General features: G+C 44.8%; 1 protein-coding gene across 1 annotated transcript; it reads right to left on the reverse strand.

The window, feature by feature from the left end:
* Positions 1–23,294: 23,294 nt before the first annotated feature.
* LOC134910924 (nicotinamide N-methyltransferase-like) lies at positions 23,295–116,221 on the reverse strand. Its single transcript, XM_063919313.1, has 7 exons — positions 116,115–116,221; positions 115,900–115,994; positions 109,631–109,692; positions 109,259–109,310; positions 106,019–106,129; positions 74,373–74,580; positions 23,295–23,724 (listed from the first exon to the last, which is right to left on the reverse strand). The coding sequence occupies exons 1-7, from the start codon at positions 116,219–116,221 to the stop codon at positions 23,295–23,297; spliced, it is 1,065 nt and encodes a 354-aa protein (XP_063775383.1).
* Between the last annotated feature and the right edge of the window lie 27,958 nt (positions 116,222–144,179).

The raw sequence follows: 144,179 nt of genomic DNA on the forward strand, positions 1-144,179 counted from the left end.
ATTAGTGCACCGTGTCCCCTAGCATGGCTCGCTTTGCTCACCATGCTTCAGGCAAGGTGCCTCGCTCCTCTTCCAATTCGCCCGGCACAGGTTACCATTCCAATCATAGTCCACATGGATCGTCAAGTATGGGGAATGTTTTTTTTAAACTCATGTCGACCTTTTGACCTGTCGACATTGTACATGTTGACCTAATGATCATGTTGACCTATTGACCATGTTGACCTAATGCATGTCGACCTTCAGTGGTCGACCTAAAGACTGTCAACCTAAGCTGTGTCGACCTAATGACCGTATCCCGCATTAGATATTCCAGGATAGTCCATCAAAGGATAGTCCTGTGATGCACCGTTACTGAAAAAGGACCCATTATGGAGTCTCATGGTGGCTTACAGCCAGGAAGCTGCCTGGCTTGCCAGGCTGAGGTATGCTGGTGGCACAGAGGTTAGCATTGCTTCCTCCCACAGTCCTACTGGTAGTATGAAATGTGTTTGGACTGTAGAGTGGTAGGCTAGGGAAGGGGCTGAACAACAAAATAAATTCTGCACAGTCCTGCTTAGTACTATACTGAACCCACCCGAACTCAACTTACCTGATCCGGGGCATCTGTGGGGGCTCATGAGGGACTGATAATACATCGAAGGGGCTGCTTTATTTAAAAATAAAATATGAATAAAACAAACAAGACAGACAGGTATGCTCACATGCGTGTAACTGGGACACACAGGTATGCTCACATGCGTGTAACTGGGACACACAGGTATGCTCACATGCGTGTAACTGGGAGCTGTGAAAAAATGAAAATAAGGCATCTGCCACAAAATATGTAAATAAAAATGAAATTAAAAAATGGGGGGAAAAACCCACAAGATTTTCACAAAATAAGTCTCCAGACCTCGTGGAGGAGAAAATATCCAATCTTGATTCTGTGGTATAAACCAGTTTATTTGCATCCCAGCATTAAATCCGAGAATATCATAATCACTGAAAATGGAGAAGGGGGCACAAATTCGGAGGCTTTGGCCCCTAGTTTTTCAGTTTGTCTAGTAACGTGGTAATTATACATTTGCTTGGTTAAAGTCCTTTCTGTTCCCAACAAGAGTGCAGGTGAAAACCTGTGTATTGTTCCTGATTGTGTGTGCCTCTGTAATTTTTAATCACCTTCTTGACACTGTCCTCTTCCTCTTGCTTCTTCACATAATGTGAAAAGTCATCAAATATGGAGGTGGTATGTTTGTAGCTAGCTATGAGCGACTAAAGCAGAAACTGAAAAACTAGTAGCAAAGGAAAGCAAAGCAGATCCCAATTTTTTTTTAAATACATCAACAGCAAAAGATTAAAGAAGGAGAGTATAGGCCCTTTAAAAGACAAGTTGGGAGTCTTAATCAAAAATGATAATGACATAGTTGACAAACTAAATGAGTTTTTTTTCAATGGTATTTACAAGAGAGGAACAAATGCAGGGACGAACACACAATCTCAACAAAGTTAATGTCCCACTGCTAAGTGCTTATTTAAGTGAGGAGGTAGTCTGTGACTAATTAAAAAATTGAATGATTAATAAGTTGCCTGGTCCCGATGGAATTCACCCAAGGGTTCTTATGGAGCTTCGCTCTGAACTAGCAAGACCGCTATTTTTGATCTTCAAAGATTCAGTTATATCAGGTATGGTTCCCAAAGACTGGCGAACAGCAGAAGTAGCACCAATATTCAAAAAAGGAAGTAAAGCTGAACTGGGTAATTATAGACCATTTAGTCTTACAAGTATAGTGGGGAAAGTATTGGAAGATATTCTAAGAGATATAGTATTCAGAAGTTCCTTGAAGCCAACAAGGTCATTAAAAGGAACCAACATGGGATTTGTGAAGGACAGATCATGTCAAACTAACTTACTTGGCTTTTATGAAACAGTAAGTGCAAACGTTAATCAGGGTAAGGCGATGGATGTAATCTTTTAAGACTTTGCCAAAGCTTTCGACACAGTACCACACATGCGGTTTATCTATAAGCTACAAGATAAAGGGTTAGGGAACACAATATGTACTTGGGTCAGAAATTGGTTAGATAATAGGGAGCAGCGCATTGTGGTTAATGGATCATTTTCAAATTGGACTGAGGTGCTAAGTGGTGTGCCACAAGGGTCTGTACTTGGACCACTATTGTTCAACATTTTCATTAATGTCCCAACAGTAGGTCTAGAGAGCATGGTGTCAATTTTTGCAGATACCAAATTGTGTAAGGTTATAAATATGGAGGAGGATGCTGAGTCTCTTCAGAATGACTTAGTTAAACTAGAAGCATGGGCAGCAAAATGGAGAATGAGCTTCAATACAGACCAGTTTATGGTAATGCACTGTGCTAGCAAGAACAAAAATAACACCTACATACTAAATGGGTTATTATTAGAGGAATCTGTACTGGAAAAAGACTTAGGTGTTCACATAGATAGCAAACTAAGCAGCAGTACCCAAAGTAGGATTGCAGCAAAGAAGGCAAATAAGATATTAGCATGCATAAAATGGGGAATTGATGCAAGGGACGAGAGTGGTTTACTCCCATTATATAAATCACTAGTGAGGCCACATCTTGAATACTGTGTACAATTTTGGGCACCATACTACAAAAAGGAAATCCTGGAGCTAGAAAAGGTTCAGAGGCGGGCGACCAAACTAATTAAGGGCAAGGAGATGCTGGAATACGAGGAAAGGCTTGCAAGGCTAGGCATGTTTACACTGGTAAAGAGGAGACTAAGAGGGGACATGCTCAACATCTACAAATATATAAGGGGACAATACACAGAGCTTGTACAATACCTGTTTTGGGTAAGATCAGCACAAAGGACACATGGACACTCACTTAGGTTAGAGGAGAGGAGATTCCGCACAAAGCGGCAAAAATATTTTTTCACAGTAAGGACAGTATAGGTTTGGAATTCCCTGCCTGAGAGAGTAGTAATGGTGGACTCAGTCAACACCTTTAAGAATGGGTTAGATAAATTCCTAATGGATAAGGATATCCAGGGTTATGGTGCGTAGTCAGGCACTATAGTTATAAAAAAAGAGGAATAAAACACAACATCTGACATCAGCATCAGACAAGATTAGTCCAAAAATAATACTGCATAGGAGACAACAAATAGGTTAAACTCGATGGACAAATTGTCTTTTTTCAACCTTAGATACTATGTTACTTTGATACTATGATTCTGAGAACTTGGTGAGCTTTTTCCAGGGAGACCACCTGTCACTGCAATGATAGGTTTATTATACTGTGCATGTCCTGTTTAAACAACATAAGGGTTGGTGGGAGGGCCCAAGGACAATTCCATCTTGCACCTCTTTTTTTTCTTTGCATTATGTGCTCTTTGGGGCCTAGTTTTTAAAACTGCCAACCTGTCTGCTACTGTCGTGCCACTTCTAGATGAGCCACGTGTTTGTGCCACCCACTTAAGTCACTTAGCTTAGTCATCTAGCTTCCTTGGTGCAACTCTTTGGCCTAAAATCAATATTGTGAGGTGTGAATTGTTTAGAATAGACTGAAAATGAGTGGAAATTAATGTTATTGTGGTTAATAATACTGTAGGAACAAAAAAAAAATTCTGTGATTTTAGCTGTTTTTATGTTTTAAAAAAAAGTACAGATCCAAAACCAAAACCCGAAAGGGTGGTTTTGTCAAAACCAATCCAGGTCCAAAATACAAAAGGAAATCCAGATCCAAAACCAGAACACAAAACTGGAAAAGTGTCCGGTGCACATCTGTACTATTATTTATAATATAATAAGTGTGCAAATAATTAATGGGCCTGGTTTCATTAATAAAAAGTTTTAATGAAAGCACACAGGTAATATAAACATAAAACATAAGTGTGTGGGTACATCAAAACAGCATGCAATACAGGTAGTAAAAAGAATAACCTGGGGGGCATGGGGTCAGCTTAACACCTGCTACCCTGGTAAACAAAATCTAATACCATTAGCTGATTGATTGGTAAAAAAAAGCTAAGAGCTAGCATGGCACTATGTGGCACCAGCCAAAATCTTGCATAGAGCATCAAATTGGCTAGGGCTGACTCTGGAGTTGGCACCAATTCTCTTTCAGGTACAGGGCACCAAAATGCATACCTCCCAATATTGTCATTGATGGAAGAGGGATTTCGGCGCATGCGCCTGGAAAAGGGGCCTGGCCTATTCAAAAGGGGGCATGGCCTCACGGCACTGCTGCGATCGCGAGTCACGCCCCCCCCATTTGCCATCACTGAAGTGGGCATGGCCAGCGCTCTGTGAACTGCTGGCATGCCCTCAGTCACCCTGTCTCCACTAAATAGACGCTGTGCGCATGCACACAGCGTCTATTCACTGCTGCTCTGCTAAGCAAAGCAGCAGTGATAGGAGCCTCCCAACTGCCCCTCCCCACCGTGGGACACTGCGGCCCATGGGTGGGACAGTCCCAAAAAAATGGGACTGTCCCGCGAAAATCGGGACAGTTGGGAGGTATGAAAATGTCTACTTACGGCTCTGAATTTAACACTGGTCATAATTTAATACTAATTCATTAATTGGACTTGTTGTTTTACACCACCACTGCAAAAGGTTAGTCACTGCAAAAGGTTAGTTACAAGTAGAGAAAGGCAAACAAATTAAAAATTGAGAGTTATACTTCTTTCAGTTATTTTATCTTTGCAGCAGCATCCTGTTACAATAAAATAAACTCTATCCTCAGTATGCAATTCCATTGTTTTTACTTGCTGCCCTGTTGCCAATTTATCATACTAAAATATGCAGTCAGTCCTCAGAAAATGGCTGTTTTCTTTGGGTTGCCGAATCTTTTAGTATACGGGCCATTTATGAAGGTGGTACCACAGCAGATACAGTATCTCCAGTGTTTAACCTGTCACACTCCAGTACTAGGGTGGCCAGTCCTATGCCATTTTTTTCAATCCCATGATTAGGGATTAAAAAATGATCAATCCTGGGATTACTGGTATACACGGGATTGGTTTGTTTTTTATGTGTCTCCCATCCGCCCCACCACACAACTCACCATCATCTGGATGGGTGAGGGGGAGGGTCCACTTGCTGCAGGGTGTTGAGGTCACTACGACGGGCAGTGGGCTGCTCAGCATGACCTGATGTCAGTGCTCCGGTGGCAGGGGGAGGTGAGTAGGAGGAGCCGAGTAGTGTCTGAGCCTCCTGAGGATGCTCATTGCTGCCCAGCATTGAAAAACAAAGGGGGTTTGCTAATCCCCAAATCCCCGGGACTGGAAGCTCCAATCTCAGAATTCAATCCCAGCCAATTTTTGTCCAAAATCCCAGGACCCCGCCGATTCCGATCCTGGGATTTGCAACCATATCCAGTACACTTGTGAGTTTGAGTATAAAAGTAATTAACTTCCAAGTATTATTATCATCTTTGTGTCATTCTAATTGTTTCAAAATACACCACCAAATCTGGCTCTGATACTAGCAGTGCCTTACCAGCCATTGACCTTACTGCATCTCACTTCTCTTAATGCATCGTAAAGTATTTCCCATAGTGGTCTGCAGTATGTTGCCTGCAGAGAATAAGCCCCATTTAAAGCTTTGCTTTGCTAGCTAATGCCTTCTTAACATTGCAAAACACTTGGATCCCTCTTTAGTAAATACCACTTGCACATGTACAGTAGGCCAGCCAGGGTGGAACTTAGAAAAACAGTGATAATGTAAGTCATCAGTTTACTTTTTAGCCTCCCTGGGACCAGTGCCGGCAACAGAAATTTTGGGGTCCGGCACACGTATTTCTCTGGGGCCCCCCATCACCCCTTCCCAACACAGTTGCACGCACACACACACACACACACACACACACACACACAACAGGGGGTGGCTGGAGGCTGACCGCAGGGGAACATACAGTGGGGCGGAAAGTTTGGAGGCAGGCTACAGGGGAGAACACTATGGGTAGGGGGATATGGAGGCTGGCTACAGGGGAGAACACTTTGGGGAGGGGGGCATAAAGGCTGACTACAATGGAGCACACTATGGGGAGGGGGGTATGGAGGCAGACTACAGGGAGGCACAATATGGGAGGGAGGTATGGAGGCAGGCTACAGGGGAGCACACTATGATGAGGGGGTATTGAGGCTGGCTACAGGGGAGAACACTATGGGGAGGGGGTATGGAGGCAAGCTACAGGGGAGAATACTATGGGGAGGGGAGCATAGAGGCTGGCTACAGAGGAGAACACTATGGGGGGGTATGGAGGCAGGCTACAGGGTAGAACACTATGGTAGTGTCTAGTTTCCCTTCGTGGAGAGGACCTTTCCTATAAGCCCCTGGATCCATATCACAAACTATTTGGAATAGTAAGCTGTGGCGAGTGAAGTGAGACACTGAGTGTGGCGTGGCGAGCGAAGCAAGCCCACAAGGGTCCAATGGTGCACAGAAAAAAAAATAACCTCAGATGAAAGGAGAACGGAGAAAACATTTAGGTGCTGTAAGGGCAGAAGTTCTCTCCTGCCCTCTCCTTATGTCACTTCCAGGTCCTGATCACGAAGGTAACATAGACACAACCAGAACACTATGGGGAGGGGGCAGAGAGGCTGGCTACAATGGAGCACACTATGGGGGGTATAGAGGCTGGCTACAGGGGGATAAACACACTAAGGGGGGTGGAGGCTTGTGGGCTGATTACAGGAATGGTCGGTGGGAATTGGAGTAAATACTGCGGGCTGGAGTCGGGGAGCTGGAGGCTGGCTACAGTAGCTTATATAAGCTTACCTGAAGGCTGTCAGGAGTCAGCACTGGTGCGCCACAGCTGCAATATGCTGTACGGGGTAGGAGAGGGGGATTCCGCCAGGTAAGTTAATTGTTTTATTTACTTCATTTGCCGGTAGGTGTCCAGAGCAGGATATTAACAGTTGCGCCAGAGCGGGATATTAACAGTTGCGCCAGAGCGGGATATTAATAGATGCACCAGCACCCATTTTGTGCCCCTCTGCCTCGGGGCACCTCTGAACCGCGGGGCCCGGTATAGCTGTCCCCTTTGACCACCCCCCTGTCGCTGGGCCTGCCTGGGACAGGCAACTGTTTGAGCTCATGCCCACACATCATTGATAAATTAGTAAATTCCAAATCCCTACAATATTTGAATAAAATTTACTTTTCAGAGCTTGGATGCAATTTTATTAAGTCCGTCACAGAGATTGTTGATTCTAGTCACACTATAAACTTGTATTAATACCTCCTATAAGTCTGATTCTATCAGAGAATATGCAAGTGGCTCAGATGAAAGGGATTTCTGCGGTAGTGCACACTCAGACATCATTGCACACACTTGCATGCTACACAAGTGTGCATCTACAGTATATACAGGATATATAAATCTAATTCAGAGCAGCTACCACAAGCTTATTTATTGAATAGATGTGCCTATTTGTCCACCATGCACATATATAGGTGTTCATTAATTAGTGGAATTGTATATAATGGTGTAATGGTTAGCATAACTGCCTCAGAGCACTCAGGTCATGGGTTCGATTCCCACCATGGCTCTAACTGTGTGGCGTTTGTATATTTTCCCCGTACGTGCGTGGGTTTCCTCCGGGTACTCCGGTTTCCTCCTACAATCCAAAAATATACTGGTAGGTTAATTGGATCCCAACAAAAATTAACCCTAGTGTGAATGTGTGTGCGTGTACATTTGGTAGGGAGTATAGATTTTAAGCTCCATTGGGGCAGGCACTGATGTGAATGGCCAAATATTCTCTGAATTCTTGAAGAACCTCAGGGACCTCTTTACACGGCACACATTAAGACATGGAGCAGTAGATCTCTTTCACAATTGCGGTAAGTAAACACAAACATAGATTTGTATTTGGGTGGTCATTCCGAGTTGTTCGCTCGCTAGCAGTTTTTAGCAGCCATGCAAATGCTATGCAGCCTCCCACTGGGAGTGTATTTTAGCTTAGGAGAAGTGCGAACGAAAGGATCGCAGAGCGGCGGCAAACTTTTTTTGTGCAATTTTAGAGTAGCTCAATACCTACTCCGTGCTTGCGATCACTTCAGACTGTTCAGTTCCTATTTTGTTGTCACAAACACGCCCTGCGTTTGCCCAGCCACGCCTGTGTTTTTCCTGGCATACCTGCGTTTTTCCAAACACTCCCTGAAAACGGTCAGTAGACACCCAGAAATGCCCTCTTCTTGTCAATCACTCTGCGGCCAGCAGTGCAACTAAAAAAGCTTTGTTGCAATTGTACGACGCGCGTGCGCATTGCGCCGCATACGCATGTGCAGAAGTGCCTTTTTTTTGCCTCATCGCTGCACAGCGAACTAATGCAGCTAGCGATCAACTCGGAATGACCCCCTTGGTCTCTCTCTTGTGAGCCAGGAAGAGAAGTGCAAAAAAAAAAAAATTTTTATTTTCAATTGCAGCTCATTGTAAAGCACTATGGATTTACATAAAACAATATAGTTTCCTTTAGAGATGAGCGGGTTCGGTTCTCAGAGAACCGAACCCTGCTGGACTTCACCATTCGAGCCCAGATCCGAGTCAGGGTCGGGTTTTCCCGCCTGACTCGGAAACCAGAACGAGGTAAAACATCATCATCCCGCGGGGTTTGGATTCCATATAAGTCATCGCGCGTCGCCGCCATTTTCACTCCGGCATTGGAGAGTTTAGAGAGAGGACGTGTCTCCATTCTCTCAGTGTCCATGTCTTGTGCTGTATTTGTCCAGTCACAGTGGTTGTGTCCTCTCGCTGCCATATGTCCAGTCCAGCTGTATATGTCCGGTCCAGTGGTGCTGTGTTGTGCTGCATCAGTTCAGTGGTGGTGTATTGTGCATCAGCCATCAGTCATTCCAGTGACCAGGCAGTCACAGTGGTATACTCTGCTGCCATATGTCCAGTGCTGCTGTATAATAATTAATACAAGTCCCTTACAGAGTTGATGTTGTGCTGCATCAGACCAGTGGTAGTGTCCTGTGCATCAGCCATTCCAGTGACAAGTCACAGTGGTATACTCTGCTGACATATGTCCAGTGCTGCTGTATAATAATTAATACAAGTCCCTTACAGAGTTGATGTTGTGCTGCATCAGACCAGTGGTAGTGTCCTGTGCATCAGCCATCAGTCATTCCAGTGACAAGTCACAGTGGTATACTCTGCTGACATATGTCCAGTGCTGCTGTATAATGAAAACAAGTTCCTTTCAGTGTTGCTGTGTTGTCCTGCATCAGACCAGTGGTAGTGTCCTGTGCATCAGCCATCAGTCATTCCAGTGACCAGGCAGTCACAGTGGTATACTCAGCTGCAGAGCCGGCCCTAACCAATATGATGCCCTAGGCAAGATTTTGGCTGGTGCCCCCTAGCACCGCCGCTAGTTCTTCAAGAGATGCCTGGCATGAGTCAGCTGGCAGCTCTGCTAACGTCGGGCACCTTTTGTTTATGAAAATGCATCTTATTTGCATTACTATGTGGCTAGGATGCACAAGCAGCATCTGCTGATTAAAATGATATCCAGCATGCCTGTGCAACTGCAGCTGTATCTGCATACGAAATGCTACATTACAGTGATTTCCAGGAATACACGCAACTTAGCATTTCGTATGCAGATACAGCCGCAGTCACACACAGAATATAGGCATGCCGCATATCATTTTAATCAGCAGGAGCTGCTGGTGCCCCTAAGCATACCAAATGCCCTAGGCATTTGCCTAGTTTGCCTATGCCTAAGGCCGGCTCTGCTCAGCTGCCATATGGCCAGTGCTGCTGTATAATAATAAGTCCCTTACAGTGGTGCTGTGTTGTCCTGCATCAGACCAGTGGTAGTGTCCTGTGCATCAGCCATCAGATATTCCAGTGATCAGGCAGTCACAGTGGTATACTCTGCTGCCATATGTCCAGTGCTGCTGTATAATAATAACAAGTCCCTTACAGTGTTGCTGTGTTGTCCTGCATCAGACCAGTGGTAGGGTGCTATGCATCAGTCAGTCCAGTGACCATTCACAGTGGTGGTGTCTTCTGCTGCCATATGCCCAGTGCTGCTGTATAATTAGCTGTGTTGTCCTGCCTCAGACCAGTGGTAGTGTCCTGTGCATCAGTCAGTCCAGTGACCATTCACAGTGGTGGTGTCCTCTGCTGCCATATGTCCAGTGCTGCTGTATAAATCCATTCCATTGCAGTGGTGCAGTGTTGTCCTGTATCAGTCCAGTGGTGCTGCCATATAAGTTCATTGGTGATGTCCTGTGCTGTATATTATTTACTCCAAATAAAGGGATTATTAATATTTAATATAAATAATTTTTACAGGGTTTGCCCTGTAAGATGTAGGGGTACGCTCTCCTGTTCCGCATATTGTGTTATATAATTCCAGAAAAAATAATGGAGAACAAAAATTTGGAGGATAAAATAGGGAAAGATCAAGAACTACTTCCTCCTAATGCTGAAGCTGCTGCCACTAATCATGACATAGATGATGAAATGCCATCAACGTCGTCTGCCAAGGCTGATGCCCAATGTGATGGTAGAGGGCATGTAAAATCCAAAAAGCCAAAGTTTAGTAAAAAGATTAAAAAAATAATAATTTAAATTGTCTGAGGAGAAATGTAAACTTGCCAATATGCCATTTACGACACGGAGTGGCAAGGAGCGGCTAAGGCCCTGGCCTATGTTCATGACTAGTGGTTCAGCTTCACATGACGATGGAATCCCTCAACCTCCATTTTACCATTTCATTCCAGTGATTTGGACGTATAATTCCAGTGGTTTTGCCATTTAATTCCAGTGATTTGGACGTATAATTCCAGTGATTTGGATGTATAATTCCAGTGATTTTGACGTATAATTCCAGTGATTTTGACATTTAATTCCAGTGATTTTGACGTATAATTCCAGTGATTTGGACATATAGTTCAAGTGATTTTGACGTATAATTCCAGTGATTTGGACGTATAATTCCAGTGATTTTGCCAATAAATTCCAGTGATTTAGATGTATAATTCCAGTGATTTGGACGAATAATTCCAGTGGGACTTGTTTGTGTCGCTTGTCTTGGTTAGTGATGTGCACCGGACATTTTTCGGGTTTTGTGTTTTGGTTTTGGATTCGGTCCCGCGATCGTGTTTTGGATTCAGACGCGTTTTGCAAAACCTCCCTGAAAATTTTTTGTCGGATTCGGGTGTGTTTTGGATTCGGGTGTTTTTTTTACAAAAAACCCTCAAAAACAGCTTAAATCATAGAATTTGGGGGTAATTTTGATCTCCTAGTATTATTAACCTCAATAACCATAATTTCCACTCATTTCCAGTCTATTCTGAACACCTCACACCTCACAATACTATTTTTAATCCTAAAATTTGCACCGAGGTCGCTGAATGACTAAGCTAAGCGACCCAAGTGGCCGACACAAACACCTGGCCCATCTAGGAGTGGCACTGCAGTGTCAGACAGGATGGCACTTCAAAAAATAGTCCCCAAACAGCACATGATGCAAACAAAAAAAAGAGGTGCACCAAGGTCGCTGTGTGACTAAGCTAAGCGACCCAAGTGGCCGACACAAACACCTGGCCCATCTAGGAGTGGCACTGCAGTGTCAGACAGGATGGCAGATTTAAAAAGTAGTCCCCAAACAGCACATGATGCAAAGAAAAAAAGAGGTGCAATGAGGTAGCTGTGTGGCTAAGCTAAGCAACCCAAGTGGCCGACACAAACACGTGGCCCATCTAGGAGTGGCACTGCAGTTTTCTAACAAGAGGATGAGTGCTTCCATCATCATGTGAATCTGAACCACTAGCCATGAACATAGGCCAGGGCCTCAGCCGTTCCTTGCCACTCCGTGTCGTAAATGGCATATTGGCAAGTTTCCGCTTCTCATCAGACGCTTTTAATTTAGATTTCTGGGTCATTTTACTGAACTTTTGTTTTTTGGATTTTACATGCTCTCTATTATGACATTGGGCATCGGCCTTGGCAGACGACGTTGATGGCATTTCAACGTCTCGGCCATGACTAGTGGCAGCAGCTTCAGCACGAGGTGGAAGTGGATCTTGATCTTTCCCTATTTTACCCTCCACATTTTTGTTCTCCATTTTTTAATGTGTGGAATTATATGCCAGTAATATATCAATAGCAATGGCCTACTGTACCGTACTGCTATATATTATATACTGGTGGTCAGCAAAATTCTGCACTGTCCTCCTACTACTGCGCACAACAACTAAAATGCACCACAGGTATGGATGGATAGTATACTTGACGACACAGAGGTAGGTAGAGCAGTGGACTACTGTACCGTACTGCTATATATTATATACTGGTGGTCAGCAAAATTATGCACTGTCCTCCTACTACTGCGCACAACAACTTAAATGCACCACAGGTATGGATGGATAGTATACTTGACGACACAGAGGTAGGTAGAGCAGTGGACTATTGTACCGTACTGCTATATATTATATACTGGTGGTCAGCAAATGATGCACTGTCCTCCTACTACTGCGCACAACAACTTAAATGCACCACAGGTATTAATGGATAGTATACTTGACGACACAGAGGTAGGTAGAGCAGTGAACTACTGTACCGTGCTGCTATATATTATATACTGGTGGTCAGGAAAATTATGCACTGTCCTCCTACTACTGCGCACAACAACTAAAATGCATCACAGGTATGGATGGATAGTATACTTTACGACACAGAGGTAGGTAGAGCAGTGGACTACTGTACCATACTGCTATATATTATATACTGGTGGTCAGCAAAATTAAGCACTGTCCTCCTACTACTGCACACAACAGCTAAAATGCACTACAGGTATGGATGGATAGTATACTTGACGACACAGAGGTAGGTAGAGCAGTGGACTACTGTACCGTACTGATATAATACTGGTGGTCACTGGTCAGCAAAATTCTGCACTGTCCTCTACTATATACTACAATGCAGCACAGATATGGAGCGTTTTTCAGGCAGAGAACGTAGATATTTTCAGCACACTGAGCACAGATATTTGCAAGTACACTGAGCACAGATATTTGCAGCACACTGAGCACAAATATTTGCAGCACACTGAACACAACTGAGAGAACGCTGCACACGTCCTCTCCCTATCATCTCCAATGCACAAGTGAAAATGGCAGCGATGCGCGGCTCCTTATATAGAATACGAATCTCGCGAGATTCCGACAGCGGGATGATGATGTTCGGGCACGCTCGGGTTAACCAAGCAAGGCGGGAAGATCCGAGGCTGCCTCGGACCCGTGTAAAATGGGTGAAGTTCGGGGGGGTTTGGATTCCGAGGAACCGAACCAGCTCATCTCTAGTCTTAGTCATACAGCTACCTCATTGCACCTCTTCGACATCTTTGCATGAGGTGCTGTTTGGGGTCTAGTTTTTAAAAAGTGCCATCCTGTGTGACACTGCCGTATGAGTCCAGGGGTACTGCTGTATTAGTCCTGGGGTACTGCCATATAAGTCCACCAATTGCAGATTTTTTTAAAAATGACAGGGGCGTGCAGGAGATGCTGTCAGTGGACCGAACAATTGCGGACCACTTTCGACATTCAGCCACTGCGTGACACTACTAAATGGGCCAGGTGGGTGTGTCGCTTAGCTTAGTCATACAGAAACCTCGGTGCACCTCCTTTTCTTCTTTGCATCATGTGCTGTTTGGGGCCTTTTTTTGGATATCTGTCCTCCTGTTTGCCACTGCAGTGCCACTCCAAGATGGGCCAATTGTTTGTGTCACTTGGCCTAGTCATACAGCTACCTCATTGCACCTCTCCTACATATTTGCATGAGGTGCTGTTTGGGGCCTTTTTTTTGGGATATCTGCCCTCCTGTCTGCCACTGCAATGCCACTCCTAGATGGGCCAATTGTTTGTGTCGCTTGGCTTAGTCATACAGCTACTTCATTGTACCTCTTCTACATCTTTACATGAGGTGCTGTTTGGGGGCCTAGTTTTTGAAAAGTGCCATCCTGTCTGACACTGCAGTTCCACTCCTAGATGGGCCATGTGTTTGTGTTGCACACTTGTGTCGCTTAGTTTAGTCATACAGCAGCCTCGGTGCACCTCTTTTTCTTCTTTGCATGATGTGCTGTTTGGGGCCTTTTTTATATTTGCCCTCCGGTCTGACACTGCAGTGCCACTCCTAGATGGGCCAGGTGTTTGTGCCGCACACTTGTGTCGCTTGGCTTAGTCATACAGCAGCCTCGGTGCACCTCTTTTTCTTCTTTGCATCATGTTCTGTTTGGGGCCTTTTTTTTTATATCTGCCCTCCTGTCTGACACTGCAGTGCCACTCCTAGATGGGCTAGGTGTTTGTGCCGCACACGTGTGTCGTTTAGCTTAGTCATACAGCCACCTTTGTGCAACTTTTTGGCTTAAAAACAATATTGTGAGGTGTGAGGTGTTCAGAATAGACTGGAAATGAGTGGAAATTAATGTTATTAAGGTTAATAATACCGTAGGATCAAAATTACACCCAAATTCTGTGATTTTAGCCTTTTTTATGTTTTTTTCAAAAATCATCCAGATCAAAAACCAAAACCAAAACACGAAAGGGTGGTTTTGGCAAAACCAAGCCAAAACACGAAAGTGGAATTAGAACCATAACCAAAACACAAAACACGAAAAGTGCCGGCCGCACATCTCTAGTTTCCTGACAAGTGAAACTGTAAATGTATTGGCTAAACTAATGATGTGTCTCTAAAAGTATGCATTTAACGGTTAATTGTAGCTGTTTTGACTGTCCTTAGATGTCTGTCACCTATTAGCATTTCTCGTTTGTGTCTAACCACAAAGCACTATTTTGAACGAAGCTGTTACCACGTGGGCAAATGTATTGCAAAGGTCGGTACTTTCCACTAACCTATTGGTGAACTTGCTTATAGGCATTTAAACATTTAAATATAGGCATCTATTCACTAAGCCTTGGATGGAGATAAAGTCAACGGAGATAAAGTACCAGACAATCCGTTCCTAACTGACATTTCACAGGCTGGCAGCGCTGCAAGTATGGCGGTACGCAGCGGTGCGGCGTACCGGTAAGAAATTCCCAGCCATTACGCCGTACCACCTGGCCGTCCACCATACCTGCCTCCCGCTGGCTGCTATGTGAGGGGAGGAGAGCGCAGCGCAGTGTCTCTGCTGCCCCTCAATCCTCTGGGATGGATTGTTGTCCAGTCTCCGGTGGCTGTGGCGGCGGGGTGAATCTCATAAGGCACCAGTGTGCTAGCCAATCACTAGCATTGAGGGGCAGGAGAGGTGCTGAGCTCTCCTCCCCTCACACAGGACAGCAGAAACAAGAGGCAGCAGTGAGCAGGGGGGGCACTGTATATCTGAGACTGTGGGGCATTTGTGTATCTTGCACTGTGGGGGCATTTGTGTATCTGGCACTGTGGGGCAATTTATAATCTGGCACTGTGGGGCCATTGGTGTATCTGGCACTGTGGGGACATTTGTATATCTGGCGCTGTGGGGCAATGTATATCTGGCACTGTGGGGGCATTTGTCTATCTGGCACTGTGGAGGCATTTGTATATCTGGCACTGTGGAGGCATTTGTATATCTGGCACTGTGTGGGGGCATTTGTGTATCTGGTACTGTGGAGCAATGTACTGTATATCTGGCACTGTGGGAGCATTTGTGTATTTGGCACTGTGGGGCAATGCATATCCGGCACTGTGGGGGCATTTGTGTATCTGGCACTGTGGGGGCATTTGTGTATCTGGCACTGTGGGGGCATTTGTGTATGTGGCACTGTGGGGTCAAATGTGTATCTGGCACTCTGGGGCAGTGGTTAAAGTGGTCCGTAATGGGGCAGAACTGCGTTCCGTCACCTCTAATTGCAAGCGGAACCAGTACCGACTCTGCCCGGCACACTTTAAGCATCAGGTCCCGACTCCCAGCAGGGCCACTAACAAGGGGGGACTGCCGTTACTGCAGTCCTGGGCCCGGACAGAATGGGGGCCCCACCCTGGCTCCTACCACCAACCTTAGAGATGGCAGCAGTCACAGAGTAGACCTGCTGGTAACATCAGCAGCGGATCTACCAGTGCACCCGGTGATCAATGGCTAACGGTCCAGCGGCTGCAGCTCGGCCGCTGCCTGTATTCTTCTCGCTGCAGAGGTGGGACATACAGAGATTCAGCCGAGGGCGTGAGGGAAGCCTGGTGACTGTGAAGGGATAGCTGCTGATCTGGGGACAGCGTGCCTACCTATGGGCTGCTGCTGCACTATGGGTCCCTCCCTGTGCCCTGCCATGGAGAAGGATGGGGAGGATAACTACTGTGAGCACTCGGGAGCAGAGACAGGGGTATGCAGAAAACACTTTGCTTATGTCTGGTGGGCACTTCCTCCTTCCTCCACCAGAGCCATGCACCTTAGCCATGTGCTGCCAGGGATGAGGTCAGTAGCGGCAAATATTGACCTGGCCGGCCCACTCTATTCCTATCTGGCCAGCTCCCGGCAGCAGCGATTAGTGTGTGGAAAAGATGCAGGGCCTAATGCAGTGAATTGCCTGCCCTCATCGGAGAGCAAGGCAGACTGTAACAGGTAGTTTCTCTCCCTGTCCCTTTCTCCCTCCCTCCCTCCTCTCTTTCTCTCTATTTACCCACCACTGTAGTTATCTTCCAACCCCCCCTCCCTTGGAGTCACTAGTGTGCCCCCCTGTACCCAGCCTCAACAGCCCTTCCTTGTAGTGTTCCCCCCTTTGTAGCAAGCCTCCAACACCCCCTTCCTTGTAGTGTTCCCCCCTTGTAGCCAGCCTCCAACACCCCCTTTCTTGTAATGTTCCCCCCTTGTAGCCAGCCTCCTACACCCCCTTCCTTGTAGTGTACCCCCCTTGTATCCAGCCTCCAACACCCAGAGCTGGATTAAGACTCTGGGAGGCCAGGGGCACTAAGGAGCAGGGGGCCCCCATGGACTAAAATAAAAGTTATATATATATATATATATATATATATATATACACACACCAGGCTTGATCAGTCACTCTGCTCTCTGCTTATTATCTTGCTCTGGTGCCCTCTAGTTTGAAGTGTCAATCCATAGATACAGTATATAGCAATGCAGGCGGCATTTAGAGACTTGTAGCATTTATAAATGCTGTGATTTCTGGCGCATGTAACTGCCGCCCAGTTCGTGATGTCAGTCAAGACGGATCGGGCAGTGTGTATGCACAACACACTGAATGGTCCGTCTGTAGATATAGCTGCACATCAATTGATCTGCAGATATATCCGCCAGCGTGTACCCACATTTAGGCACTAGGGGTAGGGTTAGTCTGCGGGACATGAGGGCTAGGGTTAGGCACTGACGGAGGGGTTAGGGTTACTCTGCGGGACGTGAGGGTTATGGTTAGTCTGTGGGACGAAGGGGGGTTAGGGTTAGTCACTGACAGAGGGGTTAGGGTTAGTCTGCGGGACGTGAGGGTTAGGCACTGGTGGGAAGGTTAGGGTTACTCTGCGGGACGTAAGGGTTAGGGTTAGTCTGTGGGACGAAGGGGGGTTAGGGTTAGTCACTGACGGAGGGGTTAGGGTTAGTCTGCGGTACGTGAGGGTTAGGCACTGGTGGGAAGGTTAGGGTTACTCTGCGGGACGTGAGGGTTAGGGTCAGTCTGTGGGACGAAGGGGGGTTAGGGTTAGTCACTGACGGAGGGGTTAGGGTTAGTCTGCGGGACGTGAGGGTTAGGCACTGGTGGGAAGGTTAGGGTTACTCTGCGGGACGTTAGGGTTAGGGTTAGTCTATGGGACGAAGGGGGGTTAGGGTTAGTCACTGACGGAGGGGTTAGGGTTAGTCTGCGGGACGTGAGGGTTAGGGTTATGCTGCGCAAATGGGGAGTTAGGCACTAGGCTGAGGGTTTGGATTAGGTTGTGGGACAGAAGGATTAGCCTTAGGCTTTAGGGGGAGGGTTATGGTTAGGCTGCGGGACAGGAGGGTTAGACACTGGGGGGAGTGTTAGGGTTAGTCTGTGTGGAGACAGTTAGGCACTAGGGGGAGGTTTAGGGTCAGGCTGCGGGGGGAGGGTTAGGTACTAGGGGGAGGGTTAGGCACTAGGGGGAGGGTTAGGGTCAGGCTGTGGGACGGGAGGGTTAGGGTTAGGGTCAGGCTGTGGGACAGGAGGGTTAGGCACTAGGGGGTGGGTTAGGCTATGGGAAGGGGGTCAGGGTTAATTTTATGTCTCTATATTAATATGATAACTGGGACTGTATAAGTATTGATGTGTTCTCCAGAGATATGTGTAAAAAGAAGCAAAACTCAACAGACCTGTTCACAGTCAAGTTCAGCTCTGCAGTCTCTCAGACACAGCAGGCAGGCAGGCGGTGGGCTTACTTTTCTGCCTCTTGCTGAAAGCATTTGTTCTGGCTCGAAGGGCTGAGCACCACCCACTGGGAAGATCACCGGCCAGTCCGCCTCCTAATCAGGACCCCGGCGCCACACTGCCTAGCGGCAGCTTCTCATTTATTGGCGGCTTGCAAACAGAGATTTGTGCACAGTCGGCGCCAGTTTCAAATTGCGGCTGGGTGGCCCCTTCTTTTGTATAGCAGCCGGTCCGCGAGTCCTGTCTGGTGCCCGCTGCCAGCTTTACTACACTGCTGCCATGACCCGATGCTCCAGGCTCTCAGGACGCAGTGGGTGAGATAGGAGGACGGGGGTTGTAAAAGAAGCAGGGGGTGAGATGGAGTGGGAGGAGCAGGGGGTGAGATGGGGAGTGAGATGAGCAGAGGGTGAAAGGAGCCGGGGGTGAGTTGAGCAGAGTGTGAGATGGAGTGAGAGGAGCAGGGGGTGAGATGGGGAGGGGGTGAAGGAAGCAGTGGGTGAGATTGGGTAGTGAGAGGAGCAGGGGGTAAGAGATGGGGGAGTGAGTGAGAGGTGCAGCGGGTGAGATGGGGGAGTGAGTCTCAGGGAGTGAGAGGTGCAGGAGGTAAGTAAAGGTGAGAAATATTCAGATGATCAGACACAAAGGAGAGCATATAGGGAGTAAGGAATACCAAGGATGAAGATATAGACACATGAGGAGAGTGACATACAAAGGAAACAAGAAAGCAGAAGGTACACATAGAAGACATAAGAGAGGTGAGCAAAGGTTGTTCAACATACTATATACTGCAATATTGTGAATCAAATCTAAAATTAGGAAGGGAGGCACTGCTTTGAGCATTGTGTGTGTAAAGGGCACTAGTATGTGGGGCGGGCAATGTGAATAAGATTGTGCTACTGTGAGGCATTATTTTGAATTGGGGGTACTTTTGTGTGGCCTTGCCCGTTCCTTGTGAGACCACACCCCTTTTGACCACTTTAAGCCATGCTCTGGGGCAATGTATATCTGGCACTATTGGGGTCATATGTGTATCTGGCCCCCCATATGTGTATCACGCTCCCATTTTCATTGGCCATGCCCCATGTGGCATTTGGCCATGTCCATTTTTTTGGGCACGCGCACACAGTACCTATAAGACATTTTTTCTACTTGCACCACTGCAGGCTGGGTTTGAAAAATGACAGTTAGGAACTTGTTGGATGGTACTGTCCCCTTTATCTCTATTCAAGGCTTAGTAAATAGACCCCATAGATTTGTATTTGGCCACTCTCTTGTGAACCAGGAAGAGAAGTGCAAAAAAGGGAATTTATTTTCAATTGAAGCTCATTATAAAGCACTCTGAGTTTACATGAACAACCTAGTTTCCTCTAAATTTATTGGCTAAGCTAATGATTCAATCTTATGCTGTACGTAATAATCTTAATAATTTATAGCATGCTCTATGTCTGAGATAGTATGCATTTAAAGGTTAACTGTAGCTGTTTTAACTATCTTTACATGTCTGACACCTATTAGCATTTCTCGTATCTGTCTAACCACAAAGCACTATTTTGAACAAAGCCGTTACCATGTGGGCAAATATATTGCAAAGGTCAGTACTTTCCACTAACCTATTGCTGAACTTGCTGATAGACATTTATAGAGAATAACACAAATATGGAATCTAGAGAGACAAAATGGCTTTGACTTTATCATGCCATGGCTGTCATGCCATTGGATGGTGCTCTCAACTCCAGGGCCCAGACAGTAAATGATGCTTAATCCTTGGTATTTGGGTGGTTATTTTGCTCCTACATATGCCTATGGTCACATGGCGCAGAACTTCTCTATAGCATTTCCCTAATCATAGGGATGATTTTGCAGCTGCATCATCAGTGATGGTGGAAGAACTCACTACTGCTGCTAGTCTGCATTTTGGATGTACTCAAATGGTGGCTAGATGAATAGTGAATACCAGTAAAATTGGTATGTCTGTTATTTTGATTTTACATGGCTTGAGGACCCATGAAGATTACTGTACTTGATTTCCATAACCAACACTCTGCTGTAGAGACATTGGCATATATTATTTATTTATTATTTATTACCAGTTATTTATATAGCACACACATATTCCGCAGCGCTTTACAGAGATTATTTGCCCATTCACATCAGTCCCTGCTTCAGTGGAGCTTACACTCTATATTTCCTACTATACGATTACGTACACGCACATACTAGGGTTAGTCTATTTGTCAGGAGCCAATTAACATACCAGTATATTTTTGGAGTGTGTGAGGAAACTGGAGTACCCAGTGGAAACCCATGCAAGTACGGGAAGAATATACAAACTCCACACAGATGGGGCCGTGGTGGGAATCGAACCCACAACCTCAGTGCTGTGAGGCTGTAATGCTAACCATTACACCATACGAACTGCCCCATATAGGACACTACAGTCTAGGAACATAAAGTATGAGGCACTGCACGAGTGTGGGCATTAGGCACATTCAAATATGGGGGCATATTAAATGGGGCGTATTCCCTGGGGCACTACTGTAGAGGCATATTATATCAGTAATGCACTATCGTGGCAGCATACAGTATCATTTACTAGCACAACTGTAAGTGATAATGGCCCTCATTCCGAGTTGATCGCTCGCTACCGTTTTTCGCAGCATAGCGATCAGGCTAAAAATCGGCTGTTGTGCGCATGCGTATGGGCCGCAGGGCACGCGCCAAGTAATTTCACACAAAACTAAGCAATTTTACACAGGGGCGAGCAACGCTTTTCAGTCGCACTGCTGATCGGTGAGTGATTGACAGGAAGTGGGTGTTTCTGGGTGGTAACTGAGCGTTTTCCGGGAGTGTGCTAAAAAATGCAGGCGTGTCAGGCTAAAACGCAGGAGTGGCTGGGGAAAGGGGGAGTGGCTGGCCGAACACAGGGCGTGTTTGTGACGTCAAAGCAGGAATTAAACGGACTGAGGTGATCGCAATCTAGGAGTAGGACTGGAGCTACTCAGAAACTGCAGGAAAAGATTTTGGAGCAGTTCTGCTAATCTTTCGTTCGCACTTCTGCTAAGCTAAGATACACACTCCCAGAAGGCGGCGGCCTAGCGTGTTCAATGCTGCTAAAAGCAGCTAGCGAGTGATCAACTCGGAATGAGGGCCATTATTACAAAGAAGATGAGGTTAGGAACAACAGCAACTCAGCTATGAAGCGGAAGACCACGTAAAATCATAGAGCGGTGTCAATGACTGCTAAGGCATGGTGCGTAAAAGTCACCAACGCTCTGCTGATTCCATAGCTGAAGGCATTAATGTAAGCCCAAAAACTATGCGGCGGGAGCTTAATGGAATGGATTTCCATGGCCAAGCAGCTGCATGCAAGCCTCACATCACCAAGACCAATGTCAAGCGTCAGATGGAGTAGGGTAAAGCACACCGACACTGGACTGTGCAGCATTGGAAAGGTGTTCAGTGGAGTGATAAATTACGCTTCTCTGTTTGACAGATGGGCGAGTCTGGCTTTGTCGGATGCTGGGAGAACGTTACCTGCCTGACTGCATTATGCCCACTGTGAAGTTTGGTGGAGGAGGGATAATGGTATGGGGCTGTTTTTATTTATTTATTTATTATTTATTTATTTATTTATTTATTTAATTAATATGACAGTTTCTTATATAGCGCAGCATATTCCGTTGCGCTTTACAATTAGAAACAACAATGGTAAAAAAAAAACTGGGCAATACAGTAACAAACAGTCATAGGGATAGGAAGGCCCTGCTCACAAGCTAACAATCTATTGGGAAATAGACATTGATACACAAGGATATGTGCTATCTATTGCATAAATAATTAATTGCATAATAGTTTTTCAGAGTTTGGGCTAGGCCCCTTTTCTTAATGTTTCAGCATACAAAGACATTTTAGACAATGCTATACTGTACTTCCAACTTTGTGGCAACAGTCTGGGGAAGTCCCTTTTTTATTCCAACATGGCTGTGCCCTAGTGCACAAAGAAGGGCTATAAAGACATGGGGGCAGATGTATTAAGCCTGGAGATGTGATAAAGAAGTGATAAGTGTAAGGTAATAACGCACCAGCCAGTAATTTCAAGTTTGAAAATGACAGTCAGAAGCTTATTGGCTGGTGCGTTATCACCTTTCACTTATCACTGCTTTATTACTTCTCCAGGCTTAATATATCAGCCCCATGGTTTAATGAGTTTGGTTTGGAACTACTTGACTGGCCTGGACACAGCCCTGACCTCAACCCCATTGAGCACCTTTGGGATAAACTGGAACAGAGATTGCGAGCCAGGCCTAGTCATCCAACATCAGTGCCTGACCTCATAAGTGCTCTACAGAATGATTGGGCACAAATTCCCACATAAATATTCCAAAATCTTGTGAAAAGCCTTCCAAGAAGAGTGGAAGCTGTTATTGCTGTAAAAGGGGGACCAACTCCATATTAAAGAATATGTATTTGAATACAATGTCATTACAATCACTGTTGGTGTAATGGTCAGGCGTCCAAATACTTTTGTTCATATAGTGTATATATTATTTATAGAACACTGTATACAAATTTCAATTATCATAATAACAGATATTTTTTTGTATTTGTTAGGAAGGCTGCTGGGAAATAAACAAGCATATTACCCAAAATAGTTATGATTTAGCCCTAGAGACAAACAAAACCACAATAACATTAAATCAGAATATGAGCATCTCTTGTTACTCTCAAAGCATTATTAGGGCTACTGTATATTTACATCATTTATGGAAAATACCATTTAATGCTGGTAGCAGAGCATGTACTGTGAATGGAAGCGCCAGTCTCAGTTTCTCTGGTACATGAGTGTACTGTATATCTCCTTTGGCTCTCCAGCAGAGATCATTTATACAATAGGCACTGGGTGTAGCTGTAACATTAATATAGTTTAGATTTCAAGGGAGTAACATCAGCAGATATATGGGTTAGCTGAAATGTAAATCTTCCCATTTTCCACCTTTAGACCTCTCTTTCCTTACGAGCAAGGATGAAAAGCATATGCTTATAATCAACAATATCAGACTCTACTGTAGCATTCCACAAATCTGTCTTCTCAATGACAAACCCAGCATTAACCACAGACTCTCGTACAAAAGCTTCATCCACTGTAAGGATAAAATGCTTGTGCTGCCCCACTCTATAGTAGGTCATATCCAGCACAGTAAAGAGCAGCAGATGTCCACCAATCTTAAGCCGTGATGTGAAACTTTTCACGTTCCTCTGGAATTCTTCTTTGGTTTTACTAATTACATTTATTATCCAGAGACTGATAACACAGTCAGCGATGGGTACAAGTTGGGGATCTATACAACTATTTTTAAAGATATCCCATTTAACAACATTTTTAATCGCTCTTCTCACTTTCTCTTCCGGTTCCTGCCATCCATCTCTGAAATTAAATAAGACTGCAATTAATATTATCTACAGTAAGCAAATATCATAGGGGTATATTCAATTGAAGTCGAAAACTGCCGCCTGTCGAAAAGACGGCGTTTTTCGACTTTTTAAGGTCGAATCCTAATTCGACCTATTCAATATTTCCCTAAATTTTTCGAGAAGTCAATGAATTCGACTTGTCGAAAAGCACGTGGATCGGCGGAATAGCTGCCGATCCACGTGCTTGTGTCGAAAACGGGGCCAAAACCTTTTTGACTATCTAGGTCTGATATCAAAATTATGTCGGACTGAGATGCGGACCCAGAGGAGGCGAGGGGGGGGAGCCGCAGGGAGACAGGGGGACAGCCGGCGGGCGCTACAGTAGTGCTGCAGTAGGATGTCACTCACCCGCCCGACTGCTGGAGCCGGGTGGAAGCTGCCGTGAGGTCGAGCGGCTGAGTGACATGCTACTGTAGCACTGATCTTCCCTGTATGCCCGTCGGCTGTCCCCCCGCGGCTCGTCCCCCTTCTCCTCCTCTGTGTCCCATCTAAATTCGACTTGAATAAGTTGAATTAAGATGGGATTGAATAGGGTTTGTCGGATCCATTCTGACAAATACATGTCGGAATTAGTGATGAGCGGGTTCGGATCCTCGGGATCCGAACCCGCCCGAACTTCACCTTTTTTTTCACGGGTCCGAGCGACTCGGATCCTCCCGCCTTGCTCGGTTAACCCGAGCGCGCCCGAACGTCATCATCCCGCTGTCGGATTCTCGCGAGATTCGGATTCTATATAAGGAGCCGCGCGTCACCGCCATTTTCACACGTGCATTGAGATTGATAGGGAGAGGACGTGGCTGGCATCCTCTCCGTTATAGTAGAAAAGACTGAGTGACTTAGTTATAATTGTGGGGAGGATTGGGGACGGGGAGCAGCTGTTAGGGAGTACAGTGCAGGGTTTTGATTATACCACCAGTGAGTTTAATCCGTTGTTTCTCTGCCTGAAAAAAAACGCTCCACCATATCTGTGCTCACTCAGTGTGCTGCACTGCTGCATATATCTGTGCTGAGTGCACTGCTCACACTGCCTAATTGTGGGGACTGGGGAGCAGTTATAGCAGGAGTACAGTGCACAGTTTTGCTGACAGTGACCACCAGTCCAGTATACGTTTGTCTGCCTGAAAAACACTCCTGTGGTTGCTTTTTTTTCCTTCATACTAGTTTAGCAGTCTGCTGACAGTGTCCACCAGGTCCGTTATTATTATACAGTATATTATATATATATATAGCAGTACGGTAGGCCACGGCTGTACCTACCTCTGTGTCGTCAGTGCACTCGTCGTCCATAAGTAATATAATACTATACTATCCATCCATCTACATTGTATACCTGTGGTGGGTTTTTTTTTCTTCATACTAGTTTAGCAGTCTGCTGACAGTGTCCACCAGGTCCGTTATTATTATTATACAGTATATATTATATATATATATATATAGCAGTACGGTAGGCCACGGCTGTACCTACCTCTGTGTCGTCAGTGCACTCGTCGTCCATAAGTAATATAATACTATACTATCCATCCATCTACATTGTATACCTGTGGTGGTTTCTTCACACTAGTTTAGCAGTCTGCTGACAGTGTCCACCAGGTCCTTTATTATTATTATACAGTATATTATTTATATATATATATATATATATATATATATATAGCAGTACGGTAGGCCACGGCTGTACCTACCTCTGTGTCGTCAGTGCACTCGTCGTCCATAAGTAATATAATACTATACTATCCATCCATCTACATTGTATACCTGTGGTGGGTTTTTTTTTCTTCATACTAGTTTAGCAGTCTGCTGACAGTGTCCACCAGGTCCGTTATTATTATTATACAGTATATTATATATATATATATATATATATATATATAGCAGTACGGTAGGCCACGGCTGTACCTACCTCTGTGTCGTCAGTGCACTCATCGTCCATAAGTAATATAATACTATACTATCCATCCATCTACATTGTATACCTGTGGGGGTTTTTTTCTTCATACTAGTTTAGCAGTCTGCTGACAGTGTCCACCAGGTCCGTTATTATTATTATACAGTATATTTTATATATATATATATATATATATATATAGCAGTACGGTAGGCCACGGCTGTACCTACCTCTGTGTCATCAGTGCACTCGTCGTCCATAAGTAATATAATACTATACTATCCATCCATCTACATTGTATACCTGTGGTGGTTTTTTTTTCTTCATACTAGTTTAGCAGTCTGCTGACAGTGTCCACCAGGTCCGTTATTATTATTATACAGTATATTATATATATATATATATATATATATATATATATATATATAGCAGTACGGTAGGCCACGGCTGTACCTACCTCTGTGTCGTCAGTGCACTCGTCGTCCATAAGTAATATAATACTATACTATCCATCCATCTACATTGTATACCTGTGGTGTTTTTTTTTTTCTTCATACTAGTTTAGCAGTCTACTGACAGTGTCCACCAGGTCCGTTATTATTATTATACAGTATATTATATATATAAGCAGTACGGTAGGCCACGGCTGTACCTACCTCTGTGTCGTCAGTGCACTCGTCGTCCATAAGTAATATAATACTATACTATCCATCCATCTACATTGTATACCTGTGGTGGGTTTTTTTTTCTTCATACTAGTTTAGCAGTCTGCTGACAGTGTCCACCAGGTCCGTTATTATTATTATACAGTATATTATATATATAAGCAGTACGGTAGGCCACGGCTGTACCTACCTCTGTGTCGTCACTCGTCCTCCATAAGTAATATAATACTATACTATCCATCCATCTACATTGTATACCTGTGGTGGCTTTTAGTTGTGCGCATTAAAATATGGAGAACAAAAATGTGGAGGTTAAAAAAATAGGGAAAGATCAAGATTCTTTGCGTCATGTGCTGTTTTGGGAGTATTTTTTTGAAGGGCCATCCTGCGTGACACTGCAGTGCCACTCCTAGATGGGCCAGGTGTTTGTGTCGGCCACTATGGTCGCTTAGCTTAGTCACACAGCTACCTCATTGCGCCTCTTTTTTTCTTTGCGTCATGTGCTGTTTGGGGAGTATTTTTTTGAAGGGCCATCCTGCGTGACACTGCAGTGCCACTCCTAGATGGGCCAGGTGTTTGTGTCGGCCACTAGGGTCGCTTAGCTTAGTCACACAGCTACCTCATTGCGCCTCTTTTTTTCTTTGCGTCATGTGCTGTTTGGGGAGTATTTTTTTGAAGGGCCATCCTGCGTGACACTGCAGTGCCACTCCTAGATGGGCCAGGTGTTTGTGTCGGCCACTTGTGTCGCTTAGCTTAGCCATCCAGCGACCTCGGTGCAAATTTTAGGACTAAAAATAATATTGTGAGGTGTTCAGAATAGACTGGAAATGAGTGGAAATTATGGTTATTAAGGGTAATAATACTATGGGATCAAAATGACCCCCAAATTCTATAATTTAAGCTATTTTTTAGGGTTTTTTGAAAAAAACACCCGAATCCAAAACACACCCGAATCCGACAAAAAAAATTCGGTGAGGTTTTGCCAAAACGCGTTCGAACTTCGAACCCAAAACACGGCCGCGGAACCGAACCCAAAACCAAAACACAAAACCCGAAAAATTTCCGGTGCACATCACTAGTCGGAATGGATCCGACTTTAATTGAATATACCCCTCAGACTTCATACTGATGAACTTGCTAAAGTATGTAAAGATGGTTAATAATAATTAGATAAGAATTTGCTAAAACACTTATAACATTACATATTCTCAATTATTTATCCTCAATTTATTTATCTGCAAATCAATAATTATTAACATGGGTGAGATGTGTTATGGTGCAAGCTGATTTAGTGCACCACAAAGGGACAGTCCTTGCTTGTGTGTGTATTTATGTATTGCTTGTTGTCCATGGTAGCACAGCCATTTTAAAAACAAACAACATATCATACATGGGACCACTGTATACAGGGGGTAATTCTGAGTTGATCGCAGCAGCAAATTTGTTAGCAGTTGGGCAAAATCATGTGCACTGCAGGGTAGGCAGATATAACATTTGTAGAGAGAGTTAGATTTGGGTGGGTTATTTTGTTTCTGTGCAGGGTAAATACTGGCTGCTTTATTTTTACACAGCAATTTAGATTTCAGTTTGAATACACCCCTCCCAAATCTAACTCTCTCTGCACATGTTACATCTGCCTCCCCTGCAGTGTACATGGTTTTGCCCAACTGCTAACAAAATTCCTGCTGCGATCAACTTGGAATTACCCCCACAGTATGTATGTTTATTTATATGGGTTTCTTTTAATGTTCATGTTCATAGCCATATCCCAGTGCTGATGATCACCACATTTGGTACCATAATAGATTTTTCCAAGCATTATTTAAAAAAACAAAAAACAAAAAAACAATACTCTGGCATTTTAATAGCATCTACGGTAGATGGCGTGCAAAAGGCTGTTATGACTTTTTACTGTAAATTCCCTAATATCTTGTGTTTGCCCTAGAAATGTTTAACATTCCTACAAACCACCTCAGGTAGATGAGAAGTTCTTCATAACCACAATTTTAAGAGCATTTTTTTTTTTGTACTAAACACTGTAACTGACTTCTCAGCAGAGGGCCTTACATAATAGTCCACGAGATGAAGGCATGGGCTTGTTATAATAATGTTTAATATATACATATATATACATATATATATATATATATATATATATATATATATTTATATATATATAGGTTAGACAGATGGTTGTGCAATCAATGTTTTTTCCTTAAAATGCATCAAGTCCGTAATAATCAGGATGCGAGCGCAAGCACTTCCAATAAATAGTGTAACCAACACTATTAATCCATTAGAGCTGAAAGAAAGTGAAGGCGCACTCAGTGAGTCAAGATATCACAAGATTTTACTAAAAAGTAATAAGCTCACATACATCGAGGTAAGAAATAACCAGTGTGCAAACGAATCCCTGCTGCCTCCGGAGCAGCTCGCAGCGGCTCGTCCCATACAGCACTTGCAGGTGCAATTTCAGTTCAGCGTCTCAGCCAACGGACCAGTATTCCTGGAGTGAAACGAACACGTCCTTCCCAAGCCACGTTCAACGCGTTTCATCACTAAGACTTCATCAGGGGGCGTGGTCTCTCTCTATCCAACACGTATTTTTATGTCCACAGCTTAATTATTTAATTGCATACATCTTTCTAATCATGCTGCACTGACACATTTAATATAAAGCTTATCCACATTATAAATAAATAACAAATACATTTTAGACACCTAAGCACGGCTTCTCTAAATATACTAATCCTATCTCCATACATTGGTTTATTCACTACAAGATAAAAATATAAATAAAAATATAAATAAAAACAGGTATTTATTAAATGCTAATTGAGAAGCAGTACTGAGGAGTCTTCACAAAGTATATTAAAACATTTTCTATATATCTAGACGGCAATTAATCATACTACACAAATGCTACATACGAATATAAATACATACAAAGTTCCCACATCTGTATTTTAATATTATAACTATCTCCAGAGAGCATAGCATGAGTGCGCTCCTGCCGAGAGCCACTCCCGCAGCACGGAGATCGGCACGGGACACCACAGCAGCTGCCGGAAACCGCCATAGCGCCACCGGACCATCTCCGAACAAGCAGAACCCTCCCCACAGTTGACTCAAACAGTCACAAGCGCAACCCATACTACTAGATTATTTTTTAGAGCTGGTTTACAAGAAGTATCCATAGAACCCATTATTATTGATCAATAATATATAACTACACAAAGAAATAAATTATAAAATTAATATATTTCATATAAGAAAGAATTCAGCCTAAACATTCCCACATAGCCACTTAACCATGTAGGAACTAGTGATGAGCGGGTTCGGTTTCTCGGAAACCGAACCCCCCCGAACTTCACGCTTTTTACACGGGTCCGAGGCAGACTCGGATCTTCCCGCCTTGCTCGGTTAACCCGAGCGCGCCCGAACGTCATCATCCCGCTGTCGGATTCTCGCGAGGCTCGGATTCTATCGCGAGACTCGGATTCTATATAAGGAGCCGCGCGTCGCCGCCATTTTCACACGTGCATTGAGATCGATAGGGAGAGGACGTGGCTGGCGTCCTCTCCGTTTAGAGTAGACTAGAGAGTAGTAGAGACACTTGATTTACTAATTTTGGGGAGCATATTAGGAGTACTACTTGCTGATAGTGTGACCAGTGACCACCAGTTTAATTAATCCGTTCTCTGCCTGAAAAAAAACGATACACAGTGTGACACAGTCACATACCATATCTGTGCTCAGCCTCAGTGTGCTGCATCATCTATGTAATACTGTATATCTGACTGTGCTGAGTGCTCACTGCTCACACAGCTTAATTGTGGGGGAGACTGGGGAGCAGTTATAGCAGGAGTACATATTTTAACAGTGCACACTTTTGCTGCCAGAGTGCCACTGCCAGTGTGACTGACCAGTGACCACTGACCACCAGTATATTGTGATTGTCTGCCTGAAAAAGTTAAACACTCGTCGTGTGGTGTTTTTATTCTATAAACGCATTCTGCTGACAGTGTCCAGCAGGTCCGTCATTATATAATATATACCTGTCCGGCTGCAGTAGTGATATATATATATTTTTTATATCATTATCATCCAGTCTATATTAGCACTGCAGCAGACGCAGTACGGTAGTCCACGGCTGTAGCTACCTCTGTGTCAGCAGTCGCTCGTCCATCCATAATTGTATACCACCTACCCGTGGTGTTTTTTTTTTTTCTATCTTCTTGATACTAGTAGCTTACTTTAGGAGTCTGCAGTGCTGAGCTGACAGTGTCCAGCAGGTCCGTCATTATATAATATATACCTGTCCGGCTGCAGTAGTGATATATATATATTTTTTATATCATTATCATCCAGTCTATATTAGCAGCAGACGCAGTACGGTAGTCCACGGCTGTAGCTACCTCTGTGTCGGCAGTCGCTCGTCCATCCATAATTGTATACCACCTACCCGTGGTGTTTTTTTTTTCTATCTTCTTGATACTAGTAGCTTACTTTAGGAGTCTGCAGTGCTGAGCTGACAGTGTCCAGCAGGTCCGTCATTATATAATATATACCTGTCCGGCTGCAGTAGTGATATATATATATTTTATATCTCATTATCATCCAGTCTATATTAGCAGCAGACGCAGTACGGTAGTCCACGGCTGTAGCTACCTCTGTGTCGGCAGTCGCTCGTCCATCCATAATTGTATACCACCTACCCGTGGTGTTTTTTTTTTCTATCTTCTTGATACTAGTAGCTTACTTTAGGAGTCTGCAGTGCTGAGCTGACAGTGTCCAGCAGGTCCGTCATTATATAATATATACCTATCCGGCTGCAGTAGTGATATATATATATTTTTTATATCATTATCATCCAGTCTATATTAGCAGCAGACGCAGTACGGTAGTCCACGGCTGTAGCTACCTCTGTGTCGGCAGTCGCTCGTCCATCCATAATTGTATACCACCTACCCGTGGTGTTTTTTTTTTTTCTATCTTCTTGATACTACTAGTAGCTTACTTTAGGAGTCTGCAGTGCTGAGCTGACAGTGTCCATCAGGTCCGTCATTATATAATATATACCTGTCCGGCTGCAGTAGTGATATATATATATATTTTTTATATCATTATCATCCAGTCTATATTAGCAGCAGACGCAGTACGGTAGTCCACGGCTGTAGCTACCTCTGTGTCGGCAGTCGCTCGTCCATCCATAATTGTATACCACCTACCTGTGGTGTTTTTTTTTTCTATCTTCTTGATACTAGTAGCTTACTTTAGGAGTCTGCAGTGCTGACAGTGTCCAGCAGGTCCGTCATTATATAATATATACCTGTCCGGCTGCAGTAGTGATATATATATATTTTTTATATCATTATCATCCAGTCTATATTAGCAGCAGACGCAGTACGGTAGTCCACGGCTGTAGCTACCTCTGTGTCGGCAGTCGCTCGTCCATCCATAAGTATACTAGTATCCATCCATCTCCATTGTTTACCTGAGGTGCCTTTTAGTTGTGCCTATTAAAATATGGAGAACAAAAATGTTGAGGTTCCAAAAATAGGGAAAGATCAAGATCGACTTCCACCTCGTGCTGAAGCTGCTGCCACTAGTCATGGCCAAGACGATGAAATGCCAGCAACGTCGTCTGCCAAGGCCGATGCCCAATGTCATAGTACAGAGCATGTAAAATCCAAAACACCAAATATCAGTAGAAAAAGGACTCAAAAATCTAAAATAAAATTGTCAGAGGAGAAGCGTAAACTTGCCAATATGCCATTTACCACACGGAGTGGCAAGGAACGGCTGAGGCCCTGGCCTATGTTCATAGCTAGTGGTTCAGCTTCACATGAGGATGGAAGCACTCAGCCTCTCGCTAGAAAAATGAAAAGACTCAAGCTGGCAAAAGCACAGCAAAGAACTGTGCGTTCTTCGAAATCACAAATCCACAAGGAGAGTCCAATTGTGTCGTTTGCGATGCCTTACCTTCCCAACATTGGACGTGAAGAGCATGCGCCTTCCACCATTTGCACGCCCCCTGCAAGTGCTGGAAGGAGCACCCGCAGTCCAGTTCCTGATAGTCAGATTGAATATGTCAGTGTTGAAGTACACCAGGATGAGGAGGATATGGGTGTTGCTGGCGCTGGGGAGGAAATTGACCAGGAGGATTCTGATGGTGAGGTGGTTTGTTTAAGTCAGGCACCCGGGGAGACACCTGTTGTCCATGGGAGGAATAGGGCCATTGACATGCCTGGTGAAAATACCAAAAAAATCAGCTCTTCGGTGTGGAAGTTTTTCAACAGAAATGCGGACAACATTTGTCAAGCCATGTGTTGCCTTTGTCAAGCTGTAATAAGTAGGGGTAAGGACGTTAACCACCTCGGAACATCCTCCCTTATACGTCACCTGCAGCGCATTCATCATAAGTCAGTGAAAAGTTCAAAAACTTTGGGCGACAGCGGAAGCAGTCCACTGACCAGTAAATCCCTTCCTCTTGTAACCAAGCTCACGCAAACCACCCCACCAACTCCCTCAGTGTCAATTTCCTCCTTCCCCAGGAATGCCAATAGTCCTGCAGGCCATGTCACTGGCAATTCTGACGAGTCCTCTCCTGCCTGGGATTCCTCCGATGCATCCTTGCGTGTAACGCCTACTGCTGCTGGCGCTGCTGTTGTTGCTGCTGGGAGTCGATGGTCATCCCAGAGGGGAAGTCGTACTCGTAAGACCACTTTTACTACTTCCACCAAGCAATTGACTGTCCAACAGTCCTTTGCGAGGAAGATGAATTATCACAGCAGTCATCCTGCTGCAAAGCGGATAACTGAGGCCTTGGCATCCTGGGCGGTGAGAAACGTGGTTCCGGTATCCATCATTACTGCAGAGGCAATTAGAGACTTGTTGGAGGTACTGTGTCCCCGGTACCAAATACCATCTAGGTTCCATTTCTCTAGGCAGGCGATACCGAAAATGTACACAGACCTCAGAAAAAGACTCACCAGTGTCCTAAAAAATGCAGTTGTACCCAATGTCCACTTAACCACGGACATGTGGACAAGTGGAGCAGGGCAGGCTCAGGACTATATGACTGTGACAGCCCACTGGGTAGATGTATGGACTCCCGCCGCAAGAACAGCAGCGGCGGCACCAGTAGCAGCATCTCGCAAACGCCAACTCTTTCCTAGGCAGGCTACGCTTTGTATCACCGCTTTCCAGAATACGCACACAGCTAAAAACCTCTTACGGCAACTGAGGAAGATCATCGCAGAATGGCTTACCCCAATTGGACTCTCCTGTGGATTTGTGGCATCGGACAACGCCAGCAATATTGTGTGTGCATTAAATCTGGGCAAATTCCAGCACGTCCCATGTTTTGCACATACCTTGAATTTGGTGGTGCAGAATTATTTAAAAAACGAGAGGGGCGTGCAAGAGATGCTGTCGGTGGCCAGAAGAATTGCGGGACACTTTCGGCGTACAGGCACCACGTACAGAAGACTGGAGCACCACCAAAAACGCCTGAACCTGCCCTGCCATCATCTGAAGCAAGAAGTGGTAACGAGGTGGAATTCAACCCTCTATATCAGTAATTTTCAACCTTTTTTTACTCGCGGCACACAGAACAACATTTTAAAATTGCCAAGGCACACCATCAGTTCCCCAACAGAAAAAAAAACACACACATTCGCCCTCATAGTAAAAAAAAAAAAAAAAAATCCACACATACATTGGCCTACACAGAAAAAACAATCACATTGCTCCCCACATGAATTATTCACATTGTTCCCCCCATAAATCCATAAATTCTATTCTCCCTCATAAATCCTATTGAAATCCTATTGTTCCCCACAGGAGAAATAAAATAACAAATATTATTATCAGTCGGGCAGGTCTGGATATTGGTGTGCAATGAAAGCTGTGTATGCAGGCGGGAACTGGAAGATGTGTATGCAGGCAGGTGGGCTGGCTGGGTGGTGAGACGCGGCGGCTGTGGCATAGGTCATGGCCGCAGCACGACTGATCCTCTAAGAAGATCCCGGGCCAACAGTTCACTCTGAAGGTGCAGGAAGCTGCTCTGGCTCCGCGGCACACCTTGCAACTGGTCGCGGCACACTAGTGTGCCACGGCACACTGGTTGAAAAAGCCTGCTCTATATGCTTCAGAGGTTGGAGGAGCAGCAAAAGGCCATTCAAGCCTATACAACTGAGCACGATATAGGAGGTGGAATGCACCTGTCTCAAGCGCAGTGGAGAATGATTTCAACGTTGTGCAAGGTTCTGCAACCTTTTGAACTTGCCACACGTGAAGTCAGTTCAGACACTGCCAGCCTGAGTCAGGTCATTCCCCTCATCAGGCTTTTGCAGAAGAAGCTGGAGACATTGAAGGAGGAGCTAACACAGAGCGATTCCGCTAGGCATGTGGGACTTGTGGATGGAGCCCTTAATTCGCTTAACAAGGATTCACGGGTGGTCAATCTGTTGAAACCAGAGCACTACATTTTGGCCACCGTGCTCGATCCTAGATTTAAAACCTACCTTGGATCTCTCTTTCCGGCAGACACAAGTCTGCTGGGGTTCAAAGAACTGCTGGTGACAAAATTGTCAAGTCAAGCGGAACGCGACCTGTCAACATCTCCTCCTTCACATTCTCCCGCAACTGGGGGTGCGAGGAAAAGGCTCAGAATTCCGAGCCCACCCGCTGGCGGTGATGCAGGGCAGTCTGGAGCGACTGCTGATGCTGACATCTGGTCCGGACTGAAGGACCTGACAACGATTACGGACATGTCGTCTACTGTCACTGCATATGATTCTCTCCCCATTGAAAGAATGGTGGAGGATTATATGAGTGACCGCATCCAAGTAGGCACGTCAGACAGTCCGTACTTATACTGGCAGGAAAAAGAGGCAATTTGGAGGCCCTTGCACAAACTGGCTTTATTCTACCTAAGTTGCCCTCCCACAAGTGTGTACTCCGAAAGAGTGTTTAGTGCCGCCGCTCACCTTGTCAGCAATCGGCGTACGAGGTTACATCCAGAAAATGTGGAGAAGATGATGTTCATTAAAATGAATTATAATCAATTCCTCCGTGGAGACATTGACCAGCAGCAATTGCCTCCACAAAGTACACAGGGAGCTGAGATGGTGGATTCCAGTGGGGACGAATTGATAATCTGTGAGGAGGGGGATGTACACGGTGATATATCGGAGGATGATGATGAGGTGGACATCTTGCCTCTGTAGAGCCAGTTTGTGCAAGGAGAGATTAATTGCTTCTTTTTTGGTGGGGGTCCAAACCAACCCGTCATTTCAGTCACAGTCGTGTGGCAGACCCTGTCACTGAAATGATGGGTTGGTTAAAGTGTGCATGTCCTGTTTATACAACATAAGGGTGGGTGGGAGGGCCCAAGGACAATTCCATCTTGCACCTCTTTTTTCTTTCATTTTTCTTTGCGTCATGTGCTGTTTGGGGGGTGTTTTTTGGAAGGGCCATCCTGCGTGACACTGCAGTGCCACTCCTAGATGGGCCAGGTGTTTGTGTCGGCCACTAGGGTCGCTTAGCTTACTCACACAGCTACCTCATTGCGCCTCTTTTTTTCTTTGCGTCATGTGCTGTTTGGGGAGTGTTTTTTGGAAGGGCCATCCTGCGTGACACTGCAGTGCCACTCCTAGATGGGCCAGGTGTTTGTGTCGGCCACTAGGGTCGCTTAGCTTACTCACACAGCTACCTCATTGCGCCTCTTTTTTTCTTTGCGTCATGTGCTGTTTGGGGAGTGTTTTTTGGAAGAGCCATCCTGCGTGACACTGCAGTGCCACTCCTAGATGGGCCAGGTGTTTGTGTCGGCCACTAGGGTCGCTTAGCTTACTCACACAGCTACCTCATTGCGCCTCTTTTTTTCTTTGCGTCATGTGCTGTTTGGGGAGTGTTTTTTGGAAGGTCCATCCTGCGTGATACTGCAGTGCCACTCCTAGATGGGCCAGGTGTTTGTGTCGGCCACTAGGGTCGCTTAGCTTACTCACACAGCTACCTCATTGCGCCTCTTTTTTTCTTTGCGTCATGTGCTGTTTGGGGAGTGTTTTTTGGAAGGGCCATCCTGCGTGACACTGCAGTGCCACTCCTAGATGGGCCAGGTGTTTGTGTCGGCCACTTGGGTCGCTTAGCTTAGCCATCCAGCGACCTCGGTGCAAATTTTAGGACTAAAAATAATATTGTGAGGTGTGAGGTGTTCAGAATAGACTGAAAATGAGTGGAAATTATGGTTATTGAGGTTAATAATACTTTGGGATCAAAATGACCCCCAAATTCTATGATTTAAGCTGTTTTTTAGGGTTTTTTGAAAAAAACACCCGAATCCAAAACACACCCGAATCCGACAAAAAAAATTCGGTGAGGTTTTGCCAAAACACGTTCGAACCCAAAACACGGCCGCGGAACCGAACCCAAAACCAAAACACAAAACCCGAAAAATTTCCGGTGCTCATCACTAGTAGGAACGGAACAATATCATATGTTTCATTTAAGCCCAGGGGTGATAATGTATTTAATTTATGTATCCAAAATGTCTCTCGCTTACTAAGTTTTCTAAGCACGTCTCCACCTCTCTCATCCAGGGTGACATGCTCCAAGGCTGTAAAGCTAAATTTTTCCAAAGAAGAATTACAGCAGCTAGCAAAGTGTCTAGAAACACTATGTGTGATAACTTTATTCACAATATTTCTAGTGTGCTCTAAAACCCTAAGTTTGAGCTGACGTTTAGTTTTACCGATGTACCTTGCACCGCATGTGCACTCTAACATATAGATTACACATGTTGTTTGGCAATTCATGAAGCCTTTAATATCCCCGGAGTTTTTCCTATCTATATCCCAGATCTTTTTTCTATCTTTGCTAACATATTTACATACTTTGCATTTACTACATGGGAAAAAGCCATTTACATTTCCTAAAAAATTGGGACAAACCAACCTAGGTTGGAAAAGGGCGCTGTAAGCGTAATTCCAATTATAAGTGTGTAGCTGCTGCCTGAATAAGTCAGTCACACCTATATAATAGATACAAACAGAAAAACAACAACAATAAGGCAGCGCTTGTAGAGATGAATTGTCTAATTATCAATATAATTTATTATGCTTAAAACTGTCAATAAAACAATTAAAAATGAATTTACACTGTAGTAGATAGCCTCTAATCACCATTTATACAGCACATATGCTTGTTCCAAATTTTCCATAGGACCTTAAATGCTCAGAACCAAGTTTATCTTGGGGCTATAGCATAGTCCCTGGACCGGAGAAGTGTATTCCAATGCTGGAGGATTAGCAGTTCCAATAATGAATCACAAAATAGGAGAGTCCTCACCAGTTGTGCGTATTGTGAACAGAGTCCAGTCCTTGGTTGCGGATGTGGTTCAATGCTGGCAGTTTTGTAGGGTCCACGGTGGTCCAAGCAAGGGTGATTAGGTTGTAGATAGGTGAAGAGAAGGCTCACTTCTGACGTGTTTCACAGCTGCTGCTGCTTTATCAAAGGTGACTTCAACTCATAACTGACAGTGTATTTATACCCTGGTTAATTACCTCATTCATTGCACCTGCATAGACAATGTCTTCTATCTACTTATATGATTATAATCGTGAATATAATCGTTGTGTGTTGCCCGTATATAGAAGGGACTAGCTGTTGGAGAAGCATCTGTTAATGTGGACTACCTGTGGAAAGTTACCTATCGGGTTAAGTTAAAAATAATATAGAGATGATTTGCATAAATAATATGTGGGTTAATGTATTAAGAGATTATAATTAAGCTTTGTTGAAAAATCGATGTATGACTTTCATCGATCTATGCGATTCAGTTTAAATCTAAATATAAGAGTCAGGTTTTGCCTTATAGAAGCGATTAATTGACGGAGAATTATCCGGTAAATAAGTTAAGTGAAGCATTTATGTCCGAATCACACTATGTATGTCCTGGAAGGCCGATCATGTGACCGCGCTGAGCTGCGGGACTGGAGAGAAATGAGACTCCATCACCATAGGAACAGATGCGGCTCACAGACCGGAAGTGCAGGAGTCCGTGTGCGATTCAACACACGGACATCACATCATGCACGTTACAAAAGACCGATCACGTGATCGTGCTGGCGCTGTGGGACTGGAGAGAAATTAGACTCCATTACCATAGCAACAGATGCAGTTCACAGGCCGGAAGTATGAGGGTCCGCGTGCGTTCCAACACCCACGGTTGTAGCCCATTCTAATCATAAACTATGGGAAAAGTAAATATAATCAATTTGTATCCGACTATGCCTCTGAGTCTAATTATATTTAAGATAAAAGGTCTATTTTTAAAGTTTGTGTACATTTAAAGAGATGAATTGTCTATGCAGGTGCAATGAATGAGGTAATTAACCAGGGTATAAATACACTGTCAGTTATGAGTTGAAGTCACCTTTGATAAAGCAGCAGCAGCTGTGAAACACGTCAGAAGTGAGCCTTCTCTACACCTATCTACAACCTAATCACCCTTGCTTGGACCACCGTGGACCCTACAAAACTGCTAGCATTGAACCACATCCGCAACCAAGGACTGGACTCTGTTCACAATACGCACAACTGGTGAGGACTCTCCTATTTTATGATTCATTATTGGAACTGCTAATCCTCCAGCGTTGGAATACACTTCTCCGGTCCAGGGACTATGCTATAGCCCCAGGATAAACTTGGTTCTGAGCATTTAGGGTCCTATGGAAAATTTGGAACAAGCATATGTGCTGTATAAATGGTGATTAGAGGCTATCTACTACAGTGTAAATTCATTTTTAATTGTTTTATTGACAGTTTTAAGCATAATAAATTATATTGATAATTAGACAATTCATCTCTACAAGCGCTGCCTTGTTGTTGTTTTTCTGTTTGTATTTACATTTCCTAGCCAAGATGTTTCCTCGGTTTTTATTCTAGTCGGTGCAAGTCTGCTTTTTAGAGATGGGGCTCGCTTAAATACCACCTTTGGAGCTTCAGGGAGAATTTTACTCAGAAGGGGATCTAATTTCAACACATCCCAGTGCTTATGTAAAATATTTCTTATTTCTTTATTTTTAGCATTAAAGCCAGTAACAAAAGGGACTATACTATTATCTCTCTGTTTCTTATCTTTATAACACAGTAGACTCTGTCTCTCCATTCCCCTCGCCTTCTCTCTACAATTCGTAATCAATTTTCCAGGATAATTTTTTTCCCGGAATCTAGCACTGTACACTGTAGATTGCTCATCAAATTTCGTAATATCTGCACAGTTACGCCTAATTCGAATAAATTGAGATAGGGGAATATTGTCCACCCATTTTTTCAAGTGACAGCTGTTATAATGAATATAATTATTACTGTCCACCTTCTTAATATGCGTATACGTTTCTATTTTGGAACCTACTGTCCATTTATTGGTATCCAAAACTAAATCCAGGTATTCTATGATATATTTTTGGAAATTGGACGTAAACTTTAAATTATATTCATTACAATTCAGAGTTGCCAAAAATTGGAGTAATTGCATACCATAATGAGATATCATGGTGATGGGACCCAAATCTAAGCACAGAATGCATTTATGTTACATATACACCTTATATACAGCCTGATGGTAATTTTAGCGAATATTTTTTATAACTTTGTGCATTAAACAAAATGTGTGTAGTGTACATTCACACAAATCATTTGTGTTTCATATACACCTTCTACACACAGCCTGAAGGTCATTTAATACAGTATTTTTAATAACTTTGTGTATTAAACAAAGTTTGTGTACAGTGAGCCATCAGAAAACAAAAGTTTCACTATCTCAGTATTCCATATTTCGGAATATTCCGTATTTCGGAATATTTGGATATGGGATACTCAACCTGTACAGCAACCAGGAATGGATTGGGAACTAAAAGTGGCCCTGGAAAAGTTTCTAGAAGTGGCCGCACATGGGCGGCAACAAATCAACTGTAGGCAGAACCAAAACCAAAGTAGGTGGGATTAGTGCATCACTATACCTGGAGACAGGGCCAGATTAACAATGGGGCAGATGGTCCTTGAATATTTTCAGCCCCAGGCCCATGTGGCTTTTAATCCGGCCCTGTCTGGAGACTCTGGTGATAGGGAGAGGGAGCCCTAGACTACCTACCCTAACTGCCATTAATGAAGGTGCTACCAGCTGAAATCTGTAGTGCTATACACAAAAAGAGAGAATGAGTGCCGATGCACTATACAAACATTACTGAATAATAATAATAATACAATTTACAATATATGGCTTTTTGCATAACAATAACCAGTGGAGTTTTAGTTTATGTAATGATCAATGCATCTAAGCCTACAGCCCCCATCACAGGACCCCACTATACTGCGGGTCCCAAACAATCTTGGGGTTCAAGTCTAGAGCGTGAGACACCCCCAAAAAACTCCAGCCAGAGCTACTGCAAGGCATCACACTAGTGAAGAAAGTGAAGAGTGAGGAAGCATAGGATAAATAAGAGCAGATATTGCATGTATTAGTGTTATAGGGGTGGAAAAAAATAAATGTGTAAACATCTTAGTGATATTTGGTGGACCCCTTTCTTTGAAAGTAAAGCATTCATAATCATAACCAGAAATAACGACACTGAGACTTGAATTTTGGCAGAAAATTGCTAGCTATTTATTTGTCCCTAACCATTAGGAAACCTGTAATAAAGAGATTAATTTAATATGCCGCTCCAGCTGGCATATGGTGGCGGCCCAAAAGAACGGCTCACTTAATCTAAATTAAACTTAAATAACTCAACCCTATAAATTTACTAAAACTTACCATAAACCGGTAATAGGTGACAACTCAACCCCCACAGTGACTACCCACCGCTCCTGGGTGCCCTGCCGCTGCCTTCCCGGACGGGTGGTCAAGCGGCCATAAGTCGATGGAGGTGAGTGCACCTAAACCACAACCAACTGTAAAACACTACAGTTTTCTCTACAATACGAAACTGACGTTCTTTTCCGCCAATAAATAGCTAACGAAAACAGCCAACAACTTAGAGCCAAATCACCACGTGCCACAATTTCCAACTACCAGGGCGGGAGGGTGGGAAACCAGATCACCAAGAGACTTAAAATGGCTTCACCTTCCCTATATATATCAAGCCCTCCCCTTAAAGAAGGCTGTACTTCCTCACAGCTAGGTCCACCCCTCCCCAGATGTTTAACTCTTTCCTCTCCTATGCAGTCAATACTCTCTTCTAAACATCTTAGTGATATTTGGTGGACCCCTTTCTTTGAAAGTAAAGCATTCATAATCATAACCAGAAATAACGACACTGAGACTTGAATTTTGGCAGAAAATTGCTAGCTATTTATTTGTCCCTAACCATTAGGAAACCTGTAATAAAGAGATTAATTTAATATGCCGCTCCAGCTGGCATATGGTGGCGGCCCAAAAGAACGGCTCACTTAATCTAAATTAAACTTAAATAACTCAACCCTATAAATTTACTAAAACTTACCATAAACCGGTAATAGGTGACAACTCAACCCCCACAGTGACTACCCACCGCTCCTGGGTGCCCTGCCGCTGCCTTCCCGGACGGGTGGTCAAGCGGCCATAAGTCGATGGAGGTGAGTGCACCTAAACCACAACCAACTGTAAAACACTACAGTTTTCTCTACAATACGAAACTGCCGTTCTTTTCCGCCAACAGCGAAAGACTCATCCCCACAGTCTTTCGCACCGCCACCATAAACCTACCCTAACTCCTGCAAAGCGAAACCTAGATCCTCCAGAAAAAAAAACATCATCCCCTCATTGGATAGATGTACTCCATCGCGCCGGAAAAGGTGGCTGTTTTTTAACCGACTCCTCGGGTGGCGAACCACCCTCCCACCGTGGGACAGCACCCACTTTGCCACCGCTCCGTTCACCTTTTTCCGGGCCTCATCAATCTGGCGACCATCCGCCACACCCCTCCAACACAATCTTGGCACCATCATGGAAAAAACCAACACACAATCGGTCCATGCCGCGGTCACACTTGCCAGATCCTGTATCATGGCCCACCGCAGATCCAAGGATGTCCTCTTCCCCAGGTCGTTGCCACCTAGATGGACAACCAAAAACCCTAGGGACTCCATGCTTGCTGGCCTGACTCACTAACCTACTCCTCAGCTCACCCCACATCATTCCTCGCCAGCCAAGCCATCTGACACCCAGTGCTCCAAGCAATGCCTGAGACCCTTCCGAGGCCACAAACCTGGCCGCCCAGTAAATGTAAGAGTGGCCAACCACCCAAATGGGCAAATAGTCTTCGAACCATCCTGATGGGAAAAAGAGGGGTAGAATTGATTACTAAGAGGCTTATTAATTGTTTATACTGAAGGATCTGCCAAAAAAGAAAACTTTAGATCTCGCTATTGCAGCAGTCACGGCCTAGCCGACTGCACCATGTTTCGTAGCCAATTTAAAAGCGCAATTAAAGACACAAAGGGGAAAGATCAAATAAAATAAACGAAATAAAAACAGGGGGGGGGGGGGGGAGGCGGGGGTATAAAATGGGAAACACATGTAATAACTCAGCTGGAGGTGAAACGTAAAGACCTGCTGAGGGACTCTGATTAGACCAAATTAGCCGAATTGTAGATTAGAATTCAGTCCGTCAAGTCAGGCAAAAAATCGCAAATAACTCCAGACCCCCGCTGCCGACTCATGCCAGCAACGGCGAGTAGCTAATCCCTGAGTAGGATAAAAAACAAAAAAAAAAACAAAAGGGGTAACACCAACAGACGCACACACCATAAAATCACAGAACTGTAACAACATAATACATTGCAAATTTAAACAAAGCCCAAGCGCAAACCGACCTCTCATGTGACGGGGCGAATATATCGTCTATAACTTGACGACTTCCATCGCCCCACCGCCTGTATTTCAGTTCTGGAGCAACCCGCCGCAGCAGCCAACGTCGCTGCGCCTATGCGAAAGGAATGGGTACCAAAAACAGTGGGTGGGAGGCCCAAGCCCGCCAAACAGCGACTCAGCATCCATCGAAACTGGTATTTCGTGACTGGCAGCCCATCATAATGCAACAGCCAAGACCCCTCCTTAACGGGTCGCACCACCACGTATTGCCTTGCCAGCCCCACCGGGCAAACGCTCTCCTCCAGCGCAGGAACCATTGTAACCCAGCGCCCTCTCCCCCCTTGATCCGTCTTGGAGCGTCGCAACCTGCACAGCAAGGACCTTTCACCCACTACTACGTCTCCGACCAGCATGCGCGAATCTGCTCTCTTGGAAGGCGCTACCAACTCAGAAACTCGAAAGGCCCCGTGGTAAGCCATTGAGAACGCCAAACTAAACAAAAGCGTCTCAAACCTGGACGACGCGACTCGCCCTACTGCCTCGATGACGGCCGGCAACAACGCCGCATCGATGGGCCGCCTCCTATCCGGTGGCGACGGCGCGACTCGCGCCCACCCTTTCATTGCCTTCCGCAGAACCTCGCTTTTTGTTACGTAAGGGACGCCTCGCAGCTTGCAGAAAAATGAGATGCCTGCCAAATACCGCGAAACCACTGCTCGTGACCTACCGGAGACGTAAAGCTGCCACATAAAAGAAAGCATCAGCCGATGCCTGCTCTTACCTTGTTGCTGACGACCTTGGACAAACTCGTCCCACTCATTCCAAGCATGTCCGTAAGCCTTGAGCGTGGCTGGCGCGACTGACCGCAACGCTATACCCTCCAGTCCGGCCCGATCACCTGCCAAACCTAACCGGGACAGTGAAAACCCTGCTCGTTGGCCTCAGGTGCCAACAACCAACACCTCTCCCACTGTCCTCGCGACAAAGCGTCGACAATACCATTCTCCAAACCGGGCACATGTTGCGCGCGGAACCACAGGTTCCTACGCAAGCATGTCAAAAGCAATTGCCCTAGCACCCGCATAACCACCAACGACTTTGCCCTTTGGTTATTAATCGCATGCACCACGCCCAGATAATCGCATCTAAACAAAATGCTGCGATTAGCCAGCCTAAAAGCGAACTCAAATGAGCCGGAAGGCGCCTGGAGCCTTCTTAGGAACCACCCCCACTGGAGAGATGACCCAGTCATCCCCCGAAGGAACACGCCGCGTTGTTAAACGCGAAACATTTTCCTTTTTTTGTGGTGGCACGCCCCCCTGTGCGGACTGCCGACCTACCTGACTTGGCCAATCCGCCGTCCGCGCCGAACCCCTGGGAGGACGACCCTGTGTGGTGCCCGTCCGCCCCCGGCTTCCGGGGCTCCTCCGCCTGTAGCGAAGCCCGGGTGACCTTGAGCCCAACCTCAACGACCTTGAACCCGAAGTCCATGACCTGCAAACCTTCCTGTTCCCTGAATTCCTGATCGTACCTGCGCCACTCCGATCCCGAAGACGTGCGCTGCATGTCATGTATGAGATGCAGGTACCTTATTATATTCGTGTGCTCTGCCGCCCTGTCCTCCAGGTAAGATGCCGCGAAGACCCAGAACCCGGCCAGGCAATTATCGAAGGTACGGAATGCCTCAGCCCCGATGCCCTTCTTTGCGCCGCCACCTTATACTCTTTCTTCGCGACCTTCGTCAATACGAACACGTCCACGAAGTCCCCCCTCCAAATCTTCTTGCGGCAGCTATCTCGCAGCCCCCGCAGTACAGCAGTATAGACGAATCGCACGACACCGGGCAAATTGCGAGCTTCTTGGCCCTACGCGCTTCCTCGCTAAGCCGCTTGCGCCTGTTCCGCTGCCCTCTTGGCGAATTTAGTTGCCCGCTTCTTTGCCCTAGTTGTGCTACTGACTTCGGACGCCTGTGACGACATTGAAGATGAAGAGTAGGAAGAGGAAGAACTACGCGAACTAAAGCTCGTGGAGGAACCCGAAAACCGACTGCACCACTTTACCTGATGCCGCCGACTCCCCCGACATGGAATCTTCCGGCGCGTCCAAATCGTTGCCTTCCTCCTCGAAATCTGCCATCGCCTCATCCCCGAGCTCCCTTGAAAAAGCAGAAGAAGCGGAGGACCCCTCCAGTACTCGCGGCACATGCCGCGGCCTCCGTGCTGGGGGCGTTGCGGCCGTGAGATCCCCCGCGTCCTGCCCTGGACCCTGTTGTAATTCTGCGGCGACCGTCCCGAGCTCACGGCAGGCGCGTGCCACCCGCTGCGCCGCCATAGCCCGCAGCAACGAACAGCCGTTCTAGGGGAGGCAGCCGCGGCTAGCGGCCCTAACACCTTCACCGCTGTGGCCAGGGCCGAGCCAGCGCTCCGGAGGGGTCGTGACTGCCCCAAAGCGCGGTCCTGGGTCCTTCGCCGGGGCCCGCGTGCGACCACGCGCTCGCCGCCCGACATGCGTGTGCCGGGCATCCGACGCACGCTGCCCTTGCGGGAAAGCGGAGGCACCGCTGTCGGCGCCCGCACTGCCCTCGCCTCTGAATTTGTCCCCTCTTCCCGTGTATCGGAACTATCCGATGCCGCAGAGGGGGGGGGGACACCGCCGCGAGTTCCTGCGGCGCGTGCAGCAGCCCCGCGGCCACTAACCCATTCCCTGTCCCCCCTCCTCCCCCGCAGGCCGCTAGATTCCGGCCCCGGGGGAGTGATCTGAAAAGACCGGGAACCCCGCGGCGCAGCAGAGCGCGCGCGCACCGCTCCGCTTGCAGTGGACACGGGCTCGCGCACCTCCTGTGCACGCACCCCGTGACCTCTTGCTGCCGCACCCCTTCTCCTTGGTATCGCACTGCCCTGCCAGTGATCATAATTGCCCTGTCTCCCCTCTCCCCCCGGATTCCGGCTGCCTGGGAGATAGCAGGGGAGACAGCAAGGCCGGCGGCGCTGCTGCGCACACACGTGCGCGGCTAGCGGCGCCAAAGGCGAGCGCGGGCGCGCGCGCCCCACTGCTCTCTGTCACCACAAGGCCTCTTGTCTGGGCTCCTGCATTAAGAGCCCCATTAGCTTAACCTGGTTGATCACTGCCTCTCCCCCTCCCTCCCCGCTCCACACCGTGTTCCGGCTGCGGGGGAGAGGGCTGAGGAGACAAGGAGGAAAGCGGCGCCCGTGCGTCCCACCGCTTCCGGTCCGTGCTCTCTCAGCCGAAGCGTTTGGGGATGACGTCGTGCGAGGCCCTGCAACAGGCCTCGCTCGGCTGGCCACCGTCCCCCGCCCAGTGCCCTCCCCCCGCCTGGAACCACTAGCCGGCCCCGGCAAGGGGGAAGAGCTGGGCATCGAACTCAGTCTCCGGTCCCTGGATGAGCGCCCGGCGCGCTCCCGCGGGCACCCGGCACTGGGGCTTCCCCGGCCATGCCCGGAGGCAAGGGCTGCTGCCCGCCCACCTCCGGGCGGCCTGACTCCCTCTCTGATCCTCCTCGTCAGCCGCTCCCGCCAGTCACAGCCGGCCCGGCTTCCGCCAGATCCCTCGAGGAGGCCCTAGGGGACGGGACGCCGTCCCCAGGGCCAGCCAGCTCGCCCCCGGAACCAGCCCCCACCGCCAGATGAGCGGTAACAGGCTGGGGTCCCGGCGGACCGTCGTGGGCGAGTGGCAGCCAGAGCACTGATGTGTGACCTAAATGCAGGGAGCTGACAATAGAGATGGCTACTGACTCTCTGTCTCAACACAGTGACTGGAATCATCAGGAAGTGTGAATGATTAGAGTCACTCACTGTTTCATGAGTGGAGACAGCAGCAGCAGCAGCTTCTCTCAGACAGAGGGAGGAAACTCTGTGTCCTGTGTCCTTCAGTCAGTGCGTTCTGCTGTCTTTAGCTGTGATTGGCCAGAGGCTATACCAGGTGACACCCAGTGGGAGGGGGGAGGGAGCAGTCACGACTCACCAGTCAGTGAGTGCTCTGCTGCTGTGCCTGATCCATGTCATGAATCATGATTCCTCCTGAGTCTGCCAGTGAGTGAGACAGTTGTACACTGTGTAGACTCAGTGACTCAGTGAATGGATCTGATTCCTCCTGAGTCTGCCAGTGAGTGAGACAGTTGTACACTGTGTAGACTCAGTGACTCAGTGGATGGAGCTGATTCATGCAGCAGGAGGTGGAGCCCCTGTGGTACAGGGCTCTCGGCTCAGTGCTCACTGATCCTGCTCAGTGTGATTGTGGGTGGAAAACTCCCTGGAGGCTAGATAGTGGATAATATAATAAATCCAAGCCCACCTAAAATCATCCAATTAGCAAAGTATGCAAAATAAAACATAAAAAAAAATGTTTTTATTTGGTTTAGTTAAAGAATGAATGATGTGTTTCATGGCTGTTAAGCTTTCTCTCCTCAGCCAGAAGTAATGTCATATTCTATAACTAGTATGCAATAAGTGGTTATTAATAATATATCAACATAACAGTAAATCTATGTTAATATATTATTAACAATCAGGGCATAAGCAGCTGCCTCCCCCAGATACACTGTACAATCACTGCAGCTGAATAACTCCATGAGTCCAGCACTGATCTGCCAGCACTGGCAACTCACTGATTCATGTGCAGTCTCTGCAACACATTCCACTACAGATGAGTCATGACTCATGTGCCGAGACACTGACTCCAGACACTTCACTGAACTGTAACTTGCACAGCAAGAATCCCCTAATAAAACAAAGTTTTGCTTACACTACAGCACTCACCTAAACCAGATCACCAAGAGACTTAAAATGGCTTCACCTTCCCTATATATATCAAGCCCTCCCCTTAAAGAAGGCTGTACTTCCTCACAGCTAGGTCCACCCCTCCCCAGATGTTTAACTCTTTCCTCTCCTATGCAGTCAATACTCTCTTCTTAGAATTGTTACATATATAAAAACAAATAAAAATAAGTGTTTGGGGAGTGCTAAGGTAGGTATAATAGTGATGCCCTGGAGCAGCCCAGCCAAAGCCATCCAAGGGGACCCCCGCCCCAAAAACACTCACCCCACAAGTAATAATTGCATAGGACATTCGTGACAGACAAGGTACAAACAAGTAATGGCAGGCGGAACAGTAGCCAGATCTAAGACACAAAATGTTTAGACAGTATTGTGCTGTACCACAAGTAGTTAAGAAACAAAAAAACTGGGGAGACATTAGATCCTTTGCAATCACCAAAATATTTTTGAAACAATTATAGATACTTTAAGCTGCACTCTATTAAAAATAAGGAATGTTCCATATATTGCAATACATGTTAAGCTGACCAACTCATGCCAATGTCTTCCCCTTGTAGCCAGTTCAATGCCAAACAGGGAGGGGTACAAGAGGAGAGAAAGAGAGAAATACAAATGGCTGGGGAGAAGAGGCTTCTCACCCTCAGTGGCTGTTCTGGGCAAGTGCTGTCCTCCTGCATCAGGAAGTAAATGACACACACAGCCAAAAGAACGCTGGAAAGGAAGCCTGCATGGGAAGCTGTGCATGTGGAGGTTGTGCTTGCGTGCAAAACTGTCCACACAGGTTTCTAGTGCCCGGTGGCTACTGCCTATAAATTACAGAGACAGTGCCTCTAAAACAGTATATTAAAGATGGGTAAGTGACAAGCTACTGGGGGCTAGGCCACATACAGCCATTGCCCCTTTCTGTACCATCACCCCCTGGGGAATTTCCCTAAGGTTGATGGCTGACAATCCACCCCTGACAGCAATAGACAAAGCACACCAACATAAATAAAAAGAACACCTTAAGCGCAAATAAGCATAATGCAGGATTGGTGTAGGCATTTTGGGTATTAACTTCCATGAGTTATGTATTCCACCCTCGCAAGGTACCAGGCGAGGCAGTCATCTTGGGCTCACTGTGTAGTATTACCCTGAGCAGGCACAGCACTACCCGCTCAGCAAAGGGATGCGCCTGACTGGAGAGGTGCTCTGCATCCCCGCTGCTGTGCCTGGGCCCACTGCAGAGACTGCAGTGCCTGTCACACCGTTGACAGGCAGCGGTGCCGGCAACTTAAAGCTTCCCTCTACCCCTCGGCAGTGTCTGTCAGTGTCCTGGGCTTTGGCTGAAAAAGGGGGCAGAGCTAAATGGTGCCGAGGGGCGGGGCTACATGGGACCAGGCTAAAGAGGACAGAAACTGTTACAAATCCAGCCAGCCAGATGGTATGTTGAAGGAGCGTGAGGGAAAAAAGTGTGTGTGTGTGTGTGTGTGTGTGTGTGTGTGTGTGTGTTTGTGTGTGTGTGTGTATCTGTGTGTATGTATGCGTGTGTGTGTGTGTGTGTGTGTGTGTGTGTGTGTGTGTGTGTGTATCTGTGTGTATGTATATATGTGTGTATCTATGTGTATGTGTGTGTGGAAGGAAGTGTATATGTCACTGTGGGGCAATGTGTATCTGGCAGTGTAGGGCACTGTGTATCTGGCACTGTGGGGCACAGTGTATCTGGCACTGTGGAGCATAGCTAGCACTGGGGGCATATGTGTATCTGGCACAGTGGGAGCATATCTGGCACTGTGGGGGCATTTATGGCACTGCTGGGGGCATTTGTGTATCTGGCACTGTGGGGCATTTGTGTATCTGGCACTGTGGGGCATTTGTGTATCTGGCACTGTGGGGCATTTTTGTATCTGGCATTGCGGGGGGCATATCAGGCACTGTAGGAGCATACATACTGTATCCTGCACTGTGGGAGCATATGTGTATCTGGCACTATTGGGGTCATATATGTATCTGGCCTCCCATATGTGTATCACGCCCCATTTTCATTGACCATGCCCCATGTGGCATTTGGCCACACCCATTTTTGGCACGCATGCAGAAGCTGCACGCACACAGTACCACTAAGACTTTTTTTTCTACTTGCATCACTGGTGGGAGGGAGGGCACACTTTGTATAAATGGTTCTTCTGAGGGCATTATATATAACCGGTGCTACTAGAGGGGCTATTCTGGGTATAACTGTCATTACTACAGGAGCTATTATGTGTATAACTGGTGCTACCACAGGGGCTATTATGTGTATAACCCGCGCCACTACTGGGGATATTATGGGTATAAACAGCACTACTATGCGCAGGGTAATGTGAATACGATTGGGCTACTGTGAGGCATAATTTGAAATGGGGATACTATTGTGTGGCCACGCCCCTTCCTTGTGAGACCACACCCCTTTTTGCTGCATGCTGTCCCTTTGTAAAATATGGGAAGGCGCAAATTCATAGTTTGCAGGGGGTGCCGAACACCCTAGCACCTGTCCTGACGCTGAGTGGAATAGTCTATCCCTAGAAGAGATGGCACACATTGTGGTTATTGTAGTGTACTAATGCCCAGAGTAAGGTCCCAACAAAACCGTCAGGTCCCTTTCAATGCATCCACAAGCATAACAGATCAGGGAGTCATGTTGGATGCATGACGAAGGTTACACTGTGGGGTGTGATCCATACAAAGGACCAAGGCATACTGTATATGGGACAACTAACACTTGTGTAGTAGTACGATATATCCTGTATGGAAAGATCCAGGTGAAGTACATCCTGCCTGCAGAGAATCCATCTGAGGCAATTATCTGGGGTGCACTGAGTGGAATACATACGATTTCCCAGCTGTCGGAATGCCAGCTGTCAGTATCCTGACTTCAGCAGCCGGCATACCGGCAGCGAGCACATCGGGCCCGGTTACAAGCTTTGCTCGCCACAGTTTATATTCCCACTCCGGTGGTGGCATGGACCACTGGCAGTTAGCCGCCTGTCAGGATCCTTAATGCAGGGATCAGTGGAAGTACACATTACAGGAATAGCACACAGTGGGGTGGAAGTACGCTGTCAGGGGAAAAAAATGCCTTTTAAATTATTGCTGCTTTTAAAATATGGGCATACTCGTCAGTAAAACCACCCTCACTTGCATCTCACAGATTATTACATAAAACTCAAAGGGGGATATTCAATTGTTTGAAAAGTCTGTTTTTTCCTATCTAATAGACAGGGAAAAAAACAGACACCAAAACGACTTTTCAAACATTTGAAAAAAAGTATAACTGAGCGATTTACAATGCTATTCCTACTAAACCAAATGGGTTTATTGTTGTTATTAACATACAGTATATTTATTAATAACTGTATTTTTATTGCTAATGACAGACTAAAATGATATTATACTGATAGATGTCATACAAGTGTTCAGGATCATTATTTCAATCTTAAATCAGGCAGCATGGTGGCACAGTGGATACCATTGCTATCTCACAACACTGGGATCATTACTTCAATTCCCAACCAGAGAGTTTTCTGTGTGTGGTTTGTATGTCCTCTCTGAACTTTTGTGGGTTTCCTCTGGGTGCTCTGGCTTCCTGCCGCAGCCCCAAAACATAATGGTAGATTAAATGGCTGCTGATTTAAAGGAACTTATAAGGGGGTTAAGTAATATAGATTTTAAGATCCAATTTGGCACAGACTGATGTGAAAGACAAATGTCTTCTGTACAGAGCTGGACAATATAGTGGTGCGCTGGTTCTAAATATATATAAACATATTGTTGTTTCTAGAGATGAGTGGTTCCTGTTCTCTGAGGACAGAGGGGATCCAAAAGGGATTTGCGTTCCGGATCAGAATATCCTGCCTGACTCGGATCCCGAAAAGAGGTAAAACGTCATCTTCCTGTTGTTAGAGCTTATGGCCCTCTTTCCGAGTTGTTCGCTCGCTAGCTGCTTTTAGCAGCAGTGCAAACGCTAAGCCGCCGCCATCTGGGAGTGTATCTTAGCTTAGCAGAAGTGCGAACGAAAGGATCGCCGCGCTGCTACAAAAATAGATTGTGCATTTTCAGAGTAGCTCGAGACCTACTCCTACCTTGCGATCACTTCAGACTATTTAGTTCCTGTTTTGACGTCACAAACACGCCATGCGTTCGGCCAGCTACGCCTACGTTTTCCCAGCCACTCCTGCGTTTTTATCTGGCACGTCTGCATTTTTTCACACACTCCCCGAAAACGGTCAGTTACCTCCCAGAAACACCCACTTCCTGTCAATCACTCTGCGGTCAGCAGTGCGACTGAAAAGCGTCGCTAGACCTTGTGTGAAACTGCAAAGGATTTTGTGAAAGTACGACGCGCGTGCACAGTGCGCACCATACGCATGCGTAGAAGTGCTGATTTTTTGCCTGAACGCTGTGCTGCGAACAACGGCAGCTAGCGATCAACTCGGAATGAGGACCCATGGGTCTTGACTCACATATAAAAGTCCCTCCCCGCATTTGGGCGCCATTTCATGAGTGAGATCGTTTGATTGAACGTTAGTTAGCTAGCAGCAGCTACTGTAATGCATAGTCAGTGTCCTTTAATGTCTGTTTAGGCAGGGGCACTGTCTATGTGGAGAAGGGAGCATTTCATTGTGTGTGACACTGAATAAAGCAGTGCATAGTCACAGGTCCCCTTAAGCCTGTGTAAGGCAGAAAGAGGTACTGTGTCTGTCTTGAGTGGAGTAAGGGAGCCTGGTGTGTTCAGAGCAGTGGGCACACTGTCTGAAAAAAAGGATGTTTTTGGCCATTGTGATTGCCACTACTGGTCAGTATCCCTATCGCTGACACCAAGTAAAAAAAAAAATCCTATGCTACCTGGACTGTCAGTGGGTCTAGTAAAGGGCCACTGCTGTAATATTTGTGCAGTGCTATGGTGTTGTCTGTTGCACCCCCCAAAAAAAATATTAGAAAATACTGTGTGTTTGTGCATTCAGCTGTGCTACCTTGCTAATGGTCAGTGGGTCCAATCAGAGCTACCACCATAATATTTGTGCAGTATGTCAATATGGATCATGACACTTTTAGACAGTTAATTGAAGTCCTCTGTCCTCTATACTAAATACCACCTAGATTCCATTTAACTGGAAAAGCAATTCCCCGCCTGTACATGAACGTTAAAAAAAACATTGGCCTCCAAAATGCCATTGTACCTACTGTCCACTTAACCACAAATGTGTGGACAAGAAGATTCCATTACTGTGACAGCCCACTGGGTGGGTGAATTGCCCTCAGCAGCAGGAACAGAAGCAGTATCTAACAAATGCCAGCTCATTCAGAGGCAGGCTACTCTTTGTATCACTGGCTTCACTGAGAGGCAAACCAATGACAACCTCTTAGAAAAACTCAGAAATGCCATTGCAATATGGCTTACCCCGCAGGGACTTTCGGCATTCAGTAGCTGCATGTAGAAGCTTGCAGCACCTGCAATAACAGTTCAATATGCCCTGCCATCATCTGAATCAAGAGGCAGTAACAAGGTGGAATTCCATATGATTCAGCATATGGAGGAACAGCAAAAAGCCATCCAAAGCTATACAACTAGCCATGACATAGTAAGGAGGGGGAATATACCTTACTCCAGCACAGTGGAGAAAAATGTATGCATTGTGCAAGGTGCTAAAACCCTTTGAAGTAGTCATCTGTTAAGTCAGGTGTTTCCCTAATCAGTCTTTGGGAAAAGCAGCTTGAGAACCTGAAGTAGGAGATGAAACAAAGTTTGTCAGACTTGTAGGCCAAGTCCTTTATTTGCTTTGCTAGGATCCAATATCTTGAAATCGGATCACTATATTTTGGCAACCATACTTGATCCTAGGTTTAAGTCATACATTGTATCTTTCTTTCCAATGGACACAGATCTTAAATGATGCAAGAGCTCCTGGTGAGCAAGTTATCATCTCAAGTGCCATGTGACACAAAGACAACATCTCCTTCTTCAGTTTCTCTGGCAATTGGTGCTGCTAGGAAAAACTGAGTTTTCCCAAGAGACCCACTGATGATGCACAAGATCAATACATTTTAACTTCTGGTTAGTTCTAAATGAATTGCCAAAAATTAGCAACATCTCCCCACTGTACCTCCACCTGATAAGGTCAAAATCCAAAGAATAGTGGAGGATTATTTTAATAACATCGTACAAATAGGCATGTCAGTCTCTTTTTCTGGAAAGAAAAAATGGCAAGATAGAGGCCCTTGTACAAACTGGCTTTGCATTACTTAATCTGCCCCCCCTCCAGTGTGAACTTAATAATCAAACCTTCCTTCATGTACCTGCTTTCCACTACATATGATCCATACTCCACCAACCTCAAGCCTCTGATGTGCCATGTTTGAAGATGAACTGCCACGTGTTTGTGCTACCCAATGCTGTTGCTTAGCTTAGCCAGCCAGCTAGCTGGGTGCAAACTTTTGGCTTAAAGTGGATGAAAAAGAATATTGTGAGCTGTGAGGTGGTTAAAACTGTGCAAATTAATGATATTGGGGTTAATAATATAGGCCCAAATTATGTGATTGTTGCTGTTTTTATCATTTTAAAACAAAATGCAGATATAAAACCAAAACACGTGAGGGTGGTTTGGCAAAACTAAAGCCCAATGACAAATAAGACCCAAAACACGGTGTCAGAGCAATTCTAGTTGTTTTTACTTGCAAGTTCTATCCACAAAATACTAAATCATTTATCTCTTTATGCAGGCCACTGCTCTAACCTGTGGTCAAATTTTTCTTACCAAAAAAGGATCTCACTATCAAAGTTTTTTTTCTCTTACTTCCTAGAGGATACTGGGGTTCCATTTAGTACCATGGGGTGTAGACGTGTCCACTAGGAGCCATGGGCACCTTAAGAATTTGATAGTGTGGGCTGGCTCCTCCCTCTATGCGTCTCCTACCAGACTCAGTTTAGAAAATGTGCCTGGAGGAGCCGGTCACGCGTATGGAAGCTCCTGAAGAGTTTTCTGCATTTATTTTAATTGTTTGTTATTTTCAGGCAGGGCTGGATGGCACCGGCCTGCTGCTTCGTGGGACTTAGGGGGAGGGGAATGGCCCAACTTCTTGAAGGGTTAATGGTCCTGTTCCCCGCTGAAAAGACACTGAGCTCCTGAGGTAACTATTCGCAAGTCCCACCACGGCGAGCGTACATTCCTGCAGCATGCCACCACCCCTAACAGAGCCAGAAGAATGAAGAGTGGTGAGTACTAAGCCAGCATCCCGGTTAGCGGGGTACCGGCCATTATGGCGACATGAGGGTATGGAGTTGCAGAGCTTCTAACCGGGGTGGAATGCGTTTCCAGGCACAGTACACAGCTCAGTACGCTGTACACAGTACCCACACTGGCAAAAACAGCCTTAAAACAGTTTTCTCTCCATTTTAAGCACCGGATTACCTCAGCCAGTATAAAAAAGCATGAAGACCGCGCGCCATTGAGGGGACGGGGCCTTCACTATGAGCGGATCCAGCAGCTCACCAGCATAATTTTCCCTCTGCAGTGGACACAGATGCTGACTGACAGGGACGCACAGCTCCTCCGGAGTGACTCCAGTTTATCTCGGCGGTACCAGGGGGTCATAACAGGGGAGGAGCGATTATTAGTGTACTAAGTCCCCTATCAGGGTACTTAGTCTGCGACCTGGGTAAGTTTGGCATTAGCGATAAGGGCGCGGTGGGGGCTGGCTCCAAATAACTCTTTATCTCCCTGAAGGGCTTTTTGTGGGTTAGTTGTGCTTAACCTTTTCCTGTGTGTGTGTGCTGTCACATTTACATTATGTCAGGCAAAGAGTGTGTTCCTTGTACAGCAGAGTGTTCCTCTTCACCAGGGGGCTCACTACTGAGTACTTAGGGCAGTGCATCTTCCCAGAATGGCGGGGCTGAACCGGAGTGGGTTAATTCCATTAAAGGAATGATCTCCAATATTTCTACGAAATTATCCAGCAATGAGAAAAAGAAGCAATACTTAAGAAAGACTATGGATGAGTTTATGAATAGAGTCTCAGTCCCCAAACCAGCATCTCATTCCCCTCCCATTCATCTGCAAAAACGATCTCTGAGCCATATCCTGCAGTCTGACTCTGACGCAGACGGGTCAGACATGGAGGAGGGTGAGGTGGATTTGGAGAGGGGGATGCTACTCTGTCACAGGGAATAGAAGCTCTTTTAGAGGCTATCAGAGATGTTCTGCAAATTCCTGATAAGGTATCAGAGGAGTGTGAGGAATCTTATTTTAATGTTAAAAAGAAGTCCTCAGTCACTTTTCCTGTGTCAAAGGAATTGAATACCCTGTTTGAAAAAGCATGGGTTAATCCTGATAAGAAATTTCAAATCCCTAAAAGGTTGCTCTCATCTTTTCCTTTTCCTCTGGAGGATAGGAAAAAATGGGAAAATCCACCGATAGTGGACGCATCAGTCTCTAGGCTGTCACGAAAAATTGTATTGCTTGTCCATGGTGCAGCCTCCCTAAAAGACACAGCTACTGGGGTGGCCCAGAGACCCACTATTGCATATGCGTGGTTTACAAAGACATTGCTAAATGGTCAAGTAACCTAAATGAGGGGTTAGATTCCTTGTCTAGGGGGGATGTTGTTTTACTCCTGCAGCATATACAGGACTCTGTGAACTTTATGGTGGAAGCCATAAAAGAGATAGGCTTGCTTAATGCACGCAGCACAGCTATGGCAATATCAGCATGCAGGGGCTTGTGGCTACGCCAGTGGACTGCTGATGCTGACTCCAGGAAAGGCGTGGAAGGCCTACCATTCATAGGAGAGGCCTTGTTTACTAGACAAATGGATCTCCAAAGCTACTGCGGGTAAGTCTACGTATCTTCCTTCCACAGCTCCCCCAGCCAGGAAAGCTTATTCAGCTTCAAATTTACAGTCCTTTCGGACGGCCAAGTTTAAGGGCAAATCCAGAGGTGCTTCTATGGCCTCCAGAGGCACAAGAGGTAAACCACACAAACCAGCAACTGCAGGTGCTCAGGAACAGAGCTCAGGCTCTGTTTCCTCAAAGCCTTCAGCATTATGGTGGACCGTGATGCCTGGAAGGCTGTCAGGTGGGAACCCAACTAAATTTCTTTAGTCACATCTGGTCATCAAGTTTGTGCCGGGATCCCTGGGTCATAGATCTTATTTCCCAGTGCTACAGACTGGAGTTCCAAGAGATCCCACCTCACAGATTCTTCATATCAGGCTTACCAGTTTCACAAGAGGCAAGTATAACTTTACAGCATGCCATCCAAAAACTGGTACAGACTCAAGCATTGTTCCAGTTCCACCTCATCTGTAAAACAAGGGGTACTATTCCAACTTGTTTGTAGTACCGAAACCAGACGGTTCGGTATGGCCGATTCTGAACTTCAAATCCTTAAACCCATTTTTAAGAGTGTTCAAGTTAAAGATGGAGTCTCTGAGAGTGGTGATTTCAGGTCTGGAGGAGGGGGAATTCCTAGTGCCTCTGGATATCAAGGATGTGTACCTTCACATTCAGATCTGGCTGCCTCATCAGGCTTATCTATGGTTTGCATTGCAGGACTGTCAATACCAGTTCCAGGCCCTACCATTTGGTCTCTCCATGGCACCGAGTGTGTTCACCAAAGTGATGGCAGAGATGATGTTTCTACTCCGCAAACAGGGAGTGAACATAATTCCGTACCTGGACGATCTTCTAATCAAGGCGTAGTCCAGGGAGAGGGTGCTGGACAGCATTTGTCTCTCGACTAATCTTCTCCAGAATCACGGGTGGATTCTGAACATTCTGAAATCTCACCTAGAGCCAACACTGAGGCTTTCATTCCTGGGAATGATACTGGACACAAAGTCGCAGAAGGTGTTCCTTCCATTGGAAAAGGCATTGGTAATCCAGTCGATGGTTCGGGATGTCCTGAAGCCAACCTGGATATCGGTGCATCTATGCATTCGCCTTCTGGGGAAAATAGTGGCCTCTTATGAGGCACTTCAATATGGAAGGTTTCAAGCAACTCTTCCAGCTCGATATGTCGTACAAATGGTCCAGATCACATCTTCACATGCACCAGAGGATCTGTCTGTCGTCAAAAGCCAGGAGCTCCCTTTTGTGGTGGATAGAGACTTCTCACCTCATCGCGGGTCGGAGGTTCGGAATTCAGAACTTGATTCTGTTAACCACAGACATAAGCCTCGGAGGTTGGAGAGCTGTCACCCAGGGGGTGCAGTTTCAAGGAAGATGGTCAAGTCAGGAAGTCATCCTTCCAATCAACATTCTGGAACTCAGTGCCATATACAACACCCCTCTGTAGGCCTCATATCTTCTTCAAGACCGGGCCATTCAGGTCCAGTCGGACAATGAGACGGCAGTGACGTACATAAACCAACAAAGCGGAATGAAAAGCAGAGCAGCAATGTCAAAGGTGTCGAGAATTCTCCTCTGGGCAGAAAAAAAATGCTGTGGCATTGTCAGCGGTCTTTATTCCAGGAGTAGACAACTGGGAAGCACACTTCCTCAGCAGACACGACCTACACCCGGGAGAGTGGGGTCTTCACCCGGCAGTGTTCAGGTGCTTGACACGTCGATGGTGATATCTACAAACTGACATGATGGCCTCTCGTCTCAACAAGAAGCTCAAGCGGTAATGTTCCAGGTCGAGAGACCTACAGGCAGTGGCGGTAGACGCTCTGACGACTCTATTGGTCTATCAGATAGTATACATGTTTCCTCCACTTCCTCTGATCCCAAGAATTCTAAAAAGAATAAAAGGGAAAAGGTTCAAGCAATACTCATTGCTCCGGATAGGCCAACTAGGGCCTGTTACGTGGACATTCCAGAGATGCTCCTTGAAGATCCGTGGCCTCTACCTCTTTGTGAGGATCTTCAGCAACTGGGCCCGTTTATCTATCAGGACTTCCCGCGGCTACGTTTGACAGCATGGAAGTTGAATGGCTGATTCTAGCCAGAAAAAGGGATCCCTAAAAAGGTTATCCAGACTATGATCCAAGCCAGGAAGGTTGTAACGTCTAAACATTACCACCGTATTTGGAAGAAATACGTCTCTTTGTGTGAGAGCAGAAATTATTCTGCGGTGGAATTTCATCTGGGACTTTTTCTGCAGGCAGTTGTGGATATGGGCCTATGTCTGGGCTCCATAAAAGTCCAGATTTCAGCCTTGTATATTTTCTTTCAAAAACAATTGGCTTCTCTCCCTGAGGTCCAGACATTCTTGATAGGTGTACTGAACATCCAACCTCCCTTTGTGCCTTCCACGGCACCTTGGAATCTCAATTTGGGGCTGCAGTTCCTCCAATCAGACTGGTTTGAACCGTTACAGGAGGTGGACGTAAAATATCTTACGTGGAAGACCATCACACTGTTGGCCTTGGCTTCAGCAAGATGTGTGTCGGAGCGGGGGGCTTTGTCTCACAAAAGCCCCAATTTAATTTTCCATGAGGACAAAGCTGAACTCAGAACTCATCAGCAATTTCTTTCTAAAGTGGTGTCTGCGTTTCACATCAACCAACCTATTGTGGTTCTGGTTGTCACCAGTGGTGCAAGTAGACAAAATGTCTTATAGGTACTGTGTGCGCGCGCCTTCGGCAAGAAATGGGTGTGGCCAATGAAAATGGGGGCGTGATACACATGTGGGGGAGGGGCAGATACACATATGACCCCAATAGTGCCAGATACACGTTGTCCCACAGTGCCAGATATACATTGACCCACAGTGCCAGATATACATTGCCCCACAGTGCCAGATATACATTGCCCCACAGTGCCAGATACAGATTGCCTCACTGTGCCAGATATACAAATGCCCCCAGAGTGCCAGATACACATTGCCTCACAGTGCCAGATACACAAATGCCCCAGAGTGCCAGATACACATTGCCCCACAGTGCCAGATACACAAATGCCCCCACTGTGTCAGATATACATTGCCCCCAGTGCCAGATACAGAAATGCCCCCACAGTGCTAGATATGCCCCCAGTGCCAGATACAGAAATGCCTCCACAGTGCCAGATATGCCCCCAGTGCCAGATACACATGTCCCCCGCAGTGCCAGATATGCTCCAATGCCAGATACACATGTCCCCCACAGTGCCAGATAGGCCCCCAGTGCCAGTTATACATGTTCCCCAGTGCCAGATATGCCCTCAGTGCCAGATATTCCCCCAGTGCCAGGTATACATGTTCCCCAGTGCCACATATGCCCCCAGTGCTAGGTATACATGTTCCCCAGTGCCAGATATGCCCCCAGTGAAAGACGCACATGTCCCCCAGAGCCAGGTATACATGCCCCCCCAGTGCCAGATATGCCCCCAGTGCCAGGTATACATGTTCCCCAGTGCCAGATATGCCCCCAGTGCCAGGTATACATGTTACCCAGTGCCAGATATGCCCCCAGTGCCAGGTATACATGTTCCCCAGTGCCAGGTATACATGTTCCCCAGTGCCAGGTATACATGTTCCCCAGTGCCAGGTATACATGTTCCCCAGTGCCAGGTATACATGTTCCCCAGTGCCAGGTATACATGTTCCCCAGTGTCAGATATGCCCTCAGTGCCAGATATGCTCCCAGTGAAAGACACACATGTCCCCCAGAGTTAGGTATACATGCCTCTCCTCCCCCATCTCATCTCAGTAGGTGCGGGTGTCTTTCTTCAATTCAGCGCCCGGCCCGTGAGCCAATCAGAGCTCGCGGACCGGCAGCCAATGCTGCTGGACCGCGAGCTCTGATTGGCTCATGGGCCGGGCGTTGAATTGAAGAAAGACACTGAGGGGCAGGAGAGCGAATGCTGCGCTCTCCTCCCCTCATGCAGCGGCGCTGATCAGCGGAGGGAGGGAGGCAGCGGCGCTGATCAGCGGAGGGAGGAGGAAGGCAGCGGCGGTAATCAGTGGAGGGAGGGGAGCGAGCGAGCGACGAGGAGCGGCGGCCCGTCGGCGTGGGTACGGCGTACCCACGGCTAAATTCTTTAGGGTACGCCGTACCCACCCGTACCCGCCCACTTACACCACTGGTTGTCACCGACACCTCTGCTACTGCAAAGTCTTTGGATGTTGTGAGGGCTTTGAAGGTGTATGTAAAGCGAGCAGCTTGTCACAGAAAATCGGACTCGCTGTTTGTTCTTTATGATCCCAATAATTTGGGTGTCCTGCTTCAAAGCAGTCCATTGCGCACTGGATCAGGCTTACTATGCAGCATACCTATTCCACGGCAGGTTTGCCGGTTCCGAAATCTGTTCAGGCCCACGCTACTAGGTCGGTGGATTTTTCCTGGGCGGTTACCCGTGGTGTCTCGGCTTTACAGCTCTGCCGTGCGGCTACTTGGTCTGGCTCGAACACATTTGCTAAGTTCTACAAGTTCGATACTTTGGCCTCTGAGGACCTTCAGTTTCGTCAAGCAGTTCTGCAGGAACCTCAGCACTTTGGGAGCTTTGGTACATCCCCATGGTACTAAATGGGACCCCAGTATCCTCTAGGATGTAAGAGAAAAAAGGATTTTAATTACCTACCAGTAAATCCTTTGTCAAAGTCAGAAAAATATCTCTATGCACACTACCATATTTGCACCTCACACAGGTCCGTGCTGCGCATGCGTACGCTCTCCCGTACGTGCGCATACTCACAGTCGCGGGCACCCGCAGGCGCATGGTATGCGTATTTACGGTAGAGTTTATGCGATCGTAGCGTGCGACTCAATCATTACATATTTTCACTAATAATGTATTTTGTAGATCATGGTCCCTTTGATAGATTCTGAAAGTTTGGTTAATATAGAATGTTCATGAACAGAGAAATCCCTCTTTGTTTGATACGAAGGGTCAGACAGGAGTAATACAGTGGTGTTTAGTATCCATCGGAAGAATATTTAATTAGAAATATTCCGGTGTTGGTTTGAAGCAGATCAATCGCTCGTGCGAATAGTTATCGACATAAGAAGTTTATGAACATTTACTTTATTTGCACTTTATTACCCATGCGGCGGGAAACCCAGTTTCCCTCCCACCTGAGCAGTTGGAAATAGTCACAGCCCACCTGTATGAATCAACCTATGACCTTTTGTTATAATGCGAAGCCGAATTCCTGTGTCCAATGAACAATGAGATTGTAGGGACCATTGAATTGTATTGTGTGTGGGGCATAAATAGGCAGGCCGACCATATCCAGTTCACTCTCTTCAACGGTTCTCATTGCTGATAATCGGGAGCTGGATATCGAGGCGCATGCGATCGTTTCCCCTTGTGCGTAAGTGTTTCTCCGCAACTATATTGATCTTCTTGTTATTGTGGGCCAATCTCTCTCAAACTCTCTCTCTCTCTCTCCTTCTCTCTCTCTCACTCATTTTCCCTTAAATTGTATTGTATTGTATTTCCTGTGTAGTTATCTGGTTAGGTAGTCTATGTTATATTGTAGTGTATGACTTGTATTGTGTTTAACTCTTTTGCAAGTATAGCATTCATAATATATATTTTAGGCGTTGGACCCTGAGCACGGTATCTGTGTATTTCTTATAGTATTAAGTATTCTCAGAGCGTCGTGACGCTCCAACAGCTTTTAAGGTAATAAGGTTATACTGTGTTGCATTTACTCTCTAACATTACACTAAGGTTTTACTGCACAATACACTGTTTATGGTTTAGATACAAAGGTTTAATATAGTGAGCGTCAGCGCCGCTGGTGATCTCCTCGTGGTCCCGAGCGTTCGCTACGCTATAGCGAATCATTACTTTAGTCAACAGTCAATAACGTGCCTGCCTGTGATCTCTTGGCCGTGAGTGAACGTGACGCTTGAGCGTCTCGATCACGGCAAAGCGATTGTTACGCAACTAGCGTACCCTTGCGGTACTTCATACATAAATAGCGTACAGTGTTCTTAGACCTCATAAAGGGTAATATATACGATAAATATTTAGCTTTATCAATTGGAGGCTCGTCCTGTCCTTCACATATCTGCACTAGGTAATTTCAGCAGACATTATCCAGCAGCAAAGGGCGGGAGATCATATTCCTCGTAGTGCTGTTTGGATAAGCGTCTGCTTCTCTTAGTAAAGGGTGCTGAAGGAATCCGGGAACCGGAGGTAAGAACAAAACAATAGTGTCTTTTTAAAACTGTTTATTTTTCTGTCTTGCGTACACACGCACGCACACATATATATCTGCATTTCCTTTTCATTGGTGTATTTTCGTATGTCACTCTCCTGTTTGCCAGTTCTATAGTTGATAAACGTATAAATTGTGTTACGGTGGATCTTTGCTTTGCGTACACGTGTCTCTAACAAAAGACTGAGACTTGCGTACGCAATCCAAGGGCCGACGCACGCAGCGTATATTACGGAGCGTACGGGTACGCCCACGTAACTCAAATCACAAGTTTTTTTTCTCTCCTCTCAACGCGATAAGTAGCGCCACGTGGTAAATAACGCCAGGCGATAAATCGCGCAAATTTTTTTTTTATTCCAAATTTAAATTAATAGATCCTTCTCCTAATTTGTAACATATCTGGTCTAAAGAGAAATTTCTGCGCAGAAATAGAAATAGAAACAAAAGTGTACATGTGGTGAGTGAGTGTGTTGTATACAATTTTACAGGTTGAACCACAAGAAAAGTCGAGTACTCGTGAGGTACATGCGTGTAAGTGACGTACATGGTGGCTAGGGAGGCATCCCTGGTTAAATATACAATTTGAGCATTAGAGTGTAGCAGACCAGGAGGTCATACTGTAACAGACCAGGAGGTCATAGCAGACCAACAGGTTCAGGTACAGCAGACAAGGAAGTCCGCTATACAGTCCACAGGCACAACACCAAGAAAGGGTTGGTGCAACACCCATATAGGCCATATAAGCTCTGGCTGAAGGAATTCGCAGCCGAAATTTTCGATTCCACTGGTCGCTCAGTACATAAGATTAGTTGCTTGTGTACTAAACGATTGTACCGCACGTAATTGTGTGCATTAGTAAACCTGACCGGTACTATTTGTGTACGAAGGTCATAAACGCTATTTGTACATTCTAACGTGATTTGTGTAATTTTTTTTATTTTAAGGGAAGTTCGCTGCTCACTCAGGAACTATCCAGCAACCAATAGTTACTGGAAAGAGTAAGTGTTCTTCGGAGCACCCTCACAGGTTCCAGTAAATAGAGGTTCAGGTCGCAGGGGCCCTAGGTCGAGTACGCCAGCACCATATCGGTGTGATCAGGTCGTATTGGTCGGCGTGGGCGAGTGAGTGGGGTACTCGGTAAACCGCCACCGTCAGCCTATTTTGGACATTTGGTTTGCGTAAGGGTTGGTTAAATAAAGCAACACCTTCGAACTATGGGGGCCACTTGTTCAGGTAGGGGGCGATCAACCTCGGTTCGGGTTGATTCAGTGAACCGACCAATTGGGTCGGCAAGGTATGTAATGTGTGACAAATACGGAAGTCACACAGAAGCTTTATGTGATGAATGGGAGAGAATGACAGTACATGACGGGGAGAAATTCCCAAGAGTAGGTAGCTTCAGCACAGAGGTGTTAACGAATTTAAGGAGAAGGATATGTCTCATTAAATCAACAAAGAGACGAATCAAACATTACGATTATTTGCAGTTGTGGCAGCAGGAAGGTGACATACAGAGAGGATTGGCTCAGGCGGCGGGATCTGGCTCAATCAGAAAACTGATAGCCACGGCCCCACCGCCACCATACATATCAGGAGAGAAATTGGTTGCGGAGAATGACGCACTAAGGTGTAACACACAAACACTTAGCAACTGTATAAATGTTAAAGATAATGTTAACCAATTAACCAACGCAAGTATTAACCCGTGCAAGTTGTACCCTGTTTTGAACTTTCCTCAGGAGTGTGATCAAGAAGACGAATCGGCAACAATTTCAGCGCTCTCTCTAGCAGCCACCATAGCAGAGACCACAGTAGGCACAGCTCCACCCACGAGATTAGTAACAAAGGCCCCTAGCGGAGGGATAGGTGAGGTCGTGTCTACAGGTAAGTACGGCACCATACACTATGCTGAAGCCATTTCACCACAGGCTGTAGAACCCACACAGAGTGATGTTGTTAGAGTTAATCCTGTTAGGGTAATAGCTGTCCCAAATGGGAAAACTGACACAACAGGGGTCACCCCTTTGAGGAACATTGCCATGTATAGCCCATTTTCCAGAATGGAATTAAGGACCATAGTGTCTGAATTCCCTGACCCTAGAAAAGATTTAGTTGCCAGTCAAAAATACATCAGAGACTTAGGTAACACTGTAGAGCCCAACAATAAAGACTGGCAGATATTGCTGAGAGCATGTTTACCCTCCAATGTTGACGCAACTCAATTTTTAGCTGATTGCGGATTAGATCAGGATGTACCTCTTACAGATGTGTACAACAAAGACAATGTAAAAAGAATAAACTTACAGTTAAAAGAGTATTTCCCAGCGGTAGTCAGATGGAACAAGATATTCTCCATTAAACAGAAGGAGTCAGAGACAGCTGCAGAGTATTTTCACAGAGCATTATCAGAAATGGCAAAATACACAGGCATAGAGGACATTAAAACAAACATAAACCATCGAGAAGTAGCAGTATCGGTACTGATGGATGGTTTAAAAGAATCATTAAAGACTAGGGTACAGACCACACAACCATGTTGGCGAGGTCTGTCTGTGGCTACTTTGAGAGAGGCTGCTATTGATCACGATAGGAACATCACTAGACACAGGGAACAACAAAGTGATAAGTTAATGGCCGTAAGTATACAGGCCCTGACCACAAGGCAGCCTTTGTTTGTATCACCAAACCCTGTGGGTAAGTCAAGTGTGGTTACTTGTTATTCTTGTCATAAACAGGGACACATGGCACGAGATTGTAGAGTAAAGAATGTACGAAACTCATACCAACCCCCTAGACAACGACACGACACACGACATTGGGAGCAAGGTCCGCAGAAACGGAGTTATGAGCCACATGCAGGGGAAACAAAAAGATACCCCCCAAACAGAGATTGGCAAACCTCTGGTAGTTCCCAGCTAACTCCCTCACAAGTAGTTGCTGCCAGCGGGATTCAGGGAGGTCACCATACCCAATAGGGGTGTGGCCATACCTGTAATCTGCAGCCAGTAAAATTGATTGCAAGTCTTGGAAGTGAACCAGAAATTGCAATCAATGTAGCTGGTAAATCATTAAACTTTCTTGTAGACACAGGGGCGGCCAAATCAGTGATAAATTCGACAGTGGGCATGAGGACCACTGGTAGGACAATTCCAGCCGTGGGAGTAACAGGAGTAGTCCAGCATTACCCTGTTAGCAAACCAGCAGAGATTACAATAGGGCCTTTACATACCAAGCATTCCTTTTTGCTGGCTGCATCGGCACCGACCAATCTCCTGGGAAGAGACTTACTGTGTAAAATGGGGTGCGTCATTTATTGTACTCCTGAAGGTGTATTCTTGGACATACCTGAGAATCACGCTCAGGAAGTACGAGACATGTTAGACTCCCCGTCAAAATTAATGTCACATACCACTATGACAAATAGGACTCCCTCCCAAGTAGAAGAAATGACATCTCAGATACCAGAGTCACTTTGGACTAAAGATGGACAGGACACTGGATTAATGGCAAACGTAGCTCCGGTAGTTGTACAAGTAAAAGACGGTAGGATAGCTCCAAAAATCCCACAGTACCCTCTGAAGCCAGAGGTGGAGTTAGGAGTTTACCCAGTAATAGAGCGCTTGCTACAACAGGGCATTCTGGTAAGAACGTCCAGCACTGCTAATAGTCCCATCTTCCCTGTGAAAAAGAGTGGGGGGAGGGGTTACCGGCTAGTGCAGGATCTAAGGGGGATTAACAAAATAGTTGAGAGTCAGTTCCCCGTAGTGCCAAATCCAGCTGTCATCCTAATGCAAATCCCTCCCACTGCGAAATTTTTCACTGTTATTGACCTCTGCTCCGCTTTCTTTTCGGTACCTCTGCACCCTGACAGTCAATATTTGTTCGCATTTACATACAGAGGAGTCCAATACACATGGACTCGATTACCACAAGGATTCATAGATAGCCCAAGTATATTTTCTCAAGCTTTGCATGATTGTTTACAGTCTTTCCAACCAGTGAGTGGATCAGTATTAATACAGTACGTGGATGATCTACTACTGTGTTCTGATTCATTGGAAGCATCCCTGAAGGATACGAAACAGCTCCTGTTTCATCTTTCAGACACAGGACACAAGGTTTCCAAAGACAAGTTGCAATTATGCCAAACTAAGGTAAAATATTTGGGACACTGTTTAACACAAGGACTGAGACACCTGACCGCTGATAGAATTCAAGCAATTAGAGACATGACTCTGCCACAAACCCAGCAACAGATCAGAACATTTTTAGGAATGTGTGGGTATTGCCGTAATTGGATCCCAGGGTTTTCCATTTTAGCGTTACCTTTGCAGGAAATGGTCTCCTCAAACAAACCTGATCGGATTTCGCATACAGACGAGTCTGAGGCAGCATTTGAGAGACTTAAACAGTGCCTAACGCAGGCACAAGCATTAGGTATGCCGGACTATGGGAAACCCTTTGAACTATACGGAACAGAAAGTGCTGGTTGCGCGGCAGGCGTACTAACCCAAAAGCACGGTGATGCCAGCAGGCCAGTAGCATATTACAGCGCTCAGCTAGACACGGTAGCGCGATCCCTCCCCACATGCTTGCGAAGCGTTGCTGCGATAGCATTGCTAGTAACGAAAAGCGAAGACGTCGTGCTAGGTCACAACCTCACAATTCATACACCGCATGCAGTGTCAGCCTTGTTAAATTCTGCCCAAACCAGGCACGTCTCATCAGCGCGGTTTACAAGATGGGAATTGGCACTAATGGCCCCCGTAAACATCACCATAAGGAGATGCAGTGCATTAAATCCTGCAACATATCTCCCAGGTGTGCCTGGTCAGGCACAAAGGGTGGAAGGTGAGAGTGATGGGGAAGGAGGAGTTAATACAAAGGAAGACACTCATGATTGTATAGAATATTTGACCCAAAATTTTACCGCAAAGCCTGACATCAGTGACAACCCACTGGAAGATGCAGAACTTACGTTCTACACGGACGGTAGTTGTCATAGACAGTCAGACTCGGGAGACTTGTGTACTGGATACGCAGTCGTAGATGACCAAGGCACCATAGAAGCGGAACCGCTAGGCCCACCTCACTCAGCCCAGGTTGCTGAACTGGTCGCCCTAACCAGAGCATGTGAATTGGCTAAGGGCAAATCAGCCAATATCTACACCGATTCTAGATACGCATTCGGGGTAGTCCATGATTTCGGAGCCCTATGGCGCCTCCGAAATTTCATGACGGCAGCTGGTACACCGGTAGCGCATGCAGCTCACATAAAAAGGCTTCTAACAGCGATACAGGAACCCGACAGAGTGGCTGTTATCAAATGTAAAGCACATACATATAGCCAAGACCCAGTATCGCTTGGTAACAGCCGAGCAGACGAAGCAGCTATGTTAGCAGCTGCTACCCCCAGACAGACAGACACCACACAACTGATGGTATATAATACCATCAACACACAAAAGTTGTGTGAAATGCAGAATTTGTGTTCCACACAGGAAAAGGCAGTCTGGAAGGCAAAAGGATATGGCCAGGAGTCCTCAGGACTCTGGACGGATGGACATGGTAAACCAGTGGCCCCCAGAGCATATCTTCCATGTCTGGCTGAAGCAGCTCACGGGCTGACTCATCTAGGCAAGGAGGGGATGTGCAAATTGGTAAGAGCATATTGGTGTGCCCCAGGATTCTCCTCTCATGCGAGTAAAAGAGCAATGTCATGCCTTACCTGTTTGAGAAAGAATATTGGAAAGGCAATACCTACAGAACCATCCCATATCCCACCTGCCGGCGGCCCTTTCCAGATAATACAGATTGACTTCATTCAATTACCCCCTTGTCGAAATTTGAAATATGTACTTGTTTGTATAGATGTTTTCTCAAATTGGGTCGAAGCATTTCCAGCGGCCACAAATACCGCTATGTTTACTGCTAAGAAAATTGTGCAGGAATTTGTATGTAGATATGGTATCCCTAGAATTATCGAAAGTGATAGGGGTACCCATTTTACAGGTGATGTCTTTCAAGGAATGTGTAAATTGATGGGAATTGATAGCAAGCTGCACACTCCATACCGTCCACAGGCGAGTGCGAAAGTGGAAAGAGTGAACAGCACTATTAAAAATAAACTGAGTAAAGTGATGGCAGAGACAGGATTGACATGGCCAGAAGCTTTACCCATTGTACTGTACAGCATCAGAACCACTCCCAGGTCCCCTCTTAATCTGTCTCCCTTTGAAATCTTGTTTGGTCGACAACCGCATGTTATGATTAACCCTCAGGATGATTTGAAGTGTAACAATGAAGTAACTGTAAAATACTTGATTAACATGAGTAAACAGTTGAGGAATCAAAATGATAATCTGAAGTTAGTGATTCCTGATTTACCAGATAGTAATTGTCATGACATTGAACCTGGGGATTATGTAATGATACAGAATTTTCTACGCTCAGGTTGCCTTATTGACAGATGGGAAGGACCATACCAGGTCTTATTGACTAGCACTACAGCATTGAAGGTTGCTGAGAGAGAGACTTGGGTTCATTCATCCCACTGCAAGAAGGTTGCTGATCCAGAGAAGTCCCGTGATAAGGAACAGACGGTAGAGGTTGTATCACTGGAGTGTCTGTTCCAGGAGGACTGAGGCGGCACCTGAGCCGTGAAAATCTCAAGACCAAGAGCTGTTGTCGACTCCCCACTCCCTTTTATTGTTTTTCTCCACTTCCCATCCCCTCTCCCTAAAATTTATTTTTCCCCCTTCTCATTTTTCTCCGTTTCCTCCTATAAGATGGACTTGCCCCAAGAGACTGTGATCCGGATTTTCCTGTTGACCATGATGTTGACCAGAGCAGTCTGTTCCGGCGAGAGTACCATGGAGGTCGAGAGAGGTTCTGGAATGGGTTCTGATGATAAAGATGGAGGCGTAGTTTTCCGAGAACAACATAATCAACAAGCAAAGGCGAGTATCAGAAAACGATCCGATAGCATTGACCATAGAAGGAATTGTGAAGGATTGTTAGCTGAAGAAAACTGTATCTGTAGGCTCTGTAACAATGTCATTGAGGATGGGTGCATTAAAAAATGCCAATCCAGTTTTAATATCCATATGGACCGGCATCCATTGAGTGACTATCACTCCTTAGTGGGTAATGTGTTAAACAAAACAGATTGTTGGGTATGCTCTCAAGTACCTCAGGGTCATAGCAAATCAGGGCTAGTACCATTTCCTTTAACGATAGAGGAGGTACTTGAGTTAAATGGTGGGAGACCGGTGGACCGGAGGTTTAATATCTCCAGCCCTCCTAGTTTGAAGCTCCACCAATACCATGTGGATAGGTCCCTATTATGTTTCAACATCTCCAATCCCCGAAAACCGGGAAATTGGGAAGTGTCATGGAGTAACCACACCATGACCTTTTCGCATAGAGCAGATAGAATGCCTACAGATACAGAGCTTGTACGCCACATAGCCAGTAGAGGAAAATCTTTCCGGTATAGGTATACCTTAGGAAATAGGATTACTAAAGTTGGAGAGGTATCACCAGGATACTGTGCACATATCGTACAACCTGATACGTGTACTAAGCAGATGGAAGAATTAGGGTTAGGAGATTTCACATGGAAGGTGTGTAATATGGTTATGTCCTACTCCGTCCCATATGTTCTCCCCGATGATGCATATTTCATATGCGGGAGAAAGGCGTACAAGTGGCTTGCCCCAAACTCTGAAGGATTGTGTTATATTGGAAAAGTATTGCCTGAAGTAATGACTGTATCACATGACAAAATGAAAGACATACACCGTGGTGCCCAAGCTCCTTATACTCACACCCATTACGAGCACGTTGTTAAAAGGCACTTGATAGAGAAGACAGAGCATCCGGCCTCTGATCTGATAAGTGAATCCACCGGGATTCAATTCTTAATCGCGTTAGATTTCACCCGCACCGCTAGAGGAGTGCTGAATTATAAATACATATCGGCGCTCGCAAATTTGTTAGATAATATCACTGAAATGTATGATGACACGTTTAGGTATACTGGAAGAGAACTTCAGGCTTACAAAACAGAACTGGTACAGCATAGAATGGTTCTCAATTACCTCACAGCAGTGACAGGCGGATATTGTGTCACACTGGCAACACAATACGGCGTGAAATGTTGCACATATATTACGAATAGCACCGAAGATCCGGTCGAGGTCATAGACCAAAAGATGGACGATATTCTCCAATTGAAGTGGGAATTTCGCAGGAGACACAATCTCACTCTTGCTGCTGTAGGTAATGAGCTGACTGGTTGGGTGTCATGGTTGAACCCGCGAAATTGGTTTTCTGGTTTAGGAGACTGGGCTCAAGGAGTCATAATGGATGTTGGGAAGTTTCTCCTATGTATCTTAGGTGTTGTCATATCGATTGGATTGATATTTAGATGCGGTCAGGCTTTAATGAAGTGCAATCATCGTACTAGGGTAATGAGTTTAAGGAGTGAGGAAACTGTAATTAACCTGGACTTGATTTATGACCCAAATGTAGAAACAATGATGTGATGAAAATGCGATTTCTACGGTCCGTTTCTTTCACCTGTTTTTCCGTTTGCTCCAAGGTAACAAGACCCACTTGGACGAGGAATTTGACGAGACGATATACAGACAACGGATTGACCAAAGAAGAAGTTTTGACCACTTTAGATACGGACATTTGATGAACTTTGCCATGGATCCCCAGTTTCCCTAGAATTCTTAAACTCACGCTAGCCCAACATTTTTGTAAATCTATTGGCATTGACAAAGCTTTTTGCTCGCACCTAATGGGCAAAACAGCGCAAAGAAGACGACTTTCAACTGATACCGAACAAAACCTCAATCGACGACTGTACATTTACCTGACATAGAATACCACCGCATTTACCGTAATTATGTCTTTTCTTCATTTCTACAACCCTCAGGTAATGACACACATAGTCGATAGGGAATACAGGCACAGATATCAGCAATCACATATCTCCCCCATTCATGTATCATCAACTAAAATGTGCTCCCCCATTTTGTTACAACCAAAGCCGAAAAGAGCTCGGTAAAGTTTGACAGCCCATCCACAGACCCGTACCACGGGATAAGAAGGAATTCACATGTATACTTCGCAATACCTCGAAGCTTGATTTAAAACACGTACGGCACGATGATACATGACCCCCAAGCACGGATTCATACACACATGCTTCTGCTATCTCACTAGGTCATACCCTTTTCCTACCATCTCCTCTCCTCCCTTACCCAACCATGTAAATGTATTAACCGCTAACATATATTTTTCTCCTTTTGAAATGTTTTCAGGAAGTGGCAGTTATTGTTGACTGCCAAAGGGTGGACTGTCAAAGTCAGAAAAATATCTCTATGCACACTACCATATTTGCACCTCACACAGGTCCGTGCTGCGCATGCGTACGCTCTCCCGTACGTGCGCATACTCACAGTCGCGGGCACCCGCAGGCGCATGGTATGCGTATTTACGGTAGAGTTTATGCGATCGTAGCGTGCGACTCAATCATTACATATTTTCACTAATAATGTATTTTGTAGATCATGGTCCCTTTGATAGATTCTGAAAGTTTGGTTAATATAGAATGTTCATGAACAGAGAAATCCCTCTTTGTTTGATACGAAGGGTCAGACAGGAGTAATACAGTGGTGTTTAGTATCCATCGGAAGAATATTTAATTAGAAATATTCCGGTGTTGGTTTGAAGCAGATCAATCGCTCGTGCGAATAGTTATGGACATAAGAAGTTTATGAACATTTACTTTATTTGCACTTTATTACCCAAGCGGCAGGAAACCCAGTTTCCCTCCCACCTGAGCAGTTGGAAATAGTCACAGCCCACCTGTATGAATCAACCTATGACCTTTTGTTATAATGCGAAGCCGAATTCCTGTGTCCAATGAACAATGAGATTGTAGGGACCATTGAATTGTATTGTGTGTGGGGCATAAATAGGCAGGCCGACCATATCCAGTTCACTCTCTTCAACGGTTCTCATTGCTGATAATCGGGAGCTGGATATCGAGGCGCATGCGATCGTTTCCCCTTGTGCGTAAGTGTTTCTCCGCAACTATATTGATCTTCTTGTTATTGTGGGCCAATCTCTCTCAAACTCTCTCTCTCTCTCTCTCCTTCTCTCTCTCTCACTCATTTTCCCTTAAATTGTATTGTATTGTATTTCCTGTGTAGTTATCTGGTTAGGTAGTCTATGTTATATTGTAGTGTATGACTTGTATTGTGTTTAACTCTTTTGCAAGTATAGCATTCATAATATATATTTTAGGCGTTGGACCCTGAGCACGGTATCTGTGTATTTCTTATAGTATTAAGTATTCTCAGAGCGTCGTGACGCTCCAGCAGCTTTTAAGGTAATAAGGTTATACTGTGTTGCATTTACTCTCTAACATTACACTAAGGTTTTACTGCACAATACACTGTTTATGGTTTAGATACAAAGGTTTAATATAGTGAGCGTCAGCGCCGCTGGTGATCTCCTCGTGGTCCCGAGCGTTCGCTACGCTATAGCGAATCATTACTTTAGTCAACAGTCAATAACGTGCCTGCCTGTGATCTCTTGGCCGTGAGTGAACGTGACGCTTGAGCGTCTCGATCACGGCAAAGCGATTGTTACGCAACTAGCGTACCCTTGCGGTACTTCATACATAAATAGCGTACAGTGTTCTTAGACCTCATAAAGGGTAATATATACGATAAATATTTAGCTTTATCACCTTTTCTCGTAGCCCGTAGAGGATACTGGGCGCCTGCCTGGTGCTTCGTTTTGCCTGCACTGTTTCTTGATTAGGAATTGTTGGTTTAGCTGTTGCTGTTCCTTTTTAAAGTTGGATTAGCATAGCTTTCTTCTGGTTTGTGTGTGCTGGTTCGGAATTTCACCACTATCCTTTATAGCCTACTCTCAAAGTATGTCCATGTCCTCGGCCACAGTTTCCTAGACTGAGTCTGGTAGGAGGGGCATAGAGGGAGGAGCCAGGCCACACTATCAAATTCTTAAAGTTCCCATGGCTCCTAGTGGACCCGTCTATACCCCATGGTACTTAATGGAACCCCAGTATCCTCTACGGACTACGAGAAAAGGATTTACCGGTAGGTAATTAAAATCCTATTTTTTTTCTGTGTAAAGCATTAATTTTAAATGATCTTCTCTTTTGAGAACAATCTATATACAAAATGGGTCTTTCCACACAAAGTATATATAACTATGATTAAAAATATATAAAAATAAGCTTTTATACCTGTTGCCTTGACGGTCACACACTAGTTTGGAAGTGAATGACCAGTCAGTGGCATCTTCACCCTTCTCCAGCCATTTCTTGAAGTGTTTGATATTAGCATCTGTGAATTCCATCACATAGATCTCCTTGAAAACATTGCTGGCCGATAAGAGTTGGTAGATTACAGCCCCAACACTAATATCGATCAATATTTGTCCTGTCATTTGTCCTGTAGCAAACAGACATAACAGTCGATTTTGAATGAAACAGCATCTGCATATACTGACATTTGGGAGTGCTGTGATTTAGCAGTTATTAAAGACAAATCAAAAGTGATGTAAAACCTTGTAGACATAGCCTTACTGGTTACACTTGATGTACATTCAGGGGCTTTAGTACACATTCACTGTCATACTATAATGATATTTTGGCAGTATTTCTAAGCTGTGCTATTTATAAAGCTAATATGACTAAGGGTCTTTTACATGGTCAATAACAAGCCCAGCAGTGGTTATACACCAGCATTGAAGTTATAAACACTCCTTATTGTTTCTGCCTGTAAATGAAAGCAGTTAATATATATAAGTCATCCTATTCTGCTGCGCTGAGCATTCATATACCATACCTGACAGTCAGGATAGATCCTCTGCCTGCCACACAACTGTTAGTGTCCAGCTTCGGCTGCTGCACACTGCTGAGTGCGTCAGCTAACATGAGAAGTGGCTGGCCTAGCAGATGCAAACAGGACCTTCATCAGGAACTGCTGTGCTTGTGTACACATTAATTAAATTTATTGTTGCAGCCTGCCAGCACCGTCTAATAAAGTCCTCATCTACTGAAACTCTTATGCCCACCTCTCCATCTCAGCCAGTTAATCCCATTACCAGGCATAAATGTGGCCACAGTGCATTGCAGGGCAGATAGGCTTTCAGGGACTGACCCACCTCCGCACAACTTCATATAGGGACTCCGCAGTCTGGACAGACAGCACTAACAGTTTCTTACAGAAGCCTGCACTCCGAAAGTGATATTGGCACCAATATCTTAAGACAGACATTCCTCAACACCAGATTACCTTCATAAAATGCCATGGTTACCACAGGGGGGAGTGGCCTGGCGAGCAACTGGTGCAGACATGCCTTATCAGAGCTCCAGGCTAAGGTCCAAATTATCCCACATTTAGAGGTTTTTTCTGCTCATTCAGTGGCCCAGGACTGACCCTTCCTTCCCAGCACTGCTTGTAGTGACTGGGTGGGGCAGGTCTCAGAAGCGAGGGCCGCCTTCTGCGACCCCGCAGATTGAGGCCCACTCACCTTGTTGCAGCTGTGGCCAAAATTTTGAAGAGTGACCGACGGAGGCTCCACGTGCAGCGTGGTTCCTGGCTCTGAGTCTCTCACAGCCCTGCATGCCCACCGCTGTCTTCCTCCCTGCTTAACTGGTTCCCACACCTGGACCCGGGGGGTGGTGGTAAATGGACGGAGTGGACTGGGAGGCTGCATCTTGCTCCCTGCCCCTGGATCTCCTTGCTGATGGCGGCTGCCTTCTCTGCACCACAGCTGGCTCCTCGGATGCTGTAGGGGCTTGCTATCTGGTGCAAAGAATCCTGTATGTGTGGGCTGCTGCCATCTCCTACCTGTAGTGATGAGTCCTGGGAACAGTGGGGGTGCTCTTTCTGTAGCCTCCTTAGTCTACCATTATCACCCCAGTGGCTCCCCCTCTCCTACCCACTCAGGAACAATGAAAATCTGAATAGGCACATTTCTTAATGTTACAGGGTTGCTCCCCTTAATGTGTTCCCTGACACTATATTACTGACACTCTATCTTCAGTGGTGGAACTCCCCCTTGTGGGCACAATATACTGTATACACTGCAGCTTCCACATCCATGTTGTAATCTGAACTGTTCTTCTTGGGGACCTGTTTCTGGATTCCTCGATTTGATTGGGTTTGGGTCCTTTATTTGATGTGACCTACACGCTGCATGACCCCCCCCCCATCCAGAGCTGTTGACGTGACCACATGAATTGTCATGGTTTTTTGTTTTTTTCTGCAATCTTTCCCTGAGCTGGCGCCTCCATTTTGTTTGATATTATGAGCAGAGCAGGCACTCTGGCCCATAACGGAGCTTCCCAGAATATTGCTCAGCACTTTTCGCGCTGGGAGAAGTCAGTCCCTGTTCGTCACCACCATCCTCAGAATCGATTCGGGCAATGGATCCAAAAACGGCCCCCTCTACCAAAGAGGTCATTCAATTCCTCCAGAGTATGATACTGGACCTAAAAAAATATTTTACCACCGCTCTCAAGTTGGCAATTGGCGAATTGAAGTCTGACTTAGTGGCACTGGACTCTCGCACCGCTTCCTTGGAATCACATCTGGAGAATCAGCAAGACTTCCAGAAATGAGTTGAGGATGATATGAATTATCTTTATTATCTATTTATCTGGATTCCTTAAAGATAAAGTGGAGGATGGTGAAAATTGCGAGAGACGGAATAATTTACGCATTCTTAATGTTCTGGAGTCCATATATACCTCTGAATTGGAACCATATCTCCAAAGGATGTTTATCTCTTTAGTTCCATTGCTGTCTGAAAAGGCAATTCAAATAGTAAGGGCTCACCGTGCATTGAGGCGAAAACCTAAAGACCCCGACCCTACCCGGGATATTATCCTCAGATTTCTCTCTTTCAAGATTAAAAATAGTATCACAATGGCGAGCAGAAATACTCTCTCAATTTTTTTGGCGGGATCTCGAGTTCAGATTTATCAGGATCTGTCGCCGGTGACCATTGCTAAATGACGAGACCTGCACTCTTTCACCTCTGTGATATGAGACAATGAATACAAATATCATTGGGGATTTCCCTTCCCCTCATAGTGGATGTTGATGGTAAAGTTCAGGTAATTCGCTCTCCTGAGGAAGGTAACCGGCTACTTCGTAAACTACAGCTGGCTCCGACCATGCTTCATCTGATGCCTCTTCCCCGATGTGAAGTTCCTCATGCCTGGGTGTGATTTACTCATAGTTTACTATACTGTACATTTGACTTTTATGCAATGATTGACACTGGGGATATTGTAGGGATGGTATCTCTCTTTCCCTATTGCATATCTGTGTAATGTTCTTATCTGAATTTTCTCAGTTGTTTATTAATCAGTTATATGGTATATTGTCTTATCATTGCTGCAGTAGCATTCTAGCAATTTACAGCTGATTGCCAGTTCTATGTTGTTTATGTAACTTTGTATACTCGTGACCTCACAGTCTTGTCCAGTGGAATGGATGTAGTGACCACTAACTTGGGCTATTGAGTAGATCTTTTGATACGATACTCTGTGTCACGCATTTATTCACTTCTCAACACTGTAACATTATCATGACTTTATTTTTGCTATTGTATGAATATTTACTGGATTGTAAACACTGACCATATTTCCTGTGTTCTTGGTCTGTTCTATCACGTTCTGAGTCTGTATGTTATTATTAGAATTCCACCCTTTTTATTTACTATATACATTTATCTTAAGGTGGGGGGCGGGCGGGGGGGGGGGGCAATGCCGCCCTTGCCAGCCGCCTTCTCCCTCCATTTTTAGGGAATATTGTTGCTAGTTGGATTATAGGGTTTATACCCTTTCCGATTTTACTGTATCTGAATCCCACCAGTGAGCTCTCTCTGTTGTAGAGCTCAACTTTAGTAGCCAATTACCCTGTCTTTTGGGTACTTTGTCTACTTATTTTTCTCTTTTATTTCTTCTTAGTTTCTATCTTTATTTCTTTGTTTGTTTTTATTTTTCTTCTCTTTCTCGGCGGAGTCCATGGTTCCCCAGTTTACCTCGGGCCATTCCTTCTTTTATTCCCTCCTATCATGTCACTAACACGTTTTTTCGATTAATGTCAAAGGCCTTAATTCCCCTCAGAAGCGTTCCCATATTCATAGATCTTTGAAAACATTAAGGGGGATGTGATCTTTTTACAAGAAACGCATCTGAAAAGGAGCTCACATCCCTCTTTAACGCCCAAGTCCTTTTCCATGGCATGGTACTCCAATAACACAACTAAACAAAATGGAATAGCTATATTTGTCAGATGTTCCATTCCTTTCCAGTTCCTGGACTCTAAATGCAACTCTGAAGGTCATTATATTATGGTGCAAGGTAAAATTGGACACGAGGAGGTTACATTGGTTAATCTTTACGCCCCCAATACTGGCCAAGCCAAATTTTTTCGTACGTTTTTTTCAGGAGTTATATCTGTATAGATGGGGTAAGACACTTGTAGGCGGAGACTTTAATATGGTCCTCACACATATGGATAATCCGGCCCTTTACATAGCGGCTTAGCTCCAATTCATCTGCGTTGCACAAATGTATGGCCAAGGCTGGTCTGTTTGATGTATGCCGGTATCTTAATCCCACGACCAGAGATTGCACCTTTTACTCCAATCCGCATGATGTTTACTCTCGAATTTATATGTTTTTGAGTTGTGCCTCTTTTTCCAAATAGCTCACAGCTCCTCGATCATTCCACTTACTTGGATGGACCACTCAGGTTTGGTAGCATCCTTTGATATTATTGAAGCGTCCACTAGTAGGCCCTCGTGGAGACTTAATGAAACATTGTTAAAGATTTCTCAGTTCCATGAATTAATTAAATCCAAAATGCAGGACTATTTAATCTCTCAACTCACAGGACAACTGTTATGCATCCACAGTCTGGGAAGCCCACAAGGCAGTTATTCGGGGGTACATAATTCAGTATGCGTCTCACCAGAAAAAGGAACACGAAAAGCGTATCAACGGACTTACCATAACTATTACAGAGTTAGATAGGGAACATAAGCGCACCCACTCTCAGAAACTATTAGTGCAACTCTCTAAAACGTGTACTGAGTTGCAATCTCTTTTAGCAGAAAGGGTTGAGCGTTCACTGAGATGGGATAATCAGTAATTTTACGACAATAGCAATAAGGCCCACACTCTTTTAGCTAATAAATTACGTGCCAAGAAAGCAAATCAGGCCATTAACACTATTAAAGGTTCCTCAAGCAATCTTACCTACGACCCTAAAACAATTAATGGTATTTTCTCTGATTATTATACAGCCAGAGGCGGATTGGCCATAGGGTCCACAGGGAAGATTCCCGGTGGGCCGATGCACCCGTGGGGCCTGTTTTGTTTGAGGACATGTGGTCCTTTTTATAGACATAATGAATAAGATGCAAAATAATTTGCATATATGAAAATTACTTTGCCACTTATCCTGTGATTGCAGATGATCTAGTGTATGCTCTGTCTGCCTGCTTGGCTGACATATAAGATTGAGTGAATAGTGATTGGGATACGGTTGGTGTAATAAGCAAGAAAATATATCTTTCTAAAGAATGATATACCATATATACTCGAGTATAAGTCGACCCGAATATAAGCCGAGGCACCTAATTTTACCCCAAAAACCTGGGAAAACGTATTGACTCGAGTATAAGCCTAGGGTGGGAAATGCAGCTCTAGCCGTACACAGCCCTCAGTGCCAGATATGCCCTCATACTGCCAGATATGCCCCCACAGTGCCAAATATGCCCCACAGTGCCAGATATGCCCCACAGTGCCAGATATGCTCCACAGTGCCAGATGTGCCAGATATGCCCCACAGTGCCAGATGTGCCAGATATGCCCCACAGTGCCAGATGTGCCAGATATGCCCCACAGTGCTAGATATGCCCCACAGTGCCAGATATGCCCCACAGTGCTAGATGTGCCAGATATGCCCCACAGTGCCAGATATGCCCCACCGTGCCAGATGTGCCCCACAGTGCCAGATGTGCCCCACAGTGCCAGATATGCCCCACAGTGCTAGATACTTACCCTCCGTCGCTCCCGCGCTGTCTTCTGAAGGAGGGACACGGAGAGCGCAGTGCGCGGCTCTCCTGTGTCCCTCCTGCGTCTCCGGCGGCGTGTGTTAAAGGAAGTGCCGGTTTGTGCACTTCCTTTAACACACACACCGCCGGAGATGCAGGAGGGACACAGGAGAGCCGCGCGCTGCGCTCTCCGTCTCTCTGCGCCCTCCTAACGCTGACTCGATTATAAGCCAAGGTGGCTTTTTCAGCACAAAAAAACGTGCTGAAAAAGTCGGCTTATAATCGAGTATATACGGTAGTTTCCTAAATTCTGAAAGTGTATCATATAATGTGCTCATAATATTTAATTTTATTTCTTTTTAACTTCCTCCTTCATGCTGGACATGCCCACTATCTAGAAAGTCTTGGGGGGTGGGTGCTGCTGCCATGCCCCATGGCTAGACCTTACACCTCTGGTGCTGCCCATGTGGGGCCACTAGTACAATTTTTTCCAGGGCCGCTTTTTGTTCCCAATCCGCCCCAGTATACAGCGTTAAACAATCTGGACTCTCTCGCCGATCCCATCGGCCCAAGCGCGTAAGATCCAACAGTATCTTGACTCTTGCGTACTCCCATAACAAGTTGAAGTGGCTATTTCTATTTTAAATGCGGATATCTCTGCAGAGGAAGTGGAAGCTGCACTAAAGACTCAAAAAACGTCTAATGCCCTGGCCTAGACAGTTACCTGAAGGTATACTATAAATACTTTGCCCCACAACTCATTCCACACGTGGTTTCCTTGTTTAACAAGATCATGCAGGGTGCTGCTTTCCATACTGACTCCACAATCTCCCGGATTATTGTCATTCAAAAACCCAGTAAAGATCCCTCTTGTTGCTCCAACTATAGGCCCATCTCTTTAATAAACAAAAATCTTAAGCTCTTTGCTAAGATTTTAGCGACCCGTTTGAACACAGTGGAGTATATTTACTAAGCTCCCGATTTTGACTGATTTGGTGTTTTTTCTTCAAAGTGTCATCTCGGGAATTTACTGAACACAAATCTCGGCAGTGATGAGGGCATTCGTATTTTATGTGAAGACAAAGAAAAAAAATACGAATGAATACACCATCGGCCAAATACACCTGTTATTTTATACAACTCGGTAATTTACAAAAAATTCAATTTCACAATCACTGCCGGCAATAGCCAAACACTGCCATGAAAAAATACAAATCGTAAAAAAAAAGCAGTTTTCAAATAGACCTGCTTTTTTTTACCGTGTTCTGATAGGCATGCATGGATCAGTGAGATCTGTGCATGTTTATCAGTAGGAAGGGGTGTGCAATGGTTAAAAATCTGGAAAAAAAATTGTGTGGGGTCCCCCCTCCTAAGCATAACCAGCCTCGGGCTCTTTGAGCCAGTCCTGGTTGTAAAAATATGGGGGGGAAATTAACAGGGGTTCCCCCATATTTTAACAACCAGCACCGGGCTCTGCACCTGGTCCTGGTGCAAAAAATACGGGGGACAAAAGACGTAGGGGTCCCCCATATTTTTAACACCAGCACCGGGCTCCACTAGCCAGAGAGATAATGCCACAGCCAGGAGACACTTTTATATTGGTCCCTGTGGCCCTGGCATTAAATCACCAACTAGCCACCCCTGGCCAGGGTACCCTGGAGGAGTGGGGACCCCTTAAATCAAGGGGTCCCCCCTCCAGCCACCCAAGGACCAGGGGTGAAGCCCAAGGCTGTCCCCTCCATCCAAGGGCAGCGGATGGGAGGCTGATGGGAAGCTGATTGTGTAAAAAAAGAATATTGTTTTTTGTAACAGAACTACAAGTCCCAGTAAGCCTCCCCCACAAGCTGGTACTTGGAGAACTACAGGCCCGCTGGTACCTGTAGTTCTACTACAAAAAAATACCCAAAATAAAAACAAAACACACACACCGTGATAGTAAAATTTTATTAAACATACATGCACACTTACGTACATACATACTTACCTATGTAGACACGAAGCAGTCGGTCCTCTTCTCCAGTAGAATCCAGTGGTACCTGTAAATAAAATTATACTTACAAAAATCCTGTGTAGATCGGTCCTCTTCTTAACAGTTATAATCCACGTACTTGGTAAAAAAAATAAACCAAAATACCCGGACCACGCACTGAAAGGGGATCCATGTTTACACATGGATCCCCTTTCCCTGACTGGCGGGAGCCCCCGTGACTGCTGTCAAAGAGAGTCCCTTCAGCCAATCAGGAGCGCCACGTCATGGCACTCTCCTGATTGGCTGTGCGCTCCTGAACTGTCAGTCAGGCTGCGCACTGTAGATACAATGTAGCGCAGAGGCGCTCCATTATATCCAATGGTGGGAACTTTGCGGTCTGCGGTAGACCGCAAGGTTAAGTGGGGCCAACCACAAGAGTGACTCCACTTAACCTCGCGGCCTATTTACAGGTACCCCTGGATTCTACTGGAGAAGAGGACCGACTGCTTTGTGTCAACATAGGTAAGTATGTAAGTGTGCATGTATGTTTAATACAATTTTACTATCACGGTGTGTGTGTGTTTTGTTTTTATTTGGGTATTTTTTTTGTAGTAGAACTACAGGTACCAGCGGGCCCGTTTTCCCCCCGCATGCTGGCACTTGTGGTTCTCCAAGTACCAGCTTGCGGGGAGGCTTGCTGGGACTTGTAGTTCTGCGACAGAAAATAATATTTTTTTTTTACACAAAAGGCTATCAGCCTCCCATCTGCCGCCCTTGGATGGGGGGACAGCCTCGGGCTTCACCCCTGTTCCATGGGTGGCTGGAGGGGGGACCCCTTGATTTAAGGGGTCCCTACTCCTCCATGGTACGGAGATTTAATGCCAGGGCCGCAGGGGGTCCCCACTCCTCCAGGGTTGGTGGTTTAATGCCAGGGCCGCAGGGGCCAACATAAAAGTGTCCCCCGGCTGTGGCATTATCTCTCTGACTAGTGGAGCCCGGTGCTGGTGTTAAAAATATGGGGGACCCCTACATCTTTTTCCCCCCCTATTTTTTGCAGCAGGACCAGGCGCAGAGCCCGGTGCTGGTTGTTAAAATATGGGGGAACCCCTGTCAATTTTTTCCCCGTATTTTTACAACCAGGACCGGCTCAAAGAGTCCGAGGCTGGTTATGCTTAGGAGGGGGGACCCCACGCAATTTTTTTCCAGATTTTTAACACTTTCCACACTTCTTTTAAGGTACACAATGAAGCCTTGTACAGATCACACTGATCCGGCCGGGATTCATTGTGTTAAGTCCGGCAGTGTTTTACTAATCACTCCCGTAAAATACTGCCAGACATTACGAATGACATCGACATCGGAAAACACGAAAATGCAGAATAAGACTGTTTAGTAAATGAGTCATAAAAAAAAAAGTTGCAAATTCACGCATTCGATGTCATTCGTGTTTAATCTCCCTCCAAATCCCGTCAATTGCGAATCTTAGTAAATATACCTCAGTGTTAGCTTCACTGATAGACCCTGATCAAGTGAGATTTATTCCAGGGCGTCAGGCTTCAGATAACACCAGGCGCACCATTTATTTAATTCGCCACATTACTTCTTCCAAGACGTCCGCGGTCGATTTAGCACTCAATGCCAAAAAGGCATTTGATCGTATATATCTTGGCCCTTTTTTTTCCCACGTTGTCCTCCTTTGGCCTTCAAGGTAATTTTCTCACTGCAGTTCGAGTACTCTATTCTAATCCTTCGTCTATAGTTATGACAAATGGCCTACGCTCTCCCCGGTTTCATTTGAAAAATGGCACTCCACAGGGCTGACCACTCTCACCCTTATTGTTCGCTTTATGTATTGAACGTCTCACAGCTCGTATACGATCCAATGTTGATATCAGGGGTGTCAAGGTGGGAGCAACGCATATAAAATATCTTTGTTTGTGGACGATGTGCTCTTGACCTTTCTAACCCTTTAATTTCTATTCCCAATTTACAAAAAGAACTCCTCTTATTTGGCTACCTATCCGTTTATAAATGTAACCATACTACAGTAAGTCAGAGGCACTAGTGTTTAATGTTCCTCCTCAAACTTATGCAACATTGACTTCTACATTTCCCTTCCTCTGGAGACCTGCGGCTATCAAATACCTCAGCATACATATCACTAAATCCTATTCTGCTCTTTATTAGAACAGTTATGTTCCTATTATTAAAACACTTACGCAAGATTTGGACAAATGGGATCATTTATATATATCCTGGATAGGTAGGATTAATGCCCTTACAATTATTTTTCCTTCCACGCATTTTAGACTTGTTCCAAACTATCCCAATATTTGTATCCCATGTAACTCTAACTTCCCTACAAAAACTAAGTCACAAATTTGTTTGGGCTAATCGTAAACCTCGAGTGTGACGCGCCATTCTGACTAAGAGTGCAATATCAGGCAGATTGGGCTACCCTAACTTACAAGCGTACTATATGGCATGCCAACTTAATCATGTGGTGTCTTGGCATTTGCCCCAGGGGACGAAAAAATGGGTAGATATTGAAAACTCTTTACTTCAGGATAACCAACTTGATTCCTTTCCATGGCTCCCCAAGTCATGCAGACCAGCCTTGGTTTATCTAATTCCCACAGTTAATTTCACCCTTGGGTTGTGGGATAAACTCTGCACTGCTCATAATCTCTTCCCGTACCCTTCACCTTTGTCACCAATCTGGGACCACCCAGCTTTCCCCCCAGGTTGTGATCGTAACATGGCAGTCCCATCCATATTAAAGGACAGTCTGCCCCAAAGTCCTTTGCAGAATGTCAGGATCGCCTCGGTGTTCTCTCCTCATGTTATTATCAGTATATTCAACTCCATAGTTTTCTCAGCTCTCAACTTAAATCTTCCTCTTTGAGGTTGCCTATTTTCTTTGAACGCATGTGTCTATTTTCAATTGGCAGGAAGGGAAACATCCCCCTCCCCATGAACACCACAAATTAGCATGGGAAGTAGATTTCTCTCCACCTCTGGAGGATGATCAATGGGAAGAAATTAGAATGCGCATCGCTAAAGCATCTATTAATACCCCTTTCACATCGTACAAATAACCCGGTACCGACACGGCATATTGCCGTGTCGAACCGGGTCAGTGTGCGATGTGAAAGCACACTGGCCGATTTAGCGGGTCGCCTGACCCGGTAAATCAACCCGGTAAAAAAGAAGGGTTTTACCCGGGTTGATTACCGGGTCAGGTGCGGTGTGAATGGGAGCCGTGTCGATGCGACACGGTTCCCATTCACAAGATAGGGAGAGGCGGCGCTGGAGATGAGCTCATCTCCCGACGCCGCCTCCACCCCCGCCCCTGCTGCTGCTGCGCGCTCCGTTGTTATGGCAACCGACCCGGTATATTGCCGGGTCGGAAAGCCAGCAGCGGAGTGCAAATGCCGGATCCCACCCGGTAAGTACACGTTTGTCTTACCGGGTAGGATCCGGCATTTGCAGTCTGAATGCAGCATTAGTGTGACGATCAGATAAACTTGTTATAAAGTGTATACTCGGTGATATCTGGTTCCCTCTAGACTTCACTCTATTTTCTGCCCAAAATCAAATCAATGCTGGAGACTGTGTGGTGAAGAGGCTACCTTTTTGCACATTTGGTGGACTTGTGCCTCTGTTTGTCCCTTCTGGAACTTAGTTGGTTCACTGATCTCTCAATCTCTAGGGCAGAGAATTGACCTCTCTCCAGCAACAGCTCTACTATATGCCCCTATCATTGATTTACTCAAAACCCATGATAAGCTCATTATGCACATCTGCATGGCAGCTAAGTTCCTGATAGCTAAGCATTGGAAAGACCATAAAGCACCCTCCCTGATCGCAAAGATTAATTATTTTGCCGATATTGAATATATCACTAGCTTACGGAATAATTCAGTGGATACATTTCACAGTATCTGGTCCCCGTGGTACCTCCCACTTTCTACCCATACCCATACCTGGACTCCATTGATATTTGTATTTATACTAGGTGATTCATTGCACCCTACGGGCGCTCTTCACCCCGTCGTAAGGGGCTACGCCCCCTTAACCATTGCACGCCCTTGTGGCATGCAATATTTGTATTATATGGAGTATTACCTCCAATCATAATTGTGTGAGTGGTTAAATATTGCACGGACAAAGGGCCTGCAATGGTTAAGGGGTCGTAGCCCCTTGCAATGGCGTGAACAGCGCACGCAGAGCCTGATGAACTACCTAGTAGGTGCAGTGGTTGGGGGAGTGGCGGGTGCGGTGGTGCTGCGGGAGGGGGATGAGGTCCGGATCCACTGTGGGTGGTGGAGGGGGGGGGGTGTGGGTGCCATGGATGGGGCCCGGAGGTACTGCGAGTGGGGGAGGGGTGGGTAATGCTTCTCCTGCCTATACTCCTGGAAGCAGCTAAGCTGCTGTCCTCCCTTTGGCAGTGGCTCTCCCGGAGACTCGTACATCAGCCAAGCAGCCAGTCACTATTGTTAGCGCCGGTGTCCCAACGTGCCGCATTACAGGGAAGAAGATGCACTCAATAAACTACAGCTCCCAGCAACCCTTAGCACCGGAATGCTTCAGCGCTAAGGGCTGCTGGGAGCTGTAGTTTATTTAGTGCTTCTACTTCCCTGTAACATTAATTCAGTGTCCAGACATTACCCTCCGCTATATCACCCACTCTATCCATTACATTAACCATCTTGGGGCTTCCAGGCCGGCATCCCAGGTGCTGTGTTGCGGAGTCAGGGCCTCTGGGGATCTGGGTGCGGCTGTGGCTGGGAGGCACTTCTGTGACATCACGCGCAGAGGAGGCTCCAGGGCTCAGAGAGTATACATCGCAGGGAGGGCTCTGAAAGCCTTCTGCTGTGCCGCTTTCATACACATCTATGCTGGTGGCCACAGCAGCTTTTGTTCCACCTGCGCCGCGGCTAGGGTGTGGGGATTGTTGATGCCGGAGGGGCCAGGTGGACTGGCAGCAGGACATAGGGGGTCATTCCGACCTGATCGCTAGCAGGCTACTTTTAGCACTGCTGCTATCAGGTAGTCGCCGCCTACAGGGGAGGGGGGATTTGCTGTGCAGGGCTGCAAACACTTGTGCAGAGAGCTGCACAAACAAAAGTTTTTGCAGTCTCTGCACAGCTCAGGAATTACTCACCCTCTGCAATGATCCAGGACGGAGCTGACATCAGGATCCTTCCCTAGAAACGGCTGGGCATGCCTGCATTCGAACGGACACTACATGAAAATGGTCAGTTGACGTCACCGGCCGGCCTCTTCCTGTCAATCTTCTTGCATTCGCCACTGCGAATGCTTTCTTCGTTATTCTCATCGCTGCTCAGCTGGGGAAAAATGCAGCATGCGAGCGGGTCAGAATAGGACGCTGCAGTAAAATAATTTTCTTTTTTCCCCATCTACAGCACAGAGACTTGCTGCAGATGCAGTGGCATACCCACCAGCTGCAACTTTTTGGCAGGTACAGTCCCTTTTTTCATGGTCTGTAGCGATTTTTGGCTCTCCAAACTCCCATTGAAAGTATAGGAAAAGGGGTGTGGCCACGGCACTTTACCCGTGGCCACAGCACTTTACCCATGGCCATGCCCCTTTTTGAATCTGTAGCGATTTTTATGTGTAAATTGTTGGAGGGAATGTTGCTGCAGATGCAGTGGGCCTATTTTGGGGTGTGGACCTGGAGCTGCAGCTCCATCAGCCCTATTGTTAATCCTGCTCTGGGAACACACAGCAGTCAAAGGGCAAAGCCTCCCATTGGATGTAACCTGTGTGGGAGGGCGTTTCTCGCCCAATCAGCTGTGGACTGGGTGTGACAGACGTGCTGCTAACCCAATGAGGGCTCCTAGCCACGCCCAGCGTTATACACACAGGCACAGAGTCACAGATCTGGGCTATTATACAGGAGATTTAAATCTATTCTTTTGTTTTCTTTTTTGCTTCCTTTCTTCTTTTTTCTTTTTGCTTGGTTTTTGAGAATTGTAAAAAAAAAAGGAATTGACCTCTTTATCCATTATGTTTGGAAGCACTCTATGTGGATGCTTGATTTATTACAGTATGTTATGTTCCCCCATTCCACTGTTTTTGAGTATATTTCCATTCTCTCATTGTCTGACATTATTACTGTTCAGTTGCAGTATTTTTATTATGTTTACTGTCTGTCACTGCATTTGGACTAATGCTTCTCTGTAATGTTGGTCTCGGTCACTCTCAATAAAAAATATACTGTTTGAAAAAATGCCATGATGGCAACAAGAGCAGCAACTGCAACATTTGCAAGTATGTCCACCCAAACAGAAATAAATTCTTTAACCACAAGGATTCTCATGAATATACCATTAAAGACTTCATAAACTACCACTCTACTATGGAATGTTTCTGTGGTCTTAAATACATAGGGAAAACTAAAATAATGCTCAAAATATATATACAAGAATACATATGAAATATCAAAAGTGACAAACCACGCAATTTACAGACACTTCCTTGAAAAAACACAACTCTAACCCGGAAAATGTAACATTTAAAGCAATAGAATGAGCAAAATTGGGCCAGAGAAGTAGTGACATACAGTACTCAATAAACATTCCAAGCTTTCTGGATCTTTGAACTTAAAACACTTGCTCCTTTGGGTTTCATTGAAGAGTTTGAGATTGCACCTTTTATATAGCAGAATACAACTTTTATAGCATAAAACAATGTTTGTATCTCTCTGTAGAATTTAGTTTTATATTTATATATATATATATATATATATAATGGCAGGAACGAACCGTCACTCGATGTTGGAGAAAATGCTGAATGGTGCCCTTAGTGAGTTGATAATAACAGACGTAGAAACTGCGGCACTCGTGATAATATTGAAGAAGAAAAGCTCTTTACTGGGTCATATGAAGTACAGAGTTGCCTATCATAGCCAACGTTTCGGTGCTGCAAGCACCGTTTTCAAGGCAGGCATAATCAAATAACGGTCTTTTCTTCTTCAATATTACTATGAGTGCCGCAGTTTCTACGTCTGTTTATATATATATATATATATATACATATACAGATTTGTCGTCCGGCACTGAGGATGTGTATTAAGGCCGGGGTGCACTCCTTGGATTAATAAATAACCAATTCTTCCCCACCTGTGGCCAGGTGTTGTTAGGAACAAAGTAAGTAGAGGCGGCACTCCATTCCAGTTGTTTTTGAATTTCATGACAAAAATGAGAAATGTGTTCCAAAAAGGGTTACATCATAACTATGTTTCAAGGCCCACCAGCCTTTTTATCAGGTTGAGTAACCTTAAGTCATGTCAATAGCTTATATATTGTTATTAGTTTAAGGCAATGACCAATAAAACATTAATTATATAACCTTTATGAAATATCATAAAGGAACTAAATAGATTTTAAATTATGGGCCTATATCATGCGTCCAATCATATTTCTCCATAATGTGTAGCATTATGATCTGTCTGTTGGTCAAGGTCTATCCCACTGACTAAAGCTGAATAAAGGAGCCCAGAAGAAACCCATCATGTTAGTCGATATAGTCTTGCATATTAAAAACACTTACGATAATAAAGACAATTACGAAAATATACAAAATACATACAGTATCATCCAGCACCAACAGCAAAATTCGGATTTATAAAAAATAAGTTAAATAATAAATTAGTACACATTGTACTTCTCACAAAAGCAAAAACAAAATCAATCAGAAGCCCATGGTCCACCAACATCCAGCTCCAACATAGGTGCTGAATTTTCATCTAGCCAGGTCTCTGTAATACAGGCTAGATCTGCAGATTCAATAAGGTCAGCAATTGCTGCAGTCTTGTTTCTTAAAGATCTGGCATTACAAAGGACTGACCTGATTGGTCATACTAGAGGGTCTTCAGTTTTCTTTATGTTAAGTGCAGGAGCTCTGGGTAATGGAGTCAGAAAGCGAGAATTGACAGTTCTGTTCTTCGAAGCACAGGGCCGTTTTTTGGGTATCACTTCTAATTGATTGTTCTTTGAAGCTGGGGGTGAGCAGGTGGGCAAAGGACTTAGGTAATACATTTCTGGCCTTGCCACGATTGCGCCTGTGTGTTTTTTTTAAATGCCAAGGGATTGGAGAATAGAATCCTGTGATGGTGTAATAGGAACTGCAGTATGTGGTGGATGGAGTGAAAGAATGAAGCTGGTGGAATACATATACATTGAGTTATCAATGGCAGATTACTATAAATATGAGCTGCATATGATGATGAGAGAGGGAGAGAAAGCAGTATTTTTTTCCCCCCAATTCGGTATGTGATCAAAAAATTATAATGGATATATATATATATATATATATATATATATATATATATAGGTGATGAGCGGATTCGGTTTTATCCGGTTTTACTCGGTTCTCAAAACGGCATCTTATTGGTTATCCAAAAGACGTGACATCCGTGAGCCAATAAGATTTTTTTTTAAGAACCGAGTAAAACCGAATCCGCTCATCACTAATATTATATATATATATATATATATATAGATAGATAGATAGATAGATAGATAGATAGATAGATAGATAGATAGATAGATAGATAGGTAGGTAGATAGATAGATAGATAGATAGATAGATAGATAGATAGATAGATAGATAGATAGATAGATATAGATATAACATAAAAACTATCTAATATATATATTAGTCGCTTTTCAATAAACAAATTCATATTGTGATTAAGACTGCATAGAGTAATTCACCATTGTATTCATGCTGATCTGAAAACTCAAGAGAGTTGTTACATATAGACAAAAGTTTCCCGATAAATACTGTAGCTAATAATGAGCCAATGTATCTGTATATACTCTGCAACAGTATCTTTCCTGAGCATCCACAACCTTACACCTCAGGATTGAATGTTCATTTATTCAGACTGAATTGTTGCCTTCATATGTTATGATATTCCTGGCATATCGTACATGATAATCAATTACTAATGTATTACTGTTACTTATATATGTATATAGTCTGTTGAAGTCTGATTAATATCACCAGTAATATGATGCATTCAAGCATATATTAAAGGGACAAAATGTTATTTACTGGAGCTGGATTAAGAATATAAATAATCACTCTGGGATATATGAATATTTTTTTTACTAAAAAAAAGTAGGGACTCCAGGTACTTATCATGACACCACTAAGTAACCCCTATACTCTTTAATAATTGATTTTCAAACTTGCATCATCAATAATTGCCATTTTGCTTTTTGTCATATTGCAGTCATGTTAGAAAGGGATATTTCCATTTGTTCATAGAATCTCACAGTGCAGACAATACAACACTGGACACAACTCCCACATCACTAGTCACACCGGTGTAGTGCTGGTTACAAACCCTGCAGGTGGGTCACAATAGTACACGTGGACCTTTATCTGGCACTGGGTACAGGTGGTACACCTGTATGGTGCCCAGGCAGATGGAGGGGTCCCTGTGGTTCCAGTTCAGACAACAAACTCCTTCTGTGAAGCACTGGCTGGGATTAATGGGGGGGTCCAATCACCTGATTTAACCAGGACATTACATTGAGAACCAGCAGGGCCAGTGACAGGGGGCGGGGGGGTCAAAGGGGACACATGTACCAGGCCCCAAATATCAGAAGGGCCCCAAGTCTATGCTACTTAGTGCCAGGCAGAGATTGACAGAGCCACTCACACACAGAGACTGTGCGACACAAGTGTCCGGGCCCGGCTCTGTTACAGGACATGGAAGCAGCTCCGCTGGCCAGGATTGCTGTGCCCTGTGCCGGCCTCTTCTGATGGGGTGTGAGGGCCACATGGTACCTGCTGTGTGGTGTTCGGGTCTGGATACTGGGAAGTGCAGTGCAGCTGAGTCTCTCCCTGGGGTAAGAGTGGTTTGGTGAGGGGATACAAAACTTTGGCATGGGGTGGGGATGCTGGGAATGCATTATGCAGTCACGGGGAGACAGACAGTTGGGTGTGTGGGAGGAAGGAGAGAGGGAGACACAGACTGTGGTGTATGTGGGGGAGGAAGGAGATAATAAATATATATATATATATATATATATATATTTATTAACAGTTTCTTATATAGCGCAGCAAATTCTGTTGCGCTTTAACACATATATATATATATATATATATATATATAAATAGATAAGAATAAAAACTATCCATTCAGGCACTCACCAATATAGAGCAGGCTATTTTAATAGAATTTTAAAGTGCAAAAAGAGAACATGGTCAACGTTTCAATCCCTCAGGACTTTCTTCAGGACATAGCAGCATAATGAACAATCCACCAAGCAGCCAAACGAGTGAATGAGAGCAGATATATATATATATATATATATATATATATACATACCCCTTAGAATTAACAAACAGGTGTTTCCTGATAACATAATGCATCATGGGAGATCTTCTAAACCAATTCATTAAAACCCATCTTATGGTAACATGTGAAACAACTAACTCAGCAATATGAAATGTTAAACTGATGCCCTAGCCTGCAGGAAAATTATCAGTGTAAACAACAAAGAATATAAGAAAGAAAACATACATAAAGTAGACCGCTGGTCCACACCGGAAGTGTCATGCATTCCACCTACGGTGGAACACATAGACGTCATCGGAAATGCCGCGGCTATTTAAAAAAGCCACTTACAGCCACCAGAGTCGGAAATGCTGTGCGTTCCAATGTACATGGAGCACACGCATGTTACCGGAAGTGAGATGGCGATGTCAAAAACATAAGAGATACCTTGTATTTCAATTATAATAAAAACCACCATTAATTCCATAGCTATAACCATATTTAAATATAGTAGCATACAGCACAAGGGCACTGAAGACTGTCTAGGGCTAACATAATTAACTTCATAGTATATTAAAAAGATATGCAATATAGCAAAATGATCAGGCGTATCATACTGTGTATCTGCTCTACAAACACCTAATAGTGACATTTATAAAAATGAAATAAACATTAAATCAGAAAAAATATGTATAAAAGGAGGTTAGAACATCAAAAAAATGATGTAAAAAGTGTGCTAGGTCATTCATCAAGAATCAATTGACATATAAACTCCATAGAAAAATTTGAAAGAATTAACGCAAAAATATGTTGTACGGATTTGACTCATTAAGTCCCTTAGGTGCCAATGTATCAAGATCATAAATCCAGTGAGCTTCACATTTTTGGAGGGCAGTTCGGCAGTCACCACCTCGTCAGGGGATAGGAACATGGTCTACTAACATACAACATAAGCTGAAAATAGAATGTCCAGCCTGTTGGAAATGTATGACCACAGGTTTATCGGACGACTGAGTTTCCAATGCCAGCCTAATTGTAGAGTGATGATTCGCCATAAGGTCACGGAAACATCTTTTTGTCATACCGACATAATACAGCCCACATGGGCATATTCGGGCATATATTACAAAGTCCGTTCAGCAATGTAATTTGTGCCATATTGGCAGCTCCTTTCCACTATGTGGATGTTTAATATATGATCCAGTTAACATAGACCTACACGTAGTGCAGTCTGCACATCGGAAACATCCATTTTTGCCCTTTGGCAACCAACTGTCGCATTGTGTATGGGGTCTCAACATATGTCTCATTAAAAGGTCTTTCAGATTCATTCCTCGCCTATGCAAATACAGGAGTTGATGAGCCTAAGGTAGTCAATGTTGGATCTGAAAATAATATTGGCCAATGCTTAGTGATTGATTTACCTGCTTGATTAGGCGGATAAGGGGGTTTTATTGTTGTGCAGGACTGGTGTATGTACCACAGAGAGATCCTGCGACAATTAGCAGATGTTGACACATACACCAGACTTGAACATAACCCTATGTATACTGTTAAAACAATCTTTTGATAAGACTCTGGATATGGCAGTATATTGTGGTTGGATTGACAGTGGCACAGCTGGATGCCTGAAGGTTGCTTTATACTTTACCCAAAGCGCATAAATGATTGGATAATCCTCTGGAACATCCAATCACTTCGGCACGTAAATCTGTTTTGCAGCCTCTGACTCAATTTGTTGATTTTTTTTACAGCCACTTGTTGTTGGGATGCCAAGTTATCTAACAGACACAAATGATCTTTTGACTAGTTTAAAATTGCTTCATTCATTACCTGATGAATTATTATTGGCAACATTAGATGTTTGTGACTTTGTACGGTCATACCGCATGTTGGCGGTATTGAAGCAATTAAAAAGGCACTCCTTAACAGCAAACATCGTTCTCCACCCAGGGCTGGATTAAGCCTTTGGAGGGCCTAGGGCACTTAAGACAGGGGGGCCCTTTCCCTCATGCCAGTGCCACACCCCTGGCAGTGCCTGCAGATCCTACGCATTATTTATATATCTATATCTATATATACTGTATATATATATTGCCTCAATGTTTCGGGTCGTCTGCCAGTCCCTCTCCTGACGACGGGCAGATGACACGAAACGTTGAGGCAATAAAGCTAAAGTTTTTTACTCTACATTAGTCTTGGAGTACCGCCCACCTTTTCTTCATATATCGGATTCATATCCTGGCGGGCACCTGAGCAATTTCAGCATTCGGATTCATGGGTTAGTGTCGGACCTTGCACACGTATATATACGTCCAAGTTGAAACTCCACCATTGGAAACTTCCTGGATTCACACCAAGACACATACTTCTTCCAAATCCGATGGTAATGCTTAGACGTTACTCCCTTTCTGACTTAGATCAGAGTAGGAATAATCCTGTTCAGAATGCTCTTCCGAGCTAGGATTTGGCATTCAACCTCCATGCTGTACCCGCAGTAAGTCTTGATAGGCAAATGTCCCCTGTTGTAGAAGGTCCTCACGAAGAGGAAGAGTCCTTGGATCCTTCAGCAATAATTCCAGAAGATCTGCGTACCAAGCTCATCCTGGCCAGTCTGGAGCAATGAGGATCACCTGAACTCTTGTTCTTTTAATAAATTTGAGAATCCTTGGGATGAGCGGAAGTGGAGGGAACACATACACCAACCAGAACACCCACGGAGTTACCAGAGCATCCACCGCCACTGATTGTGGGTCTCGTGATATGGAACAGTACCTCCAAAGCTTCTTGTTGAGGCGAGAGGCCATCATGTCTACATGAGGTATGCCCCATCAGCTTGTTACCTCTGCGAATACCTCCGGGTGGAGGCCCAATTCTCCTGGATGGAGATTGTGTCTGTTGAGGAAGTCTGCCTCCCAGTTGTCCACTCCCAGAAAGAAGATCACCAACAATGCCACCGCGTGTCTTTCTGTCCAGAATAAGATTTTTTTTACCTCTAACATTGCAGCCCTGCTCTTCGTTCCGCCCTGCCTGTTTATTTAGGACACCGCTGTGATGTTGTCCGACTGAACCTGAATGGTTTGATCTTGCAGAAAATGTGCCGCTTGTAGAAGGCCATTGTAAATGGCCCTCAGTTCCAGAACATTTATTGGAAGGAGAGACTCCCAACTGGACCACCTTCCTTGGACATTTTCCACCTGAGTGACTGCTCCCCAACCTCTGACACTTGCATCCATGGTTAGAAGGATCCAGTTCTGAATCCCAAACCTGCAGCCCTCGAGCAGGTGAGAAGCTTGGAGCCACCAGAGGAGTGAAATTCTGGTTTTCGTCGAAAGGCATATCCACTGGTGCATGTGAAAATGCGATTCCGACCACTTGTCCAGGAGATCCAGCTGGAAGGACCGGGCATGGAAGCTTCCGTACTGTAGAACCTCGTAGGAGGCTATCATCTTTCCCAGAAGGCGAATGCACTGATGAACCAATACCCGGGTTGGCTTCAAGACATCCCGGACCATTGATTGGATCACCAACGCTATCTCCACCGGTAGAAGCTCCTCCGTGTCAAGTATCATCCCCAGGAAGGTAGTCTCCTTGTCGGTTCCAAATGTGACTTTGGAAGTTTCAGAATCCACCCATGATCCTGGAGTAGTTGAATTGAGAGCACAACACTCTGCAACAGCCTTTCCCTGGAAGATGCCTTTATGAGTAGATCATCCAGGTATGGAATAATGTTCACTCCCTGCTTGCGGAGGAGGAGCATCATCTCTGCCATGACCTTGGTGAACACCCTCGGTGCTGTGGAGAGGCCAAATGGCAGGGCCTGGAACTGGTAGTGACAGTCCTGTATTGTAAACCATAGTCCTGGTGAGGCGGCCAGATCGGAATGTGAAGGTACGCATCCTTGATATCCAGGGATACCAGGAATTCCCCCTCCTCCAGACCTGAGACCATCGCTATCAGAGACTCCATCTTGAACTTGAACACTTGCAAGTATGGGTTCAAGGACTTTAGGTTCAATATTGGCCTTACCAAACCATCAGGCTTTCGGTACCACAAACAGGTTTGAGTAATAACCCCTGTTTCTTAGGTGAGGTGGAACTGGAACAGTGACATTTGTGTGTACCAATTTTTGAATGGCTTCCTGCAGAATTGTACTTTCTGTCAGCGAAGCTGGTAAGCCTGATTTAAACAATCTGTGAGGTGGGAGTACCCGAAATTCCAGTCTGTACCCCTAGGCAGCAATATCTTTTACCCAGGGGTCTAGACACGATGCCCCCAAGACGTGACTGAAATATTTTCATCTCGCTCCCACCTGACTGAACCTCAGGCTGTGAGGTCCACCATCATGCCGAAGACTTGGAAGAAGCAGAACATGGTTTCTGTTCCTGGGAACCTGCTGGTGCAAGTTTTCTGGACTTTCCCCTGCCTCCTCTAAAGAAGTTGGGGGCACCCTTGTACTTTTTTAATTTTGTGGTCCGAAAGGAATGCAGTGCAGGCGTAGGATAGGCTTTCCAAGCCGGTGCAGCTGTGGAGGGAAGAAAGATTAACTTACCCGCAGTTGCCGTGGATATCCACGCATCCAGTGCTTCCCCAAAAAGAGCCTGACCTGTGAAGGGTACATTCTCCATGCTCTTCTTGGATTCCGCATCTGCAGTCCATTAGCGTAGCCAGATTCCTCTGCGTGCCGAGGCCGCCATGGAAGTAGCCCTTGCATTAAGCAGGCCAATGTCCTTCATGGCTTCCACCATGAAACCTGCCGAACCCTGTATGTGACGTAAAAACAAGTCAATTTCACTCCTATCCATAGAATCTAATTCCTCTAGTAATGTGCCTGACCACTTTACTATAGCTTTAGAAATCCATGCACAAGCAATAGTGGGCCTTAAAACCACACCTGTAGCAGTGTATAGTGATTTGAACGTAGTCTCAATCCTACGGTAAGCCGGCTCCGTTAAGGCAGTTGAACCAGGGACAGGTAAAACCAACTTTTTAAACAATCTAGATACAGAAGCATCTACTATAGGTGGGTTTTCCCACTTCTTCCTGTCCTCTTCAGGGAAAGGAAAGGCAATGAGAATTCTTTTAGGAATTTGGAATTTTTTCTCTGGGTTTGCCCAGGATTTTTCAAACAAGGAGTTTAACTCCTTAGAAGCAGGTAAGGTAAGCGAGGATATCTTATTTACAGTAAAATAAGTCTCTTCTTCCTGCTCAGGTACCTTTTCAGTAATGTGTAACCCATCCCTAATGGCTTCAATCATTAGTTGCAATCCTTTATCAAGGGATGTATCCCAACCCTGCATATCCCCATCACCGTCTCATGTATCATAGTCGGTATCCATGCCAGCTTGCATTATATGGGCAAGTGGACGTTTTTGCGGGTATGTAGGTGGGGTTTTTGACGAAGTAGTGGGGGCCGAATTTTGCAAACCCTCCACAGTCTTCCTCAAAAACTAAGTCTCTTTCTCAGTATGTGACTTCCTCATTGAGACCTGTGATATCAATCCCCTTAAAGAATTCACCCATGCGGGTTCGGATTCAGAAGGCTGAGAAAGCATATTGCAGTCCTGAGTACATGGAATAGACTCTTCTGGAGAAGATAAACACTCTGCAGCGCAAGACACAGAGCCCTTAGATGGTAACATGAGATATACACACTTAAACACACACACACAGGAAAATGTCAGATACAGTTTCCCCCAGAGCACCTTCAGAGAGTCACAGAGTATAAGGAGCCAGCCACACCATGCCCCTGTAGGCAGTTATTATGATAAAAGCCCGGCTCTAACTAACTATCCTTAATAGAGCAGTTAGTACTGTTATCACTCCACCCTGTCTGTAACACCCTGGTACCATGAGGCATTGGAGTTATGTGGAGGGCAGCGCTCCCTGTCAGCGCTCTGTGTAACCTGCAGGGGGAAATGGCGCTGGTGAATGCTGTATACGCTCTGAGAGGAAGCCCCGACCCCTGACCTGGCGCGCAACTTCCCGCACTTATTATTTAAACCGGCCTAAGGATTTTATATGTTAACAGCGGGATTAGCCCCTGTTAAAGCCATGACCAGTGTAGGGTTAACTTGCCAAATCAGAATGACCCTCCAGAATCTAGATGCAGAGATGTTGCTGAGCCATACCAGAGCGCAGCCCCTCAGAGCTGCGCTCCAACCCTTGTGCCGCCATACCCGCCGGCGACCCGCTAACCAGGATGCCGGCGGCATACTCACCACTCTTCTATCTTCTGGCTCTGTTAGGGGGTGGCGGCTATGCTGCGGGAGTGAGCGGTCACCTCGTGGGCTTGCGATCATCTCCCTCAGGAGCTCAGTGTCCTGTCAGCGGAGATAGAGAACCATTAACTCTCGAATAATTTGGTTCCTACTCCCCCCCTAAGGCCCACGAAGCAGGGAGGCTGTTGCCAGCAGCCTTCCTGTAAAACAACAAACTCTAAACTTTAAGAAAAAAAATAAAACTAAGAAAACTCCTGGAGCTCCCTAGCTGTGACCGGCTCCTCCGGGCACATTTTCTAAACTGAGTCTGGTAGGAGGGGCATAGAGGGAGGGGTCATCCCACACTATTAAACTCTTAAAGTGGCAGTGGTTCCTAGTGGACCCGTCTATACCCCATGGTATTAAGTTGGACTCCTGCATTCTCTAGGACATAAGAGAAAAATAATTTTCAATATGGAGATAATTACTATATTTAAAACAATGGAACCGCAATGGGGTCAATGTTGGCCCTTGCTGATGCTTACCTTTACATGGCGGATTATGAAGATACGCACATTCTTCCCATGTTTGGTGATAACATTCTTTATTATAAAAGACATATTGACAATGTATTTGTTATTTGGTCAGGTATGAAGCTTCAAATCATGGATCTTTTGAATCAATTGGATACCCCTATTAGGTTTACCAGTCAAACTCAAGATTCATGTATTCATTTTTTGGATGTGACAATCTTTCGAAAGGGCAATGGATTAAGTACTACCTTGTATCAGAAGGATACCAATAGGAATAGTCTCTTATATTTGAGAAGTCATCATCCGTCTAATCTCAAAGAGAGTTTGCCTATATCACAATTTTTGAGGATATTAAGGAACAATTCTGTGCCATCAACAGCTGAATTACAAGTAGAAGAGATGTCTACTCATTTTGAGCAAAGGGGATATTCTCCTAGGACTATAAGTAGGTGTCTCGCCAAAGCAAGGCAAAGGTTTTCACAGGATGATGGAAAACAAGCAAGGGGAGTGGAACCCTCACGTATGATTTTTACAAGCACATATGATGTGACAGCTAATCAAGCACATAAAACAATCACTAAGCTTTGGCCAATATTATTTTCAGATCCAACATGGACTACCTTAGGCTCATCAACTCCTGTATTTGCACATAGATGAGGAATAAATTTGAAAGACCTTTTAATGAGACCTATGTTGAGGCCCCATACACAATGCGACAGTTGGTTGGCAATGAGCAAAAATGGATGTTTCCGATGTGCAGACTGCACTACATGTAGGTCTATGTTAACTGGATCATATATTAAACATCCACGTAGTGGAATGAAGCTGCCAATACGGGCACCAATTACATTGCAGAATGGACTTTGTAATATATGTCCTAATATGCCCATGTGGGCTGTTTATGTCGGTATGACAAAAAGATGTTTCTGTGACCGTATGGCGAATCATCGCTCTACAATTAGACTGGCATTGGAAACTCAGTCGTCCAATAAACCTGTGACATACATTTTCAACAGGCTGGACATTCTATTTCCAACTTACGTTGTATGTTAATGGACCATGTTCCTATCCCCCGATGTGGTGGTGACCGCCTAACTGCCCTCCGAAAATGTGAAGCTCGCTGGATTTAAGATCTTGATACACTGGTACCTAAGGGACTTAATTAGTCAAATCCATACAACAATGTTTTTCGTTAATTCTTTCACATTTTTTATGGATTTTATATGTCAATTGATTCTTGATGAATGACCTAGCATACTTTTTACATCAGTTTTTGATGTTGCTAACGTCCTTTTATATATGTTTTTTCTGAATTAATGTTTGTTTGTTTTGTATACATGTCACTATTAGGTGTTTGTAGAGTAGATGTATTATACGCCTGATCATTATGCTATATTGCATAACTTTTTAATATACTATGAAGTTAATTATGTTAGCCCTAGATAGTCTTCAGAGCCCTTGTGGTATATGCTACTATATTTAAGTATATAAGGTTATAGCTATGGAATTAATGGTGGTTTATTATAATTGAAAAACAAGGTATCTCTTATGTTTTTGATATCGCCGTGTCACTTCCAGTAACATGCGTGCGCTCAATGTACATTGGAACGCACAGCACTTCCAACTTTGGTGGCTGTCAGTGGCTTTTTTGAATAGCTGCTGCACTTCCGGTGTTGTCTATGCGTTCCACCACCGGTGGAACGCATGACACTTCCAGTGTGGACCAGTGGTCTACTTTATATATGTTTTCTTTCTTATATTCTTTGTTGTTTACACTGATGGTTTTCCAGCAGGCATCATTTTAACATTTCAAATTGCTGAGTTAGTGGTTTCCCATGTTACCATAAGATGGGTTTAATGAATTGGTTTAGAAGATCTCCTATGATGCATAATGTTAACAGGGAACACCTGATTGTTAATTGAAAGGGGTATATACCTGTATATGTGCTCTTGGTGATGTTTGTCATTCACTCCTTTGGCTGCTTGGTAGATTGTTCATTATGCTGCTATGTCCTGAAGAAAATCCTGAGGGATTAAAACGTCGACCATGTTCTCTTTTTGCACTTTAAAATTCTATTAAAACAGCCTGTTATATATTGGTGAGTGCCTGAATGGAATCATTTTTATTCTTACCTATTTTTGTATTTTGGACTGCTAGTCCTTATTGGAGCACCCCACTGCTTACACTATTATTGGAGAATGCAGACACATAGTCTATATATACTAGTGATGTGCACCGGACATTTTTCGGGTTTTGTGTTTTGGTTTTGGATTCGGTTCGGCGGCCGTGTTTTGGATTCGGATGCGTTTTGGCAAAACCTCCCTGAAAATTTTTTGTCGGACTCGGGTGTGTTTTGGATTCGGGTGTTTTTTTATTACAAAAAAACCTCAAAAACAGCTTAATCAGAGAATTTGGTGGTCATTTTGATCCAATAGTATTATTAACCTCAATAACCATAATTTCCACTAATTTCCAGTCTATTCTGAACACCTCACGCCTCACAATATTATTTTTAGTCCTAAAATTTGCACCGAGGTCGCTGGATGACTAAGCTAAGCGACCCAAGTGGCCGGCACAAACACCTGGCCCATCTAGGAGTGGCACTGCAGTGTCAGACAGGATGGCACTTCAAAAAATAGTCCCCAAACAGCACATGATGCAAAGAAAAAAAGAGGTGCACCAAGGTCGCTGTGTGACTAAGCTAAGCGACCCAAGTGGCCGACACAAACATCTGGCACATCTAGGAGTGGCACTGCAGTGTCAGACAGGATGGCACTTCAAAAAATAGTCCCCAAACAGCACATGATGCAAAGAAAAAAAGAGGTGCACCAAGGTCGCTGTGTGACTAAGCTAAGCGATCCAAGTGGCCAACACAAACATCTGGCACATCTAGGAGTGGCACTGCAGTGTCAGACAGGATGGCACTTCAAAAAATAGTCCCCAAACAGCACATGATGCAAAGAAAAAAAGAGGTGCACCAAGGTCGCTGTGTGACTAAGCTAAGCGACCCAAGTGGCCAACACAAACATCTGGCACATCTAGGAGTGGCACTGCAGTGTCAGACAGGATGGCACTTCAAAAAATAGTCCCCAAACAGCACATGATGCAAAGAAAAAAAGAGGTGCACCAAGGTCGCTGTGTGACTAAGCTAAGCGACCCAAGTGGCCGACACAAACATCTGGCACATCTAGGAGTGGCACTGCAGTGTCAGACAGGATGGCACTTCAAAAAATAGTCCCCAAACAGCACATGATGCAAAGAAAAAAAGAGGTGCACCAAGGTCGCTGTGTGACTAAGCTAAGCGACCCAAGTGGCCGACACAAACATCTGGCACATCTAGGAGTGGCACTGCAGTGTCAGACAGGATGGCACTTCAAAAAATAGTCCCCAAACAGCACATGATGCAAAGAAAAAAAGAGGTGCACCAAGGTCGCTGGATAGCTAAGCTAAGCGACCCAAGTGGCCGACACAAACATCTGGCCCATCTAGGAGTGGCACTGCAGTGTCAGACAGGATGGCACTTCAAAAAATAGTCCCCAAACAGCACATGATGCAAAGAAAAAAAAGGTGCACAAAGGTCGCTGTGTGACTAAGCTAAGCGACCCAAGTGGCCAACACAAACATCTGGCACATCTAGGAGTGGCACTGCAGTGTCAGACAGGATGGCACTTCAAAAAATAGCCCCCAAACAGCACATGATGCAAATAAAAAAAGAGGTGCACCAAGGTCGCTGTGTGACTAAGCTAAGCGACCCAAGTGGCCGACACAAACATCTGGCACATCTAGGAGTGGCACTGCAGTGTCAGACAGGATGGCACTTCAAAAAATAGTCCCCAAACAGCACATGATGCAAAGAAAAAAAGAGGTGCACCAAGGTCGCTGTGTGACTAAGCTAAGCGACCCAAGTGGCCGACACAAACATCTGGCACATCTAGGAGTGGCACTGTAGTGTCAGACAGGATGGCACTTCAAAAAATAGTCCCCAAACAGCACATGATGCAAAGAAAAAAAGAGGTGCACCAAGGTCGCTGTGTGACTAAGCTAAGCGACCCAAGTGGCCGACACAAACATCTGGCCCATCTAGGAGTGGCACTGCAGTGTCAGACAGGATGGCACTTCAAAAAATAGTCCCCAAACAGCACATGATGCAAAGAAAAAAAAGGTGCACCAAGGTCGCTGTGTGACTAAGCTAAGTGACCCAAGTGGCCGACACAAACACCTGGCCCATCTAGGAGTGGCACTGCAGTGTCAGACAGGATGGCACTTCAAAAAATAGTCCCCACACAGCACATGATGCAAAGAAAAAAAGAGGTGAACCAAGGTCGCTGTGTGACTAAGCTAAGCAACCCAAGTGGCCGACACAAACACCTGGCCCATCTAGGAGTGGCACTGCAGTGTCAGACGGGATGGCAGATTGTAAAAATGGTCCCCAAACAGCACATGATGCAAAGAAAAAAAGAGGTGCAATGAGGTAGCTGTGTGACTAAGCTAAGCGACCCAAGTGGCCGACACAAACACCTGGCCCATCGAGGAGTGGCACTGCAGTGTCAGACAGGATGGCAGATTTAAAAAATAGTCCCCAAACAGCACATGATGCAAAGAAAAAAAGAGGTGCAATGAGGTACTGTAGCTGTGTGACTAAGCTAAGCGACCCAAATGGCCGACACAAACACCTGGCCCATCTAGGAGTGGCACTGCAGTGTCAGACAGGATGGCAGATTTAAAAAATAGTCCCCAAACAGCACATGATGCAAAGAAAAAAAAGGTGCAATGAGGTAGCTGTGTGACTAAGCTAAGCGACCCAAGTGGCCGACACAAACACCTGGCCCATCTAGGAGTGGCACTGAAGTTTTCTAGCGAGAGGATGAGTGCTACCATCCTCATGTGAATCTGAACCACTAGCCATGAACATAGGCCAGGGCCTCAGCCGTTCCTTGCCACTCCGTGTCATAAATGGCATATTGGCAAGTTTACGCTTCTCAGACGCTTTTAATTTTGATTTTTTGGTCATTTTACTGAACTTTTGTAGTATACTTGATGACACAGAGGTAGAGCAGTGGACTACTGTACCGTACTGCTATATATTATTTACTAGTGGTCAGCAAAATTATGCACTGTCCTCCTACTATATATACTGCGCACAACAACTAAAATGCACCACAGGTATGGATGGATAGTATACTTGACGACACAGAGGTAGGTAGAGCAGTCGACTACTGTACCGTACTGCTAGATATTATATACTGGTGGTCAGAAAAATTATGCACTGTCCTCCTACTATATATACTGCGCAAAACTTAAATGCACCACAGGTATGGATGGATAGTATACTTGACGACACAGAGGTAGGTAGAGCAGTGGACTACTGTACTGTACTGCTATATATTATATACTGGTGGTCAGCAAAATTATGCACTGTCCTCCTACTATATATACTGCGCAAAACTTAAATGCACCACAGATATGGATGGATAGTAAACTTGACGACACAGAGGTAGGTAGAGCAGTGGACTACTGTACCGTACTGCTATATATTATATTCTGGTGGTCAGCAAAATTATGCACTGTCCTCCTACTATATATACTGCGCACAACAACTAAAATACACCACAGGTATGGATGGAAAGTATACTTGACGACACAGAGGTAGGTAGAGCAGTGGACTACTGTACCGTACTGATATAATACTGGTGGTCACTGATCAGCAAAATTCTGCACTGTCCTCCTACTATATACTACATTGCAGCACAGATATGGAGCGTTTTTCAGGCAGAGAACATATAATACTGGTGGTCACTGGTCAGCAAAACTCTGCACTGTCCTCCTACTATATAATACTGGTGGTCCCCAGTCCCCACAATAAAGCACACTGAGCACAGATATTTGCAGCACACTGAGCACAGATATGGAGCGTTTTTCAGGCAGAGAACGTAGATATTTTCAGCACACTGAGCACAGATATTTGCAAGCACACTGAGCACAGATATTTGCAGCACACTGAGTACAGATATTTGCAGCACACTGAACACAACTGAGAGAACGCTGCACACGTCCTCTCCCTATCATCTCCAATGCACGAGTGAAAATGGCGGCGACGCGCGGCTCCTTATATAGAATACGAATCTCGCGAGAATCCGACGTTCGGGCGCGCTCGGGTTAACCGAGCAAGGCGGGAAGATTCGAGTCCGCCTCGGAACCGCGTAAAATGGGTGAAGTTTGGGGGGGGTTCAGATTCCGAGGAACCGAACCCGCTCATCACTAATATATACTGTATATATATATAATCTGAGGGGGCCCCACAGCTATCACTGTATGGGGCCCCAAGATTTCTGTTGCCGGCCCTAGGAACCAGTCCAACAGCAAGCCCATGGTACAATGTGCTTGTAGAAAAGCTGGGGCCACTTGCTTGTGTTTGTTCCCGGGCTGAAAGTTGCCAGCCCCTGTACACACTACACAACTTTCTGTCCTGGGACTTTAAACAATTGTACAGCACATGCTTCATACACCATTACAAATGTTGAAATAAATAATACTCAATACTAAACAGTCCATCTTAAATATTTAAGAAAACAGTAAATAGATCAACAGTTTGTAATTTCAGGACCATTTACATCATGTCTGTATGGTAGTTACAAAGATTGTAACTGATTTTTTATATTATAATTTCTGCAAAAAGTGTTTGATTACACTGTATTTTTATTATTTACTTGATTGAAACCCGCAAATTCAGCCATAGTTCTAAAGGTAAATGTGAGATTTACGCACTTTTACAATTATATACTCACCTGAAGAAAACAGCTCATGCAATATTTTTACAGGTTGGCCCATGCACTCCTCTATTATATCAATTTCTCCATGAGAAAAGTGAGTTTCAACAAATTCTTTAGCATTAAAATCTGCATCATGATAATGCTTAAGGGTGCTAGAAGCCATTCTCAGGGGTGGTCTTCAGTATGCCGGCTGTCGGGATCCCGGCGCACAGTATACCGGCGCCGGAATCCCGACAGCCGGCATAGCGACACTTATTCTCCCTTGTGGGGGTCCACGACCCCCCTGGAGGGAGAATAAAATAGCGTGGCACGCTTACCGCGCCACCATGCCCGCAGCGTGCCCGCAGCGTGGTGAGTGCAGCGAGCCCGCAAGGGGCTCATTTGCGCTAGCCACACTGTCGGTATGCCGGCGGTCATGCTCCCGGCGCCGGTATGCTGGTCACCGGGAGCCCGACTGCCGGCATACCATACTACACCCATCCTCAGTATTCAGAGCCCTCTGCTGAGATCTACTTCCTCTAAGTTCCTTTTTATACATTATAAATAGCTGGTAAAGCTTGACGCTTCTGACTACAAATATTGAAATAGCATCAAGCTATGTTTATCAACCCCATGATGTTTGCTCTTGGAGATACATATTTACTTTCTTTTATGATATTTCAGTACTAGTTGTAAAAAAAATCTCATGGTTGTGAGACCCTGAATGGATACTATATGTGTAATAGGCATGATATACTAATAAATATTGTGAACATGACCATTCTCTAACTAAATATATATATATATATATATATATATATATCATGGAAAAGAGGCACTCAATCAATCATGGTATATGAAAAAAAGTCTTACAAATTTTATTTTCACCCAACAACGGGCATTTCAGGTGGAATCACATTGATGGTGGTGGCTCAGCAAAAACTCTTGAATAAAATACAGCATATGCAGCATCATAAAGTGCTTTTTGGTAAACATATGTTTTGCTTGTAAAGAGGATGTGAAAAAGATCAAACCAGTACGTCCGTCGACCTCGGTCCCATGTGGACCGTTCAAGACTCGCACACCAAGTAACAGTCACCTTCCACCATCCAGAGCCATCTGCAAGCAGACACCTAACACTAGTGTCAGTCCGGAGGGAAGGCACCCGAAGAGGGGGCAAGAAAAGCGGCGTGAAGAGGAGGAGAAGCGGCTCAACCTTCGCCAGAGGGAGAAGACGAGAGGTGGGCTGCCGCGGAGAGAGAGGAGAACAGCGGGAGCGGAGAAGGCGATCGAGGTTAACCTCGCGGTACATCGTGGTAAGATTACCCACCTTAGACACTAATGCATCCAGCATCGCCCTGCTGCCAAAAGCCTCTGCTGTCCGCTGTTACTAAAGCCGCTTGGGGGAGCCGCCTCTGATGCGATCCCCGTCAGCTGGAGCCGCCCACCACAGTAACCTTAGTTAATGCACCCCCTCCGGAGTGCTAATAACCAAAGCCGTCCCTGCCGCCAGTCACACCCGTCGGAGCCGCTCATAGAAGTAACTCTAGTGAAGGAGCCACATCCTAAGCTCCACAAGTAAGAGCCGCCTCTGCCGTTATCCCCGTTTGCCGGAGCCGCCTCCAGTGCAAACACCACCTGTCATCACCTCCCACTATATTAACTATTAGACAATAAGGAGCCTCCGGAGCTCCAGCTGTAGGAGCCACACACAGTGCAAATCCCGCCTGCGGAGCCACCCCCTCTTTGATATTTTGAGAGTAGCCACCTCCTTAGCTACGGCTGTCAGAGCCACTTCCGCTGATGATACTGCCTATCGGAGCATCCCACAGCACTAGCTCCATATAGAAGCCGCCTCCAAAGCTCATCCTGTATACGCCTCTCTAACCCTGCATGCCGGTGGTGTACACGGTATTTGCTAGCTGCTGCCACTTTCTGGACCCTTTCTGTTAATGTTGTCTTAGCTGCAGGGGTCACCCATCAAGCCGTCGCTCTCAAAGTTCTGTCTATCATCTCTGCCTGGCCGCTGATTCCTCTCAGCAAAAGTCAGTGAACACATTCCGCCCACTGGCTGCAAGGTATACCACAATTAACGTCCATTCGCCTACCAGGTTTCAACTGGACACCAATGAGAATGAAAGGGGGTGTGTCCACTATTCCAGCATAAAGGCAATGGGCAGGAGCTCATTGTGAAAACATCTAAGGTCTGTGATTTACTCCCACTTGCACCTTTTATTTATACACTTTCAACGAAATAACATATATGACACCCATCCTTTCAGTTATGTACATTGACTCTCTCTCTACTTGAATAAACCAGTAAGACTAGTGACAGTAGATATTCAAGGCATTTATACAGGTCAACTAATCTCCTATTTACCACACACAAGAGAGAAGTACTAGTAGCAGGATTTATGCGTAACAACATATATAATAAACCTTTCTCAAGAATATCAGTTAACTAATTGAGGAGAAGTCTACATGTCACAGTAAAGGCGGCTGAAATGTTTATTTTCTACAATCAAAGGCAGATCAGTCTACATACATATATATAGATAATAAATATATATATATATATATATATATATATATATCCAACGTAGCTATCAAGAAGAAAGAGATAGCTGAGTTCAGAGTCAGTGACATTTAGTAGGAAGACTGCTAAAGGTTCTCTCAGACTAATATTATACTTCTACTGTAGGATTTCCTATTTGGATACAGTAACTAAATTGTATCAGCAGCAGGGAGTAAGTGATACAAATAACATTAAACGAAAGGTGATACATAGTCAGGAATTCTTCTAGTGGTAATGGATACAACAAGCTCTTTTGCTTTTTCAACAAGAGATTTCATACCCTGTGTGGAGGAAAACTATTAATACCAAGGAATCTATATAGATATATCGGCAGTATACAACAAGGTCACTAATATAAAGTGGAGGAGAAAATAACAATAAATATATATGCATATATATAAATGACAGGACTGGGATATGACTCCTAATTTATCGGATGTTGTAATAGGACTACAATAAGAACCTGTTATGTATAATTGAAATGTAATATGAGTTAATATATTATTTCTCATATGTAACATATACATGAAAAGATATTCATTGTATTAAGATCTTCAGAAGTAAATGTTAAACGGTGTTAATATATATTTAAGATATATTTATTTAGTGTATTTATGTGATGTAAGAAGATGTTTTAACAACCTAATATATATCTAATATAACGTATACTAAAAGGAACATAACGAGTGGTGTTTACTTACCTGAGGTAATGGTTATAGGAGAAAATTGAAGAAAGGTAGGGTACGGTGGTAACTGTAAGAAATAATATAACAAAAGGTAGTTAGAGGGTTTTTCCCAAATTTACCCTTTATTGATATAACAATATCTATCATAAATTTGGGTGGAGGCACTATAAAGAAGGTAACGATTTAGTAACCCCTACCCCGCCTTCCATCACTTAGGGTTACATTTGCTAGGAATGGAGAGCTAAATATACACTTGATCCTAATCAGCAAGGAGCTCCTCTGATCCAACTATCCAGTTTGGTGATTGCAAACTGCCATCTTGGCTTACAAACTTATGCAACGTCCTATTATTCCAGATGTAGTTGCATAAAAGTTGACATCACAAACAGGTATCTCTTCATAACTTTCATATTTGTAACTGACCATCAGAGAGCTGGGAGAAGCTATAGCTAACACAGAAAATGACAGATGAGTAGAAGGCAACTAACTTTTTTTTACAGTGGAATTTCTCCAGGGGTCACATGCACATTGCTGTGTGTGCGTTTGTTCCAGGTTATATTAGCTTTCATCAATCCCCAACACGTACATTTCAGACAACTGTAGTACTCAGATTTAAGGATGTTTTCCAGAAAAAAAATCTCATTCTGCACATAAAACAATGGTCTTTTCTTACTAAGGGGTGTAATTATCAAGTGGAAATAAGTTCCTTTCCATCATTTTCATCAAAAGAAGAGCTTTTTCCCACTTCTCCTAATTTATCAACATGTATACAATGAAGAAACCTCAGATGTCTCAAGTGGCACCTGTTTCTTATAAAGAAATTCCACCTCCATATCCCACTTAGGAATCAATTCATCCAGATACAAAAAGATATTCATGATTAGATGACTATACGCAATAATTGGAATTCTCTCACCAATTCTTTCATACTCACCAAGCATACCACTCTTGGCAGGACAGTCCTGCTTTTTGGGCACTCTACTAACATCATGCATGGGAATAACAGGTTGGCAGAGCCCCGCAGCTTGGGGAGTACTGGGAATCTTACCAATGGGATCTTGTAGCAACTACCCCTAAAACAGCCAATTTTCAGTGATACCAAAAAAAAAAAAAGGATCCGCAGAATTTAAGAAGGGGGATCTCTAATATTTGCTATGGTCCCTTGATTGCAAAAGAATATGTTTCAGTGGGGGCTGCTAAATTGACAATTTTCCAAAACTCCAGAATGAGAAGCTTTCCAGATTTTGGCCCTGATAGCTAGTGCCATCTTAAGATGGCATTTAGCCATTGCAGCTAATAAACTACTTATTGCATATCAGTGACCACATGTATGTAGTAGCACAGCCAGGATCTATACCCGAAAATAACATACTGCATTAGTGATCTCATTACTTCTTACACATCACAAGGATGTACTCCTATTGGAGCCCCTGAAGCTGCTGCCACAGAGGACGCTGGGATATTATCAGAAGGGAAGTGACATTGCTCAAGAGGGTCAATCCTTCTGTGAGTCATTAGGGGGAATTCAAATGTTATTACTCCTGATCTCCCATTTAAATTGACAGGAGATCACAGGGAGCAATATTAATTTTATGCCTCCTATCGCGCTGTTTGCGCCCATTAGTGTCGGGTTTAGCCACGTAAAGCTGCTAAACCTAACTAAACTAATAGGAACGATCAGGAAAAGTCCTGTTTGGTGACCAAATGGATCACTTTTCACACATTTTACCTTACCACTCCCAGCGGGTGCAAGCTGCAATGTAAACGCTGGCTGCTGATCGCGCCCAAACGGATCTACATTAGAATATCTCTGTTCTGCACCATCTAGTGACTGCTGGCCAAAAATTAGTTTTCAATCCTGCCCATTGTGTCTTTCTCAAAAGATCTCTTACGGTACTTGGCCACCTGTGGTATTATATATTTTTATAATTTATTTATTTATTTGTATGGTCTTTTTTATCCACAAATAATTGTGATAGTATTATTTTGTGGCATGTTCCCTTTCCAAATTTATTTGGAGGTTCTGTAACACTAATTTATTTAAATGTTTTGACGTTTACCTTGGAAATATAAGAGGCACACCCTGTAATGGAGGAGGCTGGCTTTCCATCATAAGGACTATTCTTGGAACTTTGTGCAGTAAAAATTTATTATTTATATATTGAGCATGAACAGTAACTTTTATAGACTGTACCTTAGTGGAGGAGTGCTTAATACATATTATTTCTGTAACAGCCAGATAATGTCTTACCCCTGAAAATAAACAAATTACACCCACAATATCAAAAGTTGCTTGTAGTGATATCAAATACATGCCCAATGCTGTTTTGAAACCTAAAGTGTTTGCCAACACATACACAGTGGGAGAATTCCAGTGTTTGCTTTGTATTGTGATACTGTGGACACTTGTGAAAATGTGTAAAGTTGACTCGTAAATGGCTCCACGGGGTTCCACAATGGTTGTCAGAACATCCTAAGTACTTCCATACCTACTTCATGTGTGATATTTGAAAAGATATTGACAGTTAGAGAACTGTCATCAATCTTATTCTGTTGTGATTGTGGGTTAGGAATTCAGTTGTGTCAGATATAAAGCTGGAAGAGCTACAAGCCAAGGCCTGGGTCCAAAATTCAACAAACTAAGATAACTGTTGACATAAGGAATATTTGGGTGAAATAATGGATCTATCAGGTGGCTTAAAGCATTTGTAGACTTTAGGCAATGTGTATATACCAGGGCCAAAACTAGTGGTAAGCTAGTGGTGCCTGCCACACAGTGCATCTGCACTGTGGCCCTCATTCCGAGTTGATCGCTAGCTGCCGTTGTTCGCAGCACAGCGATCAGGCTAAAACTCGGCACTTCTGCGCATGTGCACGTGCAGCAGTATGCACGTGCGAAGTACTTTCACACAAAACTATGAAGTTTTACACAAGAGCGAGCAACGCTTTTCTGTCGCTCTGCTGATCGGTGAGTGATTGACAGGAAGTGGATGTTTCTGGGTGGTAACTGACCGTTTTCTGGGAGTGTGCTAAAAAACGCAGGCGTGACAGGTGAAAATGTAGGTGTGCCTGGGGAAATGGGGGAGTGGCTGGCTGAACGCAGGGCGTGTTTGTGACATCAAAGCAGGAACTAAACTAATTGAAGTGATCGCAAGATAGGAGTAGGTCTGGAGCTGCTCAGAAACTGCATGAAAAATTTCACGAGCAGTTCTGCTAACCTTTCGTTTGCACTTCTGCTAAGCTAAGATACACTCCCAGAGGGAGGCGGCTTAGCATTTGCACTGCTGCTAAAAGCAGCTAGCGAGCGATCAACTCAGAATGAGGGCCTGTGTGCACAGGACTACTGATAGCACTCACATGGCCACCGCCACAGTAGTATTGTATGGGCATCAGTGGCTTGGTAGCTGCAGCACCTGGCTACTTGTCACATAGGTAGCTGAGTATTCCTGCAGCTTCCCATCCCTGGTTAGGCTCCATCACTGGGATTCCCCTTCTGTGTCTGCAGTGTTTGGGGGGGAGGAGGCTGGTGGGAGGCAGCTGCTTCAAGAGGAAATGTAAGTATAAAAAACACACACACACACACACACACACTCTCTCTCTCTCTTTCTCTCTCTCTCTCTCTCTCTGTATCTCTCCCTCTTCCCCTCCCCAGGGTAATGTGTAAAACTACCTGGCATAATGTATAAAAAGTGGCTCTACCTGAAATTATTTGAACAAGGGGCTCTACCTGGCATAATGTGTAAAAGGGAATGCTGCCTGGCATAATGTGTAAAAGGGAATGCTGCCTGGCATAATGTGAAAAAGGAGTCTCTTTACCTAGAGTAATGTGTAATATGCCGCTATTCTTGTAGTAATGTGTAAAAGGGGCTCTACCTGGCGTAATTTGTAAAAGGGGACTCTATCTGGCATAATGTGTAAAAGGGCTCTACCTGGTGTAATGTGTAAAAGGAGACTCTACCTGGTGTAATGTGTAAAAGGGTATCTACCTGGCATAATGTGTGACAGGGGCTCTGCCTTGCATAATGTGTAAAAGGGGGCTTTACATGAAATAATGTGTGACAGGGGCTCTACCTAGACTAATGTGTAAAAGGGGGCTCTACCAGGTGTAATGTGTAAAAGGGTATTCTACCTGGTGTAATGTGTAAAAGAGGGCTCTACCTGGTGTAATGTGTAAAAGGAGACTCTACCTGGTGTAATGTGTAAAAGGGTATCTACCTGGCATAATGTGTGACAGGGGCTCAGCCTGGCGTAATGTGTAAAAGGGGGCTCTACATGAAATAATGTGTGACAGGGGCTCTACCTAAACTAATGTGTAAAAGGGGGCTCTACCAGGTATAATGTGTAAAAGGGTATTCTACCTGGTGAAATGTGTAAAATGGGAGTCTACCTGGCATAATGTGTAAAAGGGGCTCTACCTGGTGTAATGTGTATAATGGTACTACTGTGCACCCTAATTTGAATAATGGAGACTAATGTACAGCATAATATATATATATATTTTTTTTGTGACCACGTCCCTTCCTCATGAAGCCTCAACCCTATATTTTTGCTCTGGCCCTGTTTTAGGTATGGCGTGCACCACTTCTCTTTCTGGCACAGGGCACCAAAAAGTCTAGTTACTGCTCTGGTATATACTATAAATGGTATTCTGGGAGAGTGGTGCAGCAAGAAATCCTCAAATTCTTGAATAGTGTGATAATTGTCCACAAATAAATGAATGACAGCAGCTATTTATTTATTTTTAACTGATATTGTGGTGCAGTCATATTTAAGTTCCATTTAACATTCCTTCATGGAAAGATGTGGTTTGATTTCTGTCATACACTTATAGCCAACACAGCACAGTAGGACTATGCCATCCCTTTTATCCACTGCCCTGATGATGAGATTATTATCTGCACATTGTGTAATTAATATTGCTTGTTTTTTTAGTTTGTGTTATATTATGGCATGAAATGTGGTGCTTGTCGATATACTGTAGAGTGAGGAACCTCTATATGTTATCCTCATAAATGCATTAATAGATGGATTAACAATAGGGGGTCAAAGGTGCTTGATTTTTTAAACTTATGTGTGGTAGTGCTAGAGTGAGATGATTTGTTAGATGGTGCATGTCCACCAATCAGTCAGGTAGTCCTGAGAAAAGGTAGGTATGAACGAAAGTCCTTTGTAAAGTATTAATATTTACCCTGGTTTCAGTAAATGGTCACACAGGTTGAATATTGTGCTGATATTAACTACTTACTGTGTTTACCTCTTTTTTTCTTTAACTCACACACCTCTGAATGGGTCTAGCAGGATTTTGAGTGTTCTCCGCAGGCCCACTGCCAGATTTTCCTGCATTGTTTGAGTTACAAGATGACATCTTGGATTAGCTGTCAATATCAGTGACTGTGTTAAATCTATCAAATTTTTTGAACAGTGGACGGGACATCTTGTGTCTATTCTAGAGACCCACAAACACACGTTGTTTTCTTGATAATACATTTTACAATCATTGCAATATTTGAAAAATGCTACTTTTCAGGGCTTGCATCCATTTTTCTTAAAAGGTCTGCCAAAGATAGTGTTGGTTCTGGTCAAGCTATAAATTTGTAATACTGGGACCGATTCACCATGGATAGCAAAAGCAAAATCTTTCTCTAATGGGCAAAACTATGTGCAGTGCAGGTGGGGCAAATGTAACTTGTACAGAGAGTTAGGTATGGGAGGGTTATTTTGTTTCTGTGCATGGTAAATACCGGCTGCTCCTGTTAAAAGGGAGAAATATGGGGAAATTATGCCAGGAATTGCAGCTGTTTTGAAGAAGAGGGACTTTATGACATGAAACCACATCATTAAAACCCCACCCCTTCCTTGTGGACCCACAAATTGTGACACTATGGGGTCAGGGCCTAATGACATGGTAGTCCAGCTTCATCACCAATACATGTCTGGGAGTAGCTTTAAAAAGTCAGTAAGTATGGTCTGTATCTGTATGGGCAGTGTGGCACATTCATCAGATCTAAGGGAGTTCTGAAGTAGTTCACACCAGTGCTTAAAATGGTCCTATAGAGGTGGTAAAACCCACCACCAGTGGGTGCTACACCCTAACCCCTCCCATTTAGTAGATGCCACATTCATAGCTCATCCCCTTTAAGTATGTTCATTGTTTTTGCATTTGCTGATGCACTTGAAATAATAACCATACAGTATATGATGATCAGCTGTTCTTTTCTTTTTCTTTTACAAATTACATAATTTCTTAACCATATAAGAGATAGTATAGAAAATAATCATATTGGAATTCCACTAAATTTGGTTTTATAAACACTCCCATTGCAGTGCTATTAGTACATTTTTCTATTCAGTTGATATGATTCCAATACATTGCTTGTGCTAAATAGGATCTTATGAGGTCACATACTGGTGTTAGTTTGTGTATTTTCAATGTGATGATATAAAACAAAAGACTTAATGCCATAGCAGAGGGACACTCAGTGTGGGGTCCCCTTGCCATGACATTTACAAACCCCACACTAGTCATTCCAGGGTTGGAATTCCTCAGAAAGTGGGAATCCTGAGCAACAACCAGCGCCCAGTGCTATGTCACGGTGGCGGTGAGTACTAGGTTCATTGTATGATAATATTGTTCTATACAGGTGCAGGTGGCCTACAGGTCACAGCAAGTTTGCTCATCATGCTGGCATTAGGAGAACCACTAGTGCCAACATGGACAGACATTAAGGGCAGGCTGACACCTGTTGTCCATCTGTAAAGAAAATATTAAAATAAAAATACAGCATCATCACCTGGGGGCAGCAGCCTTTAGCGCTTTTGTATAGTCACCACCTCCCCATGGGTTTCTGGCATCTTCCTCCTACATCTTCACCTTGAGCGGTCCTTAAGCTCTTTTGCATGGCTGAAGGCTCCCCGGGGCTTCTGGCGTCTTCCACCTACATCTTCACCAAGGGGACAGTTGCACTTAAGCTCTCTCATGTCCAAGCCTGCCACTATGCCAGCTATCTCCACCAGGTCCTGCCATTGCCGCTAATGCCAGCACCTCTGCCATGTACCTGCCACGTATGCCTGCTACCCACAGTGGATCCAGAACTGGATCCGCTGTCCAATCACATCTGCCTGACTGACAGGGGCATGCTTTCATGTGGGCTGAAGACAGGTCCCTGTCATTGAGGCAGATGTATAGGTGATTTTCAATTGTCAGCAGGGGGTAGAGCTGTCAGTGCCTCCCAACTGTATTTGGATGCATTTTAAGGGTAAAAATTATTAGAAAAATACCAAGAAGATATCTATGCAGAGAATCTGTGTTATAAACATCTTCTGTATATTATTATAATCATTATTCCATGTGAGGCTCAGCCTCTCCTGCCTCTCTGACTGCACATCCCTCCTGCCATTGATGCCATCATTACTCTGAAACTTTTGCTTTCATCAGCTTGAATGCTGACTTTTGATTCTTAGGCTTTTGGTTCTTAGGCTCATTCATTCTGAATGAGTCGCTTTCTCATATCTGTATAAATATGACTACTGTATATCTGATCATACAACATTGCTCTGCAATATTTTCCTAGATAACATCCATTGGCTTCCTGTAGGTCCGTTAACTGTGGATAATCTGTGAATAGATGATTATTTTTGGCAACATGGTAAATTGTTCTGAAAACAGTTTCATTATGTTTGTTGTATTGTTTTTCAACTAACTCTGGTAAAATATTTTCATTTTTTTCCTGTGAGATTATAACTGCTGTCTCATGTGCTTTCAAAACGCAATGGTCATGAATTTTTTTATAAAGTGGTAATTGTTGCTTTGCTTTTGGTCCTACACAACTTGTTGCCCATTCTACTTAAAATGTTTTACTACATCCCTGGAATGTTTCAGCTCCAGATCTAAGTGTCTAAACTTTAGCACAAATATCACATACGATTTTTCCTTTTGACATTTTTAGCTAGGTATGTACTGATCCAAGGTGAAATCCAAGTAGGGCTTGTGGTTTCCCACCTGACAGTGACTCAGATTCCAGAACAAGGCAAAATGTCATCTTCCCACTGTGGGATTCTCATGTAATATTCATGCAAGTACTGTGACGCTGCATGCCGTACTCCAGTGTAATATTCATACAATCACTGTGACGCTAAAGGCCGTACCACAGTGTAATATTCATACAAGTACTGTGACACTGCAGGCCGTACCCCAGTGTATACAGAACAAGTACTGTGATGCTTTAGGCCATACTGCAGTATAATATTCATACAAGTACAGTGCCGCTGCATGCTGTACCACAGTGTAATATTTCATACAATTACTGTGAACCTGCAGGCCATACCCCACTGTAAACATAACAAGTACAGTGACACTGCAAGCTATACTGAAGGGTTATATTCACACAAGTATTGTGACACTGTAGGTCATACCCCAGTGTAATATTCAGTTTCATACAAGTACTGTGACGCTGTAGGTCATACCCCAGTGCATTCACATATGCTGTCTGCAGTGTCATTTGTGAACAAAGTTTAAAAAAAGCTAAAGTTAAAAATAAGATTTTGGACAAATTGTGGTGTGTGCTATACACCACTGCATTCACGTTCATTGATTTATAAATGATGGTTCTGCCTCTCATATTGATGTATGGCCTTCTTTCTGTAGAAGAGGAGTAAAAAAATTTTAAAATTCTTAAAGCACATGAGCCAACTGTGTGCTTAGAAAAGTCACAAATCCCTGAGGAGAGTCTAAGTGTGTCTGGTGGTGCCATGTGTGAGCCTGACCTTTCCAATACTGTACTTGAAGAGGAGCCTCCTTCCACCATTTGTGTGCCCTCTGCAAATGTGTGGATGAGCAGCACAACTCAACATGCTGACATAGAAGTTGAAGATGCTACTGTGTAAGTGCACCAAAACGAGGAATATATTTGTGTAACTGGCACTAATAAGGACATTGATGATGAGGATGTTGATAATGAGGATGTTGTTTGTGTAACTCAGGAACTAGTGGAAACAGTTGTTGCCCATGCTGTTAAAAAGGCCCATTGTCATGCCTGGGCAAAAGACAAAAAAAAAAATCACCTCTTATGTGTGGAAGTATTTTCACCCAAATCCAAACAAAAATTTGTTAACCCAGAGTAAGTAGAGGTAGGGACTTTAACCATTTTGGAACTTCCTCCCCGGTAAGTCACTTTTAGTGCATTCATCAAAAGTTTTTGCCAAATTCAGAAACTTTGGCTAAAAATGTAACAGGCAGTTCAGCGTCACCTAGCTGCTCCCTTCTCTCTGTTAGATCCACGTACTTGCAATCTCCACCACCAACACCTTCTTCATCAACATCCTCAATCATGATTGGAAATAGTCCTGCATCCAATTTTATAAGCATGATTGACTCCTCTCCTATCCGAGCTTCCTCAGGCGGATCCTCGAGTGCTACATCTGTTGCTGCTGCTGCTGCTGTCCAGAAGTGGACCAGAGAGACTACTTAGTAGTTTAACAAAAGAATTGACTGTTAAGCAATCCTTTACAAGGGATAGCAAGCATGACAGCAGTCACCCACTTGCACAGCGGATTACTAATGCCATAACAACTATGCTGGTATTAGGCATTGATCCAGTATCCTCCATTAATGCAGTGGGTTTTAGACAGTTGATTGAGTTACTGTGTCTCCAGTACCAAATCCCATCTAGATTCCACTTCACTTGACAAGCAATTCCCAGCCTGTACAAGGACATTAAAAAAGCACTTGTGTCCTCAGAAATGCCATTGTACCCACTGTCCACTTAACCACGGAAATGTGGACAAGCGGAACAGGGCAAACTAAAGACTACATGACTGTGACAGCCCACTGGGTAGATGTATTGCCTTCAGTATCAAAAACAGCAGCAGTATCTCACAAATGCCAGCTCATTCACAGGCAGGCTACTCTGTGTATCACCGGTTTCATTAAGAGGCATACCACTGACAACCTCTTAGAAAAACTCAGGTATATCATTGCAAAATGGCTTACCCCACTTAGACTCTCCTTGAGATATGTGATATCTGACAATGCCACCAATATTGTAAGATCATTACATCTTGGAGAATTCCAACATGCCCAATGTTTTGCTTACACAATTAACTTTGTGGTGCAACATTTTTTAAATTACAGGGGTGTGCCGGAGGGTTCTGGTATGAATGGTCGACCATGTTATGGTCGACAGTCATTAGGTCGGCCACTATTGGTCGACATTGACATGGTCGACATGGACACATGGTCGACACATGAAAATGGTCGAAACATGAAATGTCGACATATGAAAAGGTCGACATGCGTTTTTTAACTTTTTTGGGTGTCGTTTTTTGCGTAAAGTGACTGGGAACCCCAATTAGTGCACCGCGTCCCCTCGCATGGCTCGCTTCGCTCGCCATGCTTCGGGCATGGTGCCTTCACTCCGCTACCGCTTCGCTCGGCACACTTTACCGTTCCAATCGTAGTCCATGTGGATCGTAGAGTATGGAAAAGTTCCCCAAAAGAAAAAAAAAGTAAAAAAACTCATGTCGACCTTTTCATATGTCGGCCTTTCATGTGTCGACCATTTTCATGTCGACCAATAGTGGTCGAACCTAATGACTGTCGACCATAACATGGTAGACCATGTGAACGGATACCGTGCCGGAGATGCTGTCCGTGGCCCGGAAAATTTGGGGACATTTTCGCCATTCTGCAAGTGCATGTAGAAGATTGCAGCACTTGCAGGAACTGTTGAATTTGCCCTGCCATCAGCTGAAGCAAGAGGTAGTTACGAGGTGGAATTCATCCCTCTATATGCTTCAGCAGATGGAGGAGCAGCAAAAGGCCATCCAAAGCTACACATCAACCTATGATATAGGGAAAGAAGTGGGAGGGCACCTTAGTCAAGTGCAATGGAGAATAATTTCTGTGTTCTGCAAGGTTCTCAAACCCTTCAAAGTTGCCCTATGTGAAGTTAGGTAATTCCCCTAACTAGACTTTTGGAAAAGCAGATTGAGAAACTGAAGTAGGAGCAGACATGAAGCAATTTTGCTAAGTATGTCAGAACTGTAGTTTAAGCCCTTCATTTGCTTACCTAGGACCCTAGGGTAAGCAATCTCTTGATATCAGATCATTATATTTTGTCAACCAAACTTGATCCTAGATTTAATCCATTCAGTTTTGTCTTTCTTTCCAATGGACACAATTCTGAAAGGATACACAGAGTTGTTGGTGAGCAAATTGTTAGCTCAAGTGGCATGTTAAACAGAAAAATTTACTACTTCAGTCTCTCCGGCAACTGCGGCTGCCTGGAAATAACTAAATTTTCCTAAGAGATCTTTTGTGGTGATCCAGATTAGTCAGCAAAACCTTGTGACATCTGGTTGGTTCTAAAAGAGCTGCATATATTTAGTGACCTCTCTACCATGGCTCTATCTGATGCAGTACCATTCAAATAATTGTTGATTATTTCAGTGATAGCATCCAAATAGGCATGTCAGACAGTTGGTTTCACTACTGCCAGGAAAAAAAGGCAATGTGGAGCTTCTTGGCCCTAGCAGAAACTGGCATTGCTTTAATTAAATTGCCCACAGTCCAGTGTGTACTCAGAAAGAAGTTTTTGCACAGCTGGGAACCTATCCAGCGATTTGTGTAGGAGGTTACTTCCCCAAAATGTGAAAAAGATGATGTTCACAAAAATAAATTACAAATTCAATGAGGAAAACCTTTCATTTCCAGTCTATTCTGAAACACCTCACAATATTGTTTTTAGGCAAAAAGGTTGCACCAAGGTAGCTGGATGACTAAGCTAAGCAACACAAGTGAAAGCACAAACACCTGGTCTATCTAGGAGTGGCACTGCAGTGTCAGACAGGATGGCAGTTTTAAAAACTATGCCCCAAAAAGCACATAATGCAAAGAAAAAAAAGTGGTGCAAGATGGAATTGTTCTTGGACCCTCTCACCCACCGTTATGTTGCATAAACAGGACAAACCAATCATTTCAGCAACAGGGTCTGCCACATGACTGTGGCTAAAATGATTGCTTTCTTTGGGCCCCCACCAAAAAAGAAGCAATTAATATCTCCTTGCACAAACTGGCTCTAAAGAGGCAAGATGTTGTCCTCATACTTTTCCTCTGATTTCTCACCCCTTTAGTGTTTACATCCTCATCCTCACAGAGAAATAATTCTGCATCGAAGAGGTGGATTTTTGGGTATTTTCCACAGGCATGACAATAGGCTTTTTCATCTGATGGACAACAACGGTCTCCACTGGTGCCTTATTCAAATACATATCATAACCATCAGAATCTTTTTCGTCAACTTCCTCCTTAGCGCCAGCTACACCAATATCCTCCTCATCCTTGTGTACTTCTACAGTGACATCCTCAATCTCAATATAAGCAACTGGACTGGCGGTGCTCCTCCCAGCACTTGCAGAGGGTGTGCAAATGGTGGTAGGAGCCTCCACTTCCCATACAGTGTTGTGAAGGACAGGCCTAGACATTGCAACTGCTAACACACTTGGACTCTCCTTTGGGATTTGTGATATCTCTGAGTCTGAATGCACAGTTGTTTTTTCCTGTACTTTAACAAGCTTTATAGTTGTAATTTTTTGAGAGGGAGAAGGGTTTCCATCTTTATAAGAAGCTGAACCACCAGTCATGAACACAGGCCAAGGCTTTAGCCTTTCCTTGCTACTTCGTGTTGTAAATGGCATATTCCTTGCTAGCTATTTTTTACAGTGCTGCGATCAGATAGTCGCCACCTATAGGGGAGTGTATTTTTGCTTTGCAAGTGTGCGATCGCATGTGCAGACGAGCACAACAAAAAATTTTTATGCAGTTTCTGAGTTGCCCAGAACTTACTCAGCCAGTGCGATCACTTCAACCTGTCAGTTCCCGGAATTAACGTCAGACACCCGCCCTGCAAATGCTTGGACTCGCCTGCGTTTTTCCAAACACTCCCAGAAAATGTCAGTTGACACCCACAGACGCCCTCTTCCTGTCAATCTCCTTGCGATCGGCTGTGCAAATGGATTCTTCATAAAATCCATCGCACAGCAATGATCCGCTTTGCACCCGTACGACGCGCCTGCGCATTGCAGTGCATACACATTCACAGTTCTGACCTGATCAAAGCGCAGCAAAAAATCTAGCATGCAATCAGTTCTGAATGACCCCCATGTTTTTGCCCAACTGCTGACAAATTTGCTGCTGTGATCGACTCTGAATTAGGCCCTGTGTCCTTGTGTAGATAACAAACATTTGTAGAGTTTATTAAAATGCCACCTTGTCTGCCACTGCGGCAGGGTCGTCAACAGAAACCTTGGGTCCGGGTACACTGATATCTCTGCACCCCCTCTACCCTTGTGCTGGAATTCATATATAAGTGATTCCATTCTGTTCCACAGAGTTTAATTTCTAAAAGTTATCCTTTGCTGCCCATGTAATCATACATCACATTTATTGGCCGGGATGTAATTAAGGGCCTAATTCAGACCTGATCGCAGCAGCAAATTTGTTAGCAAATGGGCAAAACCATGGGGGTAATTCAGAGTTGATCGCAGCAGTAAATTTGTTAGCAGTTGGGCAAAACCATGTGCACTGCGGGGGAACATATATAACATGTGCAGAGAGAGTTATACCCCTTTTCCACTAGCTAAAAAAATGGGTAAATGCATGGGGGCGCGTATTTACCCGTGTTTTTTGCTAGTGGAAAAGGGTCCCTCTGCAAAAACCCGGATCAAGTGACCTGGGAATTCTACCCGGGTAGCCAAAGCCATCTTAACAAACAGCAGTGTAGGCCACTGGGCACAGAAATGCACTGGGCCCCCTACCCAACCATCAGCGCAAGGGGTGGGGGGTGCTATCAACGGCAGCTTTCTTTGATGTTACGAGGGCAGTAGGGGAGTTTTATCTTTCGCTCAGCATGTAGGACCCAGATGAATAATTTCTGCTAATTACTCTTTTACTGCACAGAAGGGGCAGGAAGGAGAACATTAAACTGTGGAAGGGGACATTGGGCTGAATGAAGGGGCCAGGGTACGTGACTTCCAGGGTGGTAGGGGGCGTTTAATACAAATGGGAGGGGTGGATAGTGGAGTAGGCTTAATATTAATTTTCTGGTGGGAGGGCAGCTTGCTTTACTGCAGATACTGTATCTCCAGTTCCTGGAAATAGATTTTCTAGCTTTAATGGGATAAAAATAAACTAGAGAGTGCCACCTTTTAGGAGGTACTGTGGACTTAAGGATCAGAGTTCAGGAGCCAGAGCAATCCACCAACAAATATATAAAACTGCATATTAGGCATGTGGAGCTGCAGCAGGGACCAGCTGCTTGAAAGTTGATATATCTGGTTCTGGGCATAGTAGAGACAAGCTGCCAGTGTTCACCAAATGAGGAGAGTCACAGCTTTTGGAGTATATCCTCAGAAAAACTCTAAGTCAGACAGAACTCGAGGTATCTGGATGGGAAGAGCAATTAACAGGCATGGATGAGGACCATTGCTTTGAAGTCGGATATCTCTGGTTCCCCAGAGATCGATTTTCAAAAATCTGGTACCCTTGGAAAGAGGGGACCCTCAGCTATCAGGGGACTCTCAGCCCTTTTACTCCTAGGGCCCTTGGGCAAGAGCCCATTGAGCCCATTCGAAAAGACGGTCATGCGGGTAGCTACCTGAGTAGGACACGGGAATGATCCGGGCAAGGTTGTAGTGTAAACGGAAGCAGTGTTGATGCGACACGTCTCCCGTTTACACTGTATGGAAGGGAGGCGCTGGGAGATCACCAGAGCATCACCAATATGCCGGGTTGGGTGAGTACTGTGGTAAAGGGGGCTATGATGCAGGTCGCAGCCGAGTAGTTCCCGTGTCAGGCTCCAGGCTGCGACCCGCATCAGTAGTGGAAAAGGGGTATTAGATTTGGGTGGGTTATATTGTTTTTGTGCAGGGTAAATACTGGCTGCTTTATTTTTACACTGCAATTTAGATTTCAGTTTGAACACACCCCACCCAAATCTAATGGTGCCCATACACTTATGAGATAATCGGTGCTATCCTTCGATTTCGACCACATCTGTGAGAGAAATCGAAGGATTGTATGCACATTTTAGGTACCTTGAGACGCGATGCGCAGGCACGCCGGTCGAATATCGCGTCTCAAAATATTATGTGCTGCACTTAATATTTCTCGCATCGCAGTTCGATCGCATGTGGTTTTAAGCCCACATGAGATATATCGCACTGCGATGTGCGATGGGCACCCCGGCGGGAGCAGCCAGAGGACGCTCCCACTCAGCGGTGACGTGCCCATCACGTGATTACCATGCGATCTATTGCATGATCGCATGGTCATCACTTTGGCAGTTCAGGTGCGATTTCATCGCACCTGAACTGCCAGTGCGATGCCCCGCGATGTCACGTCGCGGGGCATCGCACAAGTGTATGGCCAGCATAACTCTCTCTGCACATGATATATCTGCCATCCCCCTGCAGTGCACATGGTTTTGCCCATTTGCTAACAAATTTGCTGCTGGGATCAGGTCTGAATTAGGCCCTAAGGGGGTAATTCAGACTTGATTGTAGATGTGCTAAATTTAGCACATCTATGATCTCACATGGCTGTGATGCTTTTGTACCTGAAGGGTAGCTCCCTACCAGCGCAGCTCCTGAGTGCTGGCAGGGAGCTACCCATCACTCTCCATGTCGCACGCAGCCACCGCAGCCCACCCCCCAAAACGGAGGCCCAACACCGCTGGCCGCCCCCTCCTTCCCAGCGAACACCTCTGCCTGTCAATCAGGCAGAGGTGATCGCTGGGCTGAGATGCCGATCGCATCTCTGGCATGCGACGGTGCACTGCGGCACCTACACATGCGCAGTTCAGACCTGATCGCCCGCTGAGCAAAAATGTACAGCAGCAATCAGGTCTAAATTAGCCCCTAAGTCCGAGTTCGACGGCCATTCGGAATGCTGACCAAACTCAGACTTTTTTTAAAGGAGCAATCATGTACAATGCTAAACCATGCCTTGTGCATGGTTTCCTCTTTAAAAAAAACCTCAGAATTCGGCTGGTATCCTGCACAGCTGCTGAACTCGGACTTTATTGCATCCTGCACAGTTTATACATTGTATCAATGGGTTCAGTATGATTTAACGACGGACACAATACAGATGGTCATAATCTTGACAGCCATTGACATAGTCAAAATACAGACCTTCATTACGCTGACATGTTCAAAATGCTGACATAGTCAGAATACCAACATTTGAAATGCCAACATGTCAAAATACTGACATGCATTTAAAGGGAGGTTGTCATTATCGATATAGGTCAACATGGGTGCCGTCTAAGAGTACCGCGTTCCCTCGCATTGCTCGCTGCACTCATCTTACAACGGTCACGGTGCCTCACTGCGCTCAGCACACTATTATATTCCCCCTCCAGTTCCACTGTGATGGTAAAGTATAAACAAGTTTGTTTTGGGGCAAAAATACCTTAAAAACGCATGTCGGCAGGTGCTACTGTGTGACCATCAGTGGGAGGGCTGCAGGTTCTGTGACCATCAAGACCCTGGCCAGCAAGAGACTTGGCCAGTGGCAGCCATGGACAACGTGAGCAGTAACCTAGTGGAGCCATCAGCAGGAGCCTGACCTGTGGAAGCCCCAGTAAGCATGAGCCATCAGCAGATGCACCAGCCAGCGGGAGCCCTTGACATTGGGATCCTCTACCAGCAGGAGCTATGCTCTGCATGAGCTAATCCAGTGAGAGACATCACCTGTGGGTGCCTTGGCTAGCATGTGCCCTGAGGGGTTTTGTGGAGTCAGTTCTGTGCACTAGTCTCCTCAGAAACATGATGTATTGCAGGAGACCAAGGCCGAGGGAGTAAGATATTGGGAGACGTAAGGAGTGAGATAGACAGTGTGATTCTAAGGGAGCGAGAGAGAGATACAGTGGGATAGAAACGGATGGATGAAAAGGCCTATTTGCTTTTTTTATGCTCTTTAGAAAGCCAGGCCATTATGTAAAATGTATATTAACAACCACCATTAGCAGATTGATCTGCAGACATATCTTTAGGTGTATAACCAGCCTAAGTAGTGTCTGATACTGTAGCTATCAGCAGGTAAAGCTTGAATCTTGTGACTACTGTACAAATATTAAAATAGGATGATATTTATCTTTATCAATCCCATGATGTTTGCTCGTGGAGATACATATTTTTGAGGATGATTGATCACATTGTGACTTTACAAGTGGTAGAAAAAAAATCTCATGTTTGCGTGGAATGGAGAGATAAATATACTTTTACTCCTAATCAGCAAGGAGTGCCTCTAATCCAACTGTTCAATTTGGTGAGTGCAAACTGCCATCTTGGCTTACAAACTTACGCAACATCCTATTATTCCAGAAAGGTTGACATCACAAAAAGGCATCTTTTCAAAACTTTTGCTTGTTTGTAACTGACCATCAGTGAACTGGGAGAAGCTTTAGCTAAGGCAGGAAATGATAGATGATTAGAAGGCATTTTTTGTTTGGGTGGAATTTTACCAGGGGTTACATACTCATAGGTTTGTGTGCATTGTCACAGATTATATTAACTTTTATCAATCCACAACAGACAACTGTAATGCTCAGAATCAAGGATATTTTTCCAGAAAAGTTTTAATCACACCCGGCACAAAACAATGGTGTTCTCATACTAAGGGGTATATCATAAAACAATGGTGTTCTCATACTAAGGGGTATAATCATGAAGTGGAAATTATTCCCTTTGCATCATTTTCATCCAAATAAGAGCTTATTCCCTTTTCCTCTAAATTTATCAACATGTATGCAATGAAGAAAACTCTGATTTCTCAAGTGGCACCTGCTTTCTTATATATAGATTCTATATATATAGATTATATATAGATTCTACCTTCATCTCCCACTATGGATTCAATTTATCAATAATTAGGATTCTCTCACCAACCCTTGCATACTACCCAAGCATCCAACATTTGGCAGGACAGTCCTGCTTTTTGGGCACTGTACTACCATCATGGAGGGGGAGAGCAGGTTAGGGAAGCCCAGCAGCTTGCGGACTGCTGGGCATTGCCCATGCACAAGGAGTCCCAATTTTGGACTCCCAGATGTTGGCAGATATGCCAATGGAAGGGTGTGTGGAACAGATTCCCCTCTGAGTGCAGATACAGCTAATTATAGATAAGACTCTTAGCTCTGGTCTCTTCACTGGATCACTGGCTGGTGAATCACAAGACTACTTCTGCAGATGTGTATGTGTCTTTCGATGGGTACACATCAGTGATTGTTTTAACAATGTGCTCAATTGTGACAGATTGAGACTTTAAAATCATTCACATCATCCACTGTGTATGCACTATCACGTGCTCCCATGAGTCGTTCTTTGCATCTTCAGGTTGGTCGTGCATGCAGCTCAATCTCATGATATCACCAACAATTTTCAGCACATCACGCAGTGTGTACGCACTACTGGATGATGAACGATATCTTCTTCCGACCTGCCTGATGTTGACGTCACTTCAGACACTCTCAGCTCGTCAATATTGTGGTCAGCTCATCGCTTGATGAGAAAGGAGGTTATTTGGCACATCTCTGCCTTCTTTGAAGCACAGCAGTCCTTCATGATCTGGTATGTTGCACTGCTATTCAGTATTCACTATATGTGTACATGCTGTATTATGTTGTCTAGTGATATCCAACTGTATAAATGCACTTTATACCAGTGGTGCACTCTGGAGGCAAGGCTAGAAATATATAGTAATGTATCCAGTATGACAGAAATATATAGTAATGCCTCCAGTATGATAGAAATATATAGTAAAACCCCCAGTATAATAAATATATATAGTAATGCCCCCAATTTAATGACAATATACTGTAACGCCTCTATTGTAGCAGGAATATATACTGTAGTAGTGCTCCTGGTATAATAGACATATATAGTAATGCCCTCATAATTATTATTTATTTATTTATTACCAGTTATTTATATAGCGCACACATATTCCGCAGTGCTTTACAGATAATATTTAACCATTCACATCAGTCCCTTCCCCAGTGCAGCTTACAATCTATATTCCCTATCACATGTACATGCACACACATTCACACTAGGGTTAATTTTGTTGGGAGCCAATTAGCCTATCAGTATATTTTTAGAATGTGGAAGGCAGTGCTTAAAGTGGTCCTAGAGAGGTGGTGGAACTCACCCCCCTCCCCACAGTGACCATGCAATAAAGGAATTTTGCGCGCCGTTGGCGCGTGCGGCAAAATAGGGGTGTGTAAATTTTGAAGTGGGGGTATGGAAAAGTGAAGGTTGTAAGGCGCTAGCACTCCTGAAAAGTGGGGCGCGGCCATGCAAAAGGGGGCGTGCCCTTCAGTGTAGATAACCACACCATATACCCCTTATACACATTATGCACCACAATAGTAGGACCCCTTTCCCATTATACCACACAGTATGATCCGAAATTCACATTATACCACACAGTATGATCCGATATTCACATTATACCTCACAGTATGAGCCGAAATTCACATTATAGCACACGATATGAGCCAAAATTCAGTAGTGAGCTCCTGCCTCCGGCTTGCCCTGTAGTGAGGGAGACGGGCGCCCGCTGGTAACGCAATCTTAGCGGGTGCCCAGCATCTCTCTGCAGCGCCGGGACATCGGGTTAGGTGAGCCTGGAGGAGGCGGAACTGCGTTCCGTCTCCAAGTGTAACTGACGGAACGCAGTTCCGCCCCGTTCTGGCTCACTTTAACCCCTGGTGGGAGGAAACCGAAGTACCCAGGGGAAACCCACGCAAGTACTGGGATAATATACAAACTCTGCACAGTTTGGGCCATGGTGGGAATCAGACCCATGACTTCAGTGCTGTAAGGCAGTAATGCTAACCATTACACCGTCCATACTGCCCCAATAATAATAATAGAAATATATAGTAGAGTCCACGTTACACTAGAAATATATAGTAATACTATAATAAAAGAAATATAAAGTAGTGTCCACATTACTGTATATTAGAAATTAATTACCCCACACAGTGAAGCCAGAGACATGCCCAGCCGCCCAGCCTGTGAAGAACAAAAGTCGAGTGAAGGGAAACAGCTGGAACGCTATGGGAAAGTGCAATCAGGTTCCTCTCTTCACAACAGCCACAACCGACAGAGAAGGAAGCGTAATGTAATGTCATGACGTCACCTTCGCGCTCCCAGTAACTCTTACAAAGTGGGAGGCGCCGTCATGCTTCTAAGCACCATGGTCTTGTTGCTTTGTGGTGCATTATAAATAATTGTGGTAATGGTGGTCACGGGTGCAGAGTGTGTGGCAGATTTTACTGCATACCCACTGCCAAATTTTTAAGGGTACTCCGTACCCAAGCATACCCACATAATTGCACCACTGTTTTATACAGATAGAAATCTGTATTGCTGTGGTAGTTTGCCTGGAGTTTTCTATGCGTAATCCACTGCTACTCACCTCCACATGTCCTGCTGTGGTATTTTACCTGTTTCTTACTATGTGTAATGCACCGCCACTCACCTCCATGTGTCCTGCTGTAGTATTTTACCTGTTTCTTACTATGTGTAATGCACCGCCACTCACCTCCATGTGTCCTGCTGTGGTATTTTACCTGTTTCTTACTATGTGTAATGCACCACCACTTACCTCCACGTATCCTGCTGTGGTATTTTACCTGTTGCTTACTATGTGTAATGCACCACCGCTCACCTCCATGTGTCCTGCTGTAGTATTTTACCTGTTTCTTACTATGTGTAATGCACCGCCACTTACCTCCATGTGTCCTGCTGTGGTATTTTACCTGTTTCTTACTATGTGTAATGCACCGCCACTCACCTCCATGTGTCCTGCTGTAGTATTTTACCTGTTTCTTACTATGTGTAATGCACCGCCACTCACCTCCATGTGTCCTGCTGTGGTATTTTACCTGTTTCTTACTATGTGTAATGCACCGCCACTTACCTCCATGTGTCCTGCTGTGGTATTTTACCTGTTGCTTACTATGTGTAATGCACCACCACTCACCTCCATGTGTCCTGCTGTAGTATTTTACCTGTTGTTTACTATGTGTAATGCACCGCCACTTACCTCCATGTGTCCTGCTGTGGTATTTTACCTGTTTCTTACTATGTGTAATGCACCACCACTCACCTCCATGTGTCCTGCTGTGGTATTTTACCTGTTTCTTACTATGTGTAATGCACCACCACTCACCTCCATGTGTCCTGCTGTGGTATTTTGCCTGTTTCTTACTATGTGTAATGCACCGCCACTCACCTCCATGTGTCCTGCTGTGGTATTTTACCTGTTTCTTACTATGTGTAATGCACCACCACTCACCTCCATGTGTCCTGCTGTGGTATTTTACCTGTTTCTTACTATGTGTAATGCACCACCACTCACCTCCATGTGTCCTGCTGTGGTATTTTACCTGTTTCTTACTATGTGTAATGCACCACCACTCACCTCCATGTGTCCTGCTGTAGTATTTTACCTGTTTCTTACTATGTGTAATGCACCACCACTCACCTCCATGTGTCCTGCTGTAGTATTTTACCTGTTTCTTACTATGTGTAATGCACCGCCACTTACCTCCATGTGTCCTGCTGTGGTATTTTTTACCTGTTTCTTACTATGTGTAATGCACCACCACTCACCTCCATGTGTCCTGCTGTGGTATTTTACCTGTTTCTTACTATGTGTAATGCACCACCACTCACCTCCATGTGTCCTGCTGTGGTATTTTACCTGTTTCTTACTATGGCCCTCATTCCGAGTTGATCGGTCGCAAGGCGAATTTAGCAGAGTTACACACGCTAAGCCGCCGCCTACTGGGAGTGAATCTTAGCTTCTTAAAATTGCGACCGATGTATTCGCAATATTGCGATTACTAACTACTTAGCAGTTTCAGAGTAGCTCCAGACTTACTCTGCCTGTGCGATCAGTTCAGTGCTTGTCGTTCCTGGTTGACGTCACAAACACACCCAGCGTTCGCCCAGGCACTCCCACCGTTTCTCCGGCCACTCCTGCGTTTTTTCCGGAAACGGTAGCGTTTTCAGCCACACGCCCCTGAAACGCCGTGTTTCCGCCCAGTAACACCCATTTCCTGTCAATCACATTACGTTCGCCGGAGCGATGAAAAAGCCGTGAGTAAAAATACTTTCTTCATAGTAAAGTTACTTGGCGCAGTCGCAGTGCGAACATTGCGCATGCGTACTAAGCGGATTTTCACTGCGATGCGATGAAAAATACCGAGCGAACAACTCGGAATGAGGGCCTATGTGTAATGCACCACCACTCACCTCCATGTGTCCTGCTGTGGTATTTTACCTGTTTCTTACTATGTGTAATGCACCACCACTCACCTCCATGTGTCCTGCTGTAGTATTTTACCTGTTGTTTACTATGTGTAATGCACCGCCACTTACCTCCATGTGTCCTGCTGTGGTATTTTACCTGTTTCTTACTATGTGTAATGCACCACCACTCACCTCCATGTGTCCTGCTGTGGTATTTTACCTGTTTCTTACTATGTGTAATGCACCGCCACTCACCTCCATGTGTCCTGCTGTGGTATTTTGCCTGTTTCTTACTATGTGTAATGCACCGCCACTCACCTCCATGTGTCCTGCTGTGGTATTTTACCTGTTTCTTACTATGTGTAATGCACCACCACTCACCTCCATGTGTCCTGCTGTGGTATTTTACCTGTTTCTTACTATGTGTAATGCACCGCCACTCACCTCCATGTGTCCTGCTGCGGTATTTTACCTGTTTCTTACTATGTGTAATGCACCACCACTCACCTCCATGTGTCCTGCTGTAGTATTTTACCTGTTTCTTACTATGTGTAATGCACCACCACTTACCTCCATGTGTCCTGCTGTGGTATTTTTTACCTGTTTCTTACTATGTGTAATGCACCACCACTCACCTCCATGTGTCCTGCTGTGGTATTTTACCTGTTTCTTACTATGTGTAATGCACCACCACTCACCTCCATGTGTCCTGCTGTGGTATTTTACCTGTTTCTTACTATGTGTAATGCACCGCCACTTACCTCCATGTGTCCTGCTGTGGTATTTTACCTGTTTCTTACTATGTGTAATGCACCGCCACTCACCTCCATGTGTCCTGCTGTGGTATTTTACCTGTTTCTTACTATGTGTAATGCACCACCACTCACCTCCATGTGTCCTGCTGTAGTATTTTACCTGTTTCTTACTATGTGTAATGCACCGCCACTCACCTCCATGTGTCCTGCTGTGGTATTTTACCTGTTTCTTACTATGTGTAATGCACCACCACTCACCTCCATGTGTCCTGCTGTGGTAGTTTACCTGTTTCTTACTATGTGTAATGCACCACCACTCACCTCCATGTGTCCTGCTGTGGTATTTTACCTGTTTCTTACTATGTGTAATGCACCGCCACTCACCTCCATGTGTCCTGCTGTAGTATTTTACCTGTTTCTTACTATGTGTAATGCACCGCCACTCACCTCCATGTGTCCTGCTGTGGTATTTTACCTGTTGTTTACTATGTGTAATGCACCGCCACTCACCTCCATGTGTCCTGCTGTGGTAGTTTACCTGTTGTTTACTATGTGTAATGCACCGCCACTCACCTCCATGTGTCCTGCTGTGGTATTTTGTCTGTTGTTTACTATGTGTAATGCACCGCCACTTACCTCCATGTGTCCTGCTGTGGTGTTTTACCTGTTTCTTACTATGTGTAATGCACCACCACTCACCTCCACATGTCCTGCTGTGGTATTTTACCTGTTTCTTGCTATGTGTAATGCACCACCACTTACCTCCATGTGTCCTGCTGTGGTATTTTACCTGTTTCTTACTATGTGTAATGCACCACCACTCACCTCCACATGTCCTGCTGTGGTATTTTACCTGTTTCTTACTATGTGTAATGCACCACCACTCACCTCCATGTGTCCTGCTGTGGTATTTTACCTGTTTCTTACTATGTGTAATGCACCACCACTCACCTCCACATGTCCTGCTGTGGTATTTTACCTGTTTCTTACTATGTGTAATGCACCGCCACTTACCTTCATGTGTCCTGCTGTGGTATTTTACCTGTTTCTTTTTATGTGTAAAGCACCACCACTCACCTCCATGTGTCCTGCTGTGGTATTTTACCTGTTTCTTACTATGTGTAATGCACCACCACTCACCTCCATGTGTCCTGCTGTGGTATTTTACCTGTTTCTTACTATGTGTAATGCACCGCCACTCACCTCCATGTGTCCTGCTGTAGTATTTTACCTGTTTCTTACTATGTGTAATGCACCGCCACTCACCTCCATGTGTCCTGCTGTGGTATTTTACCTGTTGTTTACTATGTGTAATGCACCGCCACTCACCTCCATGTGTCCTGCTGTGGTAGTTTACCTGTTGTTTACTATGTGTAATGCACCGCCACTCACCTCCATGTGTCCTGCTGTGGTATTTTGCCTGTTGTTTACTATGTGTAATGCACCGCCACTTACCTCCATGTGTCCTGCTGTGGTGTTTTACCTGTTTCTTACTATGTGTAATGCACCACCACTCACCTCCACATGTCCTGCTGTGGTATTTTACCTGTTTCTTACTATGTGTAATGCACCACCACTTACCTCCATGTGTCCTGCTGTGGTATTTTACCTGTTTCTTACTATGTGTAATGCACCACCACTCACCTCCACATGTCCTGCTGTGGTATTTTACCTGTTTCTTACTATGTGTAATGCACCGCCCCACTTACCTCCATGTGTCCTGCTGTGGTATTTTACCTGTTTCTTACTATGTGTAATGCACCACCACTCACCTCCATGTGTCCTGCTGTGGTATTTTACCTGTTTCTTACTATGTGTAATGCACCGCCACTTACCTCCATGTGTCCTGCTGTGGTATTTTACCTGTTTCTTACTATGTGTAATGCACCACCACTCACCTCCATGTGTCCTGCTGTGGTATTTTACCTGTTTCTTACTATGTGTAATGCACCGCCACTCACCTCCATGTGTCCTGCTGTGGTATTTTACCTGTTTCTTACTATGTGTAATGCACCACCACTCACCTCCATGTGTCCTGCTGTAGTATTTTACCTGTTTCTTACTATGTGTAATGCACCGCAACTTACCTTCATGTGTCCTGCTGTGGTATTTTACCTGTTTCTTACTATGTGTAATGCACCGCCACTCACCTCCATGTGTCCTGCTGTGGTATTTTACCTGTTGTTTACTATGTGTAATGCACCGCCACTCACCTCCATGTGTCCTGCTGTGGTATTTTACCTGTTTCTTACTATGTGTAATGCACCACCACTCACCTCCATGTGTCCTGCTGTGGTATTTTACCTGTTTCTTACTATGTGTAATGCACCGCCACTCACCTCCATGTGTCCTGCTGTGGTATTTTACCTGTTTCTTACTATGTGTAATGCACCACCACTCACCTCCATGTGTCCTGCTGTGGTATTTTACCTGTTTCTTACTATGTGTAATGCACCACCACTCACCTCCATGTGTCCTGCTGTGGTATTTTACCTGTTTCTTACTATGTGTAATGCACCGCCACTCACCTCCATGTGTCCTGCTGTAGTATTTTACCTGTTTCTTACTATGTGTAATGCACCGCCACTCACCTCCATGTGTCCTGCTGTGGTATTTTACCTGTTGTTTACTATGTGTAATGCACCGCCACTCACCTCCATGTGTCCTGCTGTGGTATTTTGCCTGTTTCTTACTATGTGTAATGCACCGCCACTCACCTCCATGTGTCCTGCTGTGGTATTTTACCTGTTTCTTACTATGTGTAATGCACCACCACTCACCTCCATGTGTCCTGCTGTGGTATTTTACCTGTTTCTTACTATGTGTAATGCACCGCCACTCACCTCCATGTGTCCTGCTGTGGTATTTTACCTGTTGTTTACTATGTGTAATGCACCGCCACTCACCTCCATGTGTCCTGCTGTGGTATTTTACCTGTTTCTTACTATGTGTAATGCACCACCACTCACCTCCATGTGTCCTGCTGTGGTATTTTACCTGTTTCTTACTATGTGTAATGCACCGCCACTCACCTCCATGTGTCCTGCTGTGGTATTTTACCTGTTTCTTACTATGTGTAATGCACCACCACTCACCTCCATGTGTCCTGCTGTGGTATTTTACCTGTTTCTTACTATGTGTAATGCACCACCACTCACCTCCATGTGTCCTGCTGTGGTATTTTACCTGTTTCTTACTATGTGTAATGCACCGCCACTCACCTCCATGTGTCCTGCTGTAGTATTTTACCTGTTTCTTACTATGTGTAATGCACCGCCACTCACCTCCATGTGTCCTGCTGTGGTATTTTACCTGTTGTTTACTATGTGTAATGCACCGCCACTCACCTCCATGTGTCCTGCTGTGGTATTTTGCCTGTTTCTTACTATGTGTAATGCACCGCCACTCACCTCCATGTGTCCTGCTGTGGTATTTTACCTGTTTCTTACTATGTGTAATGCACCACCACTCACCTCCATGTGTCCTGCTGTGGTATTTTACCTGTTTCTTACTATGTGTAATGCACCGCCACTCACCTCCATGTGTCCTGCTGCGGTATTTTACCTGTTTCTTACTATGTGTAATGCACCACCACTCACCTCCATGTGTCCTGCTGTAGTATTTTACCTGTTTCTTACTATGTGTAATGCACCACCACTTACCTCCATGTGTCCTGCTGTGGTATTTTTTACCTGTTTCTTACTATGTGTAATGCACCACCACTCACCTCCATGTGTCCTGCTGTGGTATTTTACCTGTTTCTTACTATGTGTAATGCACCACCACTCACCTCCATGTGTCCTGCTGTGGTATTTTACCTGTTTCTTACTATGTGTAATGCACCGCCACTTACCTCCATGTGTCCTGCTGTGGTATTTTACCTGTTTCTTACTATGTGTAATGCACCGCCACTCACCTCCATGTGTCCTGCTGTGGTATTTTACCTGTTTCTTACTATGTGTAATGCACCACCACTCACCTCCATGTGTCCTGCTGTAGTATTTTACCTGTTTCTTACTATGTGTAATGCACCGCCACTCACCTCCATGTGTCCTGCTGTGGTATTTTACCTGTTTCTTACTATGTGTAATGCACCACCACTCACCTCCATGTGTCCTGCTGTGGTAGTTTACCTGTTTCTTACTATGTGTAATGCACCACCACTCACCTCCATGTGTCCTGCTGTGGTATTTTACCTGTTTCTTACTATGTGTAATGCACCGCCACTCACCTCCATGTGTCCTGCTGTAGTATTTTACCTGTTTCTTACTATGTGTAATGAACCGCCACTCACCTCCATGTGTCCTGCTGTGGTATTTTACCTGTTGTTTACTATGTGTAATGCACCGCCACTCACCTCCATGTGTCCTGCTGTGGTAGTTTACCTGTTGTTTACTATGTGTAATGCACCGCCACTCACCTCCATGTGTCCTGCTGTGGTATTTTGTCTGTTGTTTACTATGTGTAATGCACCGCCACTTACCTCCATGTGTCCTGCTGTGGTGTTTTACCTGTTTCTTACTATGTGTAATTCACCACCACTCACCTCCACATGTCCTGCTGTGGTATTTTACCTGTTTCTTGCTATGTGTAATGCACCACCACTTACCTCCATGTGTCCTGCTGTGGTATTTTACCTGTTTCTTACTATGTGTAATGCACCACCACTCACCTCCACATGTCCTGCTGTGGTATTTTACCTGTTTCTTACTATGTGTAATGCACCACCACTCACCTCCATGTGTCCTGCTGTGGTATTTTACCTGTTTCTTACTATGTGTAATGCACCACCACTCACCTCCACATGTCCTGCTGTGGTATTTTACCTGTTTCTTACTATGTGTAATGCACCGCCACTTACCTTCATGTGTCCTGCTGTGGTATTTTACCTGTTTCTTACTATGTGTAATGCACCACCACTCACCTCCATGTTTCCTGCTGTGGTATTTTACCTGTTTCTTACTATGTGTAATGCACCACCACTCACCTCCATGTGTCCTGCTGTGGTATTTTACCTGTTTCTTACTATGTGTAATGCACCGCCACTCACCTCCATGTGTCCTGCTGTAGTATTTTACCTGTTTCTTACTATGTGTAATGCACCGCCACTCACCTCCATGTGTCCTGCTGTGGTATTTTACCTGTTGCTTACTATGTGTAATGCACCGCCACTCACCTCCATGTGTCCTGCTGTGGTAGTTTACCTGTTGTTTACTATGTGTAATGCACCGCAACTCACCTCCATGTGTCCTGCTGTGGTATTTTGCCTGTTGTTTACTATGTGTAATGCACCGCCACTTACCTCCATGTGTCCTGCTGTGGTGTTTTACCTGTTTCTTACTATGTGTAATGCACCACCACTCACCTCCACATGTCCTGCTGTGGTATTTTACCTGTTTCTTACTATGTGTAATGCACCACCACTTACCTCCATGTGTCCTGCTGTGGTATTTTACCTGTTTCTTACTATGTGTAATGCACCACCACTCACCTCCACATGTCCTGCTGTGGTATTTTACCTGTTTCTTACTATGTGTAATGCACCGCCACTTACCTATATGTGTCCTGCTGTGGTATTTTACCTGTTTCTTACTATGTGTAATGCACCACCACTCACCTCCATGTGTCCTGCTGTGGTATTTTACCTGTTTCTTACTATGTGTAATGCACCGCCACTTACCTCCATGTGTCCTGCTGTGGTATTTTACCTGTTTCTTACTATGTGTAATGCACCACCACTCACCTCCATGTGTCCTGCTGTGGTATTTTACCTGTTTCTTACTATGTGTAATGCACCACCACTCACCTCCACATGTCCTGCTGTGGTATTTTACCTGTTTCTTACTATGTGTAATGCACCACCACTCACCTCCATGTGTCCTGCTGTGGTATTTTACCTGTTTCTTACTATGTGTAATGCACCACCACTCACCTCCACATGTCCTGCTGTGGTATTTTACCTGTTTCTTACTATGTGTAATGCACCGCCACTTACCTTCATGTGTCCTGCTGTGGTATTTTACCTGTTTCTTACTATGTGTAATGCACCACCACTCACCTCCATGTTTCCTGCTGTGGTATTTTACCTGTTTCTTACTATGTGTAATGCACCACCACTCACCTCCATGTGTCCTGCTGTGGTATTTTACCTGTTTCTTACTATGTGTAATGCACCGCCACTCACCTCCATGTGTCCTGCTGTAGTATTTTACCTGTTTCTTACTATGTGTAATGCACCGCCACTCACCTCCATGTGTCCTGCTGTGGTATTTTACCTGTTGTTTACTATGTGTAATGCACCGCCACTCACCTCCATGTGTCCTGCTGTGGTAGTTTACCTGTTGTTTACTATGTGTAATGCACCGCAACTCACCTCCATGTGTCCTGCTGTGGTATTTTGCCTGTTGTTTACTATGTGTAATGCACCGCCACTTACCTCCATGTGTCCTGCTGTGGTGTTTTACCTGTTTCTTACTATGTGTAATGCACCACCACTCACCTCCACATGTCCTGCTGTGGTATTTTACCTGTTTCTTACTATGTGTAATGCACCACCACTTACCTCCATGTGTCCTGCTGTGGTATTTTACCTGTTTCTTACTATGTGTAATGCACCACCACTCACCTCCACATGTCCTGCTGTGGTATTTTACCTGTTTCTTACTATGTGTAATGCACCGCCACTTACCTATATGTGTCCTGCTGTGGTATTTTACCTGTTTCTTACTATGTGTAATGCACCACCACTCACCTCCATGTGTCCTGCTGTGGTATTTTACCTGTTTCTTACTATGTGTAATGCACCGCCACTTACTTCCATGTGTCCTGCTGTGGTATTTTACCTGTTTCTTACTATGTGTAATGCACCACCACTCACCTCCATGTGTCCTGCTGTGGTATTTTACCTGTTTCTTACTATGTGTAATGCACCGCCACTCACCTCCATGTGTCCTGCTGTGGTATTTTACCTGTTTCTTACTATGTGTAATGCACCACCACTCACCTCCATGTGTCCTGCTGTGGTATTTTACCTGTTTCTTACTATGTGTAATGCACCGCCACTTACCTTCATGTGTCCTGCTGTGGTATTTTACCTGTTTCTTACTATGTGTAATGCACCGCCACTCACCTCCATGTGTACTGCTGTGGTATTTTACCTGTTGTTTACTATGTGTAATGCACCGCCACTCACCTCCATGTGTCCTGCTGTGGTATTTTATCTGTTTCTTACTATGTGTAATGCACCACCACTCACCTCCATGTGTCCTGCTGTGGTATTTTACCTGTTTCTTACTATGTGTAATGCACCGCCACTCACCTCCATGTGTCCTGCTGTGGTATTTTACCTGTTTCTTACTATGTGTAATGCACCACCACTCACCTCCATGTGTCCTGCTGTGGTATTTTACCTGTTTCTTACTATGTGTAATGCACCACCACTCACCTCCATGTGTCCTGCTGTGGTATTTTACCTGTTTCTTACTATGTGTAATGCACCACCACTCACCTCCATGTGTCCTGCTGTGGTATTTTACCTGTTTCTTACTATGTGTAATGCACCGCCACTCACCTCCATGTGTCCTGCTGTAGTATTTTACCTGTTTCTTACTATGTGTAATGCACCGCCACTCACCTCCATGTGTCCTGCTGTGGTATTTTACCTGTTGTTTACTATGTGTAATGCACCGCCACTCACCTCCATGTGTCCTGCTGTGGTAGTTTACCTGTTGTTTACTATGTGTAATGCACCGCCACTCACCTCCATGTGTCCTGCTGTGGTATTTTGCCTGTTGTTTACTATGTGTAATGCACCGCCACTTACCTCCATGTGTCCTGCTGTGGTGTTTTACCTGTTTCTTACTATGTGTAATGCACCACCACTCACCTCCATGTGTCCTGCTGTGGTATTTTACCTGTTTCTTACTATGTGTAATGCACCGCCACTTACCTCCATGTGTCCTGCTGTGGTATTTTACCTGTTTCTTACTATGTGTAATGCACCACCACTCACCTCCATGTGTCCTGCTGTGGTATTTTACCTGTTTCTTACTATGTGTAATGCACCGCCACTCACCTCCATGTGTCCTGCTGTAGTATTTTACCTGTTTCTTACTATGTGTAATGCACCGCCACTCACCTCCATGTGTCCTGCTGTGGTATTTTACCTGTTGTTTACTATGTGTAATGCACCGCCACTCACCTCCATGTGTCCTGCTGTGGTAGTTTACCTGTTGTTTACTATGTGTAATGCACCGCCACTCACCTCCATGTGTCCTGCTGTGGTATTTTGCCTGTTGTTTACTATGTGTAATGCACCACCACTTACCTCCATGTGTCCTGCTGTGCTATTTTGCCTGTTGTTTACTATGTGTAATGCACCGCCACTCACCTCCATGTGTCCTGCTGTGGTATTTTACCTGTTTCTTACTATGCGTAATGCACCACCACTTACCTCCATGTGTCATGCTGTGGTAGTTTGCCTGTTGTTTACTATGTGTAATGCACCACCACTTACCTCCATGTGTCATGCTGTGGTAGTTTGCCTGTTGTTTACTATGTGTAATGCACCGCCACTTACCTCCATGTGTTCTGCTGTGGTATTTTACCTGTTGTTTACTATGCGTAATGCACCACCACTTACCTCCATGTGTACTGCTGCGGTGTTTTGCTTGTTGTTTACTATGTGTAATGCACCGCCACTCACCTCCATGTGTCCTGCTGTGGTAGTTTGCCTGTTGTTTACTATGTGTAATGCACCACCACTTACCTCCATGTGTTCTGCTGTGGTATTTTACCTGTTGTTTACTATGCGTAATGCACCACCACTTACCTCCATGTGTCCTGCTGTGGTATGTTGCTTGTTGTTTACTATGTGTAATGCACCGCCACTTACCTCCATGTGTCCTTCTGTAGTAGTTTGCCTGTTGTTTACTATGCGTAATGCACCGCCACTCACCTCCACGTGTCTTGCTGTGGTATGTTGCTTGTTGTTTACTTTGCATAATGACTCACTACTCACCACCATGTGTCTTGCTGTGATATTTTGCCTGGTGTTAATACAGTATGTGTAATTAAAATTAAACACCCAATGGAATGTAAAAATGTTTACTCATAGCAGCCAAATAAATAACAAAGAAACACTAACAAATAGACATTCAATTAGTAATAGTGATGTGCACCGGAAATATTTCGGGTTTTGTCTTTTGGTTTTGGATTCGGTTCCGCGGTTGTGTTTTGGATTCGGACGCGTTTTGGCATTTGGAATTTGTCGGATTCGGGTGTGTTTTAGATTGTGGTGTTTTTTTTTCAAAAACCCCTCAAAAACAGCTTAAATCATAGAATTTGGGGGTAATTTTGATCCCATAGTATTATTAACCTCAATTACCATAATTTCCACTCATTTCCAGTCTATTCTGAACACATCACACCTCACAATATTATTTTTAGTCCTAAAATTTGCACCGAGGTCGCTGGATGACTAAGCTAAGCGACCCAAGTGGCCGGCACAAACACCTGGCCCATCTAGGAGTGGCACTGCAGTGTCAGACAGGATGGCACTTAAAAAAAATTGGCCCCAAACAGCACATAATGCAAAGAAAAGAGAAAAAGAGGTGCACTGTGGTCGCTGGATGGCTAAGCTAAGCGACACAAACACAGGAATTATTCGTTCTAATCAATGGTATTATTGGTCCAAATCACTGGAAGAAAATGACAAAATCACAGGAATTATTCGTTCTAATCAATGGTATTATTGGTCCAAATCACTGGAAGATAATGACAAAATTACAGGAATTATTTGTTCTAAACAATGGTATTATTGGTCCAAATCACTGGAAGAAAATAGCAAAATCACAGGAATTATTCGTTCTAATCAATGGTATTATTGGTCCAAATCACTGGAAGAAAATGACAAAATCACTGGAATTAAATGGCAGTAATGTCGGGAATTATATCAAATGGCAGTACCACTGGACATATATGGAAGTGTCAGACAGGAATGCACTTAAAAAAATAGTCCCCAAACAGCACATGATGCAAAGAAATGAGAAAAAGAGGTGCACTGCGGTCGCTGGATGGCTAAACTAAGCGACACAAACACCTTAATATCACAGGAATTATTCACTCTAATCAATGGTATTATTGGTCCAAATCACTGGAAGAAAATGACAAAATCACTGGAATTATTTGGCAAGATCAGTGTAATTAATAATTATAAATCACTGATTTTAATTGGTAAAATCTCGCTATCGCCTGCCTACTGAAGTGGAATCTAGATGGGATTTTGTGCAGGGGACACAATAACTTCATCAATTGTCTAAATCCCAATGCACTAATGGCGGAAAACGGGCACATGTCTAAAAGCACACTGATTATACTGAGAACTGATTATACTGATCACTGATGATACTACGGAGAACTGACACTGAGCAGCGAGAACAGCACTGGACTATTGTACTGTAGTATACTGGTCACCACAATGCAGCACTGACACTGAGCACAGATATTAAGCACTGATCAGGATGCTAGAAGTGACACGGTGCAGCAAGATAACGCTATGGCCTACTGTACTGTACTACTATATACTGGTGGTCACCACAATGCAGCACTGTACTACTATATACTGGTAACAACAATGCAGTAGATATTGAGCACTGAACAGGATACTAGAACTGAGTTTGACATGGAGCTGCAAGATACAGCAATGGCCTACTCTGCTGTACTACTATATACTGGTGGTCACCACAATGCAGTACTGTACTACTATATACTGGTGGTCACCGCAATGCAGCATAGAGATTGAGCACTGATCAGGAGAATGTAAGTGACACAGAGCAGCAAGACACAGCAATGGCCTACTGTACTGTACTACTATATACTGGTGGTCACCACAATGCAGCACTGTACTACTATATACTCGTCACAACAATGCAGCAGATATTGAGCACTGATCAGGAGAATAGAACTGAGTCTGACACGGAGCTGCAAGATACAGCAATGGACTACTGTACTGTACTACTATATACTGGTGGTCACCACAATGCAGCACTGTACTACTATATATTGGTCACAACAATGCAGCAGATATTGAGCACTGATTAGGATACTAGAACTGAGTCTGACACGGGGCTCCAAGATACAGCAATGGCCTACTGTACTGTACTACTATATACTGGTGGTCACCACAATGCAGCACACTGAGCACAGATATTTAGCTTTTCAGGCAAAGAACGTAGCCATGTCCTCTCCGCTCAATCGACAATGCACGAGTGAAAATGGCGACGATGCGCGGCTCTTTATATGGAATCCGAATCTCATGAGAATCCGACAGCGGGATAATGACGTTTTCCCCCATTCGGGTTTTGCGTGTTAGGCGTGAAGATCCGAGGCTGCCTCGGACCCGTATAAACCACGTGAAGTTCGGGGGGGTTCGGATCTCAACGAACCGAACCCGCTCATCTATAATTAGAACAATAAAAAAATGAATAAAAATGGGATGTATTTAAAAACCTATTCTTTTCTTTCAATAGTTGCATAGTTTCCCTCATTTATGTTTCATTTTATACTTGAATAAATAAGAGGATGCACTTCCCCTCTTTGTTCTAAAACAGAACTGCACCTTGGGGGTAATTCAGATCTGAATGCTGCTGTGTGTTTTCGCACAGTGTGCAATCAGATCTGAACTGCGCATGCATCTGAGCCGCACTGCGCTGGTGCGACGGATGGCTGCTACAGGGATGGTTGCCCTGCGATGGGATGGTGCAAAGGATCCAGTCGCTGGGGCATTCTTAAGGAGATTGACAGGAAGAGTCCATTTGTGGGTGGGTTGCAAATGACCATTATCTGGGAGTGCCCGGAAA

Source organism: Pseudophryne corroboree, chromosome 4 (assembly GCF_028390025.1).
Source record: "Pseudophryne corroboree isolate aPseCor3 chromosome 4, aPseCor3.hap2, whole genome shotgun sequence".
Taxonomy (NCBI): Eukaryota; Metazoa; Chordata; class Amphibia; order Anura; family Myobatrachidae; genus Pseudophryne; species Pseudophryne corroboree.

Bases quoted from the DNA above. Each gene is read 5' to 3' on its own strand.
- LOC134910924 (XM_063919313.1), bottom strand. From the start codon at position 116,221: ATGAGAGAGCTTAAGTGCAACTGTCCCCTTGGTGAAGATGTAGGTGGA. The intron at 115,995-116,114 runs GTGAAGATGTAG...TTTTCTTTACAG, and splicing joins GAGCTTAAGGACCGCTCAAG to ATGGACAACAGGTGTCAGCC. The intron at 109,311-109,630 runs GTTTGTGATGTC...TATTTCTTACAG, and splicing joins AAAGTTATGAAGAGATACCT to TTACCACCGTACCCTACCTT.